General features: G+C 41.3%; 2 protein-coding genes, 2 non-coding genes and 2 pseudogenes across 4 annotated transcripts; 2 read left to right on the top strand and 4 right to left on the bottom strand.

The window, feature by feature from the left end:
- The first annotated feature begins 467 nt into the window (after positions 1-467).
- CCDC186 (coiled-coil domain containing 186) lies at positions 468-55,299 on the top strand. Its single transcript, XM_060034023.1, has 17 exons — positions 468-667; positions 9,517-10,212; positions 14,625-14,751; positions 21,360-21,488; positions 26,811-27,023; positions 27,930-28,049; positions 31,611-31,715; positions 32,182-32,280; positions 32,447-32,533; positions 34,097-34,239; positions 37,381-37,636; positions 38,285-38,474; positions 39,665-39,745; positions 42,191-42,401; positions 43,651-43,870; positions 44,555-49,155; positions 55,242-55,299. Exons 2-16 carry the CDS (start codon positions 9,551-9,553, stop codon positions 44,636-44,638), a joined length of 2,727 nt encoding a protein of 908 aa, XP_059890006.1. The 5' UTR covers positions 468-667; positions 9,517-9,550; the 3' UTR covers positions 44,639-49,155; positions 55,242-55,299.
- Positions 54,608-54,712, bottom strand: LOC132440108 (U6 spliceosomal RNA). The gene has a single exon (XR_009522515.1). It is a non-coding gene; the product is annotated as a U6 spliceosomal RNA (small nuclear RNA).
- Positions 55,300-58,584: 3,285 nt separating the features above from the next.
- On the bottom strand, positions 58,585-58,657 carry TRNAW-CCA (transfer RNA tryptophan (anticodon CCA)). The gene has a single exon. It is a non-coding gene; the product is annotated as a tRNA-Trp (tRNA).
- Positions 58,658-99,970: 41,313 nt separating this feature from the next.
- Positions 99,971-101,991, bottom strand: LOC132439753 (stress-70 protein, mitochondrial pseudogene; annotated as a pseudogene).
- Positions 101,992-104,642: 2,651 nt separating this feature from the next.
- LOC132439754 (AT-rich interactive domain-containing protein 1A pseudogene) lies at positions 104,643-106,481 on the top strand (annotated as a pseudogene).
- Positions 106,482-115,828: 9,347 nt separating this feature from the next.
- Positions 115,829-118,556, bottom strand: ADRB1 (adrenoceptor beta 1). The gene has a single exon (XM_060033558.1). The coding sequence runs from the start codon at positions 118,554-118,556 to the stop codon at positions 117,147-117,149; it is 1,410 nt and encodes a 469-aa protein (XP_059889541.1). The 3' UTR covers positions 115,829-117,146.
- Positions 118,557-144,179: the final 25,623 nt, after the last annotated feature.

Genomic DNA, 144,179 nt, shown 5'->3' on the forward strand with positions numbered 1-144,179 from the left:
TGACGGGCAGGTAGGCTGCTCTTGCTGACGCCGCCCACGTCAGGTGCAAGACACGCATCAAAGCTTGCAAGTCACAATTTTGAATTCTCATTTTTATAACTTTATGTCCCTGACTATAATGAGTAAGGGCCAAAGGGTTCAGAGGGAACATCTCCAAGGAGCACGCTCTACAGGAAGCAATAACCTGCTTGGGCCGGGGAGGGGCGTGAGAGATAGGACGGAACTAGAGGCGGGGGAACCGGTTCGCCGGGTCGACCGGGGATGCGGGGTGGTGGGGGGGTGCCCAGCAAGTCTAACTGGTGCCTGGCGCTCCCGGGGTAGGAGACAGCGCTGCGCCGGCCCCGCCCACTGCAGACAGGTTACCCAGGCACCAAGGGGCGTCGCGTCACGCCGCCCGCGCCGTGCTGATTGGCTCCTCCAGGGAGCCCCGCCCCCTCAGCTGTAGTGGGGCCGGCTTCAGCGTCGCCGCCATCTTTGTTGATGTGTCAGCTCTGCGGGGGCTTGGGGAAGTCGCGGCGGAGGGAGCTTGGTGTCGGCCCTGTTACTCATCGCTGCCCCCCGCCCCTGCACTTCCTGTTCTTCTGGACCCCGTTATGGAGAAGTTGGCCCCTACGCGGGAATTCCAATGGCCTCTTTAGGGGTGTGGCCTAAGGCTCGAAGAAGTGGGGTAAGTGCCTGAGGGATGCCAGGGGCGGGCCGGGGAGTCGCGGTGGCGGCGCGGCGGGCTGCTCACCTTCCGCTCCGTCCTGCAGGCCCCGGGGCGGCTCCCTGCCTGGCTTCTCTAGGGGGCGAGGCGAGCGCTGGGGGAAGGAGTTCGGAATCCCCTCCTCTCCCTGCCTCCCTTCCTCAGTCCCGGGCGCCGGGGCAGGAGGCGGCCGAGGGGTCGCCGGGGGCCGTGAGGGCCGCGCCTCCAGAGTGGTGCCTAGAGAGCGGCGGAACTTGGGCCGCTTGCCCGGTCTCCTAATGCGAACTGTAGCTAAGCCCTACCTGCTCGGCCATCCCTCATAGACTCAGTCGCCTATTTCTCCTTTCCTCTCCAAGTTCACTGTGTATGTGTTTTATGTTGACTGTTAGCGACTTTTTAAACTCTCTTCCAAACACTTCCATTACTGTGATTTTAAGTAATTTAGAGACGATTCTTTGGGATTGTGGATATGAGAGAAATCGTTCTTGGTGTTTATGTTGCCTTTTTTCCAAGGACATCAAGGCATTTGATAAACCTTGGTTGGTAAGGATCATGTTTCAAATTTGAGCCTCTCTCAAACTTGTAAAATGGTAAAACCCCTTCTACATGTTCCCTAGTAGCAGTCTTGGGGAACAGGTGTAATTATTGCTTGGCTGTTAACAGTTTAATAACTTGAGCTAATATTTACATTTTGATATTGTTTTGAGGAAAGAGGCCTGGATTTGGAACATTTGGATTACCTTTGACATGATAATCTTGTTACTTAGGAGCGTTGTTTAGAAGGCCATGCAGCCCCAGGCGTTTGGCAGTTTTCTCCGTGTATGCGTGTGTAACGTACCTTTGATGCCTAGCTTTGTTATTTTTTCCGAAATGATAGGTTGGGAGTTTTTCTAAGGAAATTGTGCAGCAAATTAGTGGAAGTGTTTCAAGAGGTGTGCTGGTAGTCACTCAAAAAGAAAAGTCTATTAAGTGTTTAGGTATGGTAGTTGTGGGTGCAGCCTTCCCAACTACTAACTACACTGTCATATTTGCAGTGCGTGGGAAAGGTTAAGGTTCAAGAGATATTGATAGTAAAACTGAACTATCTGCTTGTGTATAACGTCTGCTCGTCTCTGTACAGCTACTTTCCAATTCTTTACCCATCATTACACAAATAGAAAACAGTGATGATTGGCCTCTTTTTTTTTTTCTTCCTTTTTGGTCTTTTATTTTAAATTCAGTGACAGTATTGAGTGATTAACAAATTTTGCAGTATAAAGAATTAAAACTCCTTATTACATTGTAATAAGCAAGCATGTATAATTACTGAAGATTCTACCTGGAAATGCCTGGATTGTGTTTATATTGGTTTTTTTTTTTTTTTAAGACCTTGTCTAATTCCTGATACCTGGATATAAACTCAGAGGTTTCTTTAAACAGCGGAGATTCCTTAGAGTTTCATTGGTATTTCAGAGGCTTGTTCGCTGCTAACAGGAAAGGAGTGGTGTAGCACAGTAACCACTCTTTAACCTTTTAGTTCCTTCAACCATAAACTAAAGAGTTGTTCTTTGATGCTGTACAGTAACAGCATAGCTGATAATGATTACTTATTCACTTTAAAACCATCTATTTACAGCTGCATGCTGACATCCTGGAATGAAGGTAAAACAGTGAAGTATACTCACTCTTTAGGAAGAGATGATAGGTTGAAGCAGCTTTTATTTAGAGATTTAGAAAAATCATCTTTCCCTTTGAAGGGAATCATCTTTCCCTAATTTGTGCTAGTTTTTCAAATTCATTTAACAGTTTCATGTTAAAGTAAGACTGCTTAACCTGAAGTTCTGTTTCTTTTCTTTCAGTAAAATTTAGGTCTTTCTTTTATCCCTTATCTAGCTTTAAATAATTAAAGCTGATTCTTGACATAAACATGTCACGCTGCTTGCAGTGTTGGGAATGTTATGCTCAGTGTCGTTTCAGGGCAACCTTGGGAGCATAGATAATTTAAATTTGCAAATTAACCCTGTAATCTTATCATATTATTGCAAATGTCACCTTTGAAATTTATTTCTCAGCTACTGAGATTTTAAAAATCTATTTGGGCTAAGAAGTAAACAAAAGAAAAAGTATTGGCATGAAGGGGCAATAGACACAAAGTGGAAATCAAACCCAGCAAAGTATTGATTGGATTGTGAGTATAGTTGTCAGTCATTAAGGCACATGAACTGTTAAGTCTATTTCAGGGATGATTATGTAGTAGCTAATGAATAATTTATTTTTTTGGTAAACTACATTGTACCAAATTAACCAAGCCCAGGCCAAAGGTGGCTTCAAAATTTAAACATTAACCAGAACTTCTTAATATAATATAAGGCAGACTTAAAACTTAATTTTTTTTTTTAAGTTATTAGCCTTCCTTTTTGAAAAGGGAGCTATAGGCGAATTACCGCCCCCTCTTTTTTTTTAAGCTTTCAGATTTGGGGGGGAAATTAGCTGAAAATACTTTTCATGTCTTCTTAGACTTATTAAAGTTCATTTGGTGAGCTCTGTACAAGTAGCTTCAAACTGAGATTTCTGTATTAAAATTTTTTCTATTTTAAAACTTACTATTAGAGATACATAAAATTGCGTGGATCTAAGATACCAAACTGATAATATGACATATACTTGATAATGTGATGTATGATGTGGCTACTTACTCTCTTTTTCCTGGAATCTTGATGGACTGTAATGTCTTCTGTTTTCATGTCACAGGATTTGGTACTGTTTGGGGTGGGGGTGGGGTATCCTGCTGCATCTATTGCCCTGAGTCTTTTCAACATCTTTTTTTTTTTTTTTTTGGTGATATAGTGTACACACTGTAAAATTCACAATGCCCTAACCCTTGGTTGCAAAACTAAACAAATCCCTACAGGGATAATTGACCTTGGCCTCATATAATATGCTTTTTAACCTAGTGGACTAAAGACAACTTTTAAGAGCAAGTAATGTTTCACGTAAAGGAAACTCGGTATATTAAATTTTACCCAAAAGCTTAGTTACAATGTGACTACTTTATAAATATATCTTACTTTTGGTAAAACTAGAGTGCTTTGAAATAACCAGTTTTTAATTGCTTCTGATTTTAATTGCCGTTTTAGAACCTTGTTACAACTGGTCGGAAAGATAGGTCATTATTTTGTTTATGCTGCTTTCAGAGTGTATTCGGGGAGTGTGTAAAAGACCTTTGGATGTACTTACTTTTCCTTCAAAGGACAGTAAACCATTATATTGAAGAACAGGAGTGCCCTCACAGGCTCAACTTGCTTATCTTAATGGACATTATTTGAGAAGCTATAGCTGGTATTATTTGAGACTTTTTAAAATTCAAAATTTTTAAAGTTTAAAATTTTTAGTTTGTTGTAAGTAACACTTATGCTGAACTGAGTCACATGTTTCTGTGGGACTTAAACACTCATGCATTTGGACTTAGACACTCATGCATATCTTATACAGCTTCTGATGGAACGCTGACAGACCTTCAAATTAAAATACTGTAAACACAAGAGCAAAAGATTTAACATAGATTTTATATGTTGGTCCACTACACCAGAGTGTAAACTCCAGAAGAGATATCTGTTTTATTCACTGCTGTGTTCCCAACACATAGAACAGTGCCTGAACATAATTACATGCTCAATACATATTTGGTGAATGAATGAATTAATATCTAGTTTAGAAATGTATTTCTGGCTTGGTACTTTTGTATGAGGCTTGTATGTTTGATAATCTATTACCAAATATCTGTGGATTGGATTCATTTGTATTTGCATTTATTGAATAAGCTTAAGTTCTTTTGTTGTTGTTGTTTATACTGCTGTTTACTGAGAAACAAGAAATAGTACTAAAAGCTGTTAAAGACAGTGTTTTCGTTTATAAGGCTTTTTGCTTGGAAATAATTTTGTAGAATTGCTAGTTCTTTGATTAAGAAATAAAATCCAAGGTGGATAATGGTTGGCTTTAAGGCAAGTAAATGTTTCTCGACCAGTTGCCTACAGCTGACGAGCTCCAGTAAGAGCGAAACCACTTCTCACTCCACTGAAACAATTTTGAAGTGGGAATTGGTCCTGTAGTACTGTGTCAGAAACAGAAACAACTCTCAGGGGGGAAAATAGTGCTTGAATTAAGAGGAATTTTGTGACTGCTAAATTTAAATACAGTATTTTCCCCTAATGAGTAATAGTTACTAAAAAGTCAAATAACCTGTGTTACTTCTTACCTCAAAAAAGCAACAGATATTGTAATCTGTAATTGTAGTCGCTATATCTATGTACATGAGTGTGAATTTGATTTATACAAGCACTTCTTAATTAAAACAATCTTGTAAACAAATGTCTAGTTTTACATCCTACACCTTTAATCTACTTCTAGGCTATTTAGTCCTCAGTAGCTTTAATGATAACTACCCCCACCCCTAAGAAAAAACTTGGACAGCAGCCAAATTGGCCTATATCACCATTGCCAACTGGAGGCCCACAAGAGGAGTCAGCTGACTCTTTTTTCCCCTGGTTAATCGTGGACAATCAAGCTCATCATGGCTCTCTTCCCCGCACCATTCTTGTACAGTTATTTACTCTTTAGTGATGGCTTTTTACATATATACACATAAATCTTCTTTAACTTCTCTCCTTTTTCTTTTGCCTCCAATCAGTATTCATTTGAGCATCAGAAAACTATGTTTGCAAGTTAAGTGATTCTCAGGTGCCAGTTCATCTGAGGAGTTGTTTCAAAGGTCATGGGCATATTACTGAGCAACAGTATGGAAAGTGCTTGTCTTTTTTTTTTTTTTTTTTTTGCGGTACGCGGGTCTCTCACTGCTGTGGACTCTCCCGTTGCGGAGCACAGGCTCCGGACGCACAGGCTCAGTGGCCATGGCTCACGGGCCCAGCCGCTCCGTGGCACGTGGGATCCTCCTGGACCGGGGCACGAACCCATGTCCCCTGCATCGGCAGGCGGACTCTCAACCACTGCGCCACCAGGGAAGCCCAGTGCTTGTCTTTTGAGGTTGAACTAAGCCTTCTTTAATTTACAGGAGGATAATACGTAAAACAGTCCAAGCTGAGGTAATTATAAAAAGTATTTTTTTTTTTTTTACCTAGTTGAATATCCAGCAGAATGAGACCTTTTTGTTGTTCTGTACTGTCTTACACATGACAAGTCTTCTTACAACCTGGTTCCCACCTTCTAAATGTCCTTCAACCCCCCCCCCCCAGCTCATTGTGTAAACCCAATCCCACCCTCACTGAGAACCACTGAACAGCCTTTGCAAGAATGACTGTAAAGGTAGTAGAGAATATATTTGTTAGATTTATTTATCTATTTATTATTACTATTATATTGCTTGAGATTTAAGAAGTTTGATTCAGTTCAGAGCGTGGTTCCTCTTCTTTGCAAGAGATCATTTAAAAGGCTGTTCAGAAATGTCACAAGGAAAAACAAAACAAAACAAAAAAATAAACAAAAAAAGAAACGTCACAAGGAAGGCTGCCACTATGTACCTGATGAGTATAAATGAAGTATGTTTTCATTTACATGAGAGATTATTTTTGTACTTCTCATGAGGGAAAATTTGAAGGAAAATGTGGCCTTAGACTATGTCCTTTAAATATAATTAGGCTCTGGATAGACTGAAGGGAAGAATGTTCTAGATTAGAGCAAAGCCATGGAAATGTTAATGAGCACACTGTTTGGAGGAATCTTGAATAGACTGGTCAGGGACTGGCAAAGTATAATACTATAGTGAAGTACTAGGATTTTAGGAATGTGTTGAGAGATAAGATTGGAAAAATACTACAACTGGTTTATTGAGGAATTGCAACTCTGAGGTATAAACATGAAATGCTCACATCCCCTCCACTTCCCTCTGAGGTGCAATCCTTCAATAATGTCTTGGTTTGATGTCATAACTCTTTTGCTGCCACTTTTGATAACCAGAAAAAACTTATTCCAGAAATTAAGACAGGTTTCAATCGCTTACAAAACAAAAGCAACAAAAAATGTTAATCATAAACTCTATCATCTCCCTAAAGAAGTGTTGAAGCTGTTAGTTCCCAGCTGCTTGGATTAAAGAAGAAGAGGTGTGATTTGGCTCTAAAATATGTTCCCTCTCCTTTCTCTAACTAGCCCTTTTGGAGTTGGGGGAAGAAAACCAGCCAGTGGAGGCAGAGTTCTCACTCTCTGAAACTTTAAAGAGGGAAGAGATAGCTCTGGCCTTACTCTGGTCCATCTGGTTGTATTTGATGGTGGTCTCTGGAGGTGGTATGTGTGGATTTCTGGGGGGCAGTGTTGTAGCTCCGTGGACCCTTGTGCCATTGAGGACTTGCTTCATAGGGCAGCTCCTGTTCCCCTTTGGCAGAGCCAATGTAGTATACTCTTCAACCCCTTCTCTGGATTGGGTGACGCAGGAGGGAGGAATGGAGTGAGACTGAGAAACCAACAATTCAGTGTTCCGGGTAGGAAGTTATCAGGCCTGGGTTGGGTTGCAGGTTGGGGACAGTGACAGTAGAAAGGAGGGTATAATTTCAGGAGACATGAAATTAGTAAAAGAATATGAGGCTAAAGGAAAGGAAGGAGTCATGACTAAGAAAAATGATACCATTGACAGAAATAAAAAAAAGATTATCTGGGGGTACTCAATTTTAGGAGCTATTGTTATGATTTTGGATTTAACCATTTTTGAGTTGAGCCATTGGAAATGCCTGTATTCATTTGAGATTTTATTTTATGTAGAGATAGAGTGAAGACAAAGAGATAATTCATTATCTGTAACTCAAGAGCACAGGAATGAAAATAATTAAAGTGGGCATCAACTGTGAGTTTTTGGTTTAAGTTATCAAAGTGGATGAATTCTGGGAAGGAAAATAAAGTTGAGGACTGAACCCTGGGGAATATGAAAGCTGGATGAGAAGATAACGATTGTTTGCGTAATGCTTTTCTGTTCGCAAAGCATGGTGCACAGGCAAGAGCCTTAAGAGTTCTCAAATGAGAGGTTTTTTTCACTTGCTATCTATGCTGGAGAGTCACAATGCCTTGGTAGACTCATTCTCTTTTAAATAGATTCTTTATCTGCTTTCCATTACATTTGGTCAGCTCTGAATTTGACTTAAGTAGATATCACATAGCATTGACTAGTTATGATGTTTCTAAATTAAGATTTCAAATTCAGCAGCAACACGTTCACAAGTTGTATCTTGAAATTAGTTACTTTGAGGAAGGTAATGTAGGCGGCTAATGTCCCTGTTTGAGAATTATTTTACTTTGTCCTAGATTTGGAATACAGCATACTCACAAGGCTTTTTGTTACTGCATTTATTTGTATTGCCTAAACCAAACCTTTATTGCTAGTGTGGACTTTGTCTTAGTATGCAATATATGCAGCAAGATAATAATGATAATTTGTTTCATTGTTTGGAAATATGTTTTACAGGTAGGTAATTTATAGTATTAAGGCCAACGTCTGTATTAGTCGACGCCAGAGTATTTAACAAACAAGCTGGTTTTCTTTCCTTTCTTAGAATTATTCTTCCCATTTTCTGCATTCCTAGTCCTCAAATACTGCTTTTCTCATATTACTTCTTGCTTTAATTCCACAAATATTTGAAAACCTAGTATGTGCTAGAAATTCTATGGTATATCAAGTATACAAGTCTGTCATGATTTATCGTCCTTCTTAACAACCTTCACTCCTGCATATCATTCTGAGGATTCTACCTGACCATCTTCTCTTACCCTTTTTCACCATCCTCTGACCACCACCTTCACCACAGACCAACGTAAACATGTATCTTTCTTTTATTCAAATATTAGTCTTTCTGTTTTCCATTTATACCTTACATCTGGAAGTATTTTTTCCCTAGTTTCTTTCAAAACTATGATCTGCCCACATTTTTATCCAACCTCACATGACTCCAGTACATGCTTGGTTGATGTCTGACAAAAGAAGTTGACAATTCTTCTTTATCAAGATTGCTGGAATGTTTTTATTTTTCTGTCTCAGGATAATTTTTAAAGTTGACTAATTTTCAGAAAATAGCTAGATTAGTAACGCTCATAAACAGCATAAAATATATTTTAACATTGCTGAATTAGTTTTGTAAATGTTTCTTTTATGACCTAAGCAATGTATATGAGGTCCGTTTGAGTTGTACTGAACATTGTGTGTTCTTGACGAGAATGTTTGGAAATCGCCATGCTACTTCCTGCAACCCTGGGTGAAAAATGAATTCCTGTCAGGGATCCTTTACACCCTGACTTCTTTCAGCTCAGCTCTAGGTGTCTGGGCTATAGGTAGCTGTGTTTTGTTATTGGTTAGTTTTCCTTTTGCAGTAAATATTTATCATTGTTAATGTACATTGTTTTATTATCTTGATTTGTAATTTCTTGCCTAGTGTTTTCATTGCTATCTTATTTCCCCAATAGTTTCTTACAAATTCTTTAGGTAGTCTTTTTCCCTTTGTGGAGCTGAAGGAATTCTAAACAATTCTTGGGCGCTAATCTTCCTGTTATTAGTATCATTCCATACCCAACATCTTATGGGGGTGATTGGGGAATGCCAAACTGCAACTGAAGTGAAGTTGTAGGACTGGACTGAAGGAGAAAAGAGAATGAGCCTATGTAGCACCTGACTGGTTGTGGCTCACGTGGGTCAGCTGTTCTATTCTTCCCCCCACCCCCACCCAAGGAAAGAATTTTTAAAGAATTATTAGCGGTAAAATGTGCGGCCTTAGATTTTCCACATCATGGAATGTGTGCAAATATATATGGGGTCTTGGTTTAAAAAACCTTTTTAAAAAAAATTTATGTTTTGACTTTCTCAGATGTAAAACGAAGATCAGGAACAGCTTTGAAGAGATGCAAAGTGAATTGGTGCCAGTCAGCATGTCAGAAACAGAGCACATAGCCTCCATTTCCTCTGATCAAAATATTGAGAAAACATCTGAAATAAAGGAAGACTCCTGCAATTCGTTTTCTGGTGATGAAAACAGCAGCTTAGAAAATGAGTCCAAACTGTTGTCATTAAAGTTTGATAAAACTTTATGTCAGCCCAGTGAACACAATAATCAAACTGAAACACAGGAAAATTATATTCCAGATCATGGTGGAGGTGAGGATTCCTGTGCTAAAACAGACATATGCCCAGAAAATTCTGAACAAATAGCTAATTTTCCTGGTGGAGATTTTACAAAGCAAGTTTTGAAAACAAATGAAGCAGAACAAACAGTAACACAAATATTGGCGGAATTAAGGTCATCTACATTTACAGAAGCAGCTAATCAAAAGACCTATTCAGAAAGTCCTTATGATACAGACTGCACCAAGAAACTTATTTCAAAAATGAGGAATGTTTCAACATCAGAGGATTTGTTGGAAGAAATAGAATCTGAGCTCTTATCTACTGAGTTTGCAAAAGAACACCGACTACCAAATGGAATGAATAAGGGAGAAAATGCATTAGTTATGTTTGAAAAGTGTGTGCAAGATAAGCATTTGCAGCAGGAGCATACCATAAAGAAGTAAGTGTTTTATTCTTTCAGGTTATTTTTTTCCACAGGGATTAAAGATTGAATTCTTTAAAGGAAGGTATCATTTTATCTACTTTTATTTCCACAATAGAGCCATGCACATGGTAGTTGAGCAGATGTTAAGTTTGCCTAGTTATTTAATATATAACTCTGTTTTTTCTTAGAATGTGGTATTGTATTTTCATTATTTTAGAAATAATAGGTAAACAGTGTTTTTATGAGAGTTATATATAATATACCTATGTCAAATACATTAGCATATATAGAAACATATGTATCTATGTATAAAGGCACTGTTTTGAATATGATTCAAAATTTCTGTTTTACATATGTCTTAGTGTATAAGTTTAAAAGAATAAATGTTTTATTAAAGTGTTAGTTTATTAAAGATCTAGAAAGATTTATAAAGAGAAATAAATTTATATTCTTTCAAATTTTCCAGTTTTGAAAGAATGTAAAACATAATGTCAGGATTAAGATAAATTCAAGAGGAATGACAAGTTATAAAATTCAAAAAATTTTCTTAAAATTCCCACTGTAAATTCATTGGTTTAAAAAATTAAAATTAGAACAGAAGAATTGGTCTAGTGTCATTCAATAAATAAGAACATAGTTGTTTTTAGACTTCTCTTGGATTTATGGAGTTAATTTCTATTTTAACAACAGTTTAATTTCATTTTATCTTTTCCTAATAATATTATATCACTCTTTGTTTTAAATTTATATATGTGAGTGATGCATATGTTTAGGTACTCCTATAACCTTTAATAAAGGAAAATAAAACTTGCTAGCCTTCACTAAAATACAGACGGATTCTCTTTTTAAAAAAGTGATACTTTAAAAAAATTTTTGGAATGGTAAAAAAATTTTTGGAATGGGAGGGGTGTGTGTAGAGAAAGGGGAGAAGGAAATCTACACGCTAGAGGAGGATGACAGAGGAAAATATACCATAATCCAAATATTGCTTGATATGCAATTGACTTTTAATGATCTCCTTGCTTCTAGTTTACTCTTCCAGATTATCAGTAGATCAGTCTTCCCCAAGCCAGCTCACCCTTCATTGGTTTACCCAATGAATTTTAATCTCAGCATCCAGAGCCCTTCTTTTTTCTATTTTTTTATTTTTCAATTGTGATAAAATACACATAACATAAAATTTACCATCTTAAACATTTTTAAATGTGTGCAGTTTGGTAGTGTTAAGTATATTCACATTATTGTACAACCGATCTCCATAGCTTTTTCATCTTACAAATCTGAAATTCTATACCTATTAAACAACAGCTCCCTGTTTCCCCCTGCCCCAGCCCCTGGTAACCACCATTCTACTTTGTTTCTAAGAGTTTAACTGCTTTTGATACTATTTGCCGTTTTGTGACTGGCTTATTTCACTTAGCAGATGTCCTCAAGGTTCATCCACATTGTAGCCTGTGTCAGAGCTTCCTTCCTTTTTAGGGTTGAATAATATTCCATTGTATGTATACATACCACATTTTGTTATCTGTTCATCCATCAGTGGACATTTGGGTTGCTTCTACCTTTTGGCTAGTGTGAATAACGTTGCTGTTAACATGAGTGTACAAATATCTCTTGAGAATCTAATACCTTTCTTAATACTATGCAAAAACCAATGTCAGCTATTCCTGCTCATAACTTTACTGGAATGCTGCTATTATTGAAAAAACTGTGATTTTATACTTGAACCATCAGTATTTCTGCCATTCTTGCTTTTTAGGGTAACTTCCTCATTTTCCTGTTACCTGTGCTTATCTCTTAGACCTTCCCTTTGAGATCATCCTTGATGCCTCTACTTTCCTTAGATTTGGAGACTTAACCACTTTCAAGCTTCTCTTGTAAATTATAAGATGTTACAGATTTAATAATAATATCAGGAACACTTAAATGCTGTTAATTATGTGCCTGGCACTTTACATGTATTAACTCATGGAATCCTCACAACAACCCTATGTGGTATGAACTATTATTATTCCCATTTTACAGATGAGGTACTTGAAGCACAGAGAGGTTAAGTAACTTGCTTCAGGTCACATGCTAGTAAATGGCAAAGTTAAACCCAATTAGTCTGGCTTCAGTGGATTTTTTTAATGTGGTTATCTGAAATGAACAAGTTACATGTTATTAAATTTATCTAAAAACATTAGGAATACAGTAGAAAATTAATTCCTCTTTTGTTCCGTCATGTCAGAACAGTGGCCACATGGTAGACTGGGGTGAGCACAGGTCTGGTCAGAAGCCCAGAGTTGGAAGATTCCCACTACCACTTGCACGCTCTGTTTCCTTAGTTAAATCAACCTCTCCAAGACGAAGATTTTTTCATCTTTATGAGGGGACAATACTTACCTGATGGGATTGTTTTGAGGACATTAAAGCATTATAAAAATGTCAAATATTATTTTAAATCTAAGTTAATTTTTTGTTATACATGTAATTTTTTTTTTTTTTTGCGGTGCGCGGGCCTCTCACGGTTGTGGCCTCTCCCATTGCGGAGCACAGGCTCCGGATGCGCAGGCTCAGCGGCCATGGCTCACGGGCCCAGCCGCTCCGCGGCACGTGGGATCCTCCCGGACCGGGGCACGAACCTGTGTCCCCTGCATCGGCAGGCGGACTCTCAACCACTGTGCCACCAGGGAAACCCATACATGTAATATTTTAAATTTCAAACAAAATGCTTTGTGATTAAGGTTAGCTCTAAAACAACTCATTTTTTTTCTTTTGCCTTCATTTAATTTTCTGTAAAGAAAACTACCTTTCAGTTCCTTTGGCTTAAATTTTCATGAATGCATGTATTTTCAAATGGCTTTGTTTATACATCCATTCCTCTATTTTCTAACGTCAATATTATTGTCCAAGGTCCCAACCAGAATTCTTAATTAAGAACAGTTATTTGTGTACAGGATATGCATTTGGCATGTAAGAATAACAATTTCAGGGCTTGCTGTTCTTCACTTCTCCCTCCCTAAATTGTTTACTTTCGAGGTATAGTCAGGATTTTTGTGTTTCAGGTTGTTTTTCGCAACAAATTGAGTGTACACCTTAATCATGTACATAAACAAAGTTAACCCCCTGTGCCATGAAAGGCTTGAAGAAACTTGCATGCTACACATTTTTTTCTTTTCCCAAACATTTTCATGACTTTCCTCCTCACTGCATTACTGTCCTCCTCAGAGAGGTCTGTCCTGGTTACCTTATGTACAATCACAGCTCAAGTCACTCTCCCTGTCCTCTTGCCCTCCTTTAGTTTTCTTAATAGAACTTAATCACAACTTGGTATTTCATTATGTATCTATTTATTGTTTAATTTCTCTGTTAGAATGTAAGCATCATGAGGGCAGGGACAGTTTGCTGATGTACCCCCAACATATAGACTAATATAGGTACATAGTAGGTACCCAGTGAGCATGTGTTGAGTAAATGAGGGATCTTCAAAGGAGAAGATGGCAAGGAATTAGACCTGGGTCCAAATCTCAGTTCAACCGCTTACTAGCTATATAACCTGGAATAAGTTCTAGGCTTCAGTTTTGGTTTGTTTTCAAATTCATAAAGCATAATAATAATTTCATAGACTTATTAATTTATAGACCTGAGTGTTAAATAATGCATTTAAAGCTAAACTTAGTAAATAGTAATTGTGCAATAAATGTCAAATAATAGCTGTTGCTAGTAATCCTAAAATATTAGCTGTTAACCCTCTTAGGTATCTTACTTTATAGTTCTGAGTACTTTTACAGGTAATTTTTAAGGTTTTATTTATATTTTTCTAGGGAACTCAAAATGAAATTTCTGCTCAAACTTTATTATTTTACATTGACTACTTTTGTAACTATAAGAATATCATTAAAATATTTTAGAAATCTAAAGCAAGATTTCTCAACCACAGCACTATTGACATATGGGGGCAGATCAGTTTTTGTTGATGCTGGGGCTATCCTGTGCATTGTAGGATGTTTAGCAGCATCCCTGCCTCTGTGCACAAGAAGCCAGTAGCAAGCCTCACCACTGTAGTGGCTACCAAAAAGTTTCTCCAGACACATGCCTGGAGGGGAACAATTGCCCCTGGTTGCCACTGACTGACCTGAAGGAATTCCAGTGCTAAAGGGATGAACTACATAATTCATATGCCTGTAGACATAAACTTAAAAGTGTGTGGTTTTCTTTATCTGATTATTTTTCTCTTAATTTGAAATAATACAAATTTCTAGGAAAGAGTTAATAGCCTGACTGGCCAGAGAATGTTTTGTAAAGTATAATATATCATTACAAAAGGACTACTTGGGAATTTTCATTTCTTAATCATAGGTATCTACACCCTAGTCTGCAAACAGATTATATTACACATTGTCATTTTTAATTATGTTTTACTGATACTGCCTTTTTATATTTAGGTTAATTAAAGAAAATAAGAAGCATCAGGAACTTATCTTAGACATTTGTTCAGAAAAAGACAATTTAAGAGAAGAACTAAAAAAAAGAACAGAAACAGAGAAGCAGCATATGAACACAATTAAACAGGTAAAAAGACAAAAATCTTTAAAGTCTGTTCTTCAATATATAAAATAAATACATTCCTGAATATTTGTGTGTAAATTGAAGTTCTGTAAGTTAAATCATACTTTAAATGCAGAAGATTGCTTGGTATGTGAAGCATTGTCTTTTATGAACTGGGAATCGTAGTTGATCTTTTTGTTTTATATAAATTAATATTTCTATGTGATATGTGTGACTATTCTATATATAATAGAAATCTGAGCGGGAAAGACTATTTGTTTGGCAGTCAAATAGATTGTTTTGGAAGAAGCAGTATATACTTAAAAGTTTATATCTGGCATTAGAATGTTTTCAAGCTTATAGTTTAATATGTTTCCATTCTCAGTATTTTGTGAACTATACTGAAGACTGGCTCTCTTCAGACTTTATCTGGTGAGCTAGCTTCCCTAGCCTTTCCTTTTCTTTCTTTGTTTCTTTCTTTTCTTTCTTTCTTTTCTTTTTTTTAAATGTACTGTGATGCTTGGATTGACAAAGTTCATCTTTGTTTTCTTTGTTTCTTTTTTTTTTTTTTAATATACTGTGATGCTTGGATTGACAAAGTTCATATTCAAGACTGGTAGCAAAGCTCAGCTGCTCTTTATCTTTCTGAGCTGCTTTTTCTTCTGTGGGAAGGATTAGAAACATTGTAGCCTTAAAAGTCTTTCTTTTTGCCTCATCTTTCACAGAAAGCTATATAATGAAAATAAAAGTAAACAGCTGGTAGTAATATAATAAAAAACCAAGTTTCACTTATCTATGCCTTGGTATACTTCATGAACCTTTACATAGTTGGAAGGTGACCATATTTGTAAAATTTTACATATTTAATCCTGATTTTTGTGTGGAAAGGGCTACTGCATGCAGACCAAACTTAGAATTTTAAAGTGTGAAGGTGCCTTAATAGTAGCCTGAATCTGTATTTTGGTAGGCAGGTCACTGCTGATGACCAGAAACTTCAGACTAAATAGATGGAGGTGAACCAGAGCTGTTCTTTTCATGAGCTTGTTAGTGGTTGTGCCTTTTTAAAAGAGAAAATTCGATTCACCATTCTTTTGCTAGCCAGTATAGCAGAGTTTTCTTTCGTAATTTTATCTGTGAATCTGCACCACTTAATATGGCAGCCACTAGCCATAGTGCTATTGAGCACTAAAAGGTGGCTAGTCCAAATTAAGAGGTGATGTAAGTGTGAAATACACACTTAATTTCAAAGACTTAGTACAAAAAAAGATAAAATGGCTCAGTTTTTCATGTTGATGACACGTTGATATGATATTTATAGGATTTAATAAAACATTTATTTCACCTGTTTCTTTTTGCTTTTTAAAATGTGGCTACTAAAAAATTGTGGCTTAGGGGCTTCCCTGGTGGTGCAGTGGTTGAGAGTCCGCCTGCCGATGCAGGGGACACGGGTTCGTGCCCCGGTCTGGCAGGATCCCACATGCCGCGGAGCGGCTGGGCCCGTGAGCCATGGCTGCTGAGCCTGCGCGTCCGGAGCCTGTGCTCCACAATGGGAGAGGCCACAACAGTGAGAGGCCCGCGTACCGCAAAAATGAAAAGAAAAAAAATTGTGGCTTATATTTCTATTGGACAGTGTTGCTCTAAATAATTTTGTCATAAGGATAATTAGTACACATGTACTATATGTAAACTAATATTTAGGGTTTTTTATAACAGCTTTATTGAGGTATAATTCACATACCATATAATTCACTTATTTCAGTATACAGTTCAGTGGTTTTTAGTTGTGCAGGGTTTGTCACAATTTTAGAAAATTTTATCATACAAAAAACTCTGAATCCATTAGTAGTCACTCCTCATTTCCCTCCAACCCCTCGCAGCTGTCTCCCCCCAGCCCTAGGGAACAACTAATCTACTTTCTGTCTCTCTGTATATTTGCCAATTCTGAACACTTCATATAAATGGAATCCTATAATATGTGTCCTTTTCCTTCGTATAAATGGAATCATATAATATCTGGCTTCTTTCACTTAGTGTAATGTTTTCAAGGTTTCAATCAAATTGTAGCTTGTATCAGTACTTAAATTAATGGCCAAGTGATATTCTGTTGTATAGGTATACAACATTTTATTTATCCTTTCATCATCTGATGGATATTTGGGTTGTTTGCACTTTCTGGCTATTATTAATAATGCTGCGATGTAGAAGTTTTTGTGTGGACATATGCTTTCATTTCTTTTGGGTGTCTACCTAGGAGTGGAATTGTTGGGTCAAATGATAACTCTATGTTTAACTTACTGAGGAGCTGGCAGACTGTTTTCCAAAGTGGCTGCACCATTTTATATTCCTACCAGCAGTGTATGAGGGTTTCATTTTCTCCACATCCTTGCCAATGCTTGTTATTATTGGACTTCTTTATTATAGCCATCCTAATGGTTGTGAAATGGTATCTCGTGATTTTGATATGCATTTCCTTAATCACCAATGAAATTACACATCTTTTCCTGTGCTTCTTGGCCATTTGTATATCTTAAATAGATACTTCTAGGGAAGTATTTTCTCTACCCATTTTTAAACTTTTTTATTGTTGAGTAGTGATAGTTCTTTTTATATTCTGGATTATAAACCTTTATCAGATATATGATTTGCAAATATTTCCTCCCATTCTGTGGATTTGTTTTCACTTTCTTGATAGTGTACTTGGACAAAAGTTTTAAATTTTGATGATGTCCAGTTTTATCTATTTTTTCTTTTAATTGCTTGTGCAGTTGGTGTCATATGTAAGACTCCATTGCCAAATCCACGATCATGAAGATTTACTCCTATGTTTTCCTCTAAGAGTTTTATAATTAGGCTTTTATATTTAGGTCTTGATTCTTTTTGAATTAATTTTTTTTATATTGTATGATATACAACTTCATTCTTTTGTATATGGCTATCCAGTTGTCCCAGAACCATTTATTAAAAAGAGTATTCTTCCTCTATTGAATGGTCTTGGCATCCCTGTTGAAAACCAATTGATACATCAACTTATTTCTAGACTCTCAGTTCTGTTTCATTGATCTATTTGTCTTTCATTATGCTAATACCACACTATCTTGATTTCTGTTGTTTTGCAGTAAGTTTTGACATTGGGAAGTGTGAGTTCTCAAATTTTGTTCTTCTTTTCCAAGATAGTCTATTCTCAGTTTCTTGTATTTCCATATGAATCTTACTATCAACTTGTCATTCTACAGTGAAGCCAACTGGGTTTGTTAGGGATTGCATTGAATCTGTAGACTTCATTTGGAGAGTATTGCCATTTTAACAATATTATGTTTTTCAATTCACAAACAAGGGATATCCGCCCGTTTATTTAGATCTTTAATTTCTTTCTAAAGTGCTCTGTAGTTTTTGGAGTAATTTTTGCAATTCCTTCATTAAATTTATTCCTAGGTGGTTTATTCTTTTTGATGCTATTGTAAATGGAGTTGTTTTCTTAATTTCATTTTCAGATTGTTAATTACAAGTATATAAAACTTTATTTATTTATTTATTTTGCTGCATTGACTCTTCGTTGCTGCACGCAGGCTTTCTCTAGTTGTGGCAAGCGGGGGCTACTCTTCGTTGTGGTGCGTGGGCTTCTCATTGCGGTGGCTTCTCTTGTTGTGGAGCATGGGCTCTAGGTGTGCAGGCTTCAGTAGTTGTGGGTCGTGGGCTCTAGAGCACAGGCTCAGAAGTTGTGGCGCATGGCTTAGTTGTTCCGCAGCATGTGGGATCTTCCCGGACCCGGGCTTGAACCCGTGTCCCCTGCATTGGCAGGTGGATTCTTAACCACTGCGCCACCAGGGAAGTCCCAACAATTTTTTTATATTATATTCTGTAACTTGGCTGTACTTGTTTATTAGTTCTAAAATTTTTTGGCAGATTTCTTAGGATTTTCCATATATAAAATCATGTCATCTGCATGTAGAGAGTTTTACTTCTTCCTTTCTCATCTGAGTGCTTTTTATTTCATCTCCTGCCTGATTTCCCTGGCTGGACCCTCCAATACAATGTTGAGTAGAAGTGGCAAGAGTAGATATCCTTCTCCCATTTCTGAAGCATTGTCTTTCACCACTAAGTACGGTGTTAGCTGTCGGCTTTTCATAGATGCTATCAGGTTGAAGAAGTTCCTTTTTATTCCTAGTTTGTTGAGTATTTTTATCATGAAAGAGTGTTGAATTTTACCAAATGCTTTTTCTACATCTGTTGAGATGATTATGTGTTTTTTGTTCTGTCGATATGATGTATTACATTAACTGATTTTTGGATATTAAACCAACATAGTTTTACTGTGATAAATCCCTTTTGGTCATGGAGTATAATTCTTATATATTGCAGAAGTTTTTGCTAGTATTTTGTTGAGAATTTTTCTGCCTATATTCGTAAGAGCTATTGCTCTTGTAGCTTTCTTTTCTTGTGATGTCTTTGGTTTTGGTGCAGCATAGTACTGACTTCATAGATTGAGTTGGGAAGTGTTCCTTTTTTTTGGGGGGGTGACAATTTGTGAAGAATTAGTATTAATTATTTAAATGTTTGGTAGAATATACCTATGTAGTCACCTGGACCTGAATTTTTCTTTGTGGGTAGTTAAAAATTTTTTTTTTTTACTAATTTAATCTCTTATTACAAGCATGCCTTTTTTAAAATTGCACTTCACCATATTGCACTTCATAAGATATTGTGGTTTTTACAAATTGAAGATTTGTGGCAACCTGTGTTGTCAGATGGTGGTTAGCATTTTTTAGCAATAAAGTATTTTTTAATTATGTACAGTTTTTTTAGACATAATGCTGTTGCACACTTAAAAGACTACAATATAGTGTATACATAAATTTAATATGCACTGGGAAACCAAAAAATTTGTGTGACTTGCTTTATTGCAGTACTTGCTTTATTACAGTGGTCTGGACTAAACCCGCAGTATCTCTTGAGATATGCCTGTGTAGGTCTATACAGATTTTCTATTTCTTCTTGAGCCAGTTTTGGTAGTTTGTGTCTTTCTAAGAATTGTGCATTTAATCTAAGTTAAATTGTTCATAATATTCATTCATAATTAGTTATTTCTGTAAATTTCATTTATTTCTGTAAGGTCAGTATGTCCCTCTTTCATTTTGATTCTTGTGATCAGTCTAGCTAAAGGTTTGTCAGTTTTGTTGATCATTTCAAAGAAGCATTTTTTGTTTTGTTGATTTTTCTCCATTTTCCTATTCTCTATTTCATTACTTTCCTCTCTAATCTTTATTATTTCCTTTTTCTTACCGGCTTTAGATTTAGTTTGCTCTTTTTTTTTTTTCCCCAGTGTCTTAAGATGAAAGTTTAGTTTTGATTTGAGACCTTTCTTGTTTTTCAATAGTGATGTTTATAACTACAAATTTCCCTCTAAACACTGCTTTAGCTGCATCCCATAAATATGTTGTATCTTTATTTGTCACCTTATTTTCTACTTTCTCTTTGATTTCTCCCTTGGTTATTTAGATGTTGTTTAATTTTTACATATTTATGAATTGTCAAGTTTCTCTCTGTGTTACTGAGTTCTAATTTCATTCCATTATGGTTGTCAAAGGAAGATACTTTGTGCGATTTCAGTGTTTTAAATTTATTGAGATTTGCTTTAAGACCTAGCATAGGTTCTGTCCTGAAGAATATTTCATGTTCACTTGAGGAGTAGGTGTATTCTGCTGTTGCTGAGTGGAATGTTGTATAGATGTGTTAGATTTAGTTGTTATATAGTTGTGTTCAAGTCTCCTATTTCCTTGTTAATCTTCTTTCTAGTTCTGTTCATTACTAAAAGTGAGGTATTGAAGTCTCCAACTATTATTATTGAATTGTCCACTTCCTTCTTCATTTCTGTCAGTTATTGATTCATGTATTTTGGTGCTATATTACTAGGTGCATGTATATTTATAATTACCATACCTTTCTGCTGGATTGACCCTTTTATCATTATGAGATGAATCTAAAGTGCCTTATTTTTTTTTTTTTTTGGCTGTGCCGCGTGGCTTGTGGGATCTTAGTTCTCCAACCAGGGATTGAACCCGCGCCCTCAGCAGTGAAAGCACAGAGTCCTAACCACTGGACTGACAGGGAATTCCCTAAAGTACCTTTGTAAACAGCATTTTGTTTTTTATTCCAGTCTAGATCTTGTTTTCTATTTCAGTCTGAAGATCTCTGCCTTTTGATATGATTATTTACTCTCATTTAATGTTACTGTTGACAGTTCGATTTTTGTCTACCATTTTAAAATTTTGTGTCTGTGTTTTCTGTATGTCTTTCTGTATGTTTCTGTTTTGTTTCCCTGTGTCTCATTTACTGCTTTATTTTGCATTAAGTAAATATGTAACATTAAAATTTTTTTCATGATATTTTCTGAATTATTTCATTGGTGATTACTCTAGAGCTTATCATCCATCTTACCAGAATCTGCTTCAGATTTATTCTGACTTAATTCTATTGATATATCAGAACATTGCTAACATTTACTTTTGATTTCTATGGCTGAAGTATATTCATTGCCATCTTTATGCTTGTTTACATTGTTTATATTTATTTGAAATATTGGGGGTCTGTTTGTTATAACTATAAAAATAATCTGGAAATAATTTTCTTTACAGTTAGAATCAAGAATAGAGGAACTTAATAAAGAAGTTCAAGCTTCCAAAGATAAAGTACTAGCTCAAGACATTGCAACTAAAAATGCAGTTCAGCAATTACACAAAGAGATGGCCCATCGGATGGAACAGGTATTTTTCAAGGCATTATTATTATTAACTTTCTGATGATTCTTTGTATATTAAGTAACCTTTTAGACAGTTTTGGACATTAGTGTGTATTAGGATTAGGATTTAAAAAATGCTAAAGCAGGGGGCTTCCCTGGTGGCGCAGTGGTTGAGAGTCTGCCTGCCGATGCAGGGGACACGGGTTCATGCCCCGGTCTGGGAAGATCCCACATGCTGCGGAGCGGCTGGGCGCATGAGTCATGGCCGCTGGGCCTGCGCGTCCGGAGCCTTTGCTCTGCAACGGGAGAGGCCACAACAGTGAGAGGCCCGCGTACTGCAAAAAAAAAGAAAAAAAAAAACGCTAAAGCAATACATAAATGCATGCTAACAACAAAAAACTTCAACCTTTATTCCTGTGATTCTTTATAATATGCTTACCCTGAGCATTAGGAATGTTATATATTTAAAATTTACACTATCAGTTCTCAAACCTTTTATACTAATTAAAGAGAAATGTAGAAGATAAGACATTAAGAAGTTGTTGGTTTTAGTGGACCCAAACATAGCTTCATTAGAATAACTTAGTGAGCTTTAAAAATATATATATTCTTGGGGACTTCCCTGGTGGTGCAGTGGTTAAGAATCCGCCTGCCAACGCAGGGGACACGGGTTTGATCCCTGGTCCGGGAAGATTCCCCCATGCCGTGGAGCAAATAAGCCCATACACCACAACTACTGAGCCTGTGCTCTAGAGCCTCCGAGCCACAACTGCTGAAGCCTGTGTACCTAGATCCCGTGCTCTGCAACAAGAGAAACCACCACAATGAGAAGCCCAGGCACTGCAACAAAGAGTAGCCCCCGCTCTCCGCAACTAGAGAAAAGCCCGCACACAGCAACAAAGATCCAGTGCAGCCAAAAATAAATAAATTTATAAGAGAAGAAGTGTGTGTGTGTGTGTGTGTGTGTGTGTGTGTGTGTGTGTGTGTGTGTGTGTATATATTCTTGGGGACTTCCCTGGTGGCGCAGTGGTTAAGAATCCACTTGCCAGTGCAGGGGACACAGTTTCGAGCCCTGGTCCGGGAAGATCCCACATGCCACAGAGTAACTAAGCCCATGCGCCACAACTACTGAGCCTGAGCTCTAGAGCCCATGAGCCACAACTACTGAGCCCATGTGCCACAACTACTGAAGCCCACGCAGCTAGAGCCTGTGCTCCGCAGCAAGAGAAGCCACCGCAATGAGAAGCCCGCGCACCGCAACGAAGAGTAGCCCCCGTTCGTCGCGTCTAAAGTCTGCACGCAACAATAAAGACCCAACGCAGCCATAAATAAATAAATAAATTTAAATATTTATATATATTCTTTGGAATTATATTTTAAAATAGAAACAAAATGATAGTAAAATGTGCACAATAACAATTCAAACAGTAAAACATGTCTTCTTCCAAACTTTTTCTCCCACTCCGCACCCTTCCCAGAGGCAACCATTGATGCCAGTTTCCTGTATATCCTTCTCAGAATATTTGTTGCATGGACAAGCATGTATATATTTCCTTTATTCCTCCCATCCTCCCCCCTGTTTTTAAACAAATGGCAACATACTACACTCAGTACTCTGTATCTGTTTCCTCTCTAATGATGAGTGTAGGTGAGGTTAATAACGGTTTACAAGTATTCACTTATTTAATATTCAGGATAACCCTAAGAGGTGGGTATTCTTATGTAGATTTTGGAGATTGTTCCATTCAGTTGTTTCTAGATTGGCTTCATTCCTTTTCTCCCATAACTTTTCCTCTCAACTTTTTGATTTGAGAATTTTTAAGCCTGTAGAAAAGGTAAAAGAATAGTAAAATGAACATTTGTTTACCCTTCACCTAGAGTCACCAAGCCTGGTGAGTTTTATTTAGAAATAGCTTCCTAGCATGAGTGTGTACATGTTGCTGCACACACATGTGTACACTCCCCAGTTTAATTTTCCAGTTTGAGGTTTCTCCATTTCTCAGAACAGATACGTAGAATGTATCTGAACCTCAAATTTACAGGAGGGTAGAGTTAGTTATAAATTCTTAGGGACTTTGTAGCATGTCTCCCTCAGCCCCACATGACCTCATATTGGTAAGTATTCAGCCCTAACGAAGCATTCTGGATTCCTGCTGCTAATTAGATTTTTTGGCCCTGAAATTTCCCATACTTTCTTTTTTTTTTTTTTTTTTTGCGGTATGCGGGCCTCTCACTGTGTGGCCTCTCCCGTTGCGGAGCACAGGCTCCGGACGCACAGGCTCAGCGGCCATGGCTCATGGGCACAGCTGTTCTGCGGCATGTGGGATCTTCCCGGACCGGGGCATGAACCCGTGTCCCCTGCATCGGCAGGCGGACTCTCAACCACTGCGTCACCAGGGAAGCCCTCCCATACTTTCTTGTGAACTCAACTGTGCATTAAAAAAACATTTGTTGTACTTTATCTAAAATTTTAGGTGTTTTGAATGGGGAGGGTTCATCTGCCATACTTGGAGAAGCAGAACTACTTCTACAGTTTATCTTAATTTTAGTTGACTATTGAATCCTATCAATTATGTTATTCATATCTTCATCCAAGTCAATGGTAAACATCTTAAAACTAGTCAAATCCGAAGACTTTTACTGACTCCTCTTTATCTGTGCCATAATGGACTGACTTTCAATAGAAGCTTAAAGAGTAGTCAATTATCTCATTTAATACTCCCAACAATCTATGAAGTAGGTGCTGCTATTATCTGGGGTGGGATATAGAAATGTGAACTTTTAGCACCCCAGGTTATTCTTTTTTTTTTAATAAATCCATTTGTTTTATTTATTTATTTAAATTTTAATTAATTTATTTATTTTTGGCTGTGTCGTGTCTTAGTTGCGACACGTGGGCTCTTCATTGCACTGCGCGGGCTCCTCTCTAGTTGTGGTACGCAGGCTTCTCTAGTTGTGGCACGAGGGCTCCAGAGCCCTCGTGTAGTTTGCAGCACGCGGGTTCTCTAGTTGAGGTATGCGGACTCAGTAGTTGTGGCGCACGGGCTTAGTTGCTCTGTGGCATGTGGGATCTTAGTTCCCCAACCAGGGATCGAACCTGCATCACCTGCATTGGAAGGCAGATTCTTTACCACTGGATCACCAGGGAAGTCCCACCCCAGGTTATTCTTTTGCAGCTGATTCAGGGATGACTCTGGGTAACAGGACATTCTGGTGCATATCCCCTCCTGTAGTTAAGAACCTTGTAATATGTTATCTCGTGTATTATAATTATCTGTTTTCTGCTTCTTATCTCTTAACTTCAGTGAAGTTTCCATGTTGCTACCAGGTATCTTTTTAAAACACAATTTAATTTAATAAAATTTAAAACACCTTTTATTAAATCCGTCTTTGGCTTCTCTTTGCCTGTAGGATAAAATCTCAAATCATTAGCATGACAAGAAGAGAAGTCCTTCTTCCTTTCAGGATCTGATCTCTACCTCCTTTTCTGTTTTATAACTACTTCCTCTCCACTGCAATCAACACACCAAATTTAATCACTACAGAATAATTTAATGTCCTCTAAATATATCATGCTATTTTATACTTTTAGGCATTTGAGCCTAAAATAACCACATGATAACCACTCTAGCTTGAATTCCTTTCCTTGACTGATCACTTTACTGAGTCCTTCAATGCCTAGCTCAAGTATAGCACCTAGTTCAAGTACAAATAGCATCTTTCACCCTTCATGCCAACCCTTCCCAGGGACTGTTAGTATTTTTGTATTTTCAAAGAACTTTGTACATTCATCCACTAGAAATTGTTTCATAATCTTCGTTTATGTGTTGTTCTTACTAGGTAGTGAGCTCTTCCAGGACTTACCATGGCTTATTCTTCATTGTGTTCCCAAAAGCTAATCCATTATCTAAGCATTAAGTTATCATGGAACTGGACTTCTTTTAAAGTTGACATTACCATTAGTTGACTTTTTCTAAGTACAGTTATTCAATTATCTAAAAATCTAGCTAATTCTGTCAGCCAATTCCATCACGGTTTTGTCAATCATTTGTCCACAAGCATGTCATCATCAAAGCCTCAGGGATCTCTGCCATCCCTATTCCAGTGTTTTCTTTAATTTCTTGAAAATTAGTAGGCTATTTCAATGGGGGAAAAATCCCAATTGGATGATTTTTAAAAATACTTATATGTATAGTATTTTGAGTGGTTACTAGATGTGCTTATCAGCTGTAGCAGAACTTCATGAAACATTTTTTGTCAGTCACTTTCATCAGAGCATAGGAGGTTTCCCCACATTATCCTAACGCTAAACCTACTTCAATTCAGTTATAGTATTAGTTGGAGTTTACCACTAGATGCCATTGAAGATCCTTAAAGTTTAAGGATCCATCTTCTGTAAAATAAGTATGTGCTTCATCATATTTGCAAACTATGAATTTACTTAAATGAAGGGCTATCTGTAGAAGTTTTCATTGTATGAAATTTCACAGTATGGAGTACCAGCTTATAGTTACAGAGAATTTTAAGTTAGTATATAGGTAGATGTCACACCTAATCCAATTAGGTATTTCTTGTTAAAATGCCAAAAACTTTTCATACAGAGGAACCCAGCGATCACTAATTAGCATATTACTTACTTTTTTGTGAGGGAGCTAAGATTATAGATTTTAGAAATTGTCAGCCATAGACTCAGGATCCTGACAGAAAACAGAAACTGGTGATTTGGGGAGAATTTCATAAAAGGACTCTTTACAAAGGTATGGGTGAGATTTAGGGAGTCCAACCTGGGAAAATGCAGGATCCTGGGGCTGCTGGAGGAGCCATTATCACTCTTTGGGCTAAAGGAATAAGGAGACGGTGCAGGTAGTACAACCCAGAGAAGGTAGTTGCATAGAGAGGTCACCTGACAGGAACAGTGTATGATTCTGGAGGAGCCAGATCTCATTCTCTGCCTACCGTCCTAATCTTCTGCTTAGTGCCTCCTGTTGGCCAAACCCAACTGGAAGTATGAGGGCAAAGAAACTTGTTGATATGGTCCCTGATGGTCACTTTCCCAGAGCACAGAGTGGGCTAGGAAAGAGTGGAAAAGTGATCTGAAGGAGTAAACAGAAAATAGCAACCATATTAGCTAAAGGAAAAGGAATAGGAAAGGGAAGAAGCAAATATTAATGATATTAATTTGTTCATTGTATCATTTCTCTTTTTTAAAATTTCATGACACAGGTCCTGAAAATCTTGTGTAAAAGACCAAAAAATACATTGGTGATATTATAGGAAAATATTATTTGTTTTAATTAATTTTTATTTGAAAAATATGTTTTATTAATGCTAGATATTATTTTCAAAGGCCAACAAGAAATGTGAAGAAGCACGCCAGGAAAAAGAAGCAATGGTAATGAAGTATGTAAGAGGCGAGAAGGAATCTTTAGACCTTCGAAAGGAAAAAGAGATACTTGAAAAAAAACTTAGAGATGCAAATAAAGAATATGAGAAAAACACTAACAAAATTAAGCAACTTTCTCAGGAGAAAGGACGGCTGCACCAGCTGTACGAAACAAAGGTATAACTTTTGATATTGTATCTTATTTGAAACTTAACTCTCTTTGCTTTTCCTTATTTAATCAAATAATCATAACTTAACATGGTTAAACCACTGTTAAACATAAAGTTGTTTTTCTTAGTTTACCTTCAAAGAATACTTTAATAATTCCAATATCTTGTTACTTAGCTCCAAAAAGTTTTTCCTATGAAAAGATGAGAAACTGACGTGTTGTTTATTAGACAGATCTTTTTAAAAACTTCCTTTTAAAATCTGCATGTTGAAGAAATGACTTTGTGCTTCACAGGAAGATTTTATTTTGGTAAAAGATATACATGGTGTGTCAAAATGTGAGTAGTTTTTCAGCCAGAAGTACACTTTGACCAGAATCTTAATGTAACACTTACTTACACATCATAGAATTTATATTTTACTTGTAGAAAAACATGTTCTTACATGCTGTCCAAGGAGATTTAATTACTGTGCTATTTAGAATCCTTGCTATTAACTAGCATCCTCATGGCGTAGTCTTGTGTCCAGTAGGTTATCATTTCTTGGTAATCAATGATATTTTTTATTAATTAACTTTTAGTTCAGGAATGTTGTCATTGTCTCAAGAATTCTGGCAAAACCAATTTAATTCATATTTCACCTTAATGTCAGCCAGTTGAGAAGAATCAGAAAGGTACGCTTATACTCACAGTGTACTAGTTGGTTAAAATATAAATATTAATCATCTTATGTCTGTTAATTGGTTTTAGGCTTTTACTGTCCTCTTATGAATTGAACTTTAAGTCAGTTTATAGGCCGTAATGTGCTAGCCCTGAATTATAGTGTTATTGCATTAATTATCTTGAGATATAAAAGATACACAAATGATTGGTTGGTTGTTTAAATGAAAAATATGACCTGGTGATATTATTTTAGGAAGGTGAAACTACTAGACTCGTCAGAGAAATAGACAAATTAAAGGAAGATATCAACTCTCAAATCATTAAAGTAAAATGGGCACAAAACAAATTAAAAGCAGAAATGGATTCACACAAGGTGAGTACTGTAATACGGTGGAAAAATTATTAGAATCAGTTTTAAGAGCACATGCAGTAATAGTTATTAATGAGGCATAAAGCTTAGTGACTCCTGTAGGATAGCTTGGGCCTGAATATTTGGTGATCATAAAAAGACACTTCCTTGCATGATTTACATATTAAATTGGATAGACTGTTGTTTTAGCATTCATTGTTTTTAACCCCCCAATGACTTTGTTCTTTAAGCATTTTTAGTGTTCTATATTTTATATTAAACATTGTCAGGTTCGGGGGAAGAGGAGAATATGTAGGTTATCAAAATTGAAAGTAAACTCTGGAAATTCTTAAAAAAATGTTAGTGATGATACAATTCTTATAATCAAGAAATATGAATTTTTATTTAAATATAAACATAACAAAGAAAGTTTCCTTATCTGTTTATTATGAATATAATTCTATTTGTATTGTGTATAATGAATATCATATTATTAAACAATATAATAAAAAGTGGTGATAAAGGCTGGTACCTGATGCCATAATTTTAAGCAGTAACTGAACTGGTATAAGCAGTAATAAAAATCTGAAGATGATAGAATGTGAAGTAAAAAAAAAAACTTTGAAATACGATTTAAACAAAAGAGCCATGTTATTTATAACAGTTACCACATTTTCAAAAATAGGCATAATGATATTGTTTAAATTATCATTGGCATCTCTTTAAATAATCCTAAGTTGGTAGAACTGTTAACCTTTGGATATTTGTATATTATAATATCAGAGAAAACTGTAGGGAGAAGTGTCTGTTGACAGTGGTCAAAGATAGGTTAGAGAATGGTAGGTTTCTGAGCTAATTGCTGATCAGCAAATGAGTGTTAGGAAACTATATGGGCAGAGAAAGAACTGCCAGAAGGAGTAGGGGCAACAATCCTTAGGGCTCACACAGGGCTACAAACCATTTGAAATTGTATTTGACACAGGAGTCTCTCAATTGCTGTGTTTTGAATAAATGAAGTGAGTACCTACTATGTATCAGGCTCTGTTTTAGTTATTGATGATATAGAAGTGGGGGGGTAAAACAGATAAAGTTCTGTTCTCTATCTCTCTCTCCTTCTTCTTGTTGAGCTAATATTCTCATATTTTAAAAAACAATATTTGAAAAAGCCTTCAAATGTTTAAATTTTAAAAGTAACACAGTTTTAATATAAGTGAAATTATTTTTAAAAGACCTGCAACTGAAAGTATGTAAGTAGGCACTTAATTGTATGGTAGGTTTATCCAAAAACAAAATGATGTATAAGAAGCCGTGTGTGAAGGATAGATGCAATTTACATTAAGAGATGACAGGAAAGGCATTCCAAGTGGAGGAACAGCAAGATAAGAGAGAAAAGGGAGATGAATATTTGGTGTTTGAGAAAACCAACCTAACTAGAACAGAAGGTTTATGTTAGGTATTCCTTCGTTAATTCAACACTTATTACATGAACAATTAATATGTGGCAACTACTGAGCTAGGTGTTATCCAGAAGCTGTATCCTCAGTGGGGGAAGCATGTAAGCTGCTGTACAATGTATCAAGTGTTACAATCTAGGGATTCCCTGGATTCTATCTATGGGAAGGCAGAATAGCAACTTCTACCCCTTTCTGAAGGGAAGCTACTAGGAGGAGATGATACCTAAACTCTCATTTGAAATCCACATAATAGCCCAAATTATGGGACTGGATGGGTACTCTGAAGGAGAACGTTGGAGCTACAGGGTAGGGCTGTACTGGGACAGTCACCACAGGAAGTCTAGCTAGTCAAGGAGACAGCGAAGGCAATGATGAAGTGGGCAAAAACAGGAGTATGTTGTCTTGTAAACAGAGGAAGGCTATTCAGAGTCTGGAGTGATCAGAACTGGAACAGGTAAGTCAAGAAGAAGAAATGAGAAAAAGCAATTGGATTTGATGAGGAAGTAGTCCCTGCAGACCTTCAGAATTGTTATTTTAGGAGAGTAGTTAGGAACAGAAACCAAATTGCAGCATGAATCTGTAAAAAAGTTTTGAATAGATACCTTGGCCATAAACCAAACAATTGACTTTTTATGGATCTACAAAGAACTGCTTAAACACTTTGCTCTTTTTGTCTTTTCAGGTTAGTAACTTCTAGTGATTTGATGAAAACTCTATCAAATTTAACTTTATTTAATGACTATCAATTAACTGTTCAGGCCACATTTAGTTTTTTGTCAGAAGCATAAAATGTTATTACTAAAATAGTATCTGACTCCAGTGGCAGTGCTACGACAAGAGCTTTCTCTACTGTCTGGTCATTGTTCTCACCATTCATCACATCACTATGCCAACCTTGTTACTGTCTGTAAAGGAAAAACCCAGTTTTCCTTCAGTGTAGGGAAAAATCCAGTTCTCCCTACTGTGGGTTTCTTCCCTTTGTGTCTCTTTTACTTTTACACAGAACACTTCACTTCTGTCGCTTCTGGTTACCAATGTGAGAAGGCTTTTCCCCACAACAAGCAATTCTCTCTGATACCAGCTGAGTGGCCTACAACTTAACTCAGTTTTGACACTATCGATCCAGAGATAGTGTCAGATCCCCCAGGTTAAAGGCTCAGTCCCACAAGACTTCCCCCACCTCCCACTTCAGGCACCAGTCCCAAGCCCAGGTTATGACCTGTTCTTCTGATCAACTGGCTATAGATTGGAGGTTCTAACAACCCCCCCGCCTTGGGTTCAAAAATTTGCTACAGGGCTTCCCTGATGGCACAGTGGTTGAGAGTCCGCCTGCCGATGCAGGGGACACGGGTTTGTGCCCTGGTCCGGGATGATCCCACGTGCCGCGGAGCGGCTGGGCCCGTGAGCCATGGCCGCTGCGCCTGCGCGTCCGGAGCCTGTGCTCCGCAACGGGAGAGGCCACAGCAGTGAGAGGCCCGCGTACTGCAAAAAAAAAAAAAAAAAAAAAAATTTGCTACAGTACCACACAGAACTCAGGGAATGAGTACAGTTATTTACCTTTACCAGTTTATTAAAGGACATTATAAAGGGTCAGATGAACAGTGAGATAAAGAGATACATAAGGTGAGGTCTGGGAAGGTCCCAAGTGCAGGAGCTTCTGTCCCTCTGGAGTTAGGGTTTGTCACCTTCCCGATATTGGATGTGTGCACCATCTGGAAGCTCCCCAAGCCTCATACTTTTGTTTTTTTGTGGAGGCTTCATCACATAGGCTTGAGATTGATCATTAACTCCATTTTTACCCTTCTGCCTTCTCAAGGGAATGGGGGACAGGGTTGAAAATTCCAAGCTTCTAACCATGACTTGGTCTTTCTGGGGACCAGCTGTCATCCAGAAGTCCAGTCAGAGTCACCTCAGTAGAACAAAAGACACTCCTATCACTTGGGAAATTATGAGGATTTCAGGAGCTCTGTGGCAGGAACAGAGGTTAAAGACCAGTATTAGAACAAGAGATGCTCCTGATGTTTTTATCACTTAAAAAATTACAAGGGTTTTAGGAGCTCTGTGCCAGGAACTGGGGACAGAGACCAATATATATTTTCTATCATCTCACATTGTCTTTTTGTCAATGCAGGAAACCAAAGATAAACTCAAAGAGACAACAACAAAATTAACTCAAGCAAAGGAAGAAGCAGATCAAATTCGGAAAAATTGTCAGGATATGATAAAAACATATCAGGTATGCTTAAATTTTTGAATAGATTAGTAACAAATTATGCCAGATATCAGTAATCTTGTTTCATAAATTTTTGTATCTACAATATTCGAAGTGTGGAATAGATTTGGTAGGGCAGCTAAATTAAATACAGGCTATTTCCTATGTTAAAGTACTTGCAGGTTAAATAGAGATCTTACTAGAGAAGTTTTTAACCAAATAAAAACACTAGAAAACGTTAGAAGAATGAAGAGTACAAGAAAATGTATAACTTAAAAAATGAGCCCATTCTATTATGTTATATATGTTAAGTATGCTCTTCTAGTTGGTGCAAAATTGACGTATTTAAAATCTTTGAATACAGTCATCAATTTTACATACATGAGCTATATATTTCACGATGAGGAAACTTAATTGCAAAAGCCTTCTTCACATTTCAAAGCATAAAACTTTAAAAATTGTCATACTTTTGTCATTTCTTTCCCATTAGGAATCAGAAGAAATTAAATCAAATGAACTTGATGCCAAGCTTAGAGTCACAAAAGGAGAACTTGAAAAACAAATGCAAGAAAAATCTAACCAGCTAGAAGTGAGTAGCTTTGTTCTTTGTATACCTTGGATGGTATAATATAGAGGAGAGAAAGAACAAGTACTTATTGTCAGCTACTTTAAGGCCTTCTGGAAGGAGCAGGTAATAAATTTTAGATCTGGTTTAGTATATAATGATTTGTGGTTTCTTTTAAACGTTTTTAAAGATGCATCATGCCAAAATAAAGGAACTAGAAGATCTGAAGAGGACATTTAAGGAGGGCATGGATGAGCTACGAACACTGAGAACAAAGGTAATTCAGTCTTTAGTCATGACTCCAGAGGAAGGATAACTATCTTTAATTTTGTACTCATTCTGATTTTTAAATCTTGGGGAAAGGATATTTATATAGAAATATTCCAAAATCAAATAGTAGCATGTCCCTAGCAACAAAATTGACTCTTAGAGAAATAAAAGTGTCTTCCATTTCAGTCCCTTTAAAGTGTTTGCCAAACATTCCTGTTTCACAGCACATTTGCTTTATCTATAAGTTATCCTTGGTCCTCTGTTACATGGGCTTTAGAGCTGTGTCAGAAAATAATAGAAAGGGATTGCCCTGGTGGCGCAGTGGTTAAGAATCTGCCTGCCAATGCAGGGGACACAGAGTCGAGCCCTGGACTGGGAAGATCCCACATGCCACGGAGCAACTAAGCCCGTGCGCCACAACTGCTGAGCCTGTGCTCTACAGCCCGTGAGCCACAACTACTGAGCCTGCGTGCCTAGAGCCTGTGTTCCGCAACAAAGAGAAGCCGCCACAATGAGAAGCCTGCGCACCGCAACGAAGAGTAGCCCCGCTTGCTGCAACTAGAGAAAGCCTGCACGCAGCAATGAAGACCCAACGCAGCCAAAAATAAATAAATAAAATTAATTAATGAGAAAAGAAAAGAAGAAAGAAAATAATAGAAAACCTTTACATTTCTCCTAGGTATATTTAATAGTCTTGTATACAGTTTTTTAAAAAAAATGTTTGCTTGCTTGCTTGTTTATTTATTTATTTATTTGACTGCGTTGGGTCTTAGTTGCAGCACACAGGATCTTCGTTGCATCATGTGGGGTCTTTCGTTGTGGCATGTGGGCTCTTCATTGCAGCACGCAGGCTTCTCTCTAGTTGTGGCACGCGGGCTCAGTAGTTGCAGCATGCGGGCTCTCTTAGTTGCGGGCTCTCGTGGGCTCTAGAGCACACAGGCTAAGTAGTTGCGGTGCATGGGCTTAGTTGCCCTGCAGCATGGGGGATCTTAGTTCCCTGACCAGGGATTGAACCCACATCCCCTGCATTGGAAGGCAGATTCTTAACCACTGGACCACCAAGGAAGTCCCTTGTATACAGTTTTAATTTCTAACAACCTCTTAAATCTTTTCCAGTGTTACGGTTCTCATTTTAAGAATATTTGCCCTTTTAATATAAGTGTGAAATATGTTATCATTATATATCTTTCATTTATTTAGAAATAGGCTTTTAGGTAACCACCTTGAATTTGCGATCACTTAGTAATTTTTAAAGTGTCTTTCATGTACCTTTCTATTTGTTCTTCATGCCAGTACTTTGAGGCAGATAGGGAAGGTACATCCTCTTTTCAGATGAGAAAATGGAGATTCAGCCAGAATGAAGTGGCATGTTAAAAATCCCATGACTAAATCATGAGAAATCTGAGACTGAAACCCAAGACTGTTAACTTCCTATTATATTTTCTTCATGTTAATTAATATTGCTTCAGAATTTAGCTTAGATTATTAATATATAACCACTGTCTGAAATAGCTAATAAAGAACAAGAAAATATTGTTTGTAGTTTAACTCAATTATGATTATTTGATAGGTAAAATGTCTAGAAGATGAACGATTGAGAACAGAAGATGAACTATCAAAATATAAAGAAATTATTAATCGCCAAAAAGCTGAAATTCAGAATTTATTGGACAAAGTGAAAATTGCAGGTCAGATACAGGAGCAGCATCAAAGGTATAAAATGAGCAACTCTGTTTATGCTAATCAACAGGCTTTTTGATTCTATCTTGTTTCTGTTTTTAAATGCAATTGTTGCATTAAATAAGAGTAATTTTATATTTTACTAGATAAAAAAAACTTTAATTCCTGTCTTCATTTGAACTTATTTTGGGTTTTCTTTGTAGTTCCCATCACGGCTTCTAAAAAATCAAAGTTTATATTCCCTAAATATTGGCAGTAGTTTTTTTTTTTTTTTGGCAGTAACTATTTATAAGACAGAATGGATTGTAGTTTTTTATCCATTCCTTAGCTTTCAAATTCTATTACTTATACACAGTAGGTTTTCTTCTAAAAGATAGATATGTATCTATGTCTATATTTTTGCATGTATGTAGCTCAAGGTCAGGAGGTAACATTATTCCTTGGCTTCTTTTCTTTTTTTTTATAAATTTATTTTATTTATTTTTGGGGGCTGCTTTGGGTCTTTGTTGCTACACACGGGCTTTCTCTAGTTGCGGTGAGTGGGAGCTACTCTTTGTTGTGGTGTGCGTGCTTCTCATTGTGGTGGCTTCTCGTTGCAGAGCACGGGCTCTAGGCATGTGGACTTCAGTAGTTGTGGTGCGTGGACTCAGTGGCTCTAGAGCGCAGGCTCAGTAGTTGTGGCTCACGGGCTTAGTTGCTCCGCAGCATGTGGGATCTTCCTGGAGCAGGGCTCGAACCTGTGTCCCCTGCATTGGCAGGCGGATTCTTAACCACTGCACCACCAGGGAAGTCCTATTCCTTGGCTTCTTATAAAGCCATTTAGCTAAATTCTACTTACGACATTACCTGAGAGAGCCGGGATTCAGGCTGGTTCCAGATACCTTCTTCTTCATACCCTACCAACACGCAGGCTGCTGAGTGTTGCTGAAGAAATCCTCAAGATCATCCAGATTGATGCTGCTATAAATTCATGGTTAGCAACCAACCTCAACTGGGAATCCTAATGCACCTCCAGTCCTACCATATGTCCTTAGTCAGAGCCTTCTCCCCATCTTCTTAGCATTATTCCAAACCTTACTGCTTTCTTCACACTTCTGATCTTCCCTCTCACCTTGCTCTTTACTCTTGTCAGGCGATTACCTCTTACTTCACAGAAAAAAAGGGAGCTGTCAGGTGACAGTTCTCTCAACCTCTTGCTATCAGTCCTATGAACTTGCCTGCATCTGCAGTCATTTCTCTTTTCCTTCTGTTATTATGGAAGAAATGTTCCTATTCTTTCTGAATCAAATTGTGGTCCCTACTCCTACTGTGGATCCCATGCTCTTCTGCCTTCTCAGGGTCTTCCTTGATTATTCCTTCTTTATTCTTTATCTCTTACCTCCCTCTTTTTACTGACTTTTCTTCTTTCTACATTTAAATATTATATCTTAAAAACATCAAAACTCCTATGATCTCCTTTCTCCCTTTCTTCACAACCAAAAATGTCTTTATAGAATCATCTGTGCTTGTTCTCCATTTCTTCACATGCTTTGTTCTTCTGTTCCTCTCCATTTATTCTAATGCCCCAGCATTCCATTACAGACTGCTAATGCATCCTTAAATATAGTAGATATTTCCCAGATTAAGCCTTGCTTGAATTTTCAGTATGGACACACTAAGCCCATTAACTTTCTTGATATGCTCTGTTCTTTTGGCTTCATTTCCTTGTACTTTCCTGGTGTTCCTACCCACTTTCTGGCCAATCTTTTCTGTCTCCTTGGCAGCCTTCTCTTTATGTCATAAAGCTGTTTTTTGTTCTTATTTTATTATAACCCTGGGTGATCCTAACTCTTCCAGTAGTGTGCTGCAGGACCTTCAAGTTAATTATCATCAACCCTTTTTGCTGAGCTCCAGATACACAAGTATCAAAGACACCTCAAACTTATAATATGTCCAATACTGATTCATGTATCTTGTCCACAAATATGCTTCTCTGATGTTCCTGAGATGAATGATGAGTGTGACATCCACATGATTTTCCAACCCAGGAACCTGGGAGTTACCCTTGGCTCTTCTTTCCTTTCCCTCACACATGTAACCAGTCACAAAATATTTTTGATGCTAACTCTTTAATATCTTTCAAATCCATTTACTGTTTACATCCCCACTGCTGCTACCATTGTCCAAGCCATTATCAGCTCTCCCGGCAAACTGCCAGGGCTTCTAAACTGTTTTGTTTTGGTTTTTTGCTTCCCTTTTAGTCTGTTTCCTACACTGTGGTTAGGATAATCTTTTTTACAAAGGAAATCTCAAACCTCTCAATGATTTCCCATTGCCTCAAGGATTGCCTAGTGAGTTCAGATGGCTTAACATGGCTTGGAAGATCATTAGTAACCTTGCTTCTCCCTCTGTGCCTTCTCCTTCTTTATTCTGTATTTCAGCAATAGTTGGTTAACAAATGTTAATTAATTGTCTCCTAGGTGCCGAGCCCTGTGTTAAATGCTAGGATATAGTACTGTCCTTATCCTCATCAGTATTGAACATCTGTTTGTTAGTACCAACAAGAAGTCATTCTCTTGTTCCCTTCCCAGCTTTGCACATACTGTTTCCTCTACCTGGAACATATTTTGTTTTCCCACTCACTGTTACTTTCCCTTTAGCTCAGGAATTAGCAAACTATGGCCCAGAAGCCAAATCCAGCTCACTGCCTCTTTCTGTCAATAAACTTTTTTTGGGAACACAGCCACTCTCATTCCGTTATGTATTATGTGTGGCTGCTTTCACACTACAGTGGCAGAGTTATAAACAGTTGTAACAAAGGCCATATGCTCCAGGAGCCTACATTGTTTACTGTGTGGGCCTTTTATAGGAAAAGTTTGCTAACCCTTTAAATATTAGTTTACTCATCACTTACACTAGCTTAGGTGACCCACTCTGTGCTTTCATCATCAAAAATGTTTTTTCACACTACTTGACTAAAAGCTCTTTGAAAGCAGGGGCCATGTCAGTCTTGCTTATGTATATTCCCAGCTCTTAGTTCCTAGCATATGTTAGGCATTCATAGTAATCCAAATAAATACTTGGATGAATGAATAAGAGTACCTTCATAAAGAATTTCATTTGATGAAAATTCTCAAACCATTAATGTCTTTTAATAGTTTAATTTTTTTCTTAATTGTAAACCTTGTTTTCTAGAGGTAAACAAGAAATTGAAAATTTGAAGGAAGAAGTGGAAAGTCTTAATTCTTTGATTAATGACCTACAAAAAGACATCGAAGGCAGTAGGAAAAGAGAATCTGAGCTACTACTGTTTACAGAAAAGCTCACTAGTAAGAATGCACAACTTCAATCTGAATCCAATTCTTTGCAGTCACAGTTTGATAAACTTTCCTGTAGTGAAAGTCAGTTACAAAGCCAATGTGAACACATGAAACAGACAAATATTAATTTGGTAAGTATAAGTGTACATTTAACTTTTAAAGCAACATAGCAAGTAGCACAAATTAAATTTCCCTAAAAGCATAAACTTAATGGTAGTTGATTAAACTTTTTTTTTTTTTTTGGCACTGACTTTCTGATAATTTCAAATGCTATGAGAAATGTCAGTTTTTCCTTTCAACTTATGTAATTTATAATAAAAATTTTTCCCTAACATCGTTAGGAAGAAATATTTCACTTTTGAAAGTAAGAAAACCAGGGTTTTTGTTATTCCTAACTGGATTTATTATATATTTCTTAAAAACTTTAAATTTCTATATTTTTATAGCTTAAAAATGGTTTAATATTTCCAAGTAGTGAGAGTATCTTCAGGTTACTCATAGAAATAATTTGAGACTTTAAACCAGAAATAGAGACATGAAAAAAAAAAATACAGAGACCTGTATCACATGTTGTTTTACATGTATAGAATGGCAGATGCATTAATATATCCCCCTGCATTACTGTATAAAGAATTTGAGGAGCTCGTAAACAAAACCTGATAATGAGTGATGACAGAAGAATTTACTATGAAAGACCTTGTATTTTTAAGGTTTTAAACTGTGAACAGTAATTGAAACAGATATTAAAGTTGGTATTTTTTATCTTATTTAATATTTAGGAAAGTAGATTGTTAAAAGAAGAAGAACTGCGAAAAGAGGAAGTCCAGACTCTGCAAGCTGAACTCACTTGTAGACAAACCGAAGTTAAAACACTGAGTACCCAGGTGGAAGAATTAAAAGATGAATTAGTAACTCAAAGACGTAAACATGCCTCTAGTGTCAAGGATCTTACCAAACAACTTCAGCAAGGTATAAAATTTTTCTACACTTAGACCTTGAATGTTTTTGTTTCTTTTCATTGTTAAGGATTTATAGAAAAAGTATATTTTACATCAGTTTCTCCCACATTGATTAGAGCTGTATGTTCTTTTTAATGTATTAATGTTAATAAACCACATGGCTGACCTTCTTGTAGTTCCGTGAATAGTTTATAGCATGTTCTATGTTAAAAGCCATTTATTCACAGAACCACAAAATATAAGAATTGAGAAAGTACCTTAGCAAGGCAGTAGTGTCTAGACTTTGTTGATCACATACTGCTGTCAATAAAAAAGTATTTAAGTATTTGTTCTCCAATTTGTATCTAGTTATTTGTAAATTTTAAACATGTATTACTCTAGTTTATGCACATTAGAAAAACATGAAAAATACAAATTTAAAAAGATTAGATTAAATGTAAGTATAAATAGAGTTTGATATTTTCTCCCTACCCTTGTCTGTGAGTTGTTTTGTGCAGCATCTAGGGTACCTGCCCCCACCTTGTAGACCTCTCACTTAGAGATCATTGAACCCTAACCCTTATTCTTAGGGGAAACTGAGACCCACAAAGGTTATAAATTACCTGGACACAACAATTAACATCTAGAACTGGAACCCAGATTTCTTACATTTAAAAATTCATACAAATTGGGGGTCTGTGCTATGTGATTGGATACAAAGATGAATAAGAGATGTATTCTGACATCCTATTCTCTACTATTCCCCACTGCTTTATTTGTATTAAAATAGGGTGAAATATAGTAATATGGTAAAAGAGACTTAGCATTTACTTAATATAAATATATTCAGATATTTGCCATAAGAATTTAGTTTGTTTTCATAGATGTGATTAAAGGGAAATTTTGGGGAAATTTGTGGTAGTGTGGAGCTCTTCGAAATCTTTCAGGACTCCAAAAGTTAGGTTCTGTGTACCTAAGTGATGCCTGTATCAGTTGTTATCATAATGTTGTTTCCATATATTTTGTATATGACCTGTACATTTCTAGATGTCATTTTATATGAATGACCCTACAGCCCTCCTTTCGAAAGTACATGTTCAAGAAGTTTCTCTTGTTGTTTATGCCATTTTGGCCTAAGTGATTTTAGCAATTAAAATCAGAGATAGTGGGGGCCAATGGTCATGACAGTTGTCACAAGTAATCCATTTCTTTTTCCTGCAGCACGAAGAAAGTTAGATCAGGTTGAGAATGGAAGCTATGATAAAGAAGTCAGCAGCATGGGAAGTCGTTCTAGTTCATCAGGTGAAAAACTAATGTTTTTACAGTTGTTTTTTAGTGATTGATTATAAAAAGAAATAGCATTTTTCGGGAATTCCCTGGTGGTCCAGTGGTTAGGGCTCTGTGCTTTCACTGCCGGGGGTGTGGGTTCAATCCCTGGTCAGGGAACTAAGATCCCATGAGCTGCGGCATGGTCAAAAAAAAAAAGGAAAAGAAATAGGACTTTTTGTTTAAAAAGTATCGATATGCTTTTCTTTAATTTTGAATTATAAAAAGCAGTAGTTGTACATGATTATGTTGTAAAAAATATTTCCAGTTAAATGTTTAATCATTAGACAGGGTTTCAAGTTTGTCATGGGTTTCTATACCATCTGTCTTCCTACCTCCTTTTCCATACCTGCTTCTTTATTCTGTGCAACAGTTTACTCTTCCATTTTTAAATTCAGATTTGTATCCATCTATAGAGAGATTTGGTGTAGTATGTGCTTTCGTTTTCTTTTAATTTTATATTACTTTTAACACCTGAGAGCTAATGAAATGGTCATCATTATATATCAGCTTTTATATATATATATTTATGCCTGTGTATTTTTAAATCGTCTTGCTTTTCTCATGGTAAATATACCTATAGTCTAAAGCAAAAATTGAATCTATAAAATTATGATCAGTAGCACTGTGAAAATTATAATTGGCAAAATATCAGCATATTTACCATTTTTGGAATGCCAGGAACCGTGCTAAACGTTTTAAACATATCATTTACTCACAGAACAGCCATGTGAAATAAGTGTTGTATTCCCATTTTACAGATGGGGAAACTTAAGATTCATAGTGGTTGCATGACTTTCCCAAAATCCACAGTAACAGAACTCTCAGGCTCTGGAGTCTGCACGCCACTACATACACTGCCTCCCAGGAGTTGCACATTAGGGGAAAAAACATCATCAGCTGTTACAATAGTGGGAAAATTGTGTAGTAGAGAGAACATGGGTTTGAGATTACACATTGGGTATTTAGATCCCAGCTCTACCATTTATTTGTGCATGACCTTGGATAAGATATATTACTTGTCTTAAATCTACATAATAGGGTTAGGAAAAAAATGTGTCTTTGTAGAATAAAAAGGATTAGAAATTCTTCTCAAATGATATTGGTAAAAATAATAGCTAACATGCACTTAGTGCATACTATGTATGCTGTTCATGCACTTCAGACATGTTAACTAATTTAAATGAGGATAGCAGTCCTACGAGGCAAATCATATTATGATTCACATTTTGAAACGAAGTGACCTTGATACAGAGAGTTAACTTGTCCAAAGTCACACAGCTAGAAAGTGGAGAAGTAAGATTTGAACCTAGGAAGACTGGCTCCAGAGCTTAACCCACTGGCTATATTCTGTCTTCTGTCTTTATCTGTGTCTGTCTCAGTTTAATTTTGGTGTCACTTCAGACTTGTTTTTCTGACTTCTCTGGAATTTCTTGTTTCTCTATTGCACTTACTCGTTCTGTTCCTGAGAGACATACTAGACCCTTCTTCCTTCCTCCCTCCCTCCCTCCCTCCCTCCCTCCCTCCCTTCCTTCCTTATTTATGGCTGCCTTGGGCCTTCATTGTTGTGCACAGGCTCTCTCTAGTTGCCGTGAGTAGGGGCTACTCATTGTTGTGGTGCACGGGCTTCTCATTGTGGTGGCTTCTCTTGTTGCGGAGCACAGGCTCTAGGCACGTGGGCTTCAGTAGTTTTTTTTTTTTACATCTTTATTGGAGTATAATTGCTTTACAATCGTGTGTTAGTTTCTGCTTTATAATAAAGTGAATCAGTTATACATATGTTCCCATATCTCTTCTCTCTTGCGTCTCCCTCCCTCCCACCCTCCCTATCCCACCCCTCTAGGTGGTCACAAACCACCGAGCTGATCTCCCTGTGCTATGCGGCTGCTTCCCACTAGCTATCTATTTCACGTTTGGTAGTGTATATATGTCCATGCCACTCTCTCACTTTGTCACAGCTTACCCTTCCCCCTCCCCATATCCTCAAGTCCATTCTCTAGTAGGTCTGTGTCTTTATTCCTGTCTTACCCCTAGGTTCTTCATGACATTTTTTTTTCTTAAATTCCATATATATGTGTTAGCATAAGGTATTTGTCTTTCTCTTTCTGACTTACTTCAGTAGTTTTGGCACACGGGCTTAGTTGCTCTGTGGCATGTGGGATCTTCCCGGACCAGGGATTGAACCCGTGTCCCCTGCATTGGCAGGCAGAGTCTTAACCACTGTGCCACCAGGGAAGCCCTAGACCCTTTTTTCTATCATCAATGTATTCAGAAACAAGAACTCAGGTCACGTATGACTTGTGTTCTGGACCCAACTCTGTTAAATTGAATATGTGAAAATGATACTAGAAGAAATAATATATGAGATTAGAGTTGACTCCAGACTAAGTACAATAAGTGGATTTTTTTTTTTGTCTTCAGGGTCCCTCAATGCTCGAAGCAGTGCAGAAGATCGATCTCCAGAAAATACTGGGTCGTCAGTAGCTGTGGATAACTTTCCAGAAGTAGACAAGGCCATGCTGATTGAGAGGATAGTAAGGCTGCAGAAGGCACATGCTCGGAAAAATGAAAAGATAGAATTTATGGAGGATCACATCAAACAATTGGTGGAAGAAATTAGGAAAAAAACAAAGTATGTATTATTATGGTACTGTAATGTGTGTTCAAAATACCATTATTCACATGGTAAAGTTATTGTGTTCAAAATTAGTCATATCAAGAGCTTTTCTTTCAAAAAATAGTTCTTAAAACTATAGTGACTCAGTTCCCAATCTTTTACTGATAACTTATTTATGTTCTAGGTTTTGGGACTACAGACATTAAAGAAAACACAGGTCTTTCCTTTAAGGTGATACAGAGTTCAGTAGACACTAATTTTTTAAGAGACTAAAATACCTTTGGACTTGAAAACAGATAGTACTCTACTTAGCTTTTTATTTTCAAGATGGTGGTTTTAAGAGATACTGGGGTTGTGGATTATCATTCCTGTTGGGCAGGACATAGTGAGTTATTATTGGGCATCTACTAAATATAGTAGATAAATATAAATATAAGGCACTGTGCCTGTGACTTAACAGTATCTCATTGATTTCTTAAAACTACCCAGGGAGAGAATGAGTCCTCTAGTTCAGGGGTCCCCAACTCCCGGCAATGCAGGCTCCCCATTGCTCGCATTGCTGCCTGATGTAGCCCACCCCACGCCCCAGGCCGTGGAAGAATTGCCTTCCACGAAACTGGTCCCTGGTGCCAGAAAGGTTGGGGACCACTGTGTCTAATTTGATAGGTTAATTAATTGGGGCTCAGGTCAAATTACTAAATGTTCCAGAGTCACCACTCATCCTGTAAGTGACAGACCGAGAGTTGGAAATCCAAACCCAGCTCTGACTGGCTCCAGAGCCTGTGCTGGGCCAAATTCCTCTCACAGATACCATATTCATTTAAGTAGTATTGTGGGTCTTTACCCATGACTTAAAAATTTTTATTTTGAAATAAGTTTAGACTTAGAGAAAAATTTGCCCATGACTTTTAAACGAAAAAGAGTAAAACACAGTTTTAAGTTTAATGACAGGAAAATAGAAAATATTAACTGAAACTGGAACAATAAATTGCTCACATATTTTGATTTAAAGTAATAAGGAAAAAATAGAAAAGCAATGTTTATGTATCTTTAATCTAAATACCATGTTAGAACAAAAATGGGATTGTTTAAGAAACCATCTGAATAAGGAAAACCCCTTTATTTTCTAATATAGTTCTGTTATTAACTAATAGATAATTACTTTATGCTAATCATCTTTAAGCTTATGATTAGTTGACTCTTGCAAATTACAGTGTTTGTAATTCTGCAAGGCCATAACTGATAGTGTCGTTTTATTTTGCAGAATAATTCAGAGTTACGTTTTACGAGAAGAATCAGGCACACTTTCTTCAGAGGCATCTGATTTTAACAAAGTCCATTTAAGTAGACGGGGTGGCATCATGGCATCTTTATACACATCCCATCCAGCTGATAGTGGATTAACATTGGAACTCTCTTTGGAGATCAACCGAAAACTACAGGCTGTTTTGGAGGATACGTTATTGAAAAATATTACTTTGAAGGTATTTGTATTTCTCATTCACTTACCAACCAATAAACATGACAAAAATGGTGCCTCTTTCATAGTTCAATCCAACACATGGATGGACTATTTCTGTAATGCAGGGTAGCCGTTTTTTCCATATATAAAATTTTGTGTTTTTCTCTTTTTGAAAAGTACAATTTTTTAAATTAGCAGGAAAGAAAGAAATAGCAAAAAAATCAGTTTAGCTGTTGGATAGACGCTAAGATGAGTCATTTACCGAGTAATTTACTTTGCAATGGGTGGCCTTTGACATATATTACAATTAGTTATAATTGATTACTGAGACTTTAAGATTGAGGCATTTATTTTCTAATGTATTCCAGCTTTATTTTATTTTTTGCAGCTGTTATCTGACCCAGCTATTCTATCTGTGCTGTTTGGGCCTTGATGGTTAGTAATGGATTTAAAAAATAATTTTTTTAATCTGGTAATATTTTTAGGCACTAAAATTTGCTATAGCTTCAGTAAAAAGAGTTTCTGACTCTGAAGTGTACAGGATTACTTTACTGAAAACAGCCGTGTGCCTAGTTTATCTTGCATGGCATTTAAGACTGTCACTGTTTCAGTTCAGAATTTAGGCAAAAATAGTTCAAACTGAATCTTTTTACTTATTATACTTAGTAGTTCTGTTTTCTTTTCCCTCTTTTTCCAATTGTTAAAGGAAAATCTGCAAACACTTGGAACAGAAATAGAACGTCTTATTAAACACCAGCACGACCTAGAACAGAGGACGAAGAAAACCTAACACAAAGTTCTTCCTCAGTAAACAGACAAAAGCTACACAAGGAGCAGGTGCCATTGCCCAGTATTGTTGGAAACTTTTCCCTGCTTTGTGTGTTAGCCAGTAAAAAATTTGTTTTGCTTCATCTGTATAAAAAAGTACCTTTTTACAATACAAGTGCATTGCTGTGTATACTGTAAGAATGTAAGCTTTGATGAAACTTGTTTTTGTGTGGTGACAGCCTGTCATTGAATCAGAACAACTTATTTAATTTGCTGATAGTCATATGAAGTGCTGAACATTATGACAAGGGCTTTTGAAAACCCCTTCTCCATATTTCTTCCCTTTAAAATATATAATCTCAAAAATGATTTCACTTTTTAAAATTATGCATGAAAGGACAGGTGTTAATCATTCAGTAATATGCTATTTCTCCAACATGAAGAAAACTAAAGAAGTGATAAAAACTTGTTTTGACATTCTAATATAACATTTGCTTGTGTGTTAGGGATGCCAATGAGTTCTTAAACCATTTGATTTTAATGGAAGCTAATAGGAAAGCTAGCTTTTGGTAACTAGCAATGATCAGGCATTGTATGCCCCTGTCAGGTTTCCTTATTTGTGCTAGGTACATTTTTTTCAGATTCGAATTGAGTTAATAGTTGAGTTTTTTAAATCTCCAGTTACATAAAATATGATTTTAAATAATCTGCTCATTTAGAGAATTCCTGTGGACTTCAGTTATATTTTAAAATGTGAAATGGATTAGTCTCATTAGAACAGAGAGATGAATAATGAATTCTTTGAAACTGAAGTACTTTAGTTTTACTGACATCAAGTATAAAGATAAATTTAAGATATTTATAAAGAACCAGTTCCCAAGAAAATCCAACATATGGCACTGTTAACCATTTTATCTGTGCACCATTCTTTACTATTGGTATAATTATATATTATAGTGGGGTGATCTTACAGTCCCCAGATATGATATGTTTGGTATATTTATTTAAAATACAAAATAATTACATCTCCGTAACCAAAGGAATTTTAGAACCAAATTTATGTATCCTGTTGGAGTTTTACAATATTTATGATGTACACTTAAATGTTGACAGTCATAGTATCAGTATTTCTGTCATTGAATTTTTTTCTCACCTCTTGTAATTTCTCACTTATTTTAATTTTTGTGTGTGGTTTTTCACATTTCATTATATTCAGATAATTTCTATAGTAGATACCTTGGCACATACACAGATGTTGCAGCAAGCCTCATTTCGTTTTGGATTTTCGCCAACTTCTTTCTCCCCTTAACAGAAGTAAGCTTTGCGGTGGATTAAAAGCCTTTAAAGAATTGTGTGGCAGGGCTTCCCTGGTGGCGCAGTGGTTGAGAGTCCGCCTGCCGAAGCAGGGAACACGGGTTCGTCCCCCGGTCCGGGAGGATCCCACGTGCCGCGGAGCAGCTGGGCCCGTGAGCCATGGCCGCTGGGCCTGCGCGTCCGGAGCCTGTGTTCCGCAATGGGAGAGGCCACAACAGTGAGAGGCCCACGTAGCGCAAAAAAAGAAACAAAAAAACAAGAATTGTGTGGCTTTAAAAGTTGGGCTGGGCTTATGGTGGCAATTTCCCTTTAATGTGTTTCAACTTTTTTTTTTAAATGAACATTGCTTAAAAAGATTAGTTACTAAGGATTAGATAATTCAATGTAGCATTTTTTCTGTCTATTGAGTTATATGTTGTCATCTAAAAACAAAATCTTTTCACTTCAGAATGGAAATACAAGTTCAGAAACATTTTATATTTAAAATAGCTATAAAACGTTTAGCCTTACCATAACGTATCTTGTTCTTTTTACTAGTAATAATTTATCAAAATAAAGAAATAAGAGGGTAAGTGCAATCACATCTGAATTATTTTCCTAGTTGTTTTTGACAATACTGTCGATACTCCCAAAGACTATTTAGAGTAGTCAACATAACTAAATTTATATAGCTTCTTATGTGATATAGATTCATACACTACAGTATTTGTTTTTTTCCTCCCAAGACACAAAATATATTAATGGAGACCAAATAGTGGTCAGAACCATAGTATTCTATGTCTATACACCTTAAAAATATATATACATTTTTTTGCATACATATATTACATATGAAAATGAAACATTCCAATATTAACATTTGTGCCAGCATTCACTCAGAGAAGTTTAATGGTTAAACAATTTTAGAAGAATGTAATTATAAACCATATTTTGACTTATTATTACTTTTCCCACCCATAAATGTATGGAACTGTGGAAAACTTGAAGAAAATGCTTTATTTTCCTTTTGCTCCTTAGTTTCTACTATATCCTTTTGTATATGGATCAGGACTGAGCAAAATGTGTACAAAAATGTGCATTTATCAGCTCCCTCTCTCTAAACTGATTCACAGACAGATTCTGATGTAAACATTTAGAGGACCTTCTACCCTTACTGTACTGAATATATGGAGAGAAGAATGGGGTGTCTAGAAAAGGAAAATGGTCCAGATAAACTTGAGATCTAGGAGAAATTTTGTTTTATGTGTTTATTATTAATTGAACACATCAAATGCTGTTTTTGTTAGCAGTATTTTGGTTTCTTTGAGCAGGAAATGATTTTTTTGTGTGTGTATATATATGTATACACTTCGCTAGGTTCACTTTTAAAGTGCATACTTGCTGTGACTCCCTTTTTCCCATACCACTTCAAACGTTAGCCTGATAAGTTTTAAGGATTGAAAATGGTGGGTTTGGGCAGAAGAATGAGTTTAAACTTTAGTGTTGTTTTTTTTTTTTAAACTTTCTATCCATAACCATTTAAAGCAGATTATCTTGAAATTAAATTTTGTCAGGCTACCAACATGTTATTTATTCATGTAATAAACATAGTTATTAGAAACCTCTTATTGCCAGGCACCATACAGGGTATCATCATTATACTGGTAGACAGACCAGACAGGGCAATTCCTGTCCTTACGGAGCTTATGGTCTAGTGAAAACAGCTGGGAGGCAGTAGGAGCGGCTCTTTAAGCCTCTGCAGCTCACAACCAGCCCCTGTTGGAAGAGGGTTAATTCACTTGTGCAAGTAGGTGACCCAGAAGTCTCACTCTGGCGTGAAGCTGTGGGAAATGAATCCTTGCTGAGGTACGCTGAGAGCAGATTGCTGTTTTCATGGTGGTTCTGCACATTCCTAACTTTTTCACAGCTTGATGTTTATTCTTTAAGAAGAAGGAAAAAAATCCAAAGACTATAAAGTGGTATTTGATTTTTGCCATTTTAGTAAATTATTAATGTCTACTTGATGCTTATAAAGATGAATCTAATCACATTGTCATGCATATTACCAAACTTTGTTTTGCAGTATACTCTAAAGACTTTTACATATAATTTTAGACCAAGATTTACCAGTAGAAGGAAAAAAGCACTAGAAACCATTAATATTGTAAATGTTATATATGCTACCGTGGTGAAAATATTTTTATCAATCATGTTATTCCATATCATTAATTTGCCTTATGGATGCTGAGTCCAGTGGTCTATCTTCCAGTAACCTTTTTAAAACAAAACAATTCTTTTTTGACACTAAGATTGTTAATTTTTAACACCAGTTGGTGGCACTAGAAACCTGAAAATTTTCAAGGCTGAACAAGAGAAGATAATCCAAACAAAGAATTTTCAGGAAAATAAATGAAAAATATAATTGTATATTAAAGATGTATTTTTCTTCTGGAATGAAATTCTTTTTTAAAATGCATATGGCTGTCCATTTTGACTATGATGAAACTTGTTTACCTTCCAAAGTTCATATATATATATGTGTGTGCATTGTACAGATAATCTTTAGTTTGATTATACTGTTCATTTTGTAAATATGTTTCTGTATAAAATGAAGCTTTTCAAGAGAATTTTATGTATATATTGTACTTATTAAATAGGTAATGCCTATTTACCAAGTTGTATTTTACTGGCATCTTTGTTTATTTATTTACGCACACCACTTGCTAACAGACTGATTCTCCAGACTTGGCAAAACCTGATACAGATTGCTTGAATTTTCTTTTTTAAAACCAGATTGAGAATGTTTGCTTTCCATTTTTGTCTTTACTGATTACCATTAAAAGTCAGTGAACAATAGTAAGCAAACTGAATGCCACATTGTATTTTAAATTTTTGTTTAAATTATTGATAGCAAAATTCAGCCTTTTATAAAAGGCCTTTTATACATGCCTATGTGAAAATTTCTCATTGAACTTGACAAGCCAGTAATAAATTCAGATTTTCCACAAAATTATGGAACTTACTTGCCCGAATTATCCAGCTTTAACAATAAAGATCTAATACGTTCAATAAAAATATATTGAAATGGCATTAATTTCATGAAGGTAATGTGTATGGTGGATATTTCACATCACAATGTGTTGTTTTCCATTTCTCTTAACAGTTCAAGTACACAGATTATGCAACGTTCCTTAAAGAGTTTACTATTGGAAAGAATCCCCTGAAATCAGGATCCTTGGAATAAAGGTAAAAGTGATAGAATAGAGGAAGCTTTCCTGACATCCTTAATAGTCTGCGTTCAGCAACTTGTAGATTTGTTTGCAAGAGAAAGGAATATATGAAAGAAGAGGGTGAGTTATTGGAAGAGTATTGGCTTACGGTTCTTCAGTGTGACCCACAGTCGTAAAAGACCGTTCCAACAAACTTAAATCCAAGTCTGTTTTTTCTTAATAAAGTCTGCTTCAATCAATGAGTGTAGAATGAATGCACACTTCTTCAGGACCAGCAACTGGGGAGGATGCCTCTGGCTGACCAATGCTAATGCTCTTTTAATGATTCTGAGAACAGTGTGACTAGACTTGATGTCCCTGCCCCTGCAGAGATGCACCATTAATTCCTAAGTTACATTTAAGAGACTTGATTCTTATTTTTTAAAAGAAGCATCCACTTAAGTAGTTTTCTATTTCTGAAGAATTTTCAGCCTTTAAATTGTCCAAAGGCCATGCTTCTTGCCAGTCAGACTTGCCAGTCTGCCCCCTAATTGTACTTCAAAAAAAAGGATAGGATGTTAGACCTGAGAGGAAAATCTCTACCATTTAACCCAGTGTAAAAAGAGTTCTATTGAAAGTTTAGGATTCACTGAAATAAGAAAACTTAGCTTGTTGAGAGTCAACTTCTAGTTACATTTACTTGGGAACTATATTAAATACTAGAATGGCTTTCCACATCATCCATTTCACTGTGTAGTTTTTGCTTTTAATGACTAATTAAAGGCCCAGGGACAGGAAATTGTGTGTATGTGTTTTCAGCATCCTTATGCTTTACTTTTCCCAAGAAATAGCAGTTAAACCTGCCACAGTAGCTATTGTTTCTTTGGCAGTTTCTTCTTTATGAAGTCTGACCAGGGAAGATACCCCCAAATGCCCACTACCTCTGATGCCCTTGATCTAGTCTGCCTGCCCACATGAAACACTTTCAGCTCTATTCCCACCGGAGCCCCCATAGATCCCATCTCCCCCCAAAAAACAGGTCCCTAGGAGTCCATGCTAAAGGAGGCTGTTGCTTTGGGCTCTGAACTGGCTTCTTCCTGGATTTTGTGTTTTGTTTTGGGGTTAATTTGGGGCAAGCCTGGAGGGATTGGAGGGAGACCCTGCTGGGACTTGCCGGCCAAAAAGTCTGTTCCTGGCTTTCCTAATTGAAATTCAGAACCCACTTTCTTATAGAAATCATATTTTCAAACAGTGACTGACTAAGTCTTATCAAAATTTATGAGTAAAAAGGCTTTGTGTGCTTGCCTGTAACATTTATTACCTTTTTTCTTTATGTGGTTAAATGCCTTCTAAGCTCCAAGGCACCAACTTTCAAAAAAAGTTAAAGCAGAGGCTTGGAAGCATAACTTCATGGCAGAATGGTGCTCCACATGCTCAAGCCCCAGGTGCCTTCTGAGATTGGATGATCCAATATCACAGTCTCACAAAGGTGTTGTGAAGTTTAAGCAGTCTGAGTAACTTGTTTGCAAAGTGCATACTCTGAAGCACAAACGTTGCTGGTGGTTTTTAAAGATCGCACTCTACCTGCAGGCATGACGTCGTTCCATTTCAGTAACAGCTTTGGGATAAAGCGGAAGAGGACCTTTCCTTTTGTCTTTGCCCACACTCACTGCCTCCCCCATCACACAATTTATCACACCCAAAACAACAACCAGAACTCTACCTGTGCAGAGCTGGTTTGGCTGTCTCTGAGTTTCCAGCCTTCATCGATTCCTTCAGCATCCTGCTTGGATGGGCTTTTATTTACCAAGTCAGTCAAGTGAGGAAGAGATTAAAGGGAAAAGAGAAAGTTCAGCGACATTCCTTGTCACGTTCAGTTCCTTGTCAAATTACTATTTCGCTGGTGGAAGTGCTCCATGTCATAGACGGGCTTGCCTGTGCTGTAGACGATATACCGCAGGAGGCGAGACCCATGTAATGTGGCTGTTTAGAGAGAATGGTCCATGGTGATTCCTGATCTCACTTTGTACCTTTTTGAAATTATAAGTCGAACTAGAGATGTACCAGCTTATCATATGTGTATGTTTTTTTTTTTTTGAAGGAGGGGATTCCAGAGAGTTAAACACTGAAGTCCTAGTAGAAATTAACCTTGTGTGATTGTGTGTTGGGGGCATGGTGTAGGGGTGCAGGGTTAAAGGACTGTTTCAGTTTTTAAAAGAATGTATTCATATATTATGTAATTTAAAGTTGACTTCTATTAAAGCTTCCAGAAAAAGAAAAAAAGCCAGTCAATCCTAGGAAACAGAGTATACTGAAATGTTTTTCTAGATTAACCTCTGTCTTAAATGCTCATTAACAGGTAAATAGGTGTCATATTGTATTGCAGGCTGTGGAGATGAGAGGCAGAGACCTTAACAGGTTTGGGGGGATGGGTAGAGTTGGGGTAAGGACTAAGTTCAAGTAAAGGTGAGGTCTGCGGTGATGGCCTGAGGGCCATGGAGCTCATGGTCTGATACAGCTGGCTACATGATCCATCCCCCAATGAAGTTAAAAGGCCCTCTGATTGGTTCTGGACACTTGTCAGTATAAGAAAAGTAGCTACATATATGAACATGGTTTGTCCTGCGAGGTGCTCTAATGTGTTTTAGGAGTTTACCCAATGCTGTATTTACTTAACAGTAGCATTTAGAACCTAGTCTCTCTGGTCAGAAATAAATCAAATACAATGTACTGTATTGCTTTTGCATTTTAAGAACGTTTGTTTTCCCTTTGAAATGATAAGGAACACAGTTAAAGGACAAACATCACGGCAGGGGCAGGGAACAAATACTAATGAACTGCTTTGAGGGAGGCTCTGACAACCGTATGAGGTAGGAAACAGGTGCACAGTAGTTCTGAGGATCTTCTTGCTAGGGATTTGTTGAGGTGGAATTTGAACACGGTTTGGGGGTGCCTTTCACTATCCTCTGCTGCCTCCCAAAAGTCAAAAGTACTAATACTTCAGTGAGTGGGTTGAAGTCATATTTAGATTCTTTTTCTTTGCACTAATATGGTTTAAACAAAAGACCAATAATCTATTAAAGAAGATGGATGTGCAAGTTTGTGTGATTTAGCAGACTCTTAGTTGGAGACTTGGTGCCCCTCTTTTCTTCCTCTTTCTGATTGTCTTTTGACTAAGCTCTTCCTCTAACTGCAATCAGAGAAGAACAGAAATAAAATCAGTCATTTTGTTCCCTTTTAAACTCAGTAGAGATTTGCCGGGGACTCACAGTTGATAGATGATATTATAATTTTCTTGACAGTCTGGGCAATGAATAGGTGTTCCTTAAGCTTCTGAATTACCTATGGGTATACCTTTTCATGCTGCCCTGTTGGTGACTGTAATGGAGCCTCCCTTTCCTGCCCCATCTCCATCTAAGGAACCGGAGAACGCTGAGGGCTGTGAAATGATCTGGACATGGACTTGGACAACCCTGCCCCGCCACTGATGGTAAAACCTTAAACACGTCACTTTACCACTTTGAGCTTCAGTTTTCTCACCTGTAAAATCGGGATGATAAAACCTATTTTTCTGAGGACTAAATAGGATACTGAATGTGGAAGAACTTTGTAAACTGCAAAGCTCTGAGATGTGGACATATAAGCTAAGTCTTTCAAAATAAAGGGCTAATTCCTGTTTTTTTTTAAAAAACTGTTATTCAAAATGTTGAAGGATGCATATATATGTGTATTATAAAAATTGTTGCTTTAATAGAATAACCTTTACAACAAAGTGAAAAAATACTGTTATATATACAACTATGTGTATATGTAAAGGAGAAGTTCTGATTGGATACATAGACTCAACAGTGGCTTCCCCTGAGGAGTGGTATACTTTCATATTTCACTTTAAATTCTTGTTTCCAAAACATTTTTCAATGAATATGTACTCTTTTTTGCTATAGTTGACTTTTTTTTTTGCGGTACGCGGGCCTCTCACTGTCGTGGCCTCTCCCATTGCAGAGCACAGGCTCCGGACGCGCAGGCTCAGTGGCCATGGCTCACGGGCCTAGCCACTCCGAGGCATGCGGGATCTTCCCGGCCCGGGGCACGAACCCGTGTCCGCTGCATCGGCAGGTGGACTCTCAACCACTGCGCCACCAGGGAAGCCCACTATAGTTGACTTTTAAAATTGTATGCTAAGAATCATATCACATGCTGGTACCGTAGGAGTGCATAGTAAGAGAAAGGGAGGAGTGAGGGGTGGAGATTATACACACACGCACACACACATAGTTACTATCTGGAAAGATCCTATTGTTCAGTTTCCTTATTCTCTTGAAAAAGATTGAGTTTGGAAAGAGGTAGGAGAAGGTGATGTATTGCCAATGTTCATTTGAGCAGCATTCCCTGAGAAGGTCTATAATTCAATTCTTGCTTCAGACCTTTGTGCAACCTAGAGACACCTGCAGCCTGATGCCATTTCTGAAGGTGGGATGGCGGGTTCGGCGGCTGCATGATGAAAATAAGTAACGAGAAGAATGCAAGTTACTCATTTTCGAGCCAACCCCATCCTCTTGTGCACAGCCACTGAGGTGTCAGCAGGGGGAGTGTTTAGATGGCTGGAGCTTTAAAATTAATACTTGTTTGACATTGTCACATAGACTTTGTCCTGAGGGCCTGGTTCTAACTGTGAACATACTGTGAGTGTTTCACCCTTTTGTAGGAAGGAGGAAGGAAAGGGAAAAAAAGCACTATGGGGCTTAGAATTTTACTAATACCAGCCAAAGGGAGGTGTTCACATGACTTGCCTCCTGTAGCCTCTGGAGGTCAGGAGGTCTAACCCGGGTTCCAATTCCACCCACCCCCTAGCTAACACACAAGCACTGGTGGGCTGTTGAAGATAGGAAGGCAGACGGTTAGCTGGCACCTAACCACGTGCCACCCCTGCCACGTGGTTGTCGCTCATTTTCTTAGTTTAAGAAAGCTCCACTGTCAATATTTCCTTTAGGTTCTGTGGTGCTTTCAAAGCAATATAGATAACTCAAGCACTGCTCCTGACTCAATGTGTGTTTTGATAGAACTCAGGCTCTGTTTGCTGCCACTAAGACTCAGTCATTATGCTAAGCAAGATACACGTGTAAAATAAATTTTCCATCCTTTTCTAGAATTTCTGCCTGCTTTTGGATTAATTCGTTTGTATGATTCAATTATATCTCCAGTGCTGGCTTAGGAGTTAACCCTTTTTAAAAAAATGTCTTGGGGGCTTCCCTGGTGGCGCAGTGGTTGAGAGTCCGCCTGCCGATGCAGGGGACACGGGTTTGTGCCCCGGTCTGGGAGGATCCCACATGCTGCGGAGCGGCTGGGCCCATGAGCCATGGCCACTGAGCCTGCGCATCCGGAGCCTGTGCTCCAGCAATGGGAGAGGCCACAACAGTGAGAGACCCGCGTACTGTAGGAAAAAAAAAAAAAAAGTCTTGATGGTTGCCCTGGGGTTTACAAAATATCTTAAAAATATGAAATGCTTCACTTATTGGTGAGTCATCACTGTGCAGGGGCCATGTGGATCTCTGTGATGGGTGCAAATTTACAACAGGTGCTGCTGAAGCAAGCGCCTTTTCTAGATTTTCTTCTGCCTGCTTTAGAGTTGGATGATGAGAAGCAAAGACCACAGGGCTCTGTGGAACCGCAGGTCTGAGAGATGAAGGAAGGCTCGAGAGAGAGCATCTAGGCTCAAGTGACCAGACTTGCAGGTCCTACAGGCTAGTAAAATTTCAAAAACAAAATTTTGAGCTTGCAGACTTTTATTTTGCTAAGTGAGAATCAAAAAGAACTGCAGTTTATCACCATAATTTCATGAAAGACAGGATGTTTTAACACTTTTCAAAAAAGGCTGAAAGATTCCACTTTTCAACTGCATGAGTTTAGTTCTGCAAAACGCTCTGTTTTCTTCCTTCAGTGGAGCCTGGTATTTGAAAAACCACTGATTCACTTCAGTCGCTCATTATAAGATGAGGGAAAAGGCTCATGGGAGGAAGTGATCTGCCTGAGGTCACACCTCATCAGGCTTTTCTTTGCTCCAGAGGCACCGATGACCCTGATAGTGCCCGAAACAGTTAATACCAATACCTTATGGTTCTACAGGTCCTTGGAACCAAAGGAGTTAAGGAAGCTCTGAAGATGGAAGTTGTGTGGGTTATTGACTTCTTGCCTCTCAGGTCCAAATGCATTCCGAAATATCTGCCCAGTGATCAACAAGAGAATTCCTTTAACCATCTCTCCTTTAAAGTAAGCATGGTGTTAACCTTCCTCGGCAGAGAGCAGTAGAAGCAACTTACAGGAGGAAGAAGTTTCTGGAAGTTGCTGGCAGGGGCTGGGTGTCAGCCTTGTGCATGAGAGGACATCCAGTGGAGCCTGCCCCAGGCATCCCTCTGCAACTTTGCAGCACTTTATGGTAACCGTTCCATGGCCTTCTCAACATGGAAACCAAAGCCCCTGCATGGCTACACAAAGTTACATGTGGTCCAGAGAGTTACACACAAAATAGCCTGTGCAGGTCCACACCACTGGTTGCTGACCACCTGCTCCCCAGCTGGCACTCCTACCTATTGTTGGCCAAGCAGCTCCAGACCAGCTCCATCCTGGCCAAACCTGCTAACACCTCTGCTACCCAATGGGCTGAACCACACCTTCTCCAGCACAGTCTGAACCCCTTCCAAGTTTGTGCTTCCTTGGGTCCTCTCCCTCAGCCAAAGGTATCGTACAGAATTTCCTTATATCTTATAGTAACTCTTTATCACAGTAATTCTTTGTATTAAGCTTTTGTTTAGCATACTGTATTGTTTCTGTGTCCTGACGACCCAGACTGCTTCTGAAAGTGAGAGTGAAATACGTTGTATGACCTTCTGAAAAGGATCTCCTTTTTTAAGGCTGAATAATATCCCTTTGAATATATATACTACATTCTCTTTATCCATTTGTCTAGTGATGGATATTTAGGTTATTTCCATATCTTGGCTTTGTGAATAATGATGCAATGAACATGGGATGCCGATTTCATCTCCTTTGGATATATACTCAGAAATGGGATTGCTGGATTCTATGGTAGGTCTATTTTTAATTTTTTGAGGAACCTCCATACTGTTTTCCATAGTAGCTGCACCAACTTACATTCCCACCAACAGTGCACAAGTGTTCCCCTTCATCCAATCCTTGCTAGTACTTATCTTTTGTCCTTTTATTTTTTTTAATTTTTTTAAAAGATTTATTTATTATTTTATTTTTGGCTGCATCGGGTCTTGTGGCACCCGGGATCTTCGTTGAGTCATGCGGGATCTTTTTGTTGCGGCGTGTGGGCTCTTTGTTGTGGTCTACGGGCTTCTCTCTAGTTGTCATGTGTGGATTTTCTCTCTCTAGTTGTGGCTTGCAGGCTCCAGAGCACGTGGGCTCTGTAGTTTGCGGCATGCAGCTCTCTACTGAGGCATGTGAGCTCAGTAGTTGTGGCGCGAGGGCTTAGTTGGTCCGCAGCATGGGATCTTAGTTCCCTGACCAGGGATTAGCCCAGTCCCTGCACTGTAAAGTGGATTATTTACCACTGGACCACCAGGGAAGTCCCTTTTGTCCTTTGAATAAAAGCCATTCTAACAAGTGTGAGTTGATAGCTCATTGTGGTTTTGATTTGCATTTCCCTGATGATCAGTGATGTTCAGCACATTTTCATGTACCCGTTGGCCTTTTGCATGGCTTCTCAAAGCCCATGTTCTTTCAGCACACCTGGTTCCTAAAAATCTGGAGGAGGTACCTAACACACTACATATGCTTTAGCTAATAAACATTTCAGTTAGAAAAATAAGTCTGGAAATTGTTATAAATTACTGTAGAGGAAACTGGTGGTATTCAGAAGGCAGTGTGGCACCTCTGCAAGGACTCTGGAGTCCATTTATTCACCCATCAAACAAATATTTCCCCAGTGCCCATAAATGCCTGGCCTGATCTAGACACAGGGATAGTACAATGAAGGAGCAGGTTTTGTCTGCCGATGCATAGAGCTTACAAACTACTTGCGAGTAGGAGTGAGGAAGAAAGAGGGCAGAAAGTAAATAAGGGAAAAAGATGATTTCCAAATATGCAAAAATTTTGAATTCAGAGCTGGGTTCAGATTCTTAACATTGTAACTTTGGGTTTTGGACCTATATCTGCTCTCTCTGAGCCTCAGTTTTTATACCTGTAAGAACACTTACAACATACATTTGTTGTGAGGATGAAAGGGGTTTATTTTATAAAGCATATAACATGGGCCTTTTAGAATAAGTAATAAGGTGTTATTACTATGAAAAAATCTTACACATTTCTTGCAAAATATCCATAGAAATCTATGCACCTCTTTTTGTTCAGACTCTATTTCTAGGATCTGATTATTCAGCCCTATAGAGAGGAAATATTAGCTAAATTAATTACTGTGTATAAATCACTTATAATAGTGCCTGGCAAATACTAAGTACCATATATATTTATTAAATGAATAAATGAATAAATTCTACTCTGGATATAGTTCACTGAATCCTCTTCATATCATGAGATCCATCATATAATTTTCTGAACAATCTTATATTGATAATCATGCCCATCGTACTTCAATTCATTCAGCAAAATTTACAAAGCACATGTCCAGCGCTGTTTTAGGTGCTGAGAATACCAGCAGTAAACATTTTTAGTAAAGATTAAAATATTAGCAAAAAGCAAGTAACTTCAGATTAAGGGTAACTTCAAAATAGTTTGAGAAATTATTTCAAAATATTTTGCCCTGAAGAGAGGAGCTTTTTTCTTTTAAATTTAGTTGGCAAACTAGTTGTCATCCTATGTCAAGTGGAGTGCTTCCTTGAGCTGCTTTCAGTTGCTAATGGCGGTACCAAGAAACTGTGAGCTGTAAATACTCAGTGCTTTTCTACAATTTAAGTGGCACATAGTTGGAAGTGGGGATGAGGAAAAACGAGGACAGAATATAAATAAACTAACAAACAAGATGACAACACATTGGCTCCAGCCTGTGCTGCAGGGACCTACAGAGTGGTAAGAGACTCACCAGGGCCTGGTTAGCACATCCAAGCTCTTCTGGCAATCTCTCTGAGCATCATTTGGTCTCATAGTTTTCTCAGAACTGTGAGAGCCAATGATGAGAATTCAGGTAATTCCAGGAAGCAAGCAAGTTAATTGGAGACCTGTTTTGAGAGATTACGGCGGTGAGCAATTGCTGTGTCTCAAAGACACTGCAAGGAGTGGGGGTAAGATAGGACAAGGAGCATTTCATGGCTTTTTTTTTTTTTTAGAATTTTGGGAACACAAGAGCTTTAATTGTTCTGCTTTGTCTTTGTGGGAGAGGATTTGAATATTTATTTATTTATTTGGCTGCGCCGGGTCTTAGTTGTGGCGGCATGTGGGATCTTCGTTGTAGCATGCGGGCTCTTTAGTTGCGACATGCGGGATCTAGTTCCCTGACCAGGGATCGAACCTGGGCCCCCTGCATTGGCAGCATGGAGTCTTAACCACTGGACCACCAGGGAAGTGGTGGTCCTTCATGGCATTTTGAGAAGACACCTATTATATCAGGCAGAGCAAACAATGGTCGATTTAATGGATGCATCACACCAGGGCACATGGACTATTCTGAGATCAGAGTTTCAGTGGTATTGATTGTGGCCTCGAGCAGGTAAATTTTAATAAAATCAATAAATCTGACAACACTAGCAAACAAATGCCTCCCTGACAAGGACTGGGAGCAACTTCACACCTAACTTTTCTGGAATGCCTCCTCTCTGCCTGTGCTAATCCATTGCTGTATTAATTAAAATGGCAGATGCCTACTATAAACCAGGTACTGTTTTGTTAACTCGTTTGATTCTTGCAAAAAAATAAATTTTAGAGATGAATAAGCTAAGTAAGTTTAAGCAGCATGCTTGAGGTCACCTGGCTAGTAAGTAGCTGAGTCAACATCTGCACCCAGGCCAGCTGACTGTAGAGCTTTTGCTCTCAGCAAGGACACCAAATTCCTAGTCACCCGAATCCTCAGCTCTAGCATAGTCCAGCACCTAGAGAATGCACAATCACCACTTATCAAATAAGTGAATGAATTATAAATTATTCAGTGTTCTCTTAACTACTATTTACCTAAGCAGTTGCAAGACCAAATTATACAATGCCAAGGAAAAATGAACACAGGCATATAAACAATATCACAATAGATCTCTGTACCGGGTAATTCAGATTAATTTGTGCAGCCCAAGGTACAATTTGCTCTGCAGGTCATTGAAAAAGAATATACCATTCCTTGATTATTACAGTATACAAAAATGGCATGTATTTCTTGCTAGAGAAATGGTAGAGTCTCTAGGAAAGATTCTTGCTTTTTGCCGGTTTTTGCTCTAGCAGGATATGGGAGAAGGCATTGACTTCAACAAACACAAAGAGCTGTCCAGGCAGTGGACTGCCCTTTGGTATCCGGACACATTTTAGTTGAAAGGAAACAGAGCTTTGTCATTGCATTTTTTTTTAACTACATTTTAAAAAAATATATTTATTTATTTGGTTGTGCAGGGTCTTAGTTGCAGCAGGCGGGCTCTTTATTTGTGGCTCACCGGCTCCTTAGTTGTGGCATGCGAACTCTTAGTTGCGGCATGCATGTGGGATCTGGTTCCCTGACCAGGGATCGAACCTGGGCCCCCTGCTTTGGGAGCACGGAGTCTTCTCCACTGCGCCACCAGGGAAGACCCTGTCATTACATTTTAATGGGTAATGGAAAGCAATATTGTATTAGGACCGCTTCAAATTATATTTTAAAACATATCTTCTATTTACAAATATATTTTTATATTTTAAAAATATTTGTTTTCTGTACTGAAAAGCTCCTTTGGCAGACATTTTGCTAACAATCCAACAATATATTAAAAATTTTTTGCATTAACTACTTTGTTTGATTGATTTGCCAACAGCCAAGGTAAAAGCTCTTTGAGCTTCAACGTTTATTGGATGGGAAAGGATTACAACATGTAAAATTCCATCACATATTGTAAAATAAAGATATGGCCCAGATAGACCCAAGATTTCAAGGCCAAGTACAGTTAGTTTGCCAGTCGCTGACTTATTGACATTTCTTATTCTGATCTAATTAATCGACATGAATCAAACGTCTGTTGTAAAAGATATGGAGAAGATAGAGATATTCAAGTAGAGAGCTATAGAATTAATCATATGGGTGCAATCAATTACTGTTTGTACATCATTATTAAAAAGGAAAATTGAAAAAAAAAACTTTAAGCAACCTCAAATGACATGAGTATAAGTTTTTGTGGAGTATGTTCCCTTTAATATTATTAATTTTGACCATTCTCATTACTCTATCCTCAGCAGAATGTCCTTTCTCTGAATGAAAACTAATTTTAAATGATTTAGGAGCACCCTGAGGTGACAAGAACATCTAACAGATTGAGCAACACTCGGCCTTAAAACCTCAAGTGGCTTTAAAAATTGAAAGGCACAGAACTGAATGATTTTATTCATGTCAAAGCACTAAAAGACCATGTTATGTTTGCCTGAAAATGTGTAAATTGGAGTATTTTTTATGCTGTCACATTTTGCTTAAGATTTTAAATTTCAATGTTTATTTTACTTTTTAGCTTTGTTGAAAGAATGATTTTTAGCGATTAATAAAATTAGTTTCCCAATTCATGTGACTGCATACGAGGGGCTCACGTGCCCGACTTTGGATCTGGGCTCATTTCACTCCTTCACACCATCTATAAGTTCTTCCTTTGGAATGGTTCTGGGAAATATTCACTGAGATTTGCTAGTTTGAAATATGCTACAGATCTTTCACATGTGTAATTCACTTCCAGGCCTCTGCTTCTGTGCTAAGAAGTCCTCGACATAATTTGACATGCAATGCCAGTATGACACCCACCTCCTGGAATAAGGCTGGGTTTATTTATGCTGAGAGACCTTATATTTGTGCGTAGTGATGAGCTTGGACTATTAATCAAGCAATTTGATCAGCTTGAAAAATTCGATAAGTTTCATACCATCAAAAAGTCCAGTAGTGGGGATATGATATGAACTTGAAGGAAGCTGTGGCAAAATAGCTAAAGAGTATACATTCTGGAATCTGGCCACCTGGGTCTGATCACTTGATGAAACCTTTTTGTGCTTCAGTTTCTTCGTAGGTACAATGATGATGAGAGTAGGTACCTTGCTTGTAGTATTGTCTTGAGATTCAAATGAAATAACAAGCCTATACCATCTACTCTTTCATGCAGTTTGAGCACTGAATAAAAACAAGCTGTTGTCATGGTAGAGAGTTCAGAACACCAGCACTGAACATGGCTCTTCCAGGCAAGGAAGAACAGTGCAAGGTCATAGATACCAGGCAAAAGACTGCAGTCATGCAAATTGGCATGATGTCATTAAAGGCTGGCCTCATCCTTAGAAAAGAATCTCCAAAGCAGTACATACAGTAGAGGCCAGCCAGGGAGTTACGGTGGAACTCCTTGTGTCTAGTGATAAAGAGAGCAAGGACTGTGTGTGTGTGTGTGTGTGTGTGTGTGTGTAGTTTTTGTGCTGTGGATCACATTGTTATGAAGGAAAAAGCTGTTACCTGCTACAAGTTCTTAGGCAAAGTGTCCCTGTAAAGTGGTCATCGCCCCACACACCATGATAGACCCGAAGTCAGTTTTCATTGATCTCTCTGGTGAACCTCAGGAAGGATGTTTTGAAAAGCGTTTGTGTAAAACATAAAGTTAATTCTTAAAAGTTTTGTAGATAATCCTCCCTGACATAGGTACTCCTAGAAGGTTCTGTGGGACTTACGTGTAGGCTCTAACTGCCACTAGGTGGCAGAGGAACGTTATGAAACCAGCCAATCATCACACACTAGGAAGCATGCATCTCCCTTTCTTTCTCATCACCTGGCGGGAGCCCAGTCTGCAGGATCCTGAGAGATCTTTCCTGTAACTTGGGCTTTTAGTCCCCGTCTTTGCGTATACTCAGCCCCCAGACAAGTCTGTGACCCTGGATGGCTGGTACTAGCATAACCTAGTGTGTGATTCTACTGTTGCCCAAATCCCTAAACAGAAAATATCAAAAGCTTTCCAACCTTTGAAGAATTTTCAAGTCTCCTAGAGCTGCACATTTGGAAGAAAGGCAACATTCCTGCAGCACTTTGCAGATGTTTGTTAGAGAGAATGAGCCCAATGCGCTGCAGAGCCGTCGCGTTTCCGGCTGGCAGATCCACTTCTCAAACTGCCCACTCCCAGGAGGGGCCAACAACACTACTGTTATCTAAATCTTTAACTTCTTAATCTAGTTTCTAACACTCCAAAATTTGGGAGGCTAATTTGGATTAAACTTGAGCAACTTAATCAATGGGTCTTACTTTTCTTTCTTTCCCTTTCTTTCTTTCTCTCTTTCTCTCTTTCTCTCTTTCTTTCTCCCTTTCTTCCTTCCTTCCTTCCTTCCTTCCTTCCTTCCTTTCTTTCTTTCTTTCTTTCTTTCTTTCTTTCTTTCTTTCTTTCTTTCTTTCTTTCTTTCTTCCTTTCTTCTAGAAAGCACTATTTTTATTTCTGAGCTCTGTCTCAGCTATCTCCTATCTGGAGAGAGTTTAGGATGGGATTGATCAAGCAGCATTGCAAGCAGAGAGGAAATGCCCTCCTGGAAAAAAGAGCTGCTTTAATGTCATATCACCACCACATGAAGAAGAAATCCAGCAAGCTCTGCTTTATGACTCTGAATTTTATTACATTCGCTATAGATTGCTAAAAGTAACAAAACTTTCTCCTGTCGTTTATAACCATCCAATTAATTGTTCCAATTTCTGGAGAAAAACTAAAGGTAGCTAATGGAGGCCCTTGGTTTAAGAATCAAGTCCTCCTCTTCTATTTCCACATGACAGATGTGACTGAGGAATGGAACAGGGCCGGCTGAGATGACAGCAGGGCATGCAATTCATATAAAAAGGATGAGGACCTTACAGTCTGAAAAGACACCTTATCGAGGTGACAGGAAGCTGGGTTCAGAGCAGGCAACTGCGAGTGTGTCCTCTGGTGCAGTCCCCTGTGTCCTACCAGTGCCCTAAGTCACTGTCAGTTAAAGCCTCAGTGTGTCTGGGATCCGTTCAGAGCCTCCATCTCCGGCATGGGCAGTGCTCTCTTACTGATGAGCTACTAGCCTTTGGTGTCAACTGAGATGTTGCCAGACCATTTTTCTGTCCATCCACTTGCATCCAGCCCTCCCTTCTGCAAGTGACAGTGGCCATATGCTCCCTCTGGAGCTGGAGCTTTCCAGCTAAGGATCTGTTTCTCAGGTTAGGAAGAAAGTGGGAGAGAAAATCCAGCTTTCAAATTAAGGGCACATGAAATTCGGGGCTTCCAAATTAAGTCAACACAATCATTTCCTTCTTTGAAGGAACCCTAGGCCCCCGAAAGCCTGGGCTGGAGGTTCAGCCCCTCCTGCTTCCTATAGGGTTGTTGGAAACGCAGCCATCTATGAATCAAAGGAAGCCTGCGAGCGGCCCGCCTGCCCGCGGTCGGGGGCGGGGCGGAGGTGGAGAGGAAGGCAGACGAGGAGTTTCTGAGCCGGCTAATCTCTTTGTCCGGGTGTCTAGGCAGGGCTTTGAAAGGTGCCCTGGGAGTGGGGAGCGAGCTGGGAACCGCTCCCCTTAGGAACTTCCAGCCACTTTACTCGACCCGCGGCTGTGAGTCCCTTTTCACTTCCTAAATCATCGCTTGAGGATTTCCCACGGCTTGAACCACGGCTCTGCCCTTCTTTTCCTTCAAGAGCCTCACCTCCATCTGCGCCCCTGCCGTCCCCCGCCTCCCTGGGTGTAGAGCCCCGTCTCATCTCCTCCTTTGGCCCAGGGCCCCTCGCAGCCCACGGGGACACTTATCAGGCTTCCCTGCCGGGAACCTGGTCTCCTCTAAGTGGTTTTCTCTCTGGAAAGGAAAACCTCACTCATTTCTGTCTTTCTCATTCTAGACGGTTTACCCCTGGCTTGACATGTAGGGAATTTTTCTCAGGGAGCCGTTTCCATTTAATGTAGGATAATATTTGCTTTAGTAGCTGGGTATGTTGCTGGAGCTTTGGTATTAAAACTGAGGTGTATCTAGAAATTTGCAAACTTGCTTTAGTGGGGAGTGAAAAATATGGTTTTCCTTAATAAAATCTTTAGTAAAGGACTTGTGCTGCATTGGGAATGCATCAGTAGTGCGTCCTCTGTGGTGGCTGTTTAGATGGGCAATCAGCCACTGCCCCGGGGTCCTTACACCTCATTTTATGATGTTTGGGGATCAGCAGACTTAAATTTGCCTTTACTTCAAAGGCCGCTGGAAGAGAGGGAAGAGCTGCATTACTTAGAGCTTAACATGTCTAAGATTCACACACCTCCCAAGCCGCCGTGTCGCCCCCATGTCACAGTCTGGGTGGGATGACAACTTCCCCACTCTGCATGAAGGTCAGAGACTTTGAGATTGTTCTTTAGTGGCATGATTGGAATCTTTGCCAGTTGTGCATATATTGATAAAAATCTAATGATCATCCTGAAAACTGCAAAGATGATGATAATGAAGACACAGAGGCATATTTTTAAGGAATCCAGTTAAAGTACAGTACTTACATTAGTAGACAGGAATGCAAATTCCCAAAACACTTAGGTTTTGGTCCTGGAGCTGGGCAGGGTACAAAAGCACTCAGGTTGGTCTTCAGCCAGAGCATGGCTGGAGAACCCCGATTGTGACTGCTGCACACATGGCTTATGTCGCTGTCACTTTCAGCAGTTACTATTTTAACCAGGTCAGTGCCTGATCTCTGCCTGCTGGGAAAGTCAGCTGTGTCCTTCCTCCAGCCTCCTTCCCACCCCAGTGGTAACAAAGGCATCTCTAGCCGGTTCAGCAGGGGGAGGGCTCTGCGCAGAATACAGCTTGGCTCCTGGGCCACCTGTTCCAGAGCTGTCTTTGGGACCGAGGGGCCTTCTCTCTGCTTCAAGAAGGCAGACCCCAGGCGTCAGGCCCACTTGGGACTTAGTGAGCGTCCCTGGGGAAGCAGAGAGGAAAAGGGGAAATGGGCTCATAATGCAAATCATTGCTCACGCCCCCAAGTTTCAGTTCTGCCTCGGAATGCAAATGAGCTCTGCCGCCACCTCCCAGACAGTAAACTGGCAGGGAAAGCCTAGACTTAGAAGTAAAGCGGTGACCCCTTCGCAGTGCCTGGTCACTTTTGGCCTGAGTGGGGGAGCAGTGCACTGCAGTTTTCCCCAAAGGAGACAAGTCAGGATCCAAGGGCTGTTTTAATTGGAATTATGTCTGCCTGAAGAAGTCTAATTTTTCTCAGGATCTTTGTCATTCTCTGCGTGTTGCTCAAATAAGAAATGTGAGTATTAGACAAATAAGGGCAGATAAGAAGGGCCGTTTTAGCTTTTCTTTGGGGAAATAGGGGGTGTGGACCCTGAATTATTTTCCAGCGCTGCCCTGCCTAGGATCAAATGAACATTTTGCTCTAAGTACTAATTGAACTAAAAGTCACCTGAAATGAAAGGAACGTTGGAATTTGTGTTTGTGTGTGTATAGCCCTAGGGCAATCAAACAGTGAGGAAGCAGTAAGTAAATCAGAGATCCATTACAGGTTAACAGCCACAAAGCAGGGCGTTTTTGCCTAAGTCAATTGTTTTATTTGATAAAGAAGTTTCAAATTGGGGCATGTGGACTAAAGTTCACTCTATTTCTTACAGGGTGTTAACATCTTTGAGCCTGTGCTAGGCTCTTAGGGCCGTCATAGCAAAAGACCACAGACTGGGTGGCTTAAACGACAGACATTTATTTTCTCACATTTCTGGAGGCTAGAAGTCAGAGATCAAGGTGTTGGTAGGATTTTTGTTTTGTTTTGTTTTGCTTTTTTCCTGAGGCCTCTCTCCTTGGCTTGCAGAGGGCTGCCTCCTTGCTGTGTTCTCCCTTGGTCATCTCTCTGTGCTCCCACAGATGATGTTCTGATGTCCTCTCTGTGTCCTAATATCCTTTTCTTATAAGGACACCAATCACATTGGATTAGGGCCACCCTAATGACCCCATTTTAGCCTAATTACCTCTTTAATTGACACTATCTCCAATAGAGTCACATTCTGAGGAGCTGGGGGGGTAAGGCTTCCACACATGAGTTTGGGGGGATGCAGTTCAGCCCATAACACAGCCCCAGTTTCCTCACTGGGAAAACTGGAATAAAACTTCCTGTCCTTTCTTATGTTTAGGCTCAAATGAGATAGGGGTGGGATAGGCAGCTGAGGACAATGTGTCTTATGGGCCAATGTGAAAGTTGCATCCTCAGTATACACCCAAGGTTTGGAGGCCAAGTTTGCCATGAAAAGATGAATTTACAAAGGTGCTACTAAATATCACGCTTTCTTAGCTATTTGAGCTTAAATGCAAATCATGTTTTCATTTATTTATTCATCACCATTGATTTCAGACCTACTCTGCTGGGCACTGGGTCAGTGTAATCCATTATCTACAGATGATGCAGAATGGCGAGTTGGCTGGATGAATTTTGTAGGAAATTTCATTAAGCAGGAGAAGACTTCTAATTTGTCTTCCTGTGCAGCTTACGGGGAGCTTCACAGAAAATATCTCTTGCCTTCAACAACTTCCCCTGACTCTTCCTTCGTCAATCACAGGAGGCTACTCAGGATCTGGAGATTCAGAAGAGCTTGGAGGTCACCCTGGGTTGGGAGCTGGAACCACACAGGTTAAATTCAGGGTGGAAAAATTCAGATTCTGTCACTCTTAGAGACTGAATATCTGATATAGTGAGGCAAAGCTGGGTTCTATGAAAAACAAGGGTCAGTTACACACACATACACACACACACACACACACACACACACACACACACGGAGGAGTGTACAGAGGCCAGAAGAGTTTGCACTTGTCCTTGAGTAAAGTACGTAGCACTGGTATTTTTAACTGTTAGGGAGTCCCAAGCTGTGCTGAAGTGTGCCCCAAGTTCACAGAGGGTAAAACGACTTCATTATGCACCCTCGATCTCTCTCTCAAATTTTGAAACTTCAGAGCTGAATGAGGAGCATAAAATCCAAGCTCTGATGTCAGCTATGGGAACTCCTTCTCTGTTGGGTTCTAGTCATGTGACAGGGTGTGGGCAAGACGGGAAATTTAGCCACACTGTCCTTGGGAATCCAAGGGCAAAGTGGTGACACCTTGATTTCTTTCTTTCTGGTGCCCAGTCCTGAGTCTGAAGTCTCGCTGTCCAGGAGGAGTCCCAAGAAGAGATAAGAAGTCCACAGCCCCGAAATAGATTCTGTGATAAACGGAGGCGGAAAAGAGCCTGCAGTAAGTACTAAGGAGGAAGGAACTAAAGAGTATTGGAAAGTCCACTTACTACATGACAAAAGCAACCTGGAAAAAATGGGAAGAGGGACCTCAGGAATTTAACTTTTTACCTTGGGCCAACAGACCATTTTGTAGTTCTGAAACTCCTTTGGACTTCAATATTGCTTTATTTCCAAAACGGGACTGGAAATGGGAATGACAAAGCCAAAAATATCAAACAGCCTTGGATCCTTGGTAAAAAAACACTAGCAGCAACACATGGCAGAGCTCACCTCCCCCATGCTTCACATTTCATTGTAGGAGGAAAACCACAAGCTGAACCCTGCAAAGGCTATTGTAATTAACTCACAAGGCCTCCTGTGCTTCCTAGTGGTTTGAGTCTCTGAGGTGCTGAAGTAATGTGAGATGGGGTTACTTAATATGTGTTATGGGAGGAGGAAACAAAAACGCATTTTTAATCTTGTTTGCTGAAAGAGTCCATTATGTCCATTTAATTTACTGTTTCCAGGTTCAAGGGAATCATCTCCACGTGACATTTATCTACGTTAATTTGGGATAAGAGGAGTTAACATGTGTCAATCAAGGTTTTAATGGCAAATAACAGAGACCAAGTCTGGCCCCTTGAAGCAGAAAAAACATTTATTTAAGTGTATTAGATGCTGTCCTAGAACCCAGGAGGGTGGAGAATAAAGCTTGGAGGCTGTATAATCAGCCACAATCCCTGACCTCAATTCTGAGGCTGTCCTGAGTGACACTCCACTGCCTTTGCTTCGGGCAAGAGACCACAGCTTGTCCTGGACCACGTCTCACACTGAACAAACTTCTGCCCTCTATAAACTGGCTATAGTGGCCACCATCCCAGCACACCCCCGAATCCTAAGCAGGGTCCTCCGGGTCCTTGCTCTCCAATGATCTTTATGAGGCTCTCCCCCTGCCTCTTTTGGGAAACCCAACCTGAGCCGATGGAAGGGGGCTCATGCTCTGGAATTATGCCTCCCCCTTGCGGTACCCCCGTTGCTTTTGCTCAGGTTGGAGTTGTTCTGTCTGGAGTGACACTTGGGGCTTCAGCTTGATGGTCAGTGATGTTTGAAGAGGTGGTCCAGACCCCTTGGTAACTGAGCCCTCTAGGCTGGGTCCCCTTGTTCTGCTATGGGCATGGGAGGCACTCCTGATTCTTTGAGCACTTGGTCTGTTAGAGCAGGCTCATGCATGTCTGAAGGAGGGACAAGTATGAAGCCTCAAGGGGCAGTATAATCTAGACTCATATCAGGAAAGAAAATTCTCCCATACACTGCAAGGCTCATTTTCTGCAGGGACAGCCGGATTTATTTTTTATGCAGAGTGGTCACCTTGGAGGCCCACCAGATAGTAAAGGACCCCCATACTACCCTCTAGTGGCTACTCCTGTTGACAACTCTCCACAAATGCTCCTGGCACTCTTCCATCCTTTCGTTTTTCTCCGTCTCCCTCTGGGGGGTGGAAGGTGGTACAGGGCCTGGTGCTACTTCTTCCCATGACTGGGTCATGTGTCACCCTCTACAGGTTGGTGGTACGAGGCCATATGTTGAACTTTTTTTGTTGTTTTTTTTTGCGGTACGCGGGCCTCTCACTGTTGTGGCCTCTCCCACTGCGGAGCACAGGCTCCGGACGTGCAGGCCCAGCAGCCATGGCTCACGGGCCCAGCCGCTCCGCGGCATGTGGGATCTTCCCGGACCGGGGCACGAACCCGCATCCCCTGCATCGACAGGCGGACTCTAAACCACTGTGCCACCAGGGAAGCCCCATGTGTTGAACATTTAATGTGGTGAAATAACCAGCTTGAGAATTAACTATGCCTATTTTTTTCTCAGCTGTAAGCTCATCAGGAAAAAATGAGAGGTATTTTTTCCTTCTTCTTCCAAAAGAGGAGCCAGGTTCCGTGTCCTGGATGTCTGGACTTCTCCTGTCTCAGGCGAGCTTTAGATGCCTGTGTTTTCAACAGTCTAGGTTCCTGCAGGAGATAGGACTTAACCCACTGCAAGGACAAGGGCTCTGTGGGTTGAAGGGGAGGGTGCAAGGGGTGGAGCCCCAAGGCTGGCCAGATGCAAGGAGTGAGGTTCTGAATGAAGACCCACCTTAGCTTGCAGGCAATACCTTGTGAAAGGGGACACCTTGGACAAGGGCTGGTTACCTGCAGGCCAGTGAAGGATCAGGTGCTGATCCCTGAGGCTCTGACAGCCAAGGCAAGTGTCCCCAGGTACCCAGCCTGGCAGGTGAAGAGTAGAGCACTCACCATTAACTGCCTGCCAGCACCTGGACCAGGCTGGCCTGGGCTCACGGAGCTAGTGAGGCTGGCATCCGATGGATCCACAGCACCGAACAGGTGGCCGCGGGCTGCACCCATAAGGGGATGTAAGGTGAACCAGCTGAGCACTGACCCCACGCTTAGAGGGGCCCTACTATGGCCCTACTAAGTTCCCAGGGTTCCTTATAGCCCAAGACTGGAGGTGGTAGCCCCAAAGAATAAAATGGGTACTGGACTTCTCCCTGACCCTTAAGAAACCTTATTTTGGAAGAATTTAAATTTACAGAAATGTTACAGAGATAGTACAGTGAGTTCATGTCTACTGCTCACTCAATTTGCCCCAAACTGAGGCAAATTGAGTGAGGGGTAGACATTGGGAACAAGTTACTTTTCCATGGTATGTTGTCAAAAGTCAGAACCATCATTGGTACTCTATATTAACTAAACCCCAACTTTATTTTGATGTAACTAGTTTTTCCACTAATGTCCTCTTTCTGTTCTAGGGTCTAATCCAGGGTACCGTGTTGTACTTAATCACCACGTCTCCTCAGTCTCCTCTGATGTGTGACAGTTTCTCAGTCTTCTGTTTTTCATGACCTTGACAGTCTTAAGGAGGGCTGGCCAGCTATCCTGTAGAATGTCTCCCACATTGGGTTTGTCAGATATTTTTCTCATATTAGACTGGAGCTATGGGACCTGGGGACTTGCCCTTCTCATCACATCACGTCACATCAGAGGGTACGTGCATGACACCCACATGACATCACTGATCAGGTCAGCCCTTGTCACTCGGTGAAGGAGGTATCTGCAAGGTTTCGCTGCTGTTACGTCACTATTTCCAATTCCCTATTCCTACTCTTTATAAGCCATCCGGCCCTGTTTTATTTGCAATAGAAAAATAAAGAAATGAGATGCTCCGTGCAACTGAGTGTTGTGGAACAAGTCTTGCCTGGTATATGTATATTTGAACAAGGGTTTTCTTGAAGCCCTCTGCCTCAACCAAAAGTAGCAACTCTAATGGTAGGAATTTCAGGCTCTGTGACAGTTGGGTGTGGGCGTGTGGGCTTGGGTGATAAATGTAAGCAGCGTTCTCAATCCTACCACTCAGGCAGTACCCTGCTCCTCTGCCTATATATAGGGCCAGAGCATGGAGTATTCTGTTCATAAAATCTTAGTACAGATTTGAAAACTTAGCATGCCTACATACATATCAGGGACTGTCCTTCCACTTATTTTCTAACACAGGGTGTGGGTGCAGATTTAGAAGGGGTGATGATTGTTGACCCAGGACAAATGAAGCATCTTTGGTTGAGGATGTAATTAGAGAGGAACATGGCTCCCCTTCTATTTCTAGCCCAAAGTGTTCCCAATGAGACAGTCATTCCATTTCAAAAGCAAGACCTTCCCCACATCTTTGAAATTGGAAGCTACATAAGGATGAAAACAGGTATACAACCGTCACCTGTGTTCCCGTTCATCAAGTAGAAAGGTGCTGCTTTCAAAGTCTTGTGGCCACTTTCAGCTCCAGGTATCACTTTCAGCACCTCTTATTTTCCCAACTGTTCCAATGAACCTGAGAGTTACGGATTTTCAGGTTTAATGGCTTTAGACAGAAAGTACTTCTGTGGTTGGAATCAGCAGGAAGACTCTATGAATCATTCAGAATATCCGAAACGACAGTCAAGGTAGTTATTGGAACATTGCAGAAGTTGTTTATTGGGCTTCTGACTCGTAGAGAAGCAAGGAATTTAGCAACAGATTTAGAGCAATAAAGCATGGTAATGTTTATTCACACTTTGTGCTGCCAACATTAAAATTCAGCTCCAGAAGTCTCTGACTTAGGTCCTGAGCTGAAATCATCTCATAATATCCCTCCGACGTGGGTTGTGTGACAGCAGTTCTGCAGAAGGTTGGAGTGAGGCATAGATTTCAGAGAAGTCTTTTGAAGAGACTGGAGATCAGGAAGGGGCCTGGAGGGGGTTCTGAGATCAGGAAGACCCAGCTGAGCATCCTGAGGCCTCCTCAAGATCGAGGCTGAAGCTCACCTCACACATTCACCTCTACCCGGGTCTTATTTCGAGCTTTCCTTTTATGTAACACCTTTTGCCGGAAGCTGGACTGCTGGGCAGAGGAAGAGAGCAAGATTCTGCCTCTGCTGCTAAGCGGCTCACAGTTTAGTGGGGGTGGAGACAGGGGGAGTGTGACATGAGACAGACAGATGAACAATTGGGCAGTTAAACCAGTGGCCAGAGTTACCCAGGTGACGAGGTGGGGTGGGGGATGGGGAAGGGGTTCTCGGCAAAGACAGCAAGGCTGCGAGAGCTGCACGTAACTAACCCAGCCAACCTCCATGGAAACAACAACATGTTGCTGCTCTTTAAAAAAATGACATAGTGGGCTTCCCTGGTGGTGCAGTGGTTAAGAGTCCGCCTGGCAACGCAGGGGACACGGTTCGAGCCCTGGTCCGGGAAGATCCCACATGCTGCGGAGCAACTAAGCCCATGCGCCACAACTACTGAGCCTGCGCTCTAGAGCCTGCGAGCCACAATTACTGAGCCCGTGTGCTACAACTACTGAAGCCCGCGTGCCTAGAGCCCGTGCTCCGCAACAAGAGAAACCACCACAATGAGAAGCCCACGCACTGCAACCAAGAGTAACCCCCACTCGCTGAAACTAGAGAAAGCCTGCGTGCAGCAACGAAGACCCAACACAGCCAAAAATAAATAAATAAATTTATTCAAAAAAAATCACATGGTGATTAAACTTCGTTTGGAAAAATAAACATACCAGCAGAGTTAAGAAAGTTTTGGGAAAGCATAATGAGGAGAGGAGGAGCCTTAAATATTAAAGGAGATCTGAAAGCTACTTTGAAACACTATGCTCTAGGCATAAGAATTGATAAGTGGCTAGACAGGCAGAACAGTCAACCTAAGAGAGACCCCAAACATTTTAATACTTAGTAGTTCATAAAGGAACCAACGGAGAAAGATTTGGATTATTCAAAAAATGATGGAAAATTTAGTTATTTGTAAAAGATGAAAATTACAGCCTCACCCGATAGATTAAAATACATTACAGTGGATTAGCATAAAAGTAAAACATGAAGCCTTTTAAAATCAGAAGAAAATATCAAAATTGAGCACTTTCTAAGGGCCACATCAATACAATTAATTATTATGAAAAAGAATGAGATTTTCCAACAAAATAAAAGAAGTTCTTAAGTGTCTAAAGAAACAATAAGCACCCAAAAATGCAAATGACAAACTGGCAAAAGTATTTTAACACTGTGATAAAGAGTTAATATCCTTATTTTACAAGTAAAGCTTACAAAATACTAAGAAAAAAACTGCACCAGAAAAATAGACAAAAAGGATATGAGCAGAAGTGCAGACACCCAATAAACATGAAAGAATGTTGAATCTTAGAGATAAAGAAAGAATGCACAATAAAATTAAAAGATAGCATATTTTCACCTATCAAAATAGCAAAGATTTTAAAATAAGGGACTTAGGCAATAGGTACCATGAGCCTCAAGAATATGTTTATTACCTTTGACCCTAAATTCCGCCTTTAGGAATCTGTCTGAAAACTTGAATTTTGAAAATAACAGCCCCGTTTTTTAACTTAATTATTTTATTTTTTAAATTTATATATTTTAGTCATATTAATAATGTAAATTCACATGTATATTTTATTTGTTTTATTAAGTCCTATTTGTCAAGATAGAAAGCTATAATCTATTTTAGTTAATAGGTTAACAGTTTGATTTATAACTTTAAGTAGCTGGACATTACTAATTAGCTATGTTATTTATGAAATAGCTTTTCAATATTATCACATTAAATATTATATTTGCTATGCAAAGGAAGCACAAGGTGATCCCTTTGGAAAATTTTTAACTCATCAAGTATTGTAGAAATAACCCCATTTTTAAAAAAGCAAACTCTCCTTCCATAAATTTATGCTAACTGTGGCCAAAACCCACAAAATTATATCTGATTAGTCTCCTCTTTTACGTCATTTTACAATATTGTAAAGAGAAAGGGTTTTCAGTCAGCTTGTTGAGTTGCTAGTACTGTGACAACAGGCAAGTTATTTAACCTCTGTGAACCTCAGTTTCTTAAACTTAAAAAATTTTTTTAAGTTTTCTTAATTTTAATTGAAAAATTTTTAATTTTATATTGGAGTATAGTTGATTAACAATGTTGTGTTAATTTCAGGTGTATAGCAGAGTGATAAGTTATACATATACATGTATCTATTCTTTTTCAAATTCTTCTCCCATTTAGGTTATTACAGAGTATGGAGTAGAGTTTCCTGTGCTATGCAGTAGAACCTCAGTTTCTTAATCTTTGAAATGGGATTTTGCTGTTAGATTAATTCCCTAAAGTATCAGAGGGCACATAATAATTGCTCCATAAATGGTAGTGTCATGGTTTCCATGTTTCCATGAGATCATTCTCTTCCAACTCCTCAACATGTGTTTGCTGATTTGATTTGAATTAACAGGCAAACCACCATTCCGTGTTTAGGAATCTGGTAGAGAATAGGAATCTGGTAGAGAGAAGGAAAGCATTTTAGAAACTTCTAAGGATCTTGGTGTTTGCAGATGAAAAGCCGGTGGGCACCATACAGAATAAACTAGTCCAAGCGCTCAGATGGAAGAAGGAAGCAGGGGCTCATGGGAAATGGTGAAGTGTCGATCAGCCTAGACAAAAAATTTAAAAAAAAAAAAAAAAGCAAGCAGTTGGCCACACCAGTTTTCAGGACATATCTATCCTGAAGGAACTCACCAAAAATATTGCTCCACTTGAGCTTGAAAAAAACTGTCCTGAGGTTTTAGGCTGTACCTGTCATAGATACATGCCTTCCTGTGAGAGACACTCATCATTTGTATCAAGATAAACTTGCCCACTGGTGCTTCTGCGTGATGCAGGAGACTTAAAACTGGTGTGGAGACTCCGTTAACAGGACAGCTTCTGGGTGAGATGACCTCTAGCTGGCTTCCAGATTCCCACTAAAGAAAGTGGAACAGCCTGTCTTAGAGCTGGAAACTAAGGGTGACTGACTGACACGTGACAGGAACAGGGAGGGATTTCTGTCATCTACAGCTTAGACCCGACCTGATTCAAGGAAGGTGTGATCTAATCTGGGACTGACTCTGTAATGCAGACATCAGGCAAACTCCCTGCCCCCAGAGACCACAGCTCGTAAAACTTCAAAGCCCGACCCACCATATCTGTGAATTCCTGGGGCTTATATTCTCACGATCCCTTCTGCCTCTGGCCTCTCTGTTCCTCATGCAGCCCCTGCTTGGCCCTCTATCAGCCTGGCCAGGAACTCAAACCCTTCAACACTTTCCACAAAGAATTCACTCAGCCCAGGCACTTCATGAGTTTAGTTGTCTTAACTCAGTTGTTCTCCACTGGGGGCAATTTTGGTAGTGTCCAGAGACATCTCTGGCTGTCACCTCTGGAGGATGTGTGCTAGTGGCATCTACTGGGTAGAGGCCAGGGATGCTACAGGGCATAGGAACGCCCCCATGACAAAGAATTATCAAGCCTCCAATGTCAATAATGGTGACATTGAGAAACTCTACCTTAACTGAAGGTGTGCAGGTCATGGGGCTGGTGATCTCGCGCAGTGCATGGGTTTCTGCCATCTCTGTGACTTCCTTTTCTCCTTTTCCTCTCTCTCCCTCTCTCTTTCTCTCTCTCTCTCTGTTGCTTCTCAGGAGCAAAACAAATTCCTCTCCCTGTCTCATGGTCTGCAATTCAGCAATCATCTTTAGTAGTAAAAATATGCCTTTGGAGTCTCATCCCCTCTACCAAGTAGCTGGTCAAGTTATTTCTTCCAAATACCACACTCTCCTTAAGAGGAATTCAGTAAATACGATTCTACTATCTTATTAAATACACATGTAAAGGGACTACCTACCTGGGAAGTGGAAGAGGCTTAGACCCTCACCAATATCCACCAAATTTGAGGGTGAGGGCTGGAGAGTGTGTGTGGGACAGTGGGGGCAGGGAAGGGAGGGAGAGAAACACCAAGCTTCAGCCAGCCCTTTAGAATCTTTGGGAAGCAGTCAAGTCCAGCTCCAGCTCTTGGAATGGACAGCGGTCTCAGGCAGAGTCAGGGAACGCGGTGCTGCTGGCTCAGAGCACAGCTGCATCAGACAGAGCGTGTATGTCGCTGTGAACGCGAGCAGGGGTCTCTGGCTTGTAGGTGAAACCCACTGCCCAAGGACCTATGGAGCTGCCTTTCTTCCTTCTTCTCTCCCAGCCCCCTCCATGCTCTCTGACGAAGCTGCTGGACCTTCGACCTAGCAAGGTGAAACTAGAGTCAATCTCTTTACTTGCGTAAAAAATTCAAACAGGTGACCCAATCATTTGGAATGATTGCACCTCAGCTCCCAACCCTCCTCTCTCTGTGGAAGGCTCAACTCAGACAGAATGCATGAAACACAGTGGGACCCCACACTTCTAAAGAAGGGAACCCATCCCAGGAATCAAGCAAATATGCAAAATAAACTATGAAATCAACTCAGTGCAAAAAAAAAATAAAAACTAATTTGCCTTCTCAGTAAGATCCAAGAGGACATGGCTGCTGGGAAAACATTCAAAGCAAATTCGAGGAGGAGATATCTGAGAGCAGAAGAGGCAGCCTGGAGATGAAAACTGTGATTTTGCCGTATTACAAACCCCAGTGGAGGCACTGGGTACCATAGAAATGTAAACCAGGACAGGAGAAGATAAGGTTAGGAAAGTCTCCCAGAACCCAGAGGAAAAATAAAAAAGAGATTATGGGGCAAGTTTAAAAGCAATAAATGTTATTTCAAAAAATGATTGGGGAATAGAAGAAGGTGGAATGGAAGCAAAAGGGGGGGGAATGATACTCTGAAAAGAGGGGACCAGAGAGAATGATCTTAGAAAGAGTGAATACAGATCTTACGAGGAAATATGACGTATCCCGAGAACAGGCAGAGGTAAGCCTTATAAAAGCAAGATTCAGTGAAGAGTGAGGCTTGTCTGGGCCCTGCCCACTCTGGCCACCAGCATCTCGACAGCAATATTTAGACAGTGTGTGCACAGCCCACGCATTCTCCTCTAACCTACAAGATTTCTCTAATCGGGAGCTTTAGGTAGACAATAATAAAGATCTGATAAGAATAACTAGAAACCACTGTTATTAAATGAGAATTGCAGTTTACTGCAATTAACTGAAGAATAATTTATATTGTGCATAAGCATTTCATGGACATATGTAACCTGCTCTTCTGATGTAGATGATTAGTGTATTAATTCCCTGGGCGTGGGGGTTTGGTAAAAACCCTGGGAAGGGGTGGCTGAGAAAACAGTGCTTATATCTCTCTGGTCTGGGTTCCTCTTCTGCCTGTGTCCAGGCACTGCTGAGCCTCTTCTGCAGGTCCCGTGCTGGCCTGAGAACCAGGGTTGTCATTACTAGTCTCGTTTCGCCGATGCTTTTGTTCACAGTTTTCTTCTGTGTTTTAAGTGTAGTCTTCTCACCAAGGCTGGGGCTGAGTCTGCCTGCCTGTTCTCGCTGCCTCTCGCCTGTGTGTGATCTCGGTGCTCTGTTGCTTGTCTGCCTGCTATAAGGTGCAATGTTTAGCTCTTTAGAGTGTGCGTACGCTATGCCAGTGCAAGGGGTTATCTGCTTTATTTGATGGGTAAAATCAATTGGTCGTTGGAATGTGAGATGAAGACGTACCCACAGAGAGCTGGACTCTGTGACACACCAGCATCCAAGGCTTGTCACCAGACCCTGGAGAATAAGCTCCAGGGTAGTGGAGGTGACCCCTAGCTCAACAGCTCTGAAGTTAACAAAGGTGAACTTAACAGCCAATCGGGAGAAATTGACCGGGAGATTGCATATCCTCTGCGGAGGCTGGGAAACCCACTCAATTCCTGCCCCCTTTGGCAGACCCAGAAAATTCCTGTGGCTTTGAACTCCTGAGTGGGAAATGGGAGTCAGATAGTGCTGGAATGCCTTCAGAAGAACAATCGAGAAGAATAGATCATGGAGATAGGGTTGAAGGACTCCCACTTTTCATTTTTATTCTTATGTACTATTTAGTTTATTTTACCAGGTACATATTTTGTTTTACTACATATTTAAGCTAGTTAAAACAAAACAAAATAAAACAAAGAGGAATGGCTGGCCAGGATGGAAGTGGTGGCAGGCTCAAAGCCTAGGAGGCGAGGTCTCTAAGTCATGTAGATTCCTGAGTGCACCAAAGCCTGATGTGAACGGTACGTTAACCAGGAAGTAGGAGATAGCCTGGAGCCTTGAGAAGCCCAAGAAGCCTTGACTGGGGTTTTGATGTCAACGCGCACAGCCCATGTCCTTACAAGACCAAGTGTGGTAGATTATCATGGCAGTTGTCCTTAGTGAATTCCACCTCCACACCCTTGGGAGACTCCTCCCACAGTGACTCTGGCTTTGGCCAAATGACTTGCTTTGGCCAATGGGATATCTGCAAACATGGTATGGGATGCTTAAAAAGTTTGTATGGAGGTTTGCCTTATCAGAACGTTGCCTGCCTGTTAGAGACACGTGACCCAGTTGACAGCCAACACCAACCACCAGACATGTGTGTGAGGCCATATTAGACCACCCAGCCCCAGGTAAGTTGCCAGATAGATGACTTCAACTGCACGAGGGCCTCTAGGCAAGACCAGCCCAAACTGCTGACCCACAGAATAAATAGAACGGTTGTTGTTTTAAGCCTCTAAGTTGTGGGTGGTTTGTTATGCATTAATATTTAACTGATATACCTGTCAAATGTCTCCTTACGTTTGCACCTAGTACCTTGCTCTACACATATGATATGATCAATAAATGAATCCTCCTACAGCTTTTATTTAAGGGGGTACAGAATGAGAGAATGAAAAATAGTATAGAATAGTGAGGGTTGGGCCTCTCATCTCCTGGTGACACCAGTTTATCTCTAGATTAGAGATCTTGTCTTATATCACCAGGTTTAGGTAAAAATAGATGATATTGATGAGTTCTGTTTTTCCTCTAATTGTATTAGGAGGTTAGAAATGTGTTTTCAACAATCAAAGGAGAGAAGTTTACCTGTTCCCTACCTGCATTCTCCCCTCCAATAAGATAGTCTGAGGGCTTTGGGGAGAAGCCTGGGTAAAGGGTCCATGGCACAGGATCCCCCAGGCTACTGGGCTGAGTCCTTCCTTGGGAACACAGCAGGCAGTGCTGGTATGAGGCACTCAGCAGAGCACAGGCCTAGATGCCACCGACGAACTCGCAGTGCTTTCCTCCCTTCCCAAGGAGAGGAAAGGAGGAAAATCATGCTTACTGCGTGGCACTGCAACTGAATTTCATGAGGAGAAACATGGCTTTGTAATTTCAAAGTGGAGTCTTTGGTACTCCCAAACAAGTAGTTTGTCTTTTGGCCCCGTGTCTGCATGGCCAATTATTTAAATAATTTGTTAATGATTACGTTCCTAATGATTGATAAGTATAATTGAAAAATGAAACAAGCAGACTCTATGTTAACTAGAGCCCTTTTTATCAGAATGATTTATTTAATGAATCATGTCTTTCTTATCTCTTCTCTGTGGAGAGGCCAACCTGGCTGCAATTCAGCTTTCTCAAATATGGTTGCCCTATTTGCACCCAAAGAAATGCAATGCGTGCACAGACCTGTCTTAACCTCTGAGGAAGGTTAACCTTTTCTTCCTTCCTGCCTTGCCCACAGCGGAAGAAGCAGCAGTCACGTGAGGAAGTTTACTGTGCAGGTGCTACTTCTAAAAATCTTTCAATAGCCACTACGACCTCAGGGACAAACCCCAGGACAGTTTTTGCCCAAGTTACCATTGAATGGCATCCCAGATGGAGTACGTTCCTTTGGGGCATCCTAGGGCTGCCATCTGGGTTTATGTCCTTGGTTAGCTTGAGACTTTGGGGGCACATCAGACTTTGCTGTGATTGGACATCAAAGACTTGAGCTTACAGCACCTTTGGATGTTCAGCTGAAAACCTCCTTAATAATGGGTATCTCTGATTGTTACACACAATTTCCAACCTTTTACTTATTCAGTAATGAATCAATCAGAAAACAACTGCCCATTTTGAATGATCCAGTTTGCTAGGTGTAGTAAGCTACCAAAGAAAAGTAAAGTTTCTGGTCAAGCACATGAGTGTTCTACATATTAGAAAAATAAAGTCGAATCAAGAAAGGTAAGAGGAAAAACACCCAAACTGAATGCAAACAGAAACACATGAGCCCCAATGTATTGCAAAGGAATAACACAACCATGCTGAATAGGCGTGGGAGAGGGGAGAACAAATCCAGGTGATTCTGAACATAGTGACTGTGGACCCTCAGTCCGGGAGGAGCAAAACCTGCCAATAGATCTTGAACTCTTTTCAAAAGGTTTGTTTTGTGAAGTGACATGGGTGTGGCAACAAGTGTCATAGAATTGAGCAAATGAGTAAATGTGCCAATATTGGGGGATCTGGAGTCCTTACTGTGGAGGAAGGGGTGTGCAAATATCAAATGGAGGAAAGCAAGGAAGCACCCTATGAGACTGGTCTGGAATCAGGTGCCAGTGAAACTCATGATTTCTACTCTTCACTTCTGAGCTTGTTTTGAGTCCTTGATCTCTTGCCTCTGTATCTCGGTCGATCCCATTCCCATCACAGAGAACTGCCTTCCTATCACTGCAATGTATTCAAACCAGCCTCTTCTCCACCATGTCTTCTATCTTCTCTCTCCCTGGATGGGAGCGATTTCTTCTTCTCTGAACTTCCATGGTTCCATAACTGAAATTCCATAACTGAAATTCATGAAAAAGCACATTCATGTCTGTCTACCTCAGAATAAATTATTTGTGGGTGTATAATCTTACCTACTATAAGCACTTTTTGATGAAGGACCAATGTCTGATTCTTTTTTGCTTCTCACAGGTGCCAAGGAATTCAATAATGAATTAATGACAGAAGAAAGGAATTATTTTAAGGAGAATAAACGCAACGTTCTGCAAAAATCTGCAAATCTAATTGCACTTGGACTAGAGAGGGAAGATGTGCCCTGATGATAAATCTTGTTTTTAACAAGCTCATCGTGGGTCCGCAGTGTGATACAGCATTCAGAAAGCTAGTGAGGTTGCAGGACACAATGGCAAATGTGTGGTTTTAGAAGGGAGGTGACTGGGCCATTAGCAGACTATTTTCTGATGTTGGATTTTGTGGTGTTGTGTTCAAATATTTTCTAATCATAATTTAAGAGCACTGTGAACAGCGCTGTCAAAGCCATGTCACGGGCAGAATAGGATGAATAAATTGTTTGGACTGGAAGTGAGACTCCTGGGGAAGGGAGGTGGCCAAGGAAAGGGAAGATGCGTGAAAATTGTCTTTAAATATCTAAAAAGAAGCTATATGGCAGAGGGATTCCATTTATTTTGGGTCATCCCGGGGAACAGCTGTAAGGTCAATTTTGGTGGAGATTGGTGGGAGATTTTTGTCTTGGCAAAAGGAAGGACTTTCTGACAAATAGGGTTATCTAGGAATGGGATTAACTAGGGTTAACTAGGTTAACTAGGAATGGGCAGGTTGGGTCAGGTATTAATTTCCCCCTCTAGGCAGTGGTTTGGGAGAGCTAGACAGCAATGGGGTACAGGTTGGGGTCAAACTGGATGATTGTAGATACCTTCCACCTCTAATTTCCTATGACTCTATGATGCTAATGAAGAAGAAACCCAAGAAACACTGAATGAACAAGACAGTATGTGACTGAATGCTCAAACACGATGTATAGCCAATGAGTAGGAGAGGAACCAGGAAAGGAGCAGTAGGGTCCTCGGGCTGGGTGTCATGGAGAAATTTGGTGGAATGGGTACAGGGAAGGAGGGATGGGACCTTCTGGCTGAAGGTCTGGCAGAAACAAAGGGGAAGGGCTGTGCACAGTGGTGAGGTGGAGCTGGGGACTCAGGGCCAAGAAATGATGTTCTATTAGAATGTGGGGTCGAACTGTGCTTTGAAAGTTTATCAGAGGAATTAAGGCAAAAAAAAAAAAAAAAAAGAAAAAAGAAAAAATACAACCATGCCTTGGATTTGGAGCTCTAGCTTCTTATTTCTGTCCATTACTAGCTGAGCAACCATGAGTCAGTCACCTTTTCTGGACCCTCACTTCACCACTTTGCAAATAAGGTGTCCAGATGAAATGGCTGAGATTCCTTCTGCTCTACAAGGTAGTGACTCTGGGATACATTATTGGCTGCCATTGTAGATTCATGACTAAAGGAGGGAAATGAGAGGAGTATTTTGGAAGATTAATGTAATATGCAGGGAAGATTGAAGGCGGAAGAGACTGAGGTGGAAAGAACAGCTGAGAGGCAATTCCAGTCACTGTTTCTCAAAATAATATCATTCAACTTTAATATTGTTTACTCAGTTTTATGTCAAAGTGCCAGGAAGCACGAAGTTTGGTTCCTCTATACGACCTGACAACTTGGTTTCTGGGTCAAATTAATTTCCTGTCCTCCTGAGGAATTAAAAAAAAAAATGCAATGCTGGTACGATGACTCTAAACACTGCATCAGGGACCTGAAAATTCTGCGAGTATCTCTTTTTCCTATTCTTTCAAGAGCACGGTTTCAACAATGGCTCACTTAGCAGAATGTTTCTCTGTTACCACATCCTGCAAAATATTCAGTACCATCCACAAAAGTATTGAGGCAGACAGAGGAATTTTAGCACGTCATTTTTTCTCAGCAGTTTAGCAGAGATGGCCTAATCCAGACCTGGCTGGCCATCAAGCTAAGAATACTGAATTCTTCTCCCTGTCCTTTTTCCAGCAGGCACTTTGGGGATGAAGTTTCATCCTGAGTTAGTGAAGAGTTATGGTCATGACACTTCGCTCTGGTTCTTAAAATAAAATGCTTTCCACAGGGAGCTGAATGCCCAGGGCATTCGGAGACGGAGACTCCTCTCAGGGTCGCTGGCTTGCAGTTGGACAGACTGAGAGGGAAGGAAAGCCACGGCCACCTTACAGTGACTGTGGCTGGCAGGGGGCGTGGGTGGGAAAGAAGGGGAGGAGAAGAGTCTTTGATTGCCGTGACTGGACGCTTCAGTGAGCTAGAAACACTAATGAGAGAACCATTAGGTTGTAGGTCAGTGGCTGGAATGTCTTCAGAGCGGGGCCTGACCATGATGTTACGTGATGGGTGCTGCCCAGGGACTCACCAGGGAGGTGTGGGAAGCCCAAGGTGACCTAATGAGCTGAAGAGGAGAGCCTGGGAAGGCCGCTGGGAGCACCCTCTGTCAACCACTCTGGATGGGGAGCAGCCATTCCAGTCTCACATCTGTCTTTCTTCCTTTTCCGTCTTGGTTTCTTCCCCCATCCAATGCTTGAACGGAAAACAGATTTGGGAGAAGGAGGATTTGGGAAACAGTCAAGTCCAGGTGGGGTTTGAGGTCTTTCTGATGGTTTCAATTTCTTACTTGCATCAAGCCCCAGACTTGGTGGGTGAAATCAGAGTGAATTGTGGGTTCATGCACTCTTATCATTTTAGGCACAAAGTATCCTTTTTTTTTTTTTTTTTTTTTTTTTCTGTACGCGGGCCTCTCACCGCCGCGGCCTCTCCCGCCGCGGAGCACAGGCTCCGGATGCGCAGGCTGAGCGGCCATGGCTCACGGGCCCAGCTGCTCCGCGGCATGTGGGATCTTCCCGGACCGGGGCACGAGCCTGTGTCCCCTGCATTGGCAGGCGGACTCTCAACCACTGCCCCACCAGGGAAGCCCCAGTATCCTCTTTTTAATTTTTCTCTTATTGACAAAGTGTGGTCCATGGACCAGTGCTGATCTGTGGGTGTTTTCGTTTTTTGTTTGTTATTTTACTACTCTACAATGAGATAACCACAGAACTTAGGATGAAGCTTCTAGAAATGTATACAACAATTTGGCATTGCTATGACACCTACACACACTTTTATTGTGTTCTACCAATGCATTGGCCACCAATGGATTGGAAACTTTAGGAAAGATCCCTCTACCGCAGATAATGTGAGGAGCACTGCTCGATGCTCTATGACTTCATCAATAAAATGTTTCCTTAGGGGGCTTCCCTGGTGGTGCAGTGGTTGAGAGTCCGCCTGCCGATGCAGGGGGACACGGGTTCGTGCCCCAGTCCGGGAAGATCCCACATGCCGCGGAGCGGCTGGGCCCGTGAGCCATGGCCGCTGAGCCTGCGCGTCCGGAGCCTGTGCTCCGCAACGAGAGAGGCCACAACAGTGAGACGCCCGCGTACCGCAAAAAAAAAAAAAAAAAAGTTTCCTTAGGGCCTATTACATGCAGGTGTCAGTTCTAGGGGCACAAACCCCCGAGAAGTTCACAGTCCTGGCTTTGTATGGCTGGCTCATGATTTGAGGGTGATGGTCTAGTCCTTCCCTGTGTCATTCTGGAAGGAAATGTGCCATATCTTGATCTTCTTTGGTGTCTACCTAAGTCTCTGGCACAGTGCTGAGAACAGAGTAGACACACACATGTGCTTGTTGAATGAAGTTATTGCTCTGCATTCATGGGAAGAAAAATGAGATAAAAATTTCAGAGCAGTATTTGGCTACAGCAGGTAGGTGATCTCTTGCCTTTCTGCCTCCCTGCTCTTTCTTTTTTTTCTTTTATTAAAAAAAATTTTTTTGGCTGCTCTGCACACCTTGCGTGGCTTGCACGATCTTCGTTCCCTGACCGGGGATCGAACCCAGAGCCCAGGCAGTGAGAGCGCTCAGTTCTAACCACTGGACCGCCAGGGAATTCTCACCTCCCTGTTCTTCCTACACACCCATTCTGAGATAAACTTCAGGGCACACAAACAAACATGGACTGGAAGTGGCTCTACTGCTGACCTGAAATAAAAACCCAAATCTAAAAATGACTGGAATCTATAACGAGTCATCAAAGGAAGTTAAACTCTTGCTAGGCAAATCATATGGTCTTGTTTACCTGTTAATTATTTTAAAAAATTTTGGGGGGTGACTGGAGACAAGGGTTCCTAAATAGATATGTACACCTTTGGTGCCAAGAAATGGTACATGGATGATTTCATTGTGCTGCTGAATGTCAGGAGCACCCAACAGTCTCGATAGGGATCAAAGCACAGGAGACCCTTAAAGAGGCCTTGGCAATCAGCTGCCGCTCTGATTCTCTTATTTTATAGAAGAGGAACTGAGATGCTGAGAGAGTAAGTGGCTTGCCTTTTGGCAATAAATTGTTACAATTTTCAAGGATTTATGATGCAAACGTAACTTACTCTGAGCTAAAGTTTGATAATACAGAGTCTCACCATTAAAAGGAACTCAGACGCAAAGGAAAACCTCAATGATTTGACATTTATTTAGGTCAGAAGAAGGCCAAATACGTAAGTTAGCAAGAGTGTGCGTCTAAACTTGAGAGAGAACTTATCATGGGAAGTATCAAGCTGAGAGCATGAAGCTATGAACCCTAGGGCAGACTGAAAAAAAAGGGTTTAAGATCTAATGGAAATTGTTTCCTAAGTCCATTTTTATTAGTGTAAATGTAATATAGCATGAAGAGCTCCCCTAATCTTCAGGGTGGCCCGTGTTTGAATCTTTCTGACAACACTCTAGTGCAGAGTTTCTCAGCCTTGGCACCGTTGACATTTGGGGATGGATGACTCTTCGTTGTGGGTACTGTCTTGTGCATTGAAGGATGTCTAGCAGCATCCCTGGCCTCTACCCAGTAAATGCTACTAGCACTCCCCGGTTGGGACAACTGAAAACGTCTCCAGACGTTGCCAAATGTCCCCTGGGTGACAAAATTGCCCCCAGTTGAGAACCACTGCCTAGTGGTGTGGTTACTTATAGTTGTGGTAGAATTAAAACCTTTCCAGCTTAGCATCATTAGTCATTAGGGAAATGCAAACTAAAGCTACAGTGAGGTATCACCCCACACATATAAGAATGGCTATGTTTAACAAAAAAGACAATACCAAGTACTGGCAGGGGTGCAGGAAAACTGGAAGTCTTATACACTGCCAGTGGGAATGCAAAATAGTGCAACCACTCTGGAAAACAGTTTGGCCATTCCTTATAAAACTAAATATGCTAAAAACGAATAAAACTAAAAACCTAGAGAAGACCTGAAGAGAAACATTGAGAAGTAAATGCTGAGCTGTTGTTATCACTTATTGTGTAACTTTACTGGCAAGAGCAAAAGAGCTCTTTAGCCATTCCCCCCCCCAAACAATGTTAAATTATATACAAATATATGTGAAAAGTTCAAGGGAACATAAGTTTGTGAACCTGTACTTTTCAGATTTTTTTACCTACACACTCAATGTTCCTATGAGGCTTTGCTTAATGACAACAAGAAGAAAACCTAAACATACACTTATTATGTGAGCCAGAGGTCCCACTCTGAAGTATTTATGCAAGTAAAGTGAAAACTTACATTCACACAAAAACCTGTATGTAAATGTTGATAGCAGCTTTATTTGTAATTGTCAAAAAAATAGAAACAACTTGAATGTCCTTCAACTTCTGTATGGATAAGCACTTTGGAACATCTATACAGTGGAATACTACACAGCAACAAAAAAATAACAAACTACTGATATATACAACAACATGGGTGAATCACAAATACATTATGTTAAATGAAAGAAGCTACAGAATGTGTGATTCCATTTATAGACATCCTGGGAAAGGCAAAACTGTAGGGACAGAAAATAGATCGTGGTCACCAGAAGCTGGAGGTGAGGGAGAGGGTCGCCTACAAAGGGCCCAGGGAAATTTTTTTGGGTGATGGAACTCTTTGATATCTTGATTGTCATTGTGGTTACCTGGCTGCATGTGTCTGTCAAAACTCGCAGGACTATCTGCTAAAAATTACATGGAGGACTATCAACTTCCTCCATGTAATTCATACATTCTACTCTATGTATTAATTTTAAAGCATGAAAAAGTGTGCCAGGGTTAAGAGAATTAAGTAAGCTAAAACAAATACAGTTCTCAATCTTTTCTAAGCTGAAAACTCATACTGTTCTTAGTAAACTAAGTAGAACACAAACAACAAATTGTTGCTTCCATAGCAAAGGCCCAGACATTGTGCTGTCACATTCCCCAGGTACACCAAATGGCCTGGACAGTACGTGGCACACACAGGAAAGAGCCTACAGGTAAAACAAACCTACCGTACCAAGCTCTGGCCCATTAACTGGCCTCAGGCAGGTCTGGCTCCTTTCTGGTTTTGTTTTATGTCTTTGTTCACACATTTCTCCTTGGAAGAAAAGAATGCCCTTCTCTCTCATAATCTCAATACTGTATTTCCCAAGTCCCACCTCTTTACTGAGATCATTTTCTAAACTATCATAGGCTGTGTCTTCTCTCCCTTTCCTGAACTCCTGCAGTATTTACTGCCTGCATGGTTGAGCAGACACTTCCCATATAATTTTCCTTAAACCTATTTATTTTTCCGTTCTGTGCAGATATATGCATGTCCTGTGTCCACATGTTGTTAGAGGGGGTCCTGAGCAAGTGTCTAGTGAGTGTTTCACGATGACGATGACGATGATGATGATGGTATCAAAGCAATGGACGGCCTGGTTCTTTTCCGGTTTAAGGATATACTTCTGCTTACACTGGGGTTTTTTAAAAGGCCAGATTTGGCTGCGAGAAGCAGTGGAAAGTGGATCTAGAGGGACAGAAGGAGAATATCCAGCATTCCTCTTAATTACCTCAGTGTGAGAAAGTTATGCACATGAGAAATCAAGTATCTTAATTGGTAAATGTACTCATCTTGAGATAAGAGTGTATGTTTCCAGCCCCGCTAAGCTAAATTTAGGGCTGGGGTTACAGTTCCCCAGACAGAATATTTTCTCCTGTACCCACGCTGAGCTGCCAGGAATAATGATTTTAGGTGTAAGACTAAAAAGTTCTCCCAGCAAGCTGTCTTCAAGGTCAAGGGGACCATCTGGAGCTGAAATGAGAGATGAACTGACAGGCAGGGAAGGGCTGAGTGAGGCAGAGCTCACTGTGGGGATAATTGGTGTCTGGCCCCCCATGTTTGAAACTCTTCCCCTTATCCTTACTGTTCTCCATTTATTTTCTTAAAGATTAAAATGCAAAGAAAATATCAGTAAAACAAACTGCAATAAGAGAAGCTATAATGAAAGATAATGTACTAAAAAATAATTTCAATACAGTAAAAAATGAAAGTCCACAAAGGTCAAGACTTCTGTCGTACTGGAAAGTCTAGAAGATACAAACCAGTGACCTAGGTTGTTGAAGCAAAAAATCCAAAAAAGGGCTTCCCTGGTGGCGCAGTGGTTGAGAGTCCGCCTGCCGATGCAGGGGACATGGGTTCGTGCCCCGGTCCGGGAGGATCCCACATGCCGCAGAGCGGCTGGGCCCGTGAGCCATGGCCGCTGAGCCTGCGCGTCCGGAGCCTGTGCTCCGCAACGGGAGAGGCTGCAACAGTGAGAGGCCCGTGTACCGATTAAAAAAAAAAAAAAAAAAAAAAAAATCCAAAAGGATTCTTCTTGGGTGAAACTTATACAGCGCCAGGTAAAAGGTCCAGTCAAGGCCTAGCAGAGGGCTTGGTCCAAAGGGTCTCTGCTATCCTGGTTCTTTGGTTTCAGCCACAGGTGGGCATCTGAGACTGGAAACACCCACAAGGTTGTGTTCAGGTGTGTATGGTCAGGCCACTCAAGATGGCTGTTCTCTTGCTCTCTGTCCACCCCCCTGCTCCACCAGTCCCTGCTTCACTCACATGACTATCCAATGCTCTTAATTATAGAGCTTAATTAGTCCCGGTAACTGATGAGCCCACCTGACGTCAATTCCCCTATAAATGGGAGCCTCCTCCTCCCCCCACCCCCTCACTGCGGTAAAGACTGCTGCCGTGTCCTGCCCGTCGACCCCCTCACTGCGGTAAAGACTGCTGCCGTGTCCTGCCCGTCGACCCCCTCACTGCGGTAAAGACTGCTGCCGTGTCCTGCCCGTTGTCTGCTGCGCATGGTGGGGTGTCGCTCCAGGACGCTCTGTGTAAGATCCCCTGTCCGATAAATGATTGATCTCTGTCGCTTTCTGTGGGTTCTTTCTTTGGTCTCATGGCTGGGCAACTACAAGTCTTGTAGGCCTGTGCTCTATAGCCCAGCAAGGTGTTTTCCCCAGAAAGCCAAAGATCAGTAAAACTCAGCAGAAGCTGTGATCAGGCCTCTCCCTCTCTCTCTAAGCCGCTCTACCCCAAGCCAGGGTAGATTAAGCCCACGTGAAACCTCTCATACATAGGACGTTACCCTTTGGATTTCCAACAGGCAGAGTGTTGTCTTTGCTGACTTCCACTGAAACGCCCATGGCCTTGGTCAGAAGTTTGCGGGCAAAATAAAAAGTGGATCATAGAAGGAATTGCAGAATGTTACCTAGAAGGATGAGTTTAAATGCCTACAAATATTTATTCTATTTCAGTTCCCTCTGGTATAATTCCGCAGAGGTCAAGTTTATCAAAACTCAGGAGTCTTCTTCCCTCCAAAGTGGATGACACACTGAAGATGTTTTCTTGAAGCAAGAAGGGGTAAGTCTGTCCTCTGAGTTCCAACTCTCACGAAATTTAAAAATGATAAAGTGACACACTGGAATTCAAGCTCGCAGATCCCACATTTACTAGTTACTAACAGATAATAATGCTGGAAGGATTTTGGCTTCAAAGAACATGTTTTGGAAATTATGTAAGTATTTATACAATGGATTATGAAAACCTTTTAAAAACAAACTTGGGTATTTACATCACAGACCTTCAGACTCCAAAAAAGTTGTTAAGCTCTGTGTGTCAACTGCCATTCGCTAGCATGAAGTCTTTTAAAAAATATTGCCTTGCAATGAAGCAATGAGAGAAAACCGCAAGAAAAATAAGGTTCATGAGCCCTCCCTCCAGACCACTACTCTGCATAATTTAAGGGGTAGAGAAAGAATATCTATCAGTGTAGGGAAATTACAAACTGTGACAAGAAATAAGGATAGAAAATGGAAGCTAGCCCTAACATAAGTAAACTGAAACTTCATAAAAAGGGAAGAACGTATTTACTTTTTCCCACTTTAATAAACTTTGTGGGACAAGGGATGAAATGATTTAATTCTGGGAGGAAAAACATGCACTTTTCATCTTCAAAGCACTTTCATTTGAATAAAATAGCTCCATGAAATTTAAAGAGTATCTAGTTTGATTAGCACTCATTGTAATTTTTAAAAATGTTGTGCTTTTTAATTTGATAGATCAGAGACCCTCATGATACACTTGGAGGTTCAATTAAGTGCTTTTAATGTCTTTTGTCCATAATAATCATCACTTTAATCTTTCATTATCTAATAGGAACACTTGTCTATGGGAATCATTCTTTTTTCTTTTCTTTTTTTAAAAAAAATAGTTCTCTAAACTAGTGGTCACTGGGACTCTGTAAGATGTAGAATGCTGGATCTCAAAACAGATTGGCTGGAAAATAGCAGGTTGTAGATTAATACCAATAATATAATGCCTATAACATTTAAAAAGTAACAAGACAGTATTCTAAGATGTATCTATGCATGGTTTACGCACAAAATCTCGGGAAAAGATGCTTATTAGATTCATAATAGAAGTTGCCTCTGGGGAGGGAGAGGGAGGAATGGTGCTGGGCTGGAAAGCAAGGGGCTTCAACTTTATTTTATTTATTTATTTATTTAAAAGCTCCTGAAACACGGCCCAGTGTTAATACATTCCAGTAGCTAGTGCCACATAGATATCTGTTGCCAATTATCTTTACTTTTCCATTTTTCTTTATCCTCCTGTTAATAAAACGTTACATTTTAAGGAAATGGAAAAAGCCCAGTTGAGTTCAGTTGAACTCTCTTATGGATTTGCCAACCATAAATGAAGCAACTGTTTTTGGGAGAGAAGCAAACATAAACTCCAATGATGGAAAAGTCACATCTGACCCTTTGTATAAGGTCCTTCTGTTTCATTCTTGGATGAGAACGAGTCTGACTCCCCCAAAAAGAACCCTCCAGGGTTGCTGTCAGTAACAGCACTTTCTGTTGGTTGCACCTCCATGGACCTAGTTTTCCCTTTCGTTGCTCTTGTACCCCTTTCCCCTTCCTGGAATCCCCTATCCATGTGTTTGTTGGCATAATCAACATAACAGTTCGTAGTAAAAAAAAATTTTTGATTGCACTACCATATAAGGTTTGGGAATATAGGCTAAACACATCAAGGTAATTAAAAATAAGATTCTACCCCATTTAGTCAACTAATCTATTCAGTTGAACTTGCTAATCAGGCCTTTATTCGAACATCAGTTTTCTTTCTCCTGCTCCTGTCTATAGCTGAAGCCAGGACTCTCTTAATTCTCTTGGCCACTGGGTAGGTGAGAGCTTCCTGTCTGGCAAGACCCTATACCAAACGGTTATCCCCACGATCCACTTGATTTAGCTGCCCTTGTTTTCTGAGCATGTGTCTCTAGGACACTCTCTCAGCTACTGCCATTGGCTTTTCATCCTGTTGCACCTCTGCCAGTTCATGTATTTATTCTGTTCTGGTCGGTTTTCTAGGCCTTCAGTTTGGAAACTACTCATCCTGTTTCATGGGGGACTGGTAGAAGGATTTTTCAAACCTGCATATATTTAGGGGAGATTTATAATAAAACGACAAACATGCTGGAATTTTCAGAAGTATAGACATTCCTATAGAGAAAAGAAAAATAGAAATACAGAGGAATGCCTTAGCCATAGGGGTGAGCCAAAACATCTATTTCTAGTTCAACCTATTAGCAATCCATGTTAAACCCGTTCCTTAGAATCTATCCACACCACCCAGGGAAATAATCACCAGTGAGATGATGTTCATATTCAGCTGCCCTTATGGGACAGGGACGTGCAAAACATCTGACTCAGGGACTTCAGCTCAGCTGCTCTGGAAAACAGACTTTAGAGGTGAACAATTCCAACATGAGATTGGTGTTTAGACTGGATGACTGTTAAGGTCCTTTCAACTCTGGGATCCCACGATTCTATGAACATAAATTGTTTTCTAGAAAGAAATTAACACATCAAGTTATATTTGCGCCCATTTATACAGAGTCACCAGACTTGACAGAAGTTCCAGTTCGTTTACGGACTTATTTAAAAAAAAAAAAAAACAGGTCTTGCAGCAACAGGGGTTGGACTGCTTCATGGAAAAACTTATCTGCAGCACTACAAACTGAAAAAGGAATTTAGAAGGCCTCTGTGTACGGTCCTCTCCCAGCTGTGCTTGTCTTCTCTTCTTCAAAGTCTGATGTTGGCTGTAAAGTTTATCAAGTATTTTCTCTAGCAGAGCTTTGAGAATCCTTTCTGTGGCATCAGGGTTCCCAGCAGATGAATTTCAGGGGATGGAAGGGGAGGGGGTCATCGTTATTTGGATTCCAAAAGTAAAATCGTAAGAAAAGTATTGCCCTAGAGAATACATTTTCAAAAGGACATCTAAGGGGCAAGTAGGTAATGAGAAAATCATTTTGATTTGCAACAAAAAGCCCTGTTGTGCCTATAGTGACTGCGTTTCTTATTGAATAATTCAAGGATATTAAAATGAGGTTCAAATAAGAGGAAAACCTAAATGCCAGGAAGAAAATGCTGACTGATGTCTTTAGCCTGACGTCATAGCTTCCCATAGAAAATTACGGACTTTTGTCTGATTTTTAACCAAGAAATGGTAGCTCACTTTATATTGTAGATGTGTATCTGAAATGTGATTATACAATAGACTTTGATCAATTGAATCACCTTCTGCACACTTTAACACTTGATGACTCATCACATTTTCCTCTAATTATTCTTTTGAGTGCAATCAGAAGGTGAGTTCTTTGGAAATGTTTTTGTATGTTAGTATTCAGCCCAGGCAGATAGATAGGCTTCAATAAACATTTAACAATGTGCATTTCCGAGATGCTTTGTATTAATTTCTAAGTGATTGTCAATTAGCCAGGACTTTATTGCCCTCCATAACCCGCCCTGCCCCCGCAGTGGTTGTTAATGACGTGTAATGCAATGTACTAGGGACAGCTATTTAAAGGTCTTCTGCTCAATTGAATTCAATAGTCTCCTCCATCCTAGGACTCTGTGGATGTGGAAGTTTGAATTTTCATAAATCAGGGGAAATGGTGGAAAAATACTGCGGGGGGTAAGACCATGAACGTGAGTTCGGTAGGGTACGCTGGGAAAGAAAAGCACGGATTCCATCGTGCACGGGAACAGAAAAAAGCCATGGCCTGAAAAAGGAAATTGGGTGAAACAAAAGAAGATACTAATGTTAAAAAAACGTGATCTTTAATCAACAAACGCAGATGTGTCCTTGGACCTTGCACCTTTGGACGTCTTGAGTATCTGCGATTACCCAGGACATCGTGGTACCATGTGGAGTTAGGGAGGATGAGGCCATGGAATAAACCCCAACCTGGGCTCCCCAACTCAAGCTGGGGTTTGGAGAGTCACTCTCTTGCCTGAAACCCAAGCTGCCACCCACCAGACAAATCATGGCTTGAATCAGAGAGCCCAGTGGGAGGGGGCTGGGGAGGCGGAGTGCCCATTTCAGTATCCATAAAAGGGCATTTTGGTGTCCTAGGTAGAACAGTCATGTGAGGAAGAGAGGGCGGGCTCTGGAGGAAAGCGCTTGGGTCCCCAGAGCTCTGACAGCCACTTCCCAGCTCTGGAATCTTAAGCAGGTCATTCGCCCCACCAAGCCTCAGTTTCTTCATCAGTAAAATGTGCTGGTACAGGACTTGTCTCACAGTGTTCTCTCAGATCGAGCGATGTGATCCATAAGAGCGTGTAGTGTAGTGCTAAGTAAAATAAGAAACACTAAAAAAAAATTAGCTATCATTTCAAAGCATTTTCCCAAGTTATGCGTTGTTCCTGAGCTATTACCCTATTTTTCCAATTCTTACTCTAAGACCCCTCTCCCCCAATGCATAGCTATAGTTATTAATATGAACGGGATGTCCACAGGGATGTAGTTTCTTGTGCGCCAGTAGAACTGCTTCTGTTAAGGGCCATAACCCTCCATTTCCTTATGATTTGCCTCTGACTGTGGCCCTCTCTTCCCCAACTGAGGTGTAGTAATGAATTCACATAACTAACGTCTCTTGCTGTCACTGGCTTTTCCTACTGTTTATGATTTTCTGTTGTCTAATGACTACACGTCTGGGACTCCTATTTTTAACAAACATTTAAAACCTGACAGATGACAGCTCTTGGGTTATAATTGTTCAATAAAAATAAGATTCTCGGGCTTCCCTGGTGGCGCAGTGGTTGAGAGTCCGCCTGCCGATGCAGGGGACATGGGTTCGTGCCCCGGTCTGGGAAGATCCCACATGCCTCGGAGCAGCTGGGACCGTGAGTCATGGCCGCTGGGCCTGTGCGTCCGGAGCCTGTGCTCCGCAATGGGAGAGGCCACAACAGTGAGAGGCCCGCGTACCACAAAAAAATAAAAATAAAAAAATAAGATTCTCAACAGGTAGCTGTTAAAACAGAGGGAGACTGACTTCTTAGGGAAGGTCACCTGATAACAGCGATTATTTTGACACAGCTGGAAAAACCGTATAAGAGGGAGGAACAGAAAATGCCCGGTCAACACCAGTGCTCTCAATCAAGGGAACTAAGAGCCATAAATTCTGCAACCGACTGATGCAGCGGTGGCAATGCCAGGACTCTGCTTCAATCTGCCTTCACCCTGTTCTGAAGCTCGGTGACCTTCTTGGAAGTGGGTGAATTGACCCGGCTATTTCTGGCACCAGTTCCGGTTCTCAGGCTCTTTATTCTAACAGTGCCACTTCTAAAGTAAGAAATATGTTGTCTGCCTGATACCAAGTCCTCAGGGCCAAACACATTCTTTCAATGATGGAGGGGAAAGTCTTGCATACATTGGACAGCAAACTAAAATATAAAGAAGCAAATATAACTTTTTCCTAGCTATTCTTGGGCAACTCACCTGGCTTGAAGCTGATGCACCATCTTTTCCCAGAATGAGGAAGGACACACACACACACACACACACACACACACACACACACACACACAAATGCAAAACACACATTTGCATGCATATGTATATATAAAAATTCTAGAACCTATATTTTTCTTACCTAGTATTATATAATGTTGGACTTGGCTATAAAAAAGAAATGTTTATCTGTGAAGATATAAGAAATAAGTCTAAGGAAAACTGTAGACATTATTTGTCCCTTACCTACCATTATTTTCTTACTTGTTTTGTTGTATTTTTGTTAGTAGTATTAGAAAGTTTTCACTTTGAACTTCTTTCCAGTGGTGTACCAACCATTCCTATATCTCTGCATCATGCCGTACCCTGAAACCCAAATCTCTTTTCTCAGCTGCTTGGTAGACTTCTCACCCTGCGTGTCCACGTCAAACTCAAGAACCTCCAACCACACATCTGACTCTGTTTCCTTGAACTTCCCCCACCCCAACCCCAACAAGACATGCTACTGGTCTTGCCTTCCTTTCTGTGATTTACGGCCTTCTCGCATCCTCTTGACTCACTTAAGGCATCTCCCCTTTTCCAGTTCTACTCACCTGTCCACTCTCCCTGTTCTTGTCAAGTACGTGCAATGGAACTCAAATCTGACTTGAGAATTCATTTACTTAAAACCTTCCATGACTCCTTCGCCCTTCAGAATGAACTCCAAAATTCCTGGTAAGATCTATAAACTCCTTCCTGGTCTAGCCTTTTCCTGTTTATCGGGAGTCGTTTCCCACTGCAGTAGCCTTGGCAGGCGTACGCTCCAGCCATGCAAATGTTCTTGCTGTCTTCGGAATCCAGCCTATTCTTTCTTGCCTCCCTGCCTTTGGAAAGTTCTCTCCTCTGCTTGGAATGCCCTTTTCATCTTGGCAAAAACTACAAAATCAACCAAGTTCCAGCTCACTTGATACTTTGTAGGAGATGCTCTTCCTAATTATCCAAGCCTGTTTTAGAATCTGTTCCCTTTTGGGGGGTCTCATGGTAAACCTTGCATAATTCAATTAGGGACTTGCATTGGCTGCTTCCTCCATCAGGCTGTGAGCTCCTTGGGGGCCAGGATTGGTAACTGTGTGTTTCCATTACCCAAGATGGTACCTGGCTTCTAGTTGGAGTGCAAAAAATGTTTCTGGACAGAAAAATATTAATTAACCCATAAAATTTGATCTCTTGAAAAACCCATTAGAAAGTTACTGGGTTTGCCTTCTAGGAGAGCGTGAACTTTCAGGAAAACACCCTTGGTTAAAAGTAGGTAGTTAACAGCTCATTGGAGCTAGGAAAAGATCTTAGCTGTTACCCTGTTCAACCAGCAGCCTTTTTCAAATTCAACATTGTGGTAAAGACGTATAAAAATTATTCCCCCAAACTTACTGGGAGCAGAGGGTATTAGAACCCATGCAGGTCCCTATACCTAGTTTGGGGGTCTTTTTTTCTGATGCTTCCATTGGAAGTGTCCAGAATAGGAATTATTTGCAATACTCTCCTGTCATAGATTTAACCTGCCATATAGATGTGGGTAATTCTACAGGTCAGACAAACTGCTAGTTTATATAAATAAATACTGAAACAAAAACTGCTGTACTTGAGCCCTAGGCAGTAAATCAGGTTGAAGGGGAGTAGCTAAAACTGTCAACGGCTCTGCCCATGAAGGATGTTGGAAGTCATAGGATAGGAGAAAAAGCAAGTAGTCAGACAGAGAAGTTAGGCTTGATGAGGTTCAGATTATCAGACTTTGGGGCTGCCTATTTAAATAATGTGAACCTTTTGGGCTTAAACTCTGTGGGTCCCTCACGTCCCAGGGGATTTTATGTCCTTCCTCTGAGCAGGAAAGCTCCGGATGCCATTGGAAAGGCTGCTTTCTCAGCATCCCGAGAGCCACACCCAGGTCCTCTCTGAAGATAAGGAACAAGTGCAAAACAAAACAAAAATTCATCTTTGTCAAGCCTCAGAAAAGGAATTGAAATTAGAATTTGGGAGCATGGATTTATTAATTTAAAAGATTAGGTGAGTATGTACTGAGTGCTAAGCATGGCCATCCTTGTTTTATAGGTGAGGAAGTGAGGCTTGAGGGGCAAATAATTGGCCTAGGGTCAGATCTGGTGACAGAAAACCTAAGACCCAGGTCTGTTGGCATCACAACCATTCTGCTCTGCTGCTTCTTCATTCAGTGTGGCAGAAATACTTGGGGCTTTTTACTGTGGCTGAATTCATTTGCCTATGCCAGGAGAGGTGGAACCCAACCCAATCATGGAAAGGGTTCTAGAAAGCAAGGCAGAAGACTTGGTTCTAGTTCTGGCTGAGATTCACCATCTAGGAGCAAGTGTTTAGTGGGAATGCTGGTGAGATTTTGGGAGAAAATAAAGGATTTGTTGGGTGTAGGCAGTGGTTATGTGCTTGACATGTAACCATAGCACCTCTGAGGCCCCCTACATCACACGTGACAGAACTCTTAGGGCCTGGAGCTGAGACTACCCATGTCAACATGGCTTGCTTGTTTGTTCCAGGAACTCTTCCCTCAGAAACGATAAGATTGTAAGCCAATAATAACTGCACAGTTTGCCTCAGGAAATTCCTGCAGATCAGTTTATCCAGAGCAACAGGTAAACAGCTGGCTATTCAAACAACAGTTAGTTAGTGAAGACTTGCTTCAAGCCCCTCGCCCTGTTGTTTCCACTGATCCTATGATGCTACGAAATCTGCCCAATCTCAGTCAGCTCCACCTTGAAAGACCTGCTGTAAGTCACTTGAGACCAGATCCTAAAACCCTATAAATATCCATTTTGACTTTCTCTTCTGAGAAATTAAGACTTTGTCAAGACGGCATTCTCCCTTACTGCACCAAGTTCTGATAAATTTAGCTTTGCTGTTATCAAAAAGTGGTCTGGTGACCTTTTGCGGACTTCCAGGCCCATTTTATTGATGTGGAAACTGAGGTTCAGAGAGACTGAGTAAATGCATTCAAGTCACACAGGCAGTAATGTAGACTAGTGGTAGGCCAGAATCTGGCAGAACCAGATTCAAATCTGGTTGTCTGCTCTCCAGACCAGGTTACCCCGAAAGCCTTCACTTCTTAGCTGTAAGATGAGAGAATTGCGTTGGCCCATGAAGACTGAGATGCTCCCTTGCTTGCTTTCAACTTTGATAAAAACAAACTGAACTATTTTCAAAGCTAGAATAAATTTTCTCCTCTTCTGTCTTCTGTTGAAATATTTTCTCCAATTTTCGTCTTATATGTTTTTGTCTACAGAAATAAAAATGCAAGCCTAGTAGAAAAGGACCCTATCACATTTCTTTTTATTGTGGTAAAAAACAAATACCGTAAAATTCACCATTCTAACCATTTGAAAGCTCACAATTCAGTGGCATTTAGTACATGTAAAAAGGGGCAATCATCATTCCTCTCCAATTCCAGAACATTTTCATCACCCAAAGGGAATGGTGCACCCATTAAACATTCTCCATGACCCCCTACCCCGGCCTCTGGTGACCATTTATCCACATGCTGTCTTTATAGATTGGCCTATTCTGGACATTTCATGTAAATGGAATAATGTAACATATGGCTTTTGTGTCTGATTCGCACTTAGCATAAAGCTTTCAAGATCCCATCAGATTTTGTCTTTTGTAATATTCATGGTATATCTTTGACACTGAATGGTAGCAAAGGAACAAGCCAAACACATGAATTATTATGACTGAGAGTTTTTCTCCTACAGGGAGAGGCAAAGAAGTGGTCCTCAAGGGCAACAATGGGAAGGGAAACCGTTCACATCCCTTGGCCACTTGACCTAAGGATTGCTCTCCATCACTTTCCCTGGGACCTGGGCTGAGTCTGATGATGAGACTACATGCAGGAAGGGCAAGGAGCCCATCATCTGACTTGGCCGTGATTTTGTTGACCTGCCTGGTCTTTTCCTGGCATAGTCCTTGTATGGACATGAGGACAGTGCAGCAAGCTATTGGAAGATGCCTAGAAACAGGGTGAGATTTCAGCTGGGCTCCAGCTTGCCCTTAGGACAGTTTATGTTCAATTTCACCAGACTAACTGGAAAGAGGCTGCAGGACACTTTTTCTGTCCATGCCTATCAGGAACCATTGCTCTCTTAATTTCTTACGCAAAGAGAAATCAGTCTTTTTGATGTGATTGTGGAGTTCAGGTACTCCTTCTTCGGGTGTGCCAAGGGGCTGGTGTTGGTGAGTCAGTCTCTTTGAGATGCTTAGATTGAGAAGGATGCTCTTGAACCGTTCGGATAAGTGCATAGAAGGAAGTTTCTACTGCAGCACACGCAGAATCCTCTCCTATCAGATGCCTAAAAATGTCAAAGAAAGGCAATGGTGTGCCTAATACTGACAAATCTAAATCATGATTTGATGCCAGAGACTAATGTAAGTCTTTTCTCCCGTGACAGCTCCACACTTAGAAAAGTTACTCCATCATTTCCTATTCCAGTTAATGTCAAATTGAAAATTGTTGCTTGATAAATTATTAGCAGGAAATTTTATGTTTTTTCCTTAGAGGATTTTTTTTTTTTTTTTTGCTTTTCCTATTTATTTTTTTAAAAATCCAGAATGGATCGAAAAGAACAGTCATCAGGGATACAGGTGCCAGACACAGGCCAAAGGGTAGCTAGGAAAGTATGCCTTCAGAAAGTTTGGGAGACTTGCGTTTTAGAAGCTGGACCTCACATAAATAGCTAGCTTAGTTTTCCATTGATTCAGCTTCCCCTGCCCTACCTCCCAACATGGCACAGCTGGTTTGCCTTGCAAGGCCTCAGTTGAAGAACTCCATATACACACAGGCTGGTACAGCAGTACTTAGGTAACTAGAAGGATCTCATCCCCCTATGGTCTCATTCCAGACCTGTCTTCAGTGTGCGAGATGGTTTCACCCCTTTGAAAATACAGCTACTTCAGCACAAAACAACGTTAAATCTTTAGAATGATCGATAAATCATCTTTCCCCCCATTTTACATGCAGCTGAAAAGGAATGACAGGCTAGGGACAGAACACTGTGAACTTTGTACTGTTGGGAATTATCACTTGTTAAATGATCATTAGCTAATGGTCACGAAATTTACACATTCAGGAAATTATATAGAGAGTACTGCAAAAACACAGTAGAAGACTGAAGTTTTGCCCATTTCAGCTCAGGAAATCCCTTCACTCCCAAGCATCATAATATGTTGTCCTTTCGACTCCAAAGTTTACTGCCTTCCCGCTCAGATGCCATCTTTTTGTATGCCATTTTGAAGAGCTTCAATGATGCTTGCTGAAGGGAAGATGCTGCCTGCCTTATGTTTTCTCCTGTTTCACTGTCTTTTCGAGCGAGGAGCTCCCTCATTTTGGAAATCTCTTCTTTTAGCTTGTGGCACTCATCAGCAGGCAATTGGTCCTTGAATTCTTCCATCTTGGTTTCTGTGTCATGAATGATTCCTTCAGCCATATTAACTGCTTCAACTCGTTCCTTCTTTCGCCGGTCTTCCTCAACATACTTCTCTGCATTTTTAACCATATTTTCAATATCATCTTTGCTTAACCCACCGGAAGACTGGATCACACTCTGCTGCTCGCGTCCTGTACCCTTATCTTTGGCAGAAACATGTACAATCCCATTGGCATCAATGTCAAATGTAACTTCAATCGGAGGGACTCCACGAGGGGCTGGGGGAATCCCAATCAAAGTAAACTGTCCAAGAAATCTGTTGTCTCCAGCCATCTCTCTCTCACCCTGACACACTTTAATCTCCACTTGAGTCTGTCCATCAGCAGCTGTAGAAAACACCTGGCTCTTCTTGGTTGGAATAGTGGTGTTCCTGTTAATAAGCTTGGTGAAGACACCTCCCAGAGTCTCAATACCCAGAGACAGGGGAGTGACATCCAAGAGTAGCACATCTGTGACATCACCAGCCAGCACACCTCCCTGAATGGCAGCTCCAATGGCCACAGCCTCATCAGGACTGACAGCTTTACTTGGGGCTTGACCAAAGAGATCCTGCACAGTCTGCTGAACCTTGGGCATCCTAGTCATGCCACCAACCAGAATCACTTCTCCTATGTCACTTTTGCTGGCTTCTGCATCTTGCATGGCTTTTTGGCATGGAGCTATGGTCCTTCTGATTAGATCAGTAACAATCCCCTCAAACTGAACCCCGGTCAGCTTCATATTCAAATGCTTGGGCCCAGAAGCATCCATCGTAAGGTGTGGCAAATTGATGTCAGTCTGCACAGATGAAGAGAGTTCACACTTGGCCTTCTCAGCGGCTTCCCGAACCCTTTGAAGCGCCATGTTGTCTTTGGTCAAATCAACCCCTGTCTCTCTTTTGAACTCCTTCACAATGTGACGCAGCAAGGCCTGGTCGAAGTCTTCACCACCTAAAAACGTGTCTCCATTGGTGGATTTCACCTCAAATACTCCTTTCTGAATTTCCAGCATGGAAATATCAAAAGTTCCATCACCTAAATCATCTACGACAATGATTTTGTCTTCTGATTTGTCTAGACCGTAGGCAAGAACAGCTGCTGTGGGTTCATTAATTACCCGAAGCACATTTAGTCCAGATATCTGGCCAGCATCTTTAGTGGCCTGTCTCTGAGAGTCACTGAAATACGCTGGGACAGTGATCACAGCATCTTTTGCTGTATGCCCCAAGTAATTTTCTGCAGTCTCTTTCATCTTCATCAACACAAATGCTCCAATCTGACTCGGGGACTAGAGTTTTCCATGAGCTTCAACCCAGGCATCGCCTTTGGAGGCATGGACAATTTTAAAAGGAACATTTTTAATGTCTTTTTGAACTTCTGGGTCATCATATCGCCGGCCAATGAGACGCTTGGTAGCATAGAATGTGTTGTTTGGGTTGGTGACAGCCTGTCGCTTGGCCGGCACGCCAACAAGTCGCTCACCATCCGGTGTAAAGGCTACAACTGAAGGGGTGGTTCTGGCCCCTTCAGCATTCTCTAGCACCTTTGCTTTGTTAACCTTCCATAACTGCCACACAGGAGTTGGTGGTACCCAAATCAGTACCAACAGCTGCTCCCTTGATCGCTTCTGATGCATAGTCCCGCCTTGAAACAATTCTAAAAGTTTCATGACTAAAGCCATTCCAGCCATCCTGGTGGCGGGCGGCTGGAGGGGCCCCGAGAGGCTGCGGCGCCGACAAGACGGGCTACTGCGGCTCGGCTGGCGCTTATCATGACTGGTAAATAGTGGAAATACGAGGCAGCAAACACGCGCTCGGACCACCGAGAATTGCGCGGCGCGGTGATGCTAGCGCTTCTGGAAACCTCCAACTACGTGAGGTGGGGGGCGGGGTTTGATCGCTGCGGCCTGGAAGCCCGCTCTTCCGCTGAGGCGCCGCCGCGCTGCCTGATAAGAAAATACCTGAACGCTGCTTCCGCAGTCAGGGCCTATGGCTAATACGCTTCGGGGCATGATGGTAGGGAAAAGCGTGTCCTCCCGTGCCAGCTGCGGCAGGTCTGGGCTCCGTGACAGACCAGGAGGCTAAAAGCGGTATATCGAGGATTTCTTTTTCTTTCTTTCCCCCGTCTGAGTTATGTGTGATATGGGATGTAAAAATACAAAAAGAAAAGCCAAAAAATGTCATTATGTTTCCTCTTTTCAACCTTTATGGTTAAAACAAAGGGTCACAGTGAGTTCAAAAATATTTATCTTGGGCTTCCCTGGTGGCGCAGTGGTTGAGAGTCCGCCTGCCGATGCAGGGGACACGGGTTCGTGCCCCGGTCCGGGAGGATCCCACGTGCCGCGGAGCGGCTGGGCCCGTGAGTCGTGGCCGCTGAGCCTGTGCGTCCAGAGCCTGTGCTCCGCAACGGGAGAGGCCACAGCAGTGAGAGGCCCGCGTACCGCAAAAAAAAAAAAAAAAAAAAAAAAAAAAAAAAAAAAAATTATCTTACAAATATTGCATAGAAAATCATAAGTTGAGATAAATGTCACAGAAGCCATTGAAACATATGACCACAGTCAATTTATGAGCAACTTAAAATATAGAAGCTCTCCAGGGTAGTAAGATTGCTGTGAAATTATAAAACATTAGCTTTCTTTTCAAATATGGCAAGCATCTAGGCAGGAATTCTGAACTCGGGGTCGGTAGATCCCTTGGAAATGATTGTGACACTTATCATGCATGTGCATCTTTCTGGGGTGAAGATCATAACGTTTTTTCCCTTTTCTTTTTTCCTTTTGTAACTTTAAGGGGTTGGTGACCTAAGGATAAGAAGATTCTTTGCTCTAAGAGGTGGTTGGACTACAGTGATTTTAAAGTGATTCCAATCCTGAGATTCTTTGAAATCAGCCTTGAATTAATCAAGGATATTTTCATAGCTGATATGTTGCCACTAACAAGCAGTGGGTTGGCTGTATAACATATTGGCTCTTGTTGATTGTTTGCAAATACGTTGCCCACCAATCACTATCGAGCCTTTGGACATTCTTTTATTTTTCTTAAATATGCATTTATTTATTTATTTGGCTATGCTGGGTCTTAGTTGCGCCATGCATGTGGGATCTAGTTCCCTGACTGGGGATCAAACCCAAGCCCCCAGCATTGGGAGTGTGGAGTCTTAACTGCTGGACCACCAGGGAAGTCCCCAAGCCTTCGGCCATTCTTAATGTCCGCTAACAGGATGTAGCCTATTATATCAAATCTCCCTGTAATTGTCACTGTTTAAATAACTGTGTTTATTCCTCATTGGACAAGTATCTATTGAATAATATTATTTGAAAATTAATTGATTTAACATATTTGGTAGGTTTAAATATGTTTCATTGCCTTCCCTAAAGAGTAGATGACATTCTATGAAGGAATATTTCATAATACACGTCCACAATTTCTCACTCTCAATTCCCAAATCTAGAAAGCTCTGAAGATAGAGTTTTTTTTCCATAACTCACTTGAGAGTAAATGCGACCTGAATTGAACTCATTTGGCAGTAAGATCTGACCTGAACTGGCATGAGGCTTTTTATAGTCGTTATTTATCTACTCAGTATGAACAATCATACATTTCGCTGCAGAGACATTAATGTTTGATTACGGAATGCTGACCTGGGACCCTGCTTAAGATGTTCTGTAATATGTACCGTATTATGTTCCTAGAGTCCCCCAAATCCTGAATTCTAAAACGTATCTTCCCCCACAGGCTCTCAGGTAAGAGTTTGTGGACCTAGACCCTATATTTTTGCCTGAGAAGCTTTTGTAATTCTGTGTGTATGTGTCTGTGTGGTCACATTTAAAAGAAGAACAAAGCACCTTTCTCATCTCTCCAAACCGGACTGACACACAATAAATTACTTCTGACCTTTGAGAAATGAACTTTAAAAAGCACTCATTCACAATTACGCCAGCAGGCAGAGCACGGGCTCTGCCCTGCAAGGCGCTGCCTATCAGGGCGTGAACCAAACATGAAACGCTGCACACGGATCAGAGAGCCAACCATGAAGGCCCATGGCCTTCCCGTGGCACACGCCAGCCCCCATATGGTCCTTCTGCCCCCGTGCCCCCCATGACAAGGCCCCCTCCATCCAACTACCAGCCCCCACCAAGCATGCAGAATCACATTCCTCAGGTATCCAGCCCTGCTCCCCTGTCCCGGCCAATGGAGAACTGCACCTCTCCTAGCAAGTCTCCATTCCGGCGCTCTGGGATGAAGATGCAGAAGCCAGGTCCCCCAGTACCTGACTCACACATAGCACCTGCCCCTGTGCAGCCCCCTATGATTTGGTGGGACATCACCTTCCCACCTGGCTCTGTTGAAGCCACACAGCCTGTGTTGAAGCAGAGGAGGCGGCTCACGACGAAAGACATCGGAACCCTGGAGGCGTGGCGGGTAATGATGTCCCTCAAGTCCGGGCTGCTGGCAGAGAGCACGTGGGCATTAGACACCATTAACATCCTGCTGTATGATAACAACAGCATCATGACTTTCAACCTCAGTCAGCTTCCAGGGTTGCTAGAGCTCCTTGTGGAATATTTCCCACGTTGCCTGATTGAGATCTTTGGCATTTTAAAGGAGTATGAGGTGGGTGACCCAGGACAGAGAACACTACTGGACCCTGGGAGATTCAGCAAAGCGTCTAGTCCAGCTCCTGTGCAGGGGGAGAAGGAGGAAGACCTTCTAGGTCCTAAACTAGAGGAGGAAGAAGAGGAGGAAGTAATTGAAAATGATGAGGAGATGGCCTTTGCGGACAAGGACAAAGCCGCCTCAGAGAATAGTGAGGAGAAGCTGATTAGTGAGTTTGACAGGCTTCCAGTAAAGCTTGTGCAAAAGAACGACCCGTCTGTGGTGGGCTGCTCAGATAAGCTTGGGCGCGTGCAGGAGTTTGACAGTGGCTTGCTGCACTGGCGGATTTGTGGGGGGGTCACCACTGAGCATATCCAGACCCGCCTTGAGAGCAAAACAGAGCTGCTGCCTTCCCGGCCTCATGTACCCTGCCCACCAGTCACTCGGAAGTATGTCACAGCAGTAGAGGGTACCCCAGGGACAACAGAGCAGGAGGGCCCCCCGACTGATGGCCCCCCAGAAAAACGGATCATAGCCACCATGGATGACATGTTGTCCACCCGGTCTAGCACACTGACCGAGGAGGGAGCCAAGAGTGTAGAGGCCACCAAGGAAAGCAGCAAGTTTCCATTTGGCATCAGCCCAGCACAGAGCCATCGGAACATCAAGATCCTAGAGGATGAACCCCACAGTAAAGATGACACCCTACTGTGTACCCTTCTGGGCTGGCAGGATTCCCTAGCCAAACGCTGTGTCTGTGTCTCCAATACCATCCGAAGTCTGTCATTTGTGCCAGGCTTCGACTTTGAGATGTCCAAGCACCCGGGGCTGCTGCTCATCCTGGGCAAGCTGGTCCTTCTGCACCACAAGCACCCGGAACGGAAGCAGGCGCCACTGACTTACGAGAAGGAGGGGAAGCAGGACCAAGGGGTGAGCTGCAACCAAGTGGAGTGGTGGTGGGACCGCTTGGAGATGCTTCGGGAAAACACCTTGGTCACGCTCGCCAGCAGTTCGGGGCAGCTGGACCTCTCCCCATACCCCGAGGGCATTTGCCTGCCTGTCCTGGATGGACTCCTACACTGGGCAGTCTGCCCTTCAGCTGAAGCCCAGGACCCCTTCTCCACCCTGGGCCCCAACGCCATCCTCTCCCCCCAGAGACTGGTCTTGGAAACCCTCAGCAAACTCGGCATCCAGGACAGCAATGTGGACCTGATCCTGGCCACACCCCCCTTCAGCCGCCTGGAGAAGTTGTACAGCACCATGGTGCGCTTCCTCAGTGACCCAGAGAACCCGGTGTGCCGGGAGATGGCTGTGGTACTGCTAGCCAACCTGGCACAGGGTGACAGCCTGGCAGCCCGTGCCACTGCAGTGCAGAAAGGCAGCATCGGCGACCTCCTGGGCTTCCTGGAGGACAGCCTTGCTGCCACACGGTTCCAGCAGAGCCAGGCCAGCCTGCTCCACACGCAGAACCCGCCCTTTGAGCCAGCTAGTGTGGACGTGATGCGGCAGGCTGCCCGTGCGCTGCTGGCCCTGGCCAAGGTGGACGAGAACCACTCGGAGTTCACGCTGTATGACTCACGGCTGTTGGACATCTCGGTATCACCGTCGATGAACTCACTGGTTTCACAAGTCATTTGCGATGTTCTCTTTTTGATTGGTCCGTCATGACAGCCGTGGGACGCCTCCCTCCCTGTGTGCGCGTGCGCGCGCGTGGAGAACTTAGAAACTGTTGCCCTTTACTGATGCAAAACCACCTCAGAATCCAGTTTACCCTGTGCTGTCCAGCTTCTCCCTTGGAAAAAAAGTCTCTCCTAGTTCTCTTTCCTCCTCCTTCTCGCCCCTTCTTCCTCCCGATCTTTCTATTCCCTGTCCTCACTTTACTCCCCTCAGGACCCTGCCCTATTTGAAAAGACAAAGCTCTGCCTACATAGAAGACTTCTTTTATTTTAACCAAAGTTACTGTCGTTTACAGTGAGTTTGGGGAAAAAAAATACAAATAAAAATGGCTTTCCCAGTCCTGGCATCAAGGGGATGCCACATTTCATAATGTTTTTTTTTGTTTGTTTGTTTTGTTTTTTTGCGGTACGCGGGCCTCTCACTGTTGTGGCTTCTCCCATTGTGGAGCGCAGGCTCTGGACGTGCAGGCTCAGTGGCCATGGCTCACGGGCCCAGCCGCTCGGCGGCATGCGGGATCTTCCCGGACTGGGACACGAACCCGTGTGCCCTGCATCGGCAGGCGGACTCTCAACCACTGCGCCACCAGGGAAGCCCCATAATGTTTTTAATGGTTAAAAAAAAACAAACCAAAAAAAACCCTGAAGGACAAAAATGGTGACTGCTGACCTGTGTATGCTTTATTGTTGTACATTCCCAATCTTGCAGGAACCGAGAAGTTCGCAGTTGTGGACAAACCCTGTTCACTGGAGAGGCGTGTGCAGTAGAGTAGACCGTTTCATGTACTGTACACCTGATCCTGTGAACATACTGTAATAATAATGTCTCACATGGAAACAAGAGAAAACGCTGGGTCAGCAGCAAGCTGTAGTTTTAAAAAATGTTTTTAGTTAAATGTTGAGGGGGGAGAAAAAAGAAAAGGCTTTTCCCCAAAGTATCATGTGTGAACCTACAACAACCTGACCTCTTTGTCTCCTCCTTGATTGTATGAATAACCCTGAGACGACCCCTTAGAACTGGTTTTAACCTTTAGCTGCAGCGCTTGCGCTGCCACGTGTGTATATATATGATGTTGTACGTTGCACATACCCTTGGATCCCCACAGTTTGGTCCCCCTCCCAGCCACCCCTTTATAGTATGACGAGTTAACAAGTTGGTGACCTGCACAAAGTGAGACACAGCTATTTAATCTCTTGCCAGACATCTCTAAGTTAGTGAAACAGAATCTGATTCTCTTAGCTATGTTAACTGTTGGGGGGGTCTAGGGAGAAAACTTGGGGGTGGGGAAAGGTACTTTTTCCCTTGTAAAGTCCAGTAAGAAAAATGGCTACAAATCTTCCAGTTACAAAAGAGAGAACCTCATTGAAAATAGAATACAATAAGTGACAAATAAATCAAGTATTTTACACATTGATAACTGAACCTGGAGCCTAGAACATGTAGTTCTGACTTAACCATTTTAGAGAAATGCCTATTTTTAAAGAATAATGATGTACATTTTCATACAGTGTATACTCATTGAATATATGTTGCTAAAATACATTCCAGCAATCTAGGTGCCATTGCTAGAAATAAATCCATTTCTTAGAAATTTTTGGGAAATAATCTCATTGTTTCCTGTGACACTAGCAAAGAATGCCCCATATATGTTGCAATTTGAGGCTTAGCACCTTTCTTCGAGAAACTATTATTTATGTCTGCTAGTGAAAATCTGAATTGCAAAGGAAATAGAGGGTTACATCACATCTTCTTGCAGTGCACTGCTCTAGTGAGGCCTGTTATCACTCTGTGCTTGGATTGTTGCAGAAGCCAGAGAACTTGGTTCTCTGGCTCCAGTGGAATTCAGTCAATGAAAATTTAGAGTTCATACCTTGTGCCAGGCAGTGTGTTGGAGCTTCCAGTCTTGTGGGGAACAGACAAGCAGTTTGGTAACAGGAGTAAGAGATGGACTTAGGAGTCAGGCACCTAGACTTGATCCAGACTGCTTACCTGTGGTCTTGAACAAATCGCCTGAGCTCATATGCCTTACCTCCAAGGGGGCAGAACCTTCCGTCATCGGCCAGGCTGTCAGCGTTATGCACTCAGAAACCTGGGTCGGCTTCTCTGGGCTGCATTTCTCTGGATCGGCTCCTGGGGTTGATATATGAGAACCAGAAAGCCAGTTTAATAATGAACTCATATTTATTATGTGAGATTATATAAATATTAGTCTTTTGATTTATAAAATATGATCATTGAATTTACTTAACTCAATTATTTGGAAGATTAAGATGTGATATCCACCTGTCATGCCTCTGATGCCAGGTTAATCTTTCTAAAACACTGCTTTTCTCATAACACTCTCGATCGTCAATCTCCAGGCTTCCGGGAAGGTTAGAGTTCAACACTTTTGCATTAACCTTCTGATCTGTTCCCGAACTACTTGTCCAGTTTCATCTTCTAATTACTCCATCAACATGAACCGTCTGTAGCTGGTTATTCATTGTCTAAAAATTCATCTCAACTACCTATATCCCTATGCTTTTGTTCATGCGGTTTTCTTCCCCCAGCAACTTCTCATGGAATGGCCTTTCACACAGGTTTATCGCCTTATCCAAGATCTACTACATCACCAAGCCTCTAGATTATGCCACCCTATCCATCCACTCCTATCTATCCATGTCCTCTGAACTCTAGAGCTGGAGTGTCAGGACAGTAGCCACCAGTCATATGTGTCTGTTGAACACTTGAAATGTGGTCTCAATTGAGATGGCTGTAAGTGTAAGATGTACATCAGATTTCAAAGATTTAGTATAAAAAAAGCATCTCCTTCATACAGTTTTACATCAATTCTATGTTAAAATGATAACACTAGCTTCACCTGTTTTTTACTTTAAAAAAACGTAGCTACTAGAACATGTAAAATTAAATATACAGCTTGCATTGTATTTCTATTAGAGCTGGTCTAGAGCCCTTACTTTTGGCCACATGTCTGGCATGCAGCCACACCTGCCTCATTCTTTGTCACTTTTCACTTGTGGATGTCTGATCTCCCCAGCCAGAGTGTGGGTGCCTTGGGGACAGGCCCAGTGTTTTCAGCTGGTTGTATCCCATACAGCACACTCACTCAGGACACCGTACCCTCAATCTTTCAGGAACAGGTAAACATATGAATCACGACTCAAAAACTAATCGCAGAAATCCTCCAAATAGTTAAGCTCCCCAGGTGTCTTCTGAGCATCTCTAATGTGAAAAAAAGTATTTATCTGTGTAGGTATATGAACACTCAAAAGGTTTGAAGAGACTTGTAAACATTTGCCGCTTGAAGAGGGAGTTCTATGGGTTGCCTGTTTGGAGTAAAATTTATATTGTCCTGTGCTTGCAAGAATGCTTTTTGCAGTACTGTAAGGACTTACAATTTTCATGTTACCTTTGTCACTTGGTACAGTATTTTTTCAGATCCTCGGAATTTTGTGACTCGGAGATGTTTAAAAACATTAGCAACACAGTTACAGGAAGGATGGCATGTTGATGCCACCAGGCCTCGTGCCACACTGAACACTGCACAGTGCCGTGTTTCATTCCAGTCTCCAGCCAGGAAAAATCCCTGTAACTGGGATGTAACGGGACCCCCATTTGAACAACAGAAAGAATGAAAGGATTTGAGATGAAATGAAAGTTGTTTATAAGAGGAAATGGATTTAGCACATAGAAAGCTGCGGGGGAGGGCACTGTCTTTCATATGTATCACTGGAAGGATTTTAATACAGAAAATAGTGGCTCAGTCATTAGTTTTCAGATTCCATTGAGATTAATCATGAGTCAAAACAGTAAGAGGGATTTGGGTTAGCTACAAACGAAACATTTGCTGATAAGACTGGTAATTAAATGATGGGTCAGGTCTTTACATCTCAGATTATGTCTCGTCAGTCTTGGTGGTCTGTACTGATCTAGTTATACCGTTGCTTGAGTATAGTGGTGTTTTTGTTTTTGTCCATTTCCTTTATTTATTTTTTAAATTTAATTTAATTTTTATTTTATATTGGAGTAGAGTTGATTTACAATGCTGTGTTAGTTTCAGGTGTACAGCAAAGTGATTCAGTTATACATATATATACAAACCATTCTTTTTCAGATTCTTTTCTCATATAGGTTATTACAGAATATTGAGTAGAGTTCCCTGTGCTATACAGTAGGTCCTTGTTGATTATCTGTTTTATATAGAGTAGGGGTGTTGTTTACTAGACATATCTAGGTCCTTCCCATGCCGAAAATTCTGGAGTTTTTCTGGGTGACTCAGTTTTATAAAGATATGCCTATTTTAAGGGAAAAAAACCCACACATTATTTCAGGACTGATCACTGAATCATTTAAACACAAGGAATTCTTTAAAAAGAGCATCTTACTAAACTGTTAACTTTAATGGCTTTAGAAAAAACTCACTGCAGAAAATGTCATTGGAACATCTATTAATGTTTACTCTTTAAAAGCATTTTTAACTAGGACCTCAAGATCACAGGTGAGTTTCTTTAGTTAACATAATAGATATTTTAAGTCAGTGAAGTTCCTGTAGATTTGCCTCTGTTCATTAAGTTGGGAACAAAGAAACCCAATGCCCTGCAAGCCACAAAAGAGAGGTTAGGAAAAATTCGAACTGCCATTGCTCTCAGCACTTTTCATCTCTGAATTGCTATTCCAGGAAAAGGAGAACAATCTAGAGAGTTGCTTTTAGTGTTTACAACTCAATGCAAAATCGTAGAGTTGAGTTACCTTCCAAATTGACTTACTTTTCTCAAGTGGCCGTGGGTTCAGAATCATTAAACAACCACTTTTGCTTAGCACAGAGCAAACAGGTTTTTAAATCTGATGTTTGGGAAGCAGACTATTTTATTCAGTTGTGGTTTTTGTGGAATTTTTTGGGTGTATGGAATTTTAAGTATAATAATAAGTGAAGAACTGTTTCTTGGGATGCATGGGGTATTTTTTATATATATATATATATATATATATATATATATATATATATATATATATATATATATATATATATATATTTGCTATTCTTAGTTGTTCTTTTCACTTAAAAAAAAAAACCAGGGATTTTGTGGGTGGAGTTGCAAGGAAAGGGAAAAGAAGGTCAGGAGGAAGTATTCGAAATGATAGACTGTGCAAAGCTATAAACTCCTTCTATCAGAGCATCTCAGAGGGATTTACAAACAAAGGCTACTGATCAGGATTTGTGGGAAGTGAACCTGAGTTGCAGGGAAACCAACTGACCTCTCCAAGCTCACTGGGCACAGCAGCAAATACAGAGGAGCCAGAGCAGCCAGTCTTTGGACTGTCTGCTTGAACACGTTTTCTGCTCTCCTAGAGTAAAAATTTACCCACAATTCCCACAAATCAGCTAGCCTAATGATTAGGAAAACTAATTTACAAATAGTTGAAGGTGTAACAGCTCATGTTATCCCTTGCAATCAGGATGCTGAAAAACGGACAAGGTCATACAGTTAAGAACTGAAAAATAAAGAAAAACAGGAAAATAAAGCCTGTTAGAAAGCCCCACACCACAAATATTAAACTCAACATGAAGACTTTTTATAGGAAAAGTACAGAGTTTAAAATGTTTTTCTACTCATAATTATGAGCAATACTGAAATTCTCAGGAAGAAATCCAAACTTAAGACATTTAAAATGCATCATAGGTAAGTTCTGTCATAAATAGGAAGAAAACAATGTGATCTTGCTAATATTAATTAATAGCTATGAGCCAGGGGACATGGAGAGAGAAGAAAACAAGAATCTTAAGTATTGAGAGATGTTGAAAACCAGAGCTTTAGGAAACTGTTCATGAGACGTTAATGCTGCCAGGAAGACAATTTATCTAGATGTTCTAGATGGTTCTAGTTCATTCAAGAGGAAATGAAGATGTGCTCAAGAGAAGGGCTGGTGAGTATAGGGTATGTCCAAGGCAAGAACTGGCTTCAGGTACCAGGAAGGTAGAGATGTGCTCAGAGTGAAGGCAACATGTAAGTGAAGACAAAGGTTTAAAGGGTGTAGACAGTTACTTTCCATGCTTTCTTGGGTGCTGCTAAGATGACTGCCAAGATCATGCTCTAATGTTGTCAGCATAGTGTCAGCTTCTCCTTTGGGCAGCTGTTTTCCAGTCTGTCATTAGAGTGATTGGATCTGGAAGCCTATTAACTGCTCCATCAAATGAGCAAGTCTTATTGATTCAGAAACTATCTCCCACAAAAGGTAAAGAGACTATCAGGAGGTAAATTAATCCACAAAGTATCTATTTCTAGTATTAATACTTCTTTGATGACATTATATGGACTATTTAGTAGAGACTCTTTAAATTAGAGCAGAGTAAAAGTTGGAATTTTAGGAGAGGTGTATTTCTCAGAAAGTAGTTTGATAGAATTTGCTTTTTTTTTCTTTTTTTTAACATCTTTATTGGAGTATAATTGCTTTACAATGGTGTATTAGTTTCTTTTGTATAACAAAGTGAATCAGCTATACATATACATATATCGCCATATCTCCTCCCTCTTGCGTCTCCCTCCCACCTCCCTATGCCACCCCTAGAATTTGCTTTAAAATAATTGCAATGTAGCAGTGCACTCTGGGACACATCGAATCACAAATTATGAGATTCACAAGCAATATTCTAGATGGAAATTTAAATAATGTGGAGGGTGTGTGTGAAGGAGAAGAAAGAGAAATTAATTCCATTTGCTGATGTGACTGTAGTACAACTATTTTTAGGTATAATCCAAACAGTGCATATCTTCTCCATTTTGATTAGTAGCAAATTGGCAGGGAGTCAAAAGAATTAGTATTTCTCAGCACATAATGCCAGAAATGTACAAATAAAACTAAATTATCTGTGCCAATGTGTTTAATTTGAATTACGGCTAAGGTTTTAAATTTTTTTCCTTCCAAAGAACTGATGGGTCCTGCTTTGTTAAAAAATTTTTTTAAGCCTTTCACAAATGGCAGTAAAACTTAATAATTTTCCTTTTGACCCTTGCTTAGAAGCTCTTGCTAAAAACTTGAATGCTAATATCATCCTGAGACTTCGAGTGCAGAATTTCCGTCTGGCAATTTTACATATTGCCAGAGGAAGTCAGCACGCTCAACAAAATGCAAAATTAGGAAAATGTGCTTAACAAGGAAAGGTTTCACAATAGCCACTTAGAGGTTATTAATAATTCCAGTTCCAAAGAAAGCCTGGATAGAAAAAATGAGCTCTATTTACAAAGTTTTACATTGCCAAGTTCACCAAGCGATGAAGCTATCTTCTATACCAATTATAGATTCCTACACTGGAGGGAGAATTATGGATGCTGGAATATCTTGTTACACATAGAGAACTTTACAGCGTGCAACTGAAACATAATTTCAAATGTAGCAAATAAGTGACTCTTGGTCATATGTTCACTGTTTTAATTTTAAGGCTTATGCCTTTGGTACTGTTACACACAAACCCGCGGGGTAAGGTTGATTTTCTGCATACTCACTGCCCTCCTCCTGTCACTTCTACTGTGCATTATCTCACCAGATTAAACAGGATTGGCAGTTTTCTCCTCCCACTGATGTAGCTATTGGGATTGGCAGCTCAGATTCCTACATTTCTATTATAGATCAATGTCTTCTTCAAAACAACGAAAAGCAGTTTTCCTGGGTAGTAGGAATCACTGACAAGGTCTGTTTCTGAATCCCCGTAACCCTCAGTTAGAGAACTCAAGAGATCACAGAAAACTCTTTTTCTATTTCCTACAAATACATATAAACTGGCCCCAAGATTACAGTGGTTTCCTCTAATTCACTAAAGAGTTCAGACCTGTCTACTAAGCAGTTAAATTATATATATTTGTTATTAAAGTTTATAGGACTTTCATGATTTTGAGACCTAAGGTTTGATGGGTCTATATGTAAGTTTGGGTCTGGGAAAATTTCTTTTTATTTAAATGTAAAGACTTAGCTAGACAAAATAGGAAAGTGAAGCATTACCTGGTACTTGAGTGCTCTTCAGATGAAACTGTAGACATTAAGTCTGTTAATTTTCTAGTATGATTTAAAAACGAAGAGGAACAAAACCCCTGACAAAATGCAACTTACATATTCAGGTGGGGGAAGGGAGGATAGAAATGGACTGTATTTGTTCCTAGGGGAAAGGATAGTGAGATTTCATCCTGGAATTTTTACATTCTCCAAAATGAGTTTCTTTAGGTATGTATCTGTATTTTTAAATAACTTTTGCTATCTCCCACCTCTCCACTTTTTTCTTTGCTGGACAAAGGGGTTAAACTTCACAGCAGCTTTTGTTGAAACTGCTACTGTTCATGCAACCTTCTGCTGGTCTCTAAAACATCGGCAACATTAATCTTTCTCAGAAGACTGGTCTTTCCTGGTTTTTAGAATATCGCATTGCCAAAAAAAAAAAAAAAAAAGGATAATCGGTCTTGACTTTCCTTGGTAGCGAAGAGTTTGTTCATGTTCAATCTCGGTATAAGCCAAAACTTTATACTCTTCACATTGGTTTCTTTACTGTACCATCATGAAATGAAAAGCTTGTTTAAAAATACAAAGAAAGAGAAATACTTAAACTTATTTTGGAGAATGTAGAATTAATCCCAAGATAGAATTTCACTATATTTTCCTTAGGAACTAACTTTAGGAAAACTATCCTATCCATTGGGGGGTGTCATAATCTTGTTAGGAAATTTGAAAACTTCACATTTACTTTTACCTGTTACCTGTCCACCCAGAACTTCTGCTGAAATGGTCTACTTAATTACACAAGAGAAAAAAAAAATTTACTTAAGTGCTCTTTTATAAATTTTTGCTTAACCATGAAAGTATTTTGCTTTCTAAACAGCCACTGGAGAAATCTGCACACACTGTGATTTTGATTTTCTGTTGGAAAACAAAAACCAGCCGTGGATGCCACTTACCGAATTCCAAGTAGGCAATGCCGGTTCCACGACTTAGTCTTCTTTCCTGCATTTCTGTGCAAAGTTGCAGCTGAGTTACCTGACTCAATCATTTTTTCTTAGAAGATGCACAATCCCAAATATTACTTCTTAAGGCAAGTACGGCAGATGGGATCTTGAAAACACCTACAAGCAGTCTAGAATACTCTGAATCTGGCTGTGAAAATTTAGGGCAAGCATGCAGCTCTCAGTAGGTGCACGCCTTATTTGGTCTAGAGGCATTTTGCTATGCTATTGAGTCATGAAAAGCTATTAAAAGAGCTCTATGGGAAATCCAGCCTATATTTTGAACAAAACAAACTGTCTTTTCCATTATCACTGAGCCCTTACAGACACACAGTACATAATCTTTTTTGTGCTTTATTGGTATTTATTGCACATGGATCAATTCCTCACATAGTAGTTAGTTGCACCAGAGTATAAATACTTGGCAAAACACAGAGAGGAAATAGTATTTACACACAAGTGCTAAATATTACCAGCAGATTCACGTGGGCCCTTGGACATAAAAAAATAATAAAAAAATCCTTAAGATAATTATATTTATAATATGGATACAGTTACAGTACCATGATAAAAGAGTATAAAAAGGTATTTTTCCAATAAATCACTAGCTCAGTAACATAATAGACAACAGAAGCAGAGTTTGAGTTTTATTTTAGTTTTTAAGATCTGCCCCTACCTCACCCCACCCCCGTTAAAAAATATTCAATTTCTTTTTGTGCAAGTAACATCTTCAGCGGACTTTACAGTTCCTAATACTGTGCAAAAATGCCACTTTGAATCACGCCTTTTTGTTCTGTTTTTCGTTTTTACCCACATGTGCAGTAATCTGAACTGTTTCCTCTTCTTTTCTTTTTCTGTCCTGTCTTCAATGGACAGAGTCACACGTCACAGAGGCTCAGCGCCTGGTCCTTCCAACTAATATTGATACATAAATAAGCTGTTTAATATAAACAAGTCTTTCTATCTTGCTGTGCAAGGTGCACAGTGTGAGGTAGGAACCCCTCGGCCTGACCACCGAGGCTCTCGGGGACAGCCGGCTTGCCCTACAAAAGGAAAGCAAGGTGAGGCTTGTTCCAAGAATAGCTTAAAATTTCCTGAAACGCGATTTTTGCATCCATCCTTTCCCTCTGCTTTAAGAACAGGAGAAATCATTACTCAGCAATTCAAATGAAATTTCAACGGAAGGCAAAGGAAACACGTCCTCATCAACTGTCATCCTCTCCTCTTTCTCCGGTTGACCGCTCCTGTTCCCGAGAACGGGATAGAAGCCAAGTCAGAGACTTATCTCCTAACGCTTCTCCCTTCCCTTCCCGGTCATCGCAGAGAGTGTTAAAAAACCACCTGGGAGAAAAAAAAAAAAAAATCTAAAGACGTATCACACGCACCCACAAAAGAAGGCCGGACCACAAAGAGAAAAAAGAACCCAACAAAAATCAGCAAGCCGCTCTCCCACCCCTCCCCAAACCTTCCTTTCTGTGCAACACTATCTGTGGCTTTTCTGTTTGCCTTGGACGATGCAGACGAGGTTTGCGGGCTTCGAATTCACCTGCTTTCGGTCTTGAGTAAACACAGATCTCCTCTTCCCCCAGGAAGCCGTTCAGGGACGCCCGGGTTCTTTTCCTCCCGGGGCGCAGAGCCTGCGCCCGGGCTGGGGAGGCGGGGAGGGCGCCCGGCCCTACACCTTGGATTCCGAGGCACAGCCCGGGCGGCTCGGCTCGTCCGGGCTCGAGTCGCTGTCGCCCGCCGCCCCACCGTTGTAGTCGGCCCAGGGCTCCAGCAGGCGCGCGGGTGGCGAGGTCCCGACGTCGTCGTCGTCGTCGTCGTCTGAGGCGGCCCCGGGCGACGGCGACGGCCGGGCCACCGCCAGGCAGCCCGAGGCGCGCGGCGGGTCCCCGGCGGCCGCGTGGCTCCCGCGGGCGGCCCGGCGCGCGCAGCAGAGCAGGCGCTGGAAGGCCTTGCGGAAGTCGGGGCTGCGGCAGTAGATGATGGGGTTGAAGGCCGAGTTGGCGTAGCCCAGCCAGTTGAAGAAGACGAAGAGGCTGTCGGGCACCAGGTCGCGGTGGAAAGCCTTCACCACGTTGGCCAGGAAGAAGGGCAGCCAGCAGAGCGTGAACACGCCCATGATGATGCCCAGCGTCTTGAGCGCCTTCTGCTCGCGAAGGGCCACGAGGCGCGAGGGGCGCCGCTTGCTGGCGCGCCCGTTGGCCACCGGGGAGGCGGCGGCGGTCGGGAGCGGGGGCGCGGGCGAGGACGCGGGCGAGGGCGAGGGCGGCCGCGTGGGGCCGCTGAGGAAGCGGCGCTCGCAGCTGTCGATCTTCTTCACCTGCTTCTGGGCCTCGCGGAACACCCGCAAGTACACGAAGGCCATGATGCACAGGGGCACGTAGAAGGAGACGACGGACGAGGCTATGGCGTAGGCCCGGTTGGTGACGAAATCGCAGCACTTGGGGTCGTTGTAGCAGCGGCGCGCCTCGTCGCCCTCAGCCCGCCACCAGTGCATGAGGATGGGCAGGAAGGACACCAGGGCCGAGATGGCCCACACGGTGCACACGAGGGCCCGCGCCCGCGCGCGGGTCAGCAGGCTCTGGTAGCGGAAGGGCGATGTGATGGCGAGATAGCGGTCCAGGGCGATGACACACAGGGTCTCGATGCTGGCCGTCACGCACAGCACGTCCACCGAGGTCCAGAGCTCGCAGAAGAAGGAGCCGTACTCCCAGCGGCCCCACACCACGATGGTGGCCCCGAACGGCACCACCAGCAGCCCCATGACCAGGTCAGCGCTGGCCAGGGACATGATGAAGAGGTTGGTGAGCGTCTGCAGCCGCGGCGTCTTGGCGATGGACACGATCACGAGCACGTTGCCCGCCACGATGAGCAGCACGATGAGCGCCATCAGCAGGCCCATGCCGGCCGTCCACTGCTGCGACAGCGGCGCGGATCCCTCGCTGGCGGGGGTCAGCAGCGAGGCGGGCGGCAGCGCGGGCACTAGCAGCCGCGCCGCCGTGGCCGCGCCGTCGGGGAGCGGCGCGGCCGTTGACAGGTTGCAGGGCTCGGAGGCGCCCAGGGCGAGCGCCCCCGCGCCCATGCCGAGCTGCGGAGGCCGGGGGAGGGGGTGTGGCGGAGTTGGGCCGCGGTTGGGGAACCCCCCAGAGGCCCGGGCGGCGGGGCGCGCGGAGGGAGGTCGCGGCCAGGTCAGGACAGCCGAAGCGCTGGGCCGGAGGCATGGGCGCCGGGCGCCTTCCCAGCCGGAGCCGTGCGCTGTCGCCGCCGCCGCCGCCGCCGCTGCTGCTGGAGCCGCTGTCGCTGCTGGAACAGCTGCCGGGACCTCAGCATGTTTCTGAGCGCGCGGAGCCCGCAGCCCCGGCACCCAGCACCCAACCCACCCCAGTCCCACTCCCCCGAGCCAACCCCCGGGGCCTCGCGTCAGGCTCCTGCAGCCAATCCGGGCGAAGGCACGCCCCTGTCTGGTTCCCCGCAGCAACCCCCCGCAGCCCCCCCTCCTACCGGCGGTTCCGCGGCTCCGAGGAGTGAGGCAGAGGGCCAAGCGAGCGTCTCCTCGGCGCCCGCGGGTTCCTGCGCGCGCGCGCCTTCCTGAGTCCGCTGGTTCCAGCGCCCAGTTCCCCTTGGCTCCCTACGGCGCCCGGCTCCCACCCTGTCCCCTCCCGCGGACCCCAGTCTCTCCTCTCCTGCGCCCCGTTTGCCTCCGGCGTTTGGCTCCTTCCTGCGCTCGGGCTCAACTCGCTACCCGTCTACCTCCGGTGCCCAGGATTCCTGCGGAGCAGAGCGCGCGCTTCCTTTAGCGGGGAGGGGACCTCGGTGTTCTCGAAGCACCAGAGCGCCTTGGACGGTCTGTTCACTGGGGTTGGAGGAGTCTGGCTGCAAGATTGTTTCTCGTGTTGGGCAGCCTAGGAGAGTGCGTGTAAAAGCCTTCCTCCGTCAAGAGGGGACCCAGCCAGCCTGCGTCCTGCCAGCTCAGGGGATCGGAGGCGGGTGTTAGCGGTTAGAGGAAACTTTCCAGCAAGCGCCTTGCTCGAGCAAACCGCGCATCTGTCAGCAACGCTCTCTGGGAGCTATTCTTGCACGAAGCTTCTGTTGTTCCAGGACAGCAGATGCAGAAAGGAAGGGAAGGTTTGTGCATCTGACAGCTAATGCTGAGGACCAGTTGGAAAAACACACACTCCCCAGTCCCAGCTGATGGATGTGTGAGTATGATGCAACAGTGTGTGTCGATACTATGAAGAGAGAGGCTTAAGGAAACACAAATGTTAACGTGGAATAAGTGACACCGCCACGAAGACAGAGCACGTTTAATTACATTTCAGACTTTTCACATTCAGTTATAACACCAGGATTTTGTGTTTTATTACTCACGTGATTTTGCAGTTTGAGCTGGGTCAGTGCAAACAGAAAGGTACATTAGTTTTGGACGACATAGTGAACTGAGATTTCAGATTTCTTGGTCTGCCCAAGTTGTTTTCTCCTTTGCCCAAGTTCCCAGATTCTCAAAACTCTAGGATTAGTTTTGGAGGGATGAGAGAAGAAAATATGTAAATACTCCAGAAGATTAAAATCCGATAGCATTTAAAGTTATATCAGAGACCCCTGAGTTGGCAGCTGCATGGGTTTAAAATTAGTGAGTCAGCCCTGCAGTCGGTGTGCTTATATGTGGGGACCCACCTACAGGATGGGCACCGTGAGCACACAATGCAGCAGAAGGTGTTCAGGCCCCCTGTCTGATTCCACCACAGTAAGGTCCTCAGCTCAGCCTTGAAAATAAAAAGACCGTAATCGAATCTTTGAGAACAAGGACGGGTAAACAGCTTCTAATTACCCATGTAAGAGTGCATGAAAGTGTTATATAATGCTCACACATCTTTCTAGCATTGGAATAAAAAGCATAGCATCTGCGGGGGCTTCCCTGGTGGCGCAGTGGTTGAGAGTCCGCCTGCCGATGCAGGGGACACGGGTTCGTGCCCCGGTCCGGGAAGATCCCACATGCCGCGGAGCGGCTGGGCCCGTGAGCCATGGCCGCTGAGCCTGCGTGTCCGGAGCCTGTGCTCCGCAACGGGAGAGGCCACAACAGTGAGAGGCCCGCGTACCGCAAAAAAAAAAAAAAAAAAAAAAAGCATAGCGTCTGAAAGGAACAAACTCATATTCTTACCCTGTAGAGAAAGACTGACTTCCACAGCTACCCAAGTCAAGAGCTAAAAGCAATGTTTATTCAGTTTATAAAGTCCAGCAGTTTAAACCACTTTCTCTATATCCAAACATAAATTTGCTTTAGGCCCGAACTTGATAATCAGTGCTACAAGGTGGGTGGGTGTGGATGTGGCTGATTTATTTGTTTATTCACCCCTGCCCTAGGACTTGTCAGCCTAGTTCTGCCCTAGTTCTGCCAACTTGGGAAGCTTGAGAAGGGGGAGCAAGGAAAGGAGAGGGCTGGAAAGAGGGGGGGGGCCTGCACCCTGAGTTCAGCGTAGGCTCCCAGAGAGCCCTAGGTACCCAAGTCACTGCAAACCTGTCTCCGCTTCCGACTTTTTTCTGTTCCCGCCCTCAAGGGACAGTCTCAAAATAGCCAAGGGGTTGGAAAGAGTTGGATTTGACGCTGCAGGATTCTGAGTGCTGGGCTGTGCAGTGAGGTGTAGGGAATGTGGGAAGGAGGCTTTCTGTTGGGCGCCATCTTTCTGTCAAGTGGTGTTACTGGGAATATTGTGTGCCAAGCTTAAGGGCCCCTGAAGGGCAAAGGGACTGCATTTCTGTGAGCGATAAGGCCTGAACTTGGTTGTACAGATTCAGTGCAGAAGCCTGGATGCCAATAGCATTACCATATGTGCAAATATGTATGTATTTGTATACATTTTGTATACATTCATGTATTGGTATACGTATGTATAAACACACCAAAAATACCAGGGCGTGAGATTTGAATTGTTGAAAAACTCTCCTGAAACTTTTTTCCCCTGCTCATTCAAAGATAAATCAAGTTTCCCTGAATTTCTGGATAATAAATACATTAAATCACAAATATCCAAAACCAGCAGGTTATTTTGATAGGAGTTCCAACGTAGGGCTGCAGGCATAAAGGGATTCCTGGAATTCTTGGGGCCGTCCTTCAGTTGTACTGATGGAAAAGTTTGGAGTATTCAACTAGAGTTCACTTTCTTTTAAAATAAAATGTTCTCGGATTTCCTTTAATCCTTACACTTCATGACACTTTTTTAAAAAAACATTTTTGAGCTAACATTGTTTTGTCCTGAGTTAAGGATACAAGATTAAGAAGAAAATATACCCACTTACACAGGTATGAGATGTTGCAAGTTCAAAATTAGTAACTCCTCCATTTCCCCGTTCCTTTAGAAAGGAACAGAAAGCTCCAACAATACATGCTAATCAGCACATTGAAAACGAGAGGGCTTCCTCCTCAGTATTTCCTGCTCCCACCTCTACCTTTCCCGTCCCACTGCCTTTATCCCACACCTGAACATGCTATGGGTTCCTTTTGAGCTCCTGGCCTCTAGTCCTTCCTGATCCATTTAATCTGGCATGCCATAGCCAAATTCATATTTCTAAAATGCTGCATTGACCGAAATGCTTTTCTGTTCAGAAACCTCAACTCCTCAACATGGCCTTCAAAGCCCTCCACAGTCCAGTTCCAAATAGCCTTTCCAGCACTATCCCGTACTAGAACTCTCCATGTCACCCTAACTTGCAGTTGTGCAAGTTAGTTTTTGGATCTATACCCTTTTTCCTTTTTTTTTTTTTTTGCTGTACGTGGGCCTCTCACTGTTGTGGCCTCTCCCGTTGCGGAGCACAAGCTCTGGACACGCAGGCTCAGTGGCCATGGCTCAGGGGCCTAGCCGCTCCGTGGCATGTGGGATCTTCCCGGACCAGGGCACGAACCCATGTCCCCTGCATCGGCAGGCGGACTCCCAACCACTGCGCCACCAGGGAAGCCCCCTTTTTCCTTTTTTTGCATCTGTACTCTTTCTCATTGTGATCCTTCCACCAAGAATTCCCTCCTCCATCTCTGTCTCATGGAGTTCAAATTCAAGATCTGGTTGATACATTTTTTACTTTACAGTCATCCCTACCCACTGTTTCTGGAAATGATCTCTCCTTTCCCTACCTAGAGTAGTTACTTTGCTCATTGCATTTCATGTGTCAAGGAACAATATGTTGCCTTTCGACGTCTCTTATATTGTGATATGATTTTTATAATTTTTAATTTTTCTCTTTTCTTCTCATATGGATTATAAGGCCATCGAGAGCCAGGACCATCCTATACATTTTTATATTTCCCATGTTTACTAAAATTACCTAACATTAATTAACATTAAGCTTTGATTCATAAATATTTAATATTTAATTTATTAAGATATTCTCATATTTACTAGTATGAGAAATAATCGAGTGTTTTTGGAGTTATGATCTTTCCTCATGCTTCAAGTTTAGAGTAATAATTCATGTCCCTATAGCCTAGTCAATACTTTCATATAAGCATTTCAAAATATAAGCTTTACAAATACAAGGTAGGCTCATGAGATAAATAAATTTATATCATACCTACTCAGTAATAAATAACGTGGGGCAGACTTAGGTAAGAGTTTTTCCAAAGGTACAATGAAAGTCCACATAATAAAAAATACTACCTAATCTTCATAAATATTCAGGGTGAATTACCTTTTTCCTTCCTTTATGATACTATATATCCAGGCATTTCTGCCCTGGGAGAATGGCTGATGACTTGAATTTGGCTTCAAATTCTAGATCAAATTAAAAGTCTGTGCGGCAGTGACTGATGGGCGTCCAACCCACCCATAGTTGTAAGCCATGAACTTGATGGAGACCTTTCCATTCTTCAGTTGACTTTGTTGGCAAATGAGATTAAAATAATGGTGAGTAGCCTAACTGGACAGCTGCTGGAAGTTTGGCCAGAGGAAGTCCGGGGGAAATTTCTAAGTAAAGCGCCAAGAAAAGTATCAAATCAGTAAGTTAGCATAATTTGCCTTGAGGCTGATAATAGGTGGCAGAATTCATTGATCAGAGCTCTAGTGGCTGTTTCTGAGGAAAGATATACAACTTTTCACATAAAGTAATGTAACTGCTAAAACAGTCACTCAGCGCTAAACTAAGCAAAGAACAGTTTGCACCTGTGGCTGGCTTAAGGTCATATACTGGTTTTGAAGACACAGTTTACACAGGGACAAGCAATTGCATCCACTGTGATAAGAAGAAGCACAGAAGACAGTGGTGTAATCATAGCAAAGCATGGACTATTTGGGCAATTCAGAAGCTCTCCTCTCTCCCACTTCCTCCCTCTTTGCCTTCTCCTCCTCTCCCTGGTATGTCTAAAGAGTACTTTGAACAATGCAAGAGCCAGTAATAATATTTTTCAAAATTTGGATATATTGAAAAGTGTTCAGACCTGGTAGGCGGAAGATCCAGGTTTGTGTCCTGGTGTCGCTTTTGAGTTTGACCTTCAGCAGTGGCTTCATCCTTGAAATGGACTCACCGTTCGCTCCCTCGCAGGGTTACACATGGATTAAATGAGATGATGTATGTGACAGCTTCTTGAAATCTCATATAGCACCGTATGCTTGAAACGCATCAAATGCGGTCTCATCCAATCATTATGACATTTCAAACCATGAAATGTGTCAGGATTTGCTTGTACGAGAGGAGTCAGTTCACTTACATAAGCTTCACTTTATCAGGTGACTCCTTTCTTTCTCACGCTGGATATTAGTACGACTCAGAGGCTGGATAACAGTGAACGATTTTTAAATGCCTTTACCTTTGGCCAATCACATTTTAAAAAAGATTTTCCCCCACCTTTGTGCCCTTCCTTAGTAGGTACCCTACTCTTTTTTTTAAAGTGTTCATTTATGTGATTCTCTGACATAAGTTCCTTTAAAGTATTTCAGTGGTGAAATATTAGCAGCAGAGAAAGGATTTTTTTTCCTCAACTATTTAGTGCCATAACTAGTAACTTTAAAAAAAATGGAAGGTAGTGCAACATAAAACTTAGCCAACTTTCATAAGTTCTGTTCTTATTCAGGTGTATGATGAATAAAACTTGAGTGTTCATCAGCTGAGATCTTACCTTAAAGTGCCGGCGGCAATGGGAGTGTTATCAGCACACATGAAAAGTACTTGGCTAAGAGTTGTCCTTCAATCTGCCCAAGTCTAGAGCTTGTAATGACAACAAGCTGCACTAATTATTGAAAACTCTAGGTTTTATTTTAACAGAGTCTTATTGTGCTCCTGATAAAACGATTATGTTGTAAAAAGCTGAGAAGTCTGTAGCAACAAGAATCCCCCAAGCCCTTATTTTAAGTTTCTAACGGGTAGAAATGATACCTTTTAAACGTTTTAGCTCCCATTTATTTTGGTCATGTAGTTGGTACTTTGCAAATTCCTGTGGAATAGAGGAACCACTTAAAAGCTTATGTGCACCCTCTAAAATAAAAGAAGACATTGTGTTTTCCATTCACCTATGGAAGATGGGTCTGGCCCATCCAACTGAATGGAATTGCCAAAGGGAACCAGTGGAAGAAGCAAGTTGTCTTGCCTCTGGGTGGCAGACCAAATCATTTACATTGCTTCTTTTCACTCACTACTCTGAGTAGACCAAACAGGTATCTTCTTTCATATGTTCTTCCACTTCTTTGTTTTGGATATATATTTTCGTAGGTAACTTACGTACTGTATAAATGCTCATCCAGACCCACTCAATAAATACAGGCGTGGCGAGTCCTTTGCCTTGGAAGGGCAGAGTCCCACACTAGTGGGACACTATTGCTGCTACTTTGGTTTTGATAACCACTGTGGTTAGGCTTCTTGCATTGAAACTAAATATCAAACCTTTGACATGACATATATTTTCCACAGTGTCTCAGCTTTGCAGCTCCTTGAATAAAACCCATTAGAAATCTTTATCCTATGATAGCTTTCTGTTTCCAGAGCATTATCACTTAATTAAATGTTAAGGGGGCAGTGACCTTCTTTGCAGACCTCTTCTAAATATAAGTGACTTTTCACACTGGTGGAGAAATGGTTGGGTTTTTTCCTTCCTGTTTTCGTATGGAGACACTGAAGCATAAGGAGAGAGACGTGCTTAAGGTTTCAAGGAAAGGGAAAGGGAGTTCTTCACTTTCCTGCCTATTGAGCTAATCTTTAATTACCAGAGCCTGCATCCTTAACAGATTTGGACCCACCTCTTAACTGCTTGTCAGCATAATTCAATTGCATGATATATTTTGGGGCCTGGAGCGAGTCACGGAGTCATTTTTTTAAATAAATAGCTCTGAATGAGTGAAGAGATTCTATCATGCAATGTTTATTTGTATTTTTCAATTGGTTTAAATATAATAGATCTAGAAGAATAATCATATTTATCCACACAAATAAAAGTCTCTTTGTTAGTACATTTCAATGTGAATTTCCAGAAGTGTCACATGAATACTAACTCTGAAGACAAAAACAAAAAACCCAAAAAGCAAAGCAATTAAGTAATTTGGTTTTTTGTTTTGTTTTTAAATCTGTAACTAGAAAAAAATTTCACAAAAGACTCTTACTGAGAATCAAAGGCCCCAAAGCTGTGACAACCTTGGGGTTTTATTTAAAAGTCAAAATGAAGCTGTTTGGGAGTTTGGAACAGAAAATTAAAAAGCAAGCTCTACTTGCTTGGTCATTTCCTCACCCTAATAACTTTTCCAAACCAGGTAGCTCTGTCATGGGCATGTTGAACTTTGAGGCTCTCTGAAAAGCCTGGAAAATGCACTGAAATGGTATTGACACGGTCCTGAAAATACTGTTTTTTCTTATTCTGAAAATATCTAAAGTGATGATTTTACTCCAGCTTGTCACCATTTCCATCCCACTCCTTACCTTTCCTTGCTTCTGCTGCCAGTTACTCTGCACTTTGACATCTCCCCCATTATTAATTAATAGAGATTATTTGCATTTTCATAGCTGTCTCTTGAGGATAATAATCTTGGTTTAAAAAATTCCCACGCGTACACATTCATGTGTATAGTGTTCATAAGTTCTTATCTGAGGGTTGACTTAGACTAAAGGTAATTTATTAAGCAAGTTAAAAACCCATACTTAACCTCGCAAAAAAGAATCAGTGTTTTATAGCATAACCAGTCTTGATGGGAGATTTTGAGAATATCCCTGGCTTATGCGTTTTTGTTTTATTTGCTTTTTTAGTACATAATTTCAAATTATGGCATTTTAGTAAGATGACACTCATTTTAGTGATTAGTTTTGACATTTGCCTCTCTCTGTATACCATCATGATTAAGGATGCAGATTCTGAAGTCACACTGCCTGGGTTACAATCCAGGTTTTGCCAGTTAGTAGCTGGATGACTCAACAACAAGTTATTTGAACATCTCAGGGCTCGGCTTCATCATCTGTTAAGTGGGAATAATAATAATAATCGTACCTACCTCTGAGGCGTTTGGAGGATTCGATAAGACACACAAAGCATTTGGCATAGTGCCTGGCTCATCATTAAGTACTTAATAAACATTATCTTTTCTTTTTTCCATTTTCCCCCCCAACTGCCACCACCACAAAAAGATCATGGCAGAAAAATCCTCATTCTGCACAAAATCACGGGTAGCAGAGGAGGCAACCTCTAGTCAGTGGAAATTGAATAATTGCATTTTCTTTTCAAGTGAGAGGATGTAGTAAAGAATCTAATTTGGTAAGTACTCTTTTGCTTTCAAAGGCAAGTTTATTCCTTTGTGGTCATTTAATCTGATTATCATTCTGTTTGGGGAATTAGAATTTCTCAAACTAATTTTACATCATGGAAAGGTCATTGTAGAGAGTTCCACCCTATGGTATAAACCACATTCAAAATATATGAAACAACAACAATTACCAAACAAAGCCCCACTGGGCTCTTAATAGTGAGGCTTATTTCCCAAGCTCTAATTGATCCAAGCTGCTTCTTTTTACGGTGTATATTCATAAGATCTCGAGGAGACCAGAAGGTTCTCTTGTGACTTGTTTTGTGTCAACGGAGGACACTTCAGTTGTCCTGAGTACAAGGGGTCTGACCACCCCACCTCCTGAGAACAGAGAGTAAAGAAGCAGGCGACAAAAGAAGTTTTCCCAAGTCCATGCGGTGTAAACCCTAGGAGAGTCTTTCAGACTCACTTGGAACAATTTTATTTCCAAAACAGTTTCAATATCTTGTTCGGTCTCTGTTCTTTCATAACAGATTAGGAGAAACAAGTTGGAGGGAAGGCACGAGGATGGTGCAGGGAGCGGAGGGGCGCTTCTGGGAACTTCATATTAGAGAAGAAAACAGGGAAACAGGTGATGCCATTTACTGCAGAGACCAATAGTCTTCTGTGTTCTGCATTCCGCAGTCACCGATAGTCCTGGCTCACTAAGAAAGTTTTAAATTAGGTTCAACCGTCCTCAGTTTAATGTGCGTTTTATAAACATTTTTATTGAAAAACGGTGGTATGAAAATTTGGGAACTTCTTATTTTCTAGAACGCATGGGTTATCTAGAAAGTGAATTGATGTGGGCTGTTTTTATCCTCCAGTGGTGCCAGATCAGTGAGGTGGGAATTAGTTTGCTACGAGTCCAAAATCAAGGTGTTGGCAGAGTTGGCTCCTTCTGAGGGCTATGAGCAAGGGATCTGTTCCAAGCCTCTCTCCTGGGCTTGGAGATGGCTGTCTGGCCCTCCATACCTGTCTGTCTCTGTGTCCAAATTTCTCCTTTTTATAAAGACACCATCATATTAGATTAGGATCCACCTTAATGACCTCATTTTATCTTGATTACTTCTATCACCTGTGTCTCATACATGCTATATTAGTTAAGCCTTCTAGGACAGAGGGCAAGAATAATGTCTTCTCAAATCTCATGCTAAAGATGGCTCTGCAAATAAATAGTACCCAGACCCTGATGAGAGCAGTCAAGTTGGTTGCAGAGTCGCAGGCTGTCACAAAGTCACGAATGCCACAGGCTGACGGTGATCAGATCAGTTCCCAAGTTTGCTGAGTAAGTAGCCTGGGTCTCAGATGGAGGGGTGTGGGGAGAGGGCCGGGGAAGGGGAAGGCACATACCCTGTTAGGTATGTGCTTAAGGTAGGAAGGGGTAGAGGCACTGCTCATTTATAGCTCATTACAAACCAAGAAACTCTACTGTTTTCTTGCAAATGGAGTAGAATAATTCAAGTTCACTTTAGTAATTCAAATTCAAGGATTAAAACCAGCCAATCCACTTGGTTGTTGTGTAGACCACTCTCAGCAGGTTGTTTTGACATTGTGTAGACACACTCAGAGTTTCTCTCCATAGCTGCAACATGCCTGTTACTTTTCCTGAGCTAGAATTAGTGTAACAGACAGCAAATAACTGGGTAGGAGAGATAAAACAAACCTTTATAAGTGAAGAACAAAGCTGGCCTTTGAGGCAAGATAAATCAGGTACTCGCTCATATGGAATCCATTGAGAAACAGGATTTTGATCACCTTGAAGTAATGATTTTGATGGAGAGAATGATTCAGATCTTACAATACTGGCTAGCAGAGGTTTGACTAAGAATCAACTTCCTTAAGTATGTCGGTTTAGATTTATTATGGAATCTGAAGTTCACAAACAGCCTGATTTTGTGTGGCCCTAAGTTGTACATCTAATTGGCCTTTGTTGCTACTGATGATCAAGCTAATAATAGCTTAACCTGTGCATGGCCACGGACCAAATCAACTTGACCTTAATGCCAAAAGAACAAAACCCAAAACCCCAGCTGATTAAGATCCAAGAACTCAATCTGATAACTTGTCTTTGCCATTTGATATTAAGAACGGCTCCCAGCTGTCCCGAATGCCTCTGCTACCAGAGCCTCGCGAGAACTGGGTGCCCAAGCGGGAAGTTCTGAGGATCTTGGTAACATAGTACCGCATTCCATAGGCAATGATGCCAACTCCTCCCGACAGACGTATCTGTTACGTGTGTATCTGTTACGTGTGTGCTATGTAAACAGCATGGATGTGGATGTATATGAAACTGTATTTTTTTTTAATGTCACATCTAAGTTTGTTTAATGGCGAGGTTAGTTCAGTAGAACAAGCTTATATAAGATAGTACTTAAAGAAAAGCTCAGTCCTGTGGGTCTGAGTATTATTTAGTCATCTGTTTGTGCAACTGTATTTTTAACTTGATGTATGATGAGCAGATAGTTTTTCTGAACTCCCAAGCTGTGTTTCCTTACTTCAGCTTGGTTTATTTTCCTCTCAGTTTCCTTCAGAACACATCACAGAGACCTTTCTTTGGAAACTTCATAATGCTTCCATGAAAGTTAGCAGCATCCAGAAAGCACGAGACCAAATGATGAAAATTAAAGACTTGAAATAGAATCAGGATATATGCACTCTTTGCAGTGCAGCGTAATAGAAACATAGATGTGTGTCACATTCTCTTTCTTTTGTCCTTTTTCCTGTTTCTTTTTATTTTTCTTGAAAACGTTATCTGTGACCATGTAAAACTTCTGCAAACACTTCTGACTGACAGAGAATCTTGAAAATTTTGTTAATTGAAGTACCATTATTGTCATAGTATTAATAGTAATATCCAGCTGTAAAAATCCACTTGCTATGGAATATAGAATAGTAAGTCTATATGTAAGATTTGGACCCAGTCCTCAAGAAGTTTACCTTTGGAGAGTTTCTTTCTTTCTTTTCTTTCTTTTTTTAACTTCATTGAGGAATAATTGACAAATATAATTGTATATATTTAAAGTGTACAATGTGATGATTTGATAGAATGATCACCAAGGTCAAGATAATTAATATATCCATCACCTCCAATAGTTAGCATAGCTAACTCTGTGTGTGTGGAGGTGGTAAGGATGCTAGATCTACTCTCAGCAACTTTCAAGTCTGCAGTACCGTATCATTAACTATAATCACCATGCTGTACATTAGATCCTCAGAACTTATTATTCTCACAACTGAAAATTTGTACCCTCTCACCTATATCACCCCATTTCTGTCTCCCCCCCCAGTCCCTGGCAACCACTGTTCTCTTCTCTGTTTCTGTGAAATCAGTTTTGTTTGTTTATTTGTTTTGATTCCACATGTAAGTGACACCATACAGTATTTGTCTTTCTCTGTCTGGCTTATTTCACTTAGCATAATGGCCTCCAGATTTATGCATGTTGCTGCAAACGACAGGGTTTCCTTTTTTTAATGGCTGAATAATGTTCCATTGTACATATATATATATATATATATAGAGAGAGAGAGAGAGAGAGAGAGAGAGAAAGAGAGAGACATATATGTCTATATATGTATATAATTTTCTTATTCATTCATTTGGACATTTAGGTTATTTCCATATCTTGCTAATGTGAATAGTGCTGCAGAGAACATGGGTGTGCAGATATCTCTTTGAGATACAGATTTCAATTCCTTCAGATATGTACCCAGGAGTGGGATTGTTAGATCGTATGGTAGTTCAATTTTTAATTTTTTGAGGTACCAGCATACTGTTTTCCATAGTGGCTGCACCATTTTACATTCCCATCAACAGTGCACAAGGCTTCCCTTGTCTCCACATCCTTGCGGACCCTTATTATCTCTTGTCTTTTTTATAATAGCCATCTAACCGTTGTGAGGTGATAGCTCACTGTGGGTTTGATTTGCATTTCCCTGATTAGTGATGGATGTCACATTCTCTCTCAAAACCAATGACTAAACACCAGATACTTTGTTAAGGGTATCATTTATAATATCTCATTTACTTCTTGTAATAGTCTTGTCAGGTATTACTTTTCCCTCTGAAGGAGTAAATTGAGGCTTGGAGAAGTTGAGTGACTTGCACAAAGTTTCACAACTACTTAATAGCAGAGCAGGACTTCCAACCCAGGTCTGTGTGACTCCAAAGGCAGCCCTCTTTACATCTCTAAAATAAGCCACATTTTATTTTTCTCCTATTTTGAAACAGCTTATTATTTTGAAACTAAGATCCAAATTCAATTGATATCAGAAATCTTAAGTGAATGCTACACGATGTCATATGAATTTTTTTCTGTGCTTATCTTTTGTAAAAACTTCGTTTGTAAGGATGTTTTCCATGAATGCTCACGGCTGGTCCTCCATGACTTATTGAATTCTGCCTGTTAGGACTTTCTTCTCTTCTGCTGTTACCATGTCAAGTCTGCCTTCCAACATCCCACACAAATCAACAATTACATCCTTTTAATGCCTTCAAGATCTTGTTCCAACTTTCTGTGACCAATAGGGAGAGAATGACCACTAACTGGGGGCGGGGGGGGGGGGGGCGTGTCACACCATCAGGAACAGCATTGGTGAGAGTTGACCTTGGTCCCCAGGAACCTCCCTTTCCTCACTTGGGGCCCAGGCAGGAAACCAACCTCTCACCTTTAGAGTTTTTCAAGCATGAGTCAGGTATGAATCCTGTGTCTCCCCAGTTCCATAAGGCACAGGCCAGAGTCTCTGAAAGTTTCTCTGAAATTCCCCTGCTTGGTTTGAGGGTGTTGGGAAGGAGCCACAGTACCCCCTCGACTCTGCAGAAAACCCAGGAGCAACACTCAAGCCTCCACTGAAGACCCTAACCTTGAGGCATGGTCCCTGTGTGGTGGTTTGGGTCGCCCTCCCAGGGTCTGCGTGGAGGGTCTAGCCCTTCTCTTTAGAAGGCATGGGTGCCTTACAATCCTTACTCTCAGCTTTGGCATCTCAGCCCAGATGGGGGCATCAGAAAAGTCCTATTTTAATATCTGGTTCCATGTATATTTGGGAGTTTTCAGCATACAGTTGTAATTAGAATTCTGATGGAGGAAGAGATAGAAGGGAAGGGCTGCCTTAGAAGGATATGCAGAGGAGGGAGGCTGCCGAATATGGGGGGTGCTACCATTTTTAAAAAGGTACCAAGGGGAAAAGTAACCCACGCACAGAAGGAAAAAGTCCCAAAACGCTGAGACGAGATCCTGGGAGGCGAGAGAAGACCTAGGAGAGAGTACTGTTGTGGAAACGAAGAGAAGAGAGTTTCAAGAAAGGGGATACTATAAAGGACCAAACTCTGTGATATTTAAAGAGCTCCTAGAAATCAAGAATAAAAGACTCACAGCTCAACAGAAAAATGGGCAGAGACCTTGAACAGATAGCTCTCCAGAAAGAAAGACAAATGGCCCTTGAACATTTGGCAAAATGCTCAACCTCACTCTCAATAAGGGATTCGCAAGTGAAAACTACCCCGAGATCCAATTCTCACCTTCCAGATTGGCAAACATTTTGACAACACGCTGTGTTGGCAAGGCTGGGGAAAAGAGCACATCGACGCCGTGCTGATCACGGTGCAAAATGGCTCCACTCCGGTGTAGGCGAATCTGGCAACCTCTTCCCAAAGCGCATTCCTGGATACAGATGGCCACTATGCGCTCTGGAAACATTTTCTCTTTTGGGTTCTAGACAGCAGCTCCCATAGTTTTCCTCCTATATCACAGTTTGCTCCCTTTGAATCTTCGTTTTTGGCCATCCTCCTCTGCTTGGCTTCTAAATATTGGTGTGCTCCAGGGCTCACTCGGGAATCCTCGTCTCTATCGAAACCCTCTCCTTAGATTGTCTCGTCCAATCCCATTGCCTGTTTTGTTTTTGTTTTTCTGAGTGTGCTAAAATACCGCGAATACACACTTTACCATTTCAAAGTATACAATTTGGTGGCATTTAGTACATTCACATTGTTGTGCAACCACCACCTCTCTCTAGTTCCAGAACATTTCCGTCACCCCAAAAGAAAACTCCATACCCAGCAAGCAGTCACTCCCCATTTCCCCCTCCCCCCAGCCCCTGGCAACCACAGATCTGCTTTAAGTCTCTGTGTATCTGCTTATTCTGGATGTTCCAAAGAAACGGAATCGTTCACTTAGCACAATGTTTTCAAGGTTCATCCATGTAGCACATATCAGTACTTCACTCCTTTTTATGGCTGAATAATATTCCACGGTGTGGTTATTCCACAGTTAGTTTATCTGTTCCTCTGTTGATGGACATTTGAGTCCATCATTTTCTACCATTTGGCCATTTTAAATAGTGCTGCTATGAATATTTGTGTACGAGGTTTTGTTTGAACACCTGTTTTCAATTCTTTGGGGTCTATACCCCGAGTGGAATTGCTGGGTCATATGGTAATTTTATGTTGAACTAATCTGACCTTTTTTTTTTTTCTTAAATCAATATGCTGATAACTGCAATCTGTAGTGCTGGCCTGACTTCTCCCAGCTGTCTACTTCAGATCTCATCTGGCATCTCAAAGTTAACTTGTCCAGTACTCTCAACTCCCCCCAGACTCCTCCCTCAGTCTTCCCATCTCAGGAAATAGCACCACCATTCAGCTAGGGTTCTCGGGCCAAGGTCCTAGGACTCATCCTCAGCTCCTCTCTGTCCAGCTCTCCCCACAGCCAGTCCGTCAGCAAATGCTATCAACTCTGCACACACCAGCTTCTCACCTTCTCCACTGCTGCTACCTTGGTGGCAGCATCTCCCATCTGGACCCCTGCACAGATGCCCGTGACTTCCACTCCTCCCCCTAGAGTTCATTTTCCACTCTGTACCCAAGGTCATCTTTTAAGAATACATACATGATCACTTAGCCTTCCTGCTTCAACCCTCCAGTGGTTTCACACTGCAATTAGAATTAAACCCAGATTCACTTCTGTGGCCTCAAGTGTACGGTGATCTGTTTGCTGCCTCCCCTCTTTCCCCCTCCCCTGCTTCCTGTGTTTTACCACACTGGCCCTTTTGTCCCTTAAACTGGTACCTGCCACAGGGCCTCTGAACTCTCTGTCCCCTGAGCTGCATGGCCAGTTCCTTCTCACTACTGAGGTGTTCACTCAAATGTCACCTCCTTAGAGAAGACCTGTCTGACTACCCCTTCCCCCAAACTCAGCCAACTTCTATCTTATTACAGCCATCTCTTGTGTCATTGCTATATCATTGACATTTTCACATCGTTATATAAAATTACCTTATTTATATTTATTGTGTTTATTTTTATACTTGGTGAGTCTATCTACCCTGCCCCCTTCCTATTCCCTCCTCCAAACATAAGTTGCTGAGGACAGGAATTTTGTTGCTTGTAATCATGGCTGTGTCTCTGGGGTCTAGGACAGTGCCTGGCACAATACAAGGCACAGAAACATGTTTGAATGCTGTTGAAAAAGAAAGGTTCATGTCTCATCTGGCCTTAAACAAATCCTTCCCATCCCACCACCACTTCTCATCTCTCTCCTCCTCTTGTCAACATATTTCTAGAAGGAGTAGATCATACCTAATGTATTTATTTCGTTATTGTTCCCTCCCTCTGTAATTCTGAGCAATCCAGTTTTGCTGCCACTACCATTCAAAAATGCTTCCTCAGAGATTCCCGGTAACTCCATGAAAGTTAGAACCAGTTGCCCTGTGCACTGTGCCCCTTCTGTAGCATCTGACACTATTAACTCTATTCACACTCATGAATCTTCCTTTGAAATGTTGTCCTTTCTTGGCATGAGGCCTGGATCTACCAGGGGCATGGGAATCCTGGGAATACATCCTAGAGTCTCAGGAATGTGCTGGGGGTTCCTTCCACTCACACCAGGTGAGCAGGTTGGCTCCTAGGTGGATGGTCCAGACCATCTGTAGCAATGGGTCAGTGGCACAGACTCCTAATGAAAAGTGCGAAGGCAGATGCTCAAAGCCCCTGAAGTGATCCTGAACTCATTCGGGTGGTACCTTGGCAGAATCGTGCCATGCTGCATTCCCTAGGGCAAGGGAAGCTATACCTGCTCTGTGTGGCCGTCTCTGGGCTGCAGGTTGGTCTTTTATCAATAAAGTGAGTTGGATCATTGTCCTGAGCCTATAGAATCTTTTGATCCACTCCGTTGGGTCAAAGTCACACCTGCTGCAGCTAGACTCTCTCTCTTTCTTTTTTTTTAAATGTTTTTAAAATTTATTTTTGGCTGCGTTGGGTCTTCATTGCTGTGCGTGGGCTTTCTCTAGGGGCGGCGAGTGGGGGCTGCTCTTCATTGCGGTGCGCGGGCTTCTCATTGCGGTGGCTTCTCTTGTGGTGGAACATGGGCTCTAGGTGCACAGGCTTCCATAATTGTGGCATGTGGGCTCAGTAGCTGTGGCACACGGGCTTAGTTGCTCCGTGGGATCTTCCCAGAGAAGGGCTCGAACCCGTGTCCCCTGCATTGACAGGTGGATTCTTAACCACTGCGCCACCAGGGAAGTCCTGAAGCTACACTCTTGATGTTCTTTTTTTTTTAATTGAAGTATAGTGGATTTACAGTGTTGTGTTAATTTCCGCTGTGTCTATATATATACATTCTTTTTTCATATTCTTTTCCATTATGGTTTATCATAGAATATTGAATATAGTCCCTGTGCTGCACTGTAGGACCTTGTTGTTATCCATTCTATGTGTAACAGCTTACACCCGCTAACCCAACCTCCCACTCCAGCCCTCCTCCAACCCCCACCCCCTTAGCAACCACCAGTCTGTTCCCTATGTCCATGTAGACTCTTTTTTAAAAAGAAATTATTTATCGATATTTGGCTGCTTTGGGTATTTGTTGCTGCACACGGGCTCAGCAGCTGTGGCTCGCGGGCTCTAGAGCACAGGCTCAGTAGTTGTGGCGCATGGGCTTAGTTGCCCTGCAGCATGTGGGATCTTCCTGGCCCAGGGCTCGAACCCATGTCCCCTGCATTGGCAGGAGGATTCTTTTTTTTTTTTTAAAGAAGATGTTGGGGGTAGGAGTTTATTAATTAATTTATTTATTTTGGCTGTGTTGGGTCTTCGTTTCTGCGTGAGGGCTTTCTCTAGTTGCGGCAAGCGGGGGCCACTCTTCATGGTGGTACGCGGGCCCCTCACTGCCGCGGCCTCTCTTGTTGCGGAGCACAGGCTCCAGACGCACAGGCTCAGTAGTTGTGGCTCACAGGCCTAGTTGCTTCGCGGCATGTGGGATCTTCCCAGACCAGGGCTGGAACCCGTGTCCCCTGCATCGGCAGGCGGACTCTCAACCACTGCGCCACCAGGAAAGGCCTCCACATAGACTCTTGATGTTCTAAATCACAGTCCTGTCTTGTCCCACTCAATTCCCCCTGGGTATGAGGAGCGTGGGGTTTTGGGGTGCCCACCTCAGCCACGTACTAGCTGCATGAACTTGTGCAAGTTAACTGCACAGCTTAAATCCTCCTGCTCTGCATCTGAAAATTGAGCAGAGCCACTGCCGTCCCACAGGATTGTTGTGAGGATGGAAGGAGGCCATGCCCAGAACATTCCACCATCAATGGCTCCCCATTACCCTCCTAATTAGGTCTGGCATTCAGGCCTCCACCCCACGTTCCTCCCTAGTTTATCAGGCTCCCCCACAGGTCCTGCTGTCCAGCCCCCCATGTCAGGTCCTGCGCCTCTGCTCAAGACTTCCACTGCTTATGCAAGGTCATTTTTTCCTTGGGGTTTTCTTTGTTTTCTGTATTTTTTTTAAAAAACAAAAAGATTCATTAATTTTATAATCAGGAGCAAAACTTCACTATTAATATTCTTTTGAACATCCACCCTTATTTCAAAACCCACGTCTCCATAAACTTTTTCTTGATCGCCCATCATCTGTGGTTGCTCGGGCCTTTGAATCACCACCGGATTTTTTAAACCTTTCCTAGAGTTCATAGTATTGAGCCTTTAAAGTATACAAAGTCAAGTATGTATGGGGATATTATACAAATATACAACAAATTGGTATAGAAATCAAAATCGTAAATACTCTGAGGGCAGATCCTTATTTTTTTACTCATTGGGTATTTCCACTGCAGTGACCAGTGACTATCAGATTGCCTTGTCCATGGTTTCAATAAATATTTGTTTAATGGAATTGTTAACTAATGCATGTAAGAACAAGCAGGGCCTACATGCCTTGTCTCTTATGAATAGAATAAAAATAACGGATGTAATTCATTAGATTAACTGATAGGAGGTTTTGTTCTTTTGCCTAGAGAGAGGGCTGTTGAGAGAAGCTTTTCTTTTCTGAATCCAGCAGTTTCATGCCACTTGAATGCATGACTAACAGCAGCCGTTACAATGATATATCAGTTCGTATCTATCTTTTGCCTTCCCCCCGCCCCGAGGGTGTCCCAGGAGGGAACGGGTGTCACCTTCATTCCCTGCCTTTGCAGGACAGTAATTGCAAAGAGATGTTTATCCCGCCTCACACTCTTCACTCTGAGGGTTGCAGTCATTCACTGCTATGGGGGATTTCAGTTTTCCTGCCTCTTATCTTATTTTGTGGGAGCAGTTTCATCAGGAGGTGATGGACCCTTTTCTTACAGATTTTCAATTCCTCTGTGTGGTTAATACATGAGAGCTAAGAATTGTTGTTTTAATCTTACAGATTTGAACGGAAAGCTGAATAAGACAAATCATCCACTGTTTACTCGATTATCGGTTTAAATGTTCCGTTTTCTTTAGATGTGAGCCAAAAATTGTTGTTACATTTTTAGTGATAGTGATCATCATTAAACAGCCTCTCTGAGCACCTTCCTGTTGTGAAGTCTGTACAAATTAGGTTAGTTTCCAATCCTAAAGGAACTTGTAATCTAGAACAGCGTAAAGCCAAGTGTTTCTCAACCAGGGAAAATTTTGCCTTCCTGGAGGATATGTGGCGATGTATAGAGATAGTTTTGGGTGTTGTAACTTTGGAGGGGGTGCTACTGGCATCTAGTGGGTTGGCCAGGGATGTTGTTAACCATCCTTTTGTGTATAAATAGCCCCGCAACAAAGAGTGATCTGGCCCAAAATTTCAATAGTGCTGAGGTTCAGAAACCCTGATATAAACATATGGACTTAAATGCACAAATAATTTAAAAATAGTGATGGATTAAGAAATGTCTATGTGCAGACTTCCCTGGTGGCACAGTGGTTAAGAATCCGCCTGCCAATGCAGGGGACACGGGTTCGAACCCTGGTCCGGGAAGATACCACATGCTGCGGAGCAACTAAGCCCGTGCGCCACAACTACTGAGCCCACACGCCGCAACTACTGAAGCCCACGCGTCTACAGCCCATGCTCCGCAACAAGAGAAGCCACTGCAATGAGAAGCCCGCGCACCGCAACAAAGAGTAGCGCCCCTCTCGATGCAACTAGAGAAAGCCCGCGTGCAGCAATGAAGACCCCACGCAGCCAAAAATTAAAAAAAAAGAAAAATGTCTGCGTGCTATACGCGAGGTGTAGGCAAGAGACTGGAGGGGCAGCAGACAACTTGATGCCTACTGAAATAGCCCCAGGTGGCAGAGTTAACTACTGTTCTATTGTAGAGACTTTGGGAAAGGAATAAAGAGGGCGCAGGAGATCTTTGGGGAGCCGAGAGATCTTCGTGAGAGTGTGTGATGACTTGAAATCATTCTCGGTATTAACACTGAGGTCTACATCGGAGAAAAATGCCAGTCATTTAGGAAACAATCACTACCAGTCAACCCTTTAAATTGGAAGACGTGGACTTTATCCTGGGATTACGAAATTAACTCACGAAAGCCAGAAACAACTTAAAGCTCAGAATCGTACTAATTCAAAGACCAAAAAACAGGAACCATTCAGCCAGCTCAGAGAAATTATTGCCTCATTTCCTTGTGTGCCGTTCAGGTTGAACATAACCTTTAATCCTCATCAAGAGTAAACTGTCTTGTCAAAGAGAATTAGGAAGTTACCTCAGAGCGAGCTTACAGGGCAGGGGAGAGAAGGAGCAATTCATCAAGGAAGAAGTTACTTGCCGTATCTTAAGATGAAAATTTCTCCCTCCTCCTCTTCAGCAGCTGATCCATTTTACTGTACAGCAGAAACTAACAACATTGTAAAGCAACTATACTCCCATAAAAATTAATTTAAAAAATACAAAAAAAAAAGATGGAAATTGTTGACATGGCTGAAGAAGTGTGGGACTGAGGGAATGCGGTCTGTGATTGGAGGAGCAGAAGGGCACGGGAAGGGTTTGTATGTCTGTGTGTGGAGTGCTTGGGGGGCACAGGAACGCTGGGGCAGAGGTGGCTGGCTACGGTGTCTTGAACTCTTGGGCAGCCGGGTGTTCTTTTGTTCTCAGTCTTGGGCCGTCTGCCCGGGCCTTGAATGCTCCCAGAGATAGAGGGTGAACCACAAACTTGGTGCCTATTGGGCCATGAAGTGAAACGCGGAAAAGGCTGACCTTAGACTGAGCCCCAAAGCCATCTCAGCATCTCCGCGTCACCATAACATGCCGGGGACAAGAGTAGACGTGGTCCTTGCAGGGTCACCACTGCTGCCTAGCCTATAACGGAATGAGGTGGGGTGGCGGTGGCACATGTGAAACAAAGGAGGCTTGCTTTTTTTTTTTTTTTTTTTGCGGTGCACGGGCCTCTCACTGTTGTGGACTCTCCCGTTGCGGAGCACAGGCTCCGGGCGCGCAGGCTCAGCGTCCATGGCTCACGGGCCCAGCCGCTCCGCGGCATGTGTGATCTTCCCAGACCGGGGCATGAACCCGCGTCCCCTGCATCGGCAGGCGGACTCTCAACCACTGCGCCACCAGGGAAGCCCCAAAGGGGGCTTTCTGACCTTTCAGATTAACTGTAGATTTCAGCCAGCTGGCAGTCACCTCCTATTTGCTACTGTGTTTAAAAACTCCGTAAAGCAAAAACCAAGCGGAGGTGCTGTAAATGCGTCCTGAATTCTCAGTATGGGCACTCATGTATAGGCGAAGATTATCAAAGGTTGCAATGTCCTCTCCCACTGTCCCTCCAGCCTTGTAATTTGGGACAAGCCTTATCGCTCTGGAGGTAATCAGCCAGACTCATTCTACCCAATCCATTTCAGAGTACGCATGAATATGCATATTGTGGAAGTCCGTATTTGAAAGATTAAGCGGTTTTCTTTTTTTTTGGGGGGTCACACTATACTGAAGTCAAAGGAAATCTACACATCTGATCTTGTGGGGTTTTTTTTAATAACCAAACCACAATAACCCTGAACATGGTTTTTAGTACATGAGCAGTTCCACGATGTCCTGTGTAATAAGCGAAAGAAATGTGTTTTTCTTAGAACTACAGTATCTAACCCAGGTGGTGGAGTAGAAAGAACACAGGCTGATCTAGGTTTAAGTCTTATTTCACCACTAATTATATGTCTTTGAGCAGTACCTTTCGTAGTTTTTGAGGTTCAAGTATTTCACCAGCAGAATAATCAGAATAATATTCCCTATTTCCTAGGACTCTAGTGTGAAATGACTAAGCTAATATGTGTAAGAGCCCTACGTAGTGCGTGCTTAATAAATAGTATTTATTATTTGTTTTCATAATTTTTGTGTTAGAAATACAGGGTCTCTAAGAGAGACATCTTTTCATCAGTGATTAAATGACATATTATATAATATGCCACAAAACCATACCATCACCGACAGTGCATTGAACAAATACCAACACATTTTTCATTAACTTTATCATCAAAACCCTCCATGAAGCAGTCACCATGTAGAATTAAAACTTGCTTACCTGATTACAATTTCTGTAAATAGTGGGAAATCAAAGATAATGTGTGCATACGTAGACGTAAGTCAACTGTTAGAAAAATGCACAATAAAGAATATGACATCATTTGGTCTGACGGTTAAGGAGGTTTGGTCGACAGGAGTATGCAAAACTCCAGGGAGATGCCGGGACTCCAGCCAATAACTTCTGACCTACAGAGAAGAGACTCTGGGAACTGAAAGGTCGCTTATCACATTTTAACTCAAAAAATAAAATCTTACACTCTAGAGTCAGAATCTATAAATGGAATAAGATATCAGAAAGAGTAGTCTTCAGGTGATAAATAGTGCATTTGGCAAAGAGCTTGCCACATGTGGCATCAGTGAAGCATGGAACTCTTTTTCTGTCTATTCCCACCACGCTTATCATCAAAACAGATGAATGTCTGGACTTTAATGATAATACCGTGCATTTATTTAGCAGTTGAAATACGGGGGCAGCTTGATGTATAGGACCTTGAAAGTGGGGAAATTTATTGACTGATTGGTCTGTCTGTTCATCCATCCATCCATCCATCAACCCATCTATCCATCCACCTACCCACCCACCTACCTACCCACCCGTCCGTCCATTTCTATCCCATTCACCCATCCATCCATTCAACCAACATTGATTGATTGCACACTCTTTGCCAGGCCCTGGGCTGGAGGCCAAGGCTACAAACACGGAAAGGCTCAGTTCTACTCCTCAAAAATCTTACAAAGCACCGAGAGTCAGGCACAGTCAAAAAGCAGAAATGTTCAAAATTCAGTGAGTTACCCACGAGCTGGGCACAGAGCAGACTTTCAGTAAATACGGAATGAAAACAATAGAAATGAACCACAGGTTCTCTCTGCCATATTTAATTTGAGAATAAGGGATATCGAGCCTGACTTTTGGCAATTTGGGTGGAGCAACTGGACCAAGTAGGTGGCTCTTGCCTCGCTTTCACCTCCACGTTCTTCCTCTCCAGAGAGAGTGACTGCTGTGGCTTGAAGCCTTTAATAGAGCCAGGTCTGCCCCATGGGGAGGGCTATTTGCTGTGCGCTTCACCACTGACGATCCCAGTGGAGAGAACCCAGGAATCACAGTCACTTTTAGCCTCTGAGCGTGCTGGACTGGAGCCACCTGTGTTACTCTCCCTTTATCTAACATGTGTGTAAGGGGGAAGCCAGGAATGCATTTTTAAAAGAAATACTCAGAAAAGTTTAAAAAATGGCACAAAATGACATTCCTCGTTCAGTATCAAGTTGTGATTTATTGTTCATTTTAGTTTCTATTTTGTGTGTTTTGCCAAGGACTTAGCCATGTATACTTTGGCTTTTTTGAATTAGAATTTCCAACCATATGGAAACTCTGGTTTTAAACAAACAAACAAAAATTGAGTGCCACGCTTCTCTGTTTTAAACACGAGCAAAAACTGAAATTGATTTTCATATAATTGTGCATTATAATGACTTTCACCTACTTGGGTTTGGTTTGCAGTTTTGGCATGAACTGGTGAGAGCTAAAATAATGTTAAGCTTTAAAAAAAAAAACCTTCTGGTTTGGATTTGAGAGCTTCTGGAGGTTTGAGATTTGAAAGCAAAACATATGCTCATCAGTCAAATTACTGAGACCACGGTGTACATGGTGTTCCATTCCAGCTGGTACAAATCATCCCATCAATTCTATGTAGCCCTTGTCACAGGGGTAGACAAAGAATCAATCAAATCAACAAGTATTTATCTGGGACTTGTTAAACACTTAGCACGGTTCCAGGGCACCATTTGCAAGAGGAGCCGGAGGATGTGGAAGAAGAATAAGACACATTCCTTCATTATGTGAACAAGTGAGGAGGACGATGTCAATTGTTTCCTCAAAGCACATCTGCCTTGATCGTGAGCTTTGAATAGCTGTATGATTTCAGGTTACGAGGTTGAAAATATTATAACTGCTTTGTACTTTCAATGTGAGTTATCTGGGGAGGAAAAAGCCCACAAACTCAGTATACTCGTCTGTTTTTTTCTCTTTACAATTGCTGCTGATTTGGGCAGTGTAGAAAGGACCCTACATCCTGTCTGCTGCAAAGCACCACAGTATAGGAAGGGCTTCAAGGGAATTCTTTCCTCCCTGGCATCCTCACTGTTGCGTGAGTGGGCATGGGACCAGCAAGGCCCTGCTTACCCGTTGGTATTGCGGTGTCTCAAAGGCCCACAGACAGCAGGCAGAAAGACACTGATTTTCTGTCCATATTCCTTGAAAAGGGGGAATTGTCCAGGTTATGTAATAGTCTGACTTTAAGAAATGTCCACACCCTTTGCTAATAAAGAAAGCCACAGCTGAGAAGCATAAGGGAAAATTTCTCCTGTGCCACCCAGCCAGAGAGGCGTTTCAAAACACCTATGATTTTTCTAACAGCTTCATGAGGTATAATTTACATAGTATAATTCACCCATTGTAAGCGCACAATTCAACGAGTCCTAATAAATGTATACAGTTGTGCAACCAACACTAGACCCAGTTTTAGAACACTTCCAACACCCCCTCAGGCCCATTTGTCATCAGATTCTGCTCCCACCCTCAGGCCCAGGCAACGCCTGATCTGCTTTTTGTCTAGAAATTTCGTATAAATGGAATCATACCATAAGCTATCTTTGGTGTCTGGCTTCTTTCACTTAGCATAATGTTTTTAAGGTTTGTTCGTGTTGTTTCAAGTGTCCATAGTTTATTCCTTTTTATTTCTGAGTAGTGTTACACTGTATGGAGAGACCATTTTGTTAAAGGTCTCCATCGGTTTATGAACATTTAGATCTTTTTTAGGTTTTGCTGTGATATCACTCGGTCACTGATCATTTTTTTTTTTTTTCTTTTTTGCGGTACGCGGGCCTCTCACTGCTGTGGCCTCTCCTGTTGCGGAGCACAGGCTCCGGATGCGCAGGCTCAGTGGCCATGGCTCACGGGCCCAGCCGCTCCGCGGCATGTGGGATCTTCCCGGACCGGGGCACAAACCCGTGTCCCCTGCATTGGCAGGCAGACTCTCAACCACTGCGCCACCAGGGAAGCCCGGTCACTGGTCATTTTAAGTGAGACATGATACTAATGTTGAAATGGCAGTTTGGTCTAGTTCTGATTTTGAGTTATTCATGTCACAGCGCCAGTTCTGAAGTGTTCT

The sequence above is a fragment of the Delphinus delphis genome, chromosome 16, assembly GCF_949987515.2.
Source record: "Delphinus delphis chromosome 16, mDelDel1.2, whole genome shotgun sequence".
Taxonomy (NCBI): domain Eukaryota; kingdom Metazoa; phylum Chordata; class Mammalia; order Artiodactyla; family Delphinidae; genus Delphinus; species Delphinus delphis.

Excerpts from the sequence above, each read along its gene's own strand:
- CCDC186 (XM_060034023.1), top strand. The coding sequence starts at position 9,551 with ATGCAAAGTGAATTGGTGCCAGTCAGCATGTCAGAAACAGAGCACATA. Across the intron at positions 28,050-31,610 it reads CAGAAATGGATTCACACAAG|GAAACCAAAGATAAACTCAA; the intron begins GTGAGTACTGTA and ends TTGTCAATGCAG. Across the intron at positions 38,475-39,664 it reads TACCAAACAACTTCAGCAAG|CACGAAGAAAGTTAGATCAG; the intron begins GTATAAAATTTT and ends TTTTTCCTGCAG.
- ADRB1 (XM_060033558.1), bottom strand. The coding sequence starts at position 118,556 with ATGGGCGCGGGGGCGCTCGCCCTGGGCGCCTCCGAGCCCTGCAACCTG.